The sequence below is a fragment of the Monodon monoceros genome, unplaced genomic scaffold (assembly GCF_005190385.1).
Source record: "Monodon monoceros isolate NGI ecotype Baffin Bay Population unplaced genomic scaffold, NGI_Narwhal_1 Super_Scaffold_16, whole genome shotgun sequence".
Lineage (NCBI taxonomy): Eukaryota > Metazoa > Chordata > Mammalia > Artiodactyla > Monodontidae > Monodon > Monodon monoceros.
In genome coordinates, this window is record NW_021703772.1 from 8,895,861 (window position 1) to 9,040,039 (window position 144,179).

At 42.5% G+C, this 144,179-nt stretch overlaps 1 protein-coding gene across 3 annotated transcripts; it reads right to left on the reverse strand.

The window, feature by feature from the left end:
• Positions 1-22,668: 22,668 nt before the first annotated feature.
• Positions 22,669-107,992, reverse strand: CAB39 (calcium binding protein 39). 3 transcript variants are annotated; one of them, XM_029224911.1, is made up of 9 exons: positions 107,656-107,992; positions 72,179-72,334; positions 45,661-45,825; positions 43,209-43,327; positions 37,909-38,077; positions 30,805-30,864; positions 27,137-27,202; positions 24,427-24,570; positions 22,669-23,798 (listed from the first exon to the last, which is right to left on the reverse strand). In XM_029224911.1, the coding sequence occupies exons 2-9, from the start codon at positions 72,290-72,292 to the stop codon at positions 23,610-23,612; spliced, it is 1,026 nt and encodes a 341-aa protein (XP_029080744.1). In that variant the 5' UTR covers positions 72,293-72,334; positions 107,656-107,992; the 3' UTR covers positions 22,669-23,609. The 3 variants fall into 3 exon arrangements, with proteins under 3 accessions (XP_029080744.1, XP_029080746.1, XP_029080745.1); XM_029224913.1 differs by lacking the exon at positions 107,656-107,992 and adding an exon at positions 106,774-107,163; XM_029224912.1 differs by lacking the exon at positions 107,656-107,992 and adding an exon at positions 96,805-97,268.
• Between the last annotated feature and the right edge of the window lie 36,187 nt (positions 107,993-144,179).

Below are 144,179 nucleotides of genomic sequence, written 5' to 3' on the forward strand. Positions count from 1 at the left end.
ACCCCACCAGCTCTGCCACTACTGCTGCTTCCTCTCTGTAGCCTCCCCAGTTGGTGCGGGGTGGGTGGGAGGTAGGTTCCATTTAAATCATTTGAAAAAGAGTAGTACTACTTTATCGGAATATTTCAGAACACTGCTCATAAAAAATAAAAATATCATCAACAGGTACATGAATTTGAAATATATTTTGAATCGTTTTTTTTTACCCCATCACGTTATATGAGACTTAATTTCTAGTAAAGTTTTTTAAAGTTTAAATGGAAATACTTTGTTTTTCTGAGGATGCAGTAAATGTTTGCATATTGGAGAAATTTCAGACAATATAGGAAGCCAGCTGTATTAGTTAGCGAGGGCAGCCATAGCAAAGTATCACAAATTGAGTGGCTCAAACAATGGAAATTTTTTGTTTCATAGTTCATAGTCTCCTAGTGCCGTGGTTGGTTTCTTCTGAGGTCTGGAAGGAGAATCTTCTCCACGCCTCTCCCCAGGTTCTGCTGATTAACTGGCAATCTTTGGCGTTCCTTGGTGGGTAAAAGCATCACCCAGTCTCTTCCTTCATCTTCACATGGAGTTTTCCATATGTATGTCCGTGTCCAAATTTCCCCTTTAATAAGGGCACCAATCATATTGGATTAAGGCCCATCTTCATCAGCTCATCTTAACTAATTACATCTGCAACAACTCTATTTCCAAATAAGGTCATATTCTGAGGTACTGAGGGTTAAGGACTTCAACATATGAATTTGGGGGGCACAATTCAACCCATAGCAGCAGCCTTGTCCAAAATTATGCTTTGCTAGGATAACTTCTGTTATCAGTATCGATACACAATTGGTGTATATTCTTCTAGGTCTTCTCTACATGCATATATATACTCACAAAGTTTATCCTGTAAAAAATGGAATTATGCAGTTCTCTAATCGGCTTTTTTCAGTTAACAAAATGTTCTGAACAGCTTTCCATGTCATCAAATACAGATTGTAGTTTAATGAGTGTATAGAATTGTATCCTTTGATGTGCCATATGTTATTGATTGAAGAATATTCCAAAATTTTGCTCTTCCAAGCAAAGCAGCCATGAAGATACTTGTATGCTGTGTGCTTCCTTGCTTCCTAGCTTGCTATTTTCCGAAGATACATTGCTACAAGTGGGTCTGCTGGTTTAAATGGCCTACCTCTTGCGAAATATTTTGATACATATTGACAACCTGCCCTTTAGAAAAGCTGTGACTGTTTATACTCCCTTCATCAAAGCACTTCCTCTTTCATACCTGCTCCTCCCCAGTCTTCCACACTTGAGCGAGGACGACTCTGTTCTAGCAGCTAACGCCAGATCTTGATCATCCTGGTGCCTTTTATTTGTCTCCCACCCCGCACTGAATCTACCAGCAACTTCCCTGGTCCAAAGTCTATCCATATCCGACCGCTTCTCCCACCTTGGCCCACGCCATCACCTCACCTGGTCTTTCTCCTGACCCTTTGCAGGGTCCTCCCCACCTTTCCCGGCTCCCGCAAAAATCTGTTCTCGCTTCAGCCGCCAGAGGGCGCACTTTTAAAAGCAAATCAACCAAGCCCTGCTTCTCCCCAAGCCTGCCTCTGACTTCTCAGTTCATTCAGGATAAACCCCACAACCCTGGCCAGGCGGCTCCTGACCCTACTCTTTAGGGTTCTGCCTGTGTCCTTTCCCAGTTTTTCTACTCGTGTGTTTCTCTTCATAAAAAACAGAGATCTCTTTGTATATTAGGAATATTAGCTCTGTCCATCAGAAATCACTGGTGTTTTTCCACTTCGACACCTGCCTTTTGATTGCATTCATGGACTATTTTGATATAGAAATTCCTCAGATTTTCCATTACGATTTCTTCCTTGCCTGCGCACTTAGAAAGACTCTCTTGACGATTGTAACGTATTGGCTTTTCAAGACACATTTTAGAATGAATTTTCGACTTGTCTGCAAAAACCTATTGGGATTTTTATTGGATTTGCTTTAATTTGGGGGAGAGTCTACATTCCTATCCAGGAATATGGTTTGTCTCGCCATTTAAGCTTTATGGTCCCCAGGAAAGTTTTGTGCTTTTTTACACAGTTCATAAAGCTGATTCCTAGGAATTCTGTTTTGTAGTTGCTTTTGTGGGGGAAATATATTTGCAGCCAGCCTTCTTCCTGGGAACCCCATCGCAAGCCGGGCCCCTCTTCCTTCCGTCGGGGTACCTGGAGGGAAGGAGGGGCACGTTTGGGAACGAAGAACTTGGAAGTGGCGGTGGCCACGCCCAGGGTCCGCCGGCCCGGGCTGAGGTTGGCACCTCCCCAGCCTGCTCAGGGCGATTAGGTGGCGCCTCCTGGTGGCCACCTCCAGGGCGGCGCTTCTGCTAATTTTCAATTTCACCTTCGCATCACCCCCCTCGATTTTACTTCCCTGCTAGAATTTCGAGACACCTCTCATCGAAGAAGGCAAACATTTTCAACGTTTTTGATTCAGAGAAGTACAATTTGGTAGATGAACTTGTAAAAGTCACTCTAAAGCCAAATCGACTCATAAATGTAGCAGCTATTTTTTCATGCACTCAACACCCGCTGATGGAGGGTGTCTTACGGGCCGGGCTGTAAGGATTTAGGAGTGAATCAAGACAGGCAAGGACCCTACCTTTCCCTTGCATCTTCTATTCTAATGAAAAGAGACCAGAAATAATCAAGTAAATAAATGTGATTATTCCCGAGTGTTACATGCTTTGAAGAAAATAAAACAGTGATGTTTAAGAATGGATAAGGGGTCAGGGTGGGCTTCCAGGAGGAGGTGTCACTGAAGTGGAGAGCTGGATGGTGACGAGTCATTGCGGGAGGACAGCTGGACTAGAGATTAACCCTTTTATCAAATACGGAGCCTGTATTTTTTTCAGAAGTGGAAATTCAATCAGGAGACAGTGGAATTATATGAGTCTTCGTTGCCTTGTCCATTCTTTCATATTCATATTTTACGATGCAGCTATGTTTCACCCACAAGGTAAGAGTGAAGTTCCTGTTTGTCTGCAGACCCCGCCATTTGTACTTGTTCAGGGAATGTGGATGTTGTCAGCTTTGACCTGGGTGTGGGACGCATCTTGCTTTAGACCTTGAGCTGTCTTTCAGGCTGTGCTTAAGGATTTCCTTTTTTTCTGTAATTATTGCTGTCAGTACTAAAAAGAAAGTCTAGGAATTAACGACTCATGGTGTTATGAGCTAAATTGTCACCTCCCCAATTCCTATGCTGATGTTCTAACCCCCAGTTCCTCAGAATATGACTGTAGGTGGAGAGAGGGCCTTTAAAGTGGTGATTAAGTTAAAATGAGGCCATTAGGGTGGGCCCTAATCCCATATAACTGATATCTTTAAAAAAGAGGCGATTAGGACACAGACATGTACAGAAGGAAGACCACGTGAAGACACAGGGAGAAGACGGCCATCTACAAGCCAAGGAGGGAGGCCTCAGAAGAAACCAGCCCTCCTGACTTGAGCTTGGACTTCTACCTCCAGGATTATGAGAAAATAAATTTAGGTGGTTTAGGCCAGCCGGTCTCTGTTACTTGTTATGACAGCCTTAGCAAGCTCATACACTTAGATGAATGTTATCTTTAGAATGAAATTTAAAAGAATCAAAGTATAATGGTTGAAATAAGTGACTGACTTACTGTAAGAAATACTTGTAAATTTGGGCTTCGAAGGTTGAGCAGCATCCTACTAGGGTTGGGCCATGAGATTATAATGTGTTGAAACCCAAGAAAGCTGAGAGTTAACTAACCATGCTGCACCCGGGCGGGGTGAGGAAAGACTATTAACAGGAAAGAGGCAGAACACGGAGCTCAACGGGCAGGGACCAGATGGCTTTCAGAAACTCATCCATTCAGCCAACTCAAGTAAGTGTCACCTACTTGCTAGAGGATGGAAGTGAATCAAGTTCAAGGGAGGGATGCATGAAGTCAGGAGCAAACTAGACAACAGGGTGAAGCCGTCAGGTTTTCCCACACTCTGCTGTAAAAGACCATCAAACCATCCTCAGCAAACTTCTGGTTTCTAATTTAGCTTTCCAAGTCCCCTGACCTGGGAAAGAGGGGTTCATCCTCCACCCCAAGTTTTGTTTATTGAATATCTACTTTGTCCCAGGCCCTGAGACATACAGTGAGGGATATGGAGAGAAGTGGGTAGATTCCAGATCTGTTCGGAGGTAGAATAAGAAGAACTTGGAGAGAGATAAAAGTGTGGGGAGGTGGGAAGGAGAGAGATGACTCGTAGGTTTGGGGCCAAGGGACCGGATGGATGGTGGTAAAATGAGAAGCTGTAGGGAGGACAATTAAGAGCTCTCCTAGCCATATTGGGTTTGAGATGCCCTTCAAGCATCTAGGAGACATCAAATAATTTGATATGTGAGTTCTGGGCGGAGGCTGGGCTGGAGATATAAATTTGGGATTCAGCAGCTTAGATATGGAATTTAAAGTCGTGGGACTGGATGAGGTCCCAATCACATCATCAATCATAGATGGAGAAGCCAAAGGCCAGGATAAATTTTGTTGTGTTAGGTTTTAATTTCCACTTATATCAAAATATTTTCTTATTTTCCTTGTGATTTCTTCTTTGACACATGGAATACTGTGAAGATTGCTCTTTAATTTCTAAATATTTGGAGATTTGAGAGAGATCTTATGTAATTGACTGCTAATTTCTTTCTACTGTGTTCAAAGAACATCCTCTAACATACGCTATATAATTTCAATCCTTTTCCTTTCAAGTTTGTTGAGAATCACTTTATGGTCCAGTGTATAGTAGACATTGACAAACATTCCATGTGCACTTGAAAAAAATGTGTATTTTGCAGTTTGGGGTTTAAAGTTCTATTAATGTCCATTACGACAGGTTGTTTGATAATATTGTTCAAATCTCCTGTATTCTCACAGACTTTTTAAAAAATTAGCTTTTTTTAGAACAGTTTTAGGTTTACAGAAAAATTGTAAATATAGTATGGAGAGTTCCCATATGCCTCACACCCCATTTCCCCTCTGTATGGAACTTTTACATTTGTATGGTACTTTTATTACAATTAATGACTCAATATTGATACATTATTATTAACTAAAGGTCATATTTTATTCAAATTTCCTTAGTTTTTACTTAATGTGCTTTTTCTCTTCCAGGATCTCACTCAGGATCCAACAGGACATTTAGTTATCACATGTCCTTAGGCTCCTCTTGGCTGTGACAGTTTCTCAGATTTTCCTTGTTTTTCATGACTGTTGGACAGTTCTGAGGTATTTTGTAGAACGTCCCTCTAAGAGGGGATTTGTCTGATGGTTTTCACATGATTAGATAGGGGTTTATGGGTTTGGGGGAGGAAGATCACAGAGGTAAAGTGCCATTTTCATCACATCCCATCGAAGATAATATGTTACAGCATCATTTATGGCCGGCGATATTGACCTGGCTGGGGTAATATTTGTCAGTTTAACCAGGCGTCCTGTACTTCACCTGGTACCCCCCTCTAGTGGTCCTCTGGGACTCTGCCGTATGTCCATTTGGAACATCAGGGACATAAGGTGGTCTTCAAAAGATTAAAGTTCTTCCTCAGTATTTTTTGTCTGATGTATGAAATGCTTTTCTTACATTATCAAGGTTTCTTTCAGCCAACAGAGCGCTTAGCCACATTATCATGAGCTTTTTCTCTCATGGGAAATAAGCTGGCTTCAGTAATAGCCCATGAGTCTCTTGAATTCTTCTTCTGATGGAATTTTGGCTTGTACGCTGTAGGTATCCAGCCCAGCTGACCTTGCCATCTGCTTTGGAAAGATTCTCCTATAACGTTAAACAGCAAATTCTCTCTAGATTGGATTACTTGGCGAACATTCGTTTATTTTTCTTGCTGTAATTCAGGAAGGACTTGAAATTTCTGCTGGTATTATTGCCTCTCCCTTTTTGTGTTTTTCTAACTTCAGTGAAGCTTTCTTAGTTTGAAGACTTTAAATATGAGGGCACTGGCTATTTCATCTTCTTCGACGAATTTAGTGTACATTCTATTTCTTTTAAAGTGTTTTAAAATAACCCTTTCGTTGAGTGGCATCAATCAGTTTCTTCAAAAGTCCTTTTGATTCATCTTCTAAGAAGTCTCCTGTTTTCTGGTGCATTCGTTATAGCTGACTCCAAGCTGCCACCATCCACCTTGTCTTCTAAGAACGCCAGCCAATTGCTTCTCTGTAGCAAGTGGCCACTTGAGGCTTGATCAGATTTTCTTCAGAATTCGCTAACATTTCATTGTGTTTAATATGTTCACTCACTCTCCCTTTTCCTTCTTTGGCTTCTTGTGAAAGCAGCTTCATGCATCCCTACAGATCATCATTTTCATCCAAAGCACCTTTTAGCATTGTCTAAAGCTCTTCTTTTTTTCTTCTGATGCATTTTGAAGCCTGTTGCAGTTGCAGGTACTTGATATTGGATGTGTTTTGATGAATCTTCTAAAGACTGAAGGTTTCGTGTAATGCCAGCCATCACCTCAACTTGTTCTGTATGTTTAGATTGCTCTTTGATACATCCTTTTCTAAAAGCCCCTATTTTAAGCCCAAGTAAAGAGTTGTCAGTTTCCAGCTCTTCATTAATGTCCTCCAGTTTCTTTTTTTAAGAATTAATTTTCTAGAGGAGACTAGATTCAAGGCAAAATTGAATGAAAGGTATCCAGATTTCCAATATGACCCCCTGACCCCACATATGCATAGCCTTTTCCCTTATCAACATGCCCCCCCCATCAGATGGTACATTTGTTACAGTTGATAAACCTACATTGACACATTGTTATCACCCAAATTCCATAGTTTACATTAGGGTTCACTCTTGGTATTGTACATTCTGTGGGTCTGGACAAATGTATAATAATCTGTATCCATCATTATAGTATCATATAAAGTATTTTCACTGCCCTAAAAATCCTGACCGTTCTAATAGGTGTGTAGTGGTATCACGTTGTTTTAATTTGCATTTCTCTGATGACATATGATGTGGAGCATCTTTTCATGTTTATTTTGCATTTGACTATTTTCTTTGATGAAGTGTCTGTTAAGGTCTTTGACCCATTTTTTTAATCATGGTGTTTGCTTTCTTATTGTTGAGTTTTAAGACTTCTTTGTATATTTTAGATAATAGTACTTTGTCAGATATATCGTTTGCAATTATTTTCTCCCAGTCTGTGGCTTATCTTTTTGTTCTCTCTGTTTTTATTTTATTTATTTATTTTTGGCTGCGTTGGGTCTTTGTAGCAGCACGCGGGATCTTTCATTGTGGTGCAAGTGCTTCTCTCCATGTGGCGTGGGGGCTCCAGAGTGCGTGGGCTCTGTAGTTTGAGGCACACGGGCTTTCTAGTTGAGGTGCGCGGGCTCAGTAGTTGCGACGGGCGGGCTTAGTTGCCCCGCAGCGTGTGGGATCGTAGTTCCCCGACCAGGGATCGAACCTGCATTCCCTGCATTGGAAGGTGGATTCTTAACCACTGGACCACCAGGGAAGTCCCTCTCTCATTCTCTTGATACTGTCTTTTACAGAGCAGAAGTTTTTCATTTTAATAAAGTCTAGCTTATCAATAATTTCTTTCATGGGTTTTGCTTTTGATGTTGGATCTAAAAGGTCATCACTATACCCAAAGTCATCTAGGTTTTCCTCTATATTATCTTGTAGGAGCTTTATAATTTTACATTTCACATTTAAGTCTATGATCCACTTGGAGTTAATTTTTTTTTTTAACATCTTTATTGGGGTATAATTGTGGAGTTAATTTCTGTGAAGGGTGAAAGGTCTGTGCTTAGATCTTTCTTTCTTTCCCTCTCAGTCCCTCGCTCCGTCTCTCCAACCCTCCCTCCCTCCCTCCCTTCCTTTCGCATGTAACTGTCTAGCTGTTTCAGCGCCATTTGTTGAAAGCACGTCTCTGCCCCAGGGCCCTGCCGGGGGCGCCCAGGCCTGTCCAGCTTGATGTTGATAATGAATCTGCAGGCTGGCCGGGATTGGCTAACTTGGGCTGAACTTGGCTGACAGTTCTGCTGACCTCAGTTGGGCTCACTCCTGCATGTCGGGGTCAGCTGGAGGTTGGCTGCTCTCTGCAGGCCTCAGCCTGGTTCTCTCATGAATCTCAGGGTCAGCGGGAGGTTGACGGATGCTGAGATGGGCTGGCTGGCCCTGCTGATCTTGGCTGGGTCTGCTCGTGTGTCTCAGGGTTGCCTGGGTGTCTGCTGAGGTGGGCAGGGCTTAGCTGGGTGCTCGGCTATTCAAGGCTGCCATGGCCCAGGGACCCGCCTCCAATTGCTGAAGGGAGCTCAGGTGGCCCAGAGCTCCTGCCACCGAGCTCTACCCAGCACCTGGTAATAGCCCCTCAGGGCTTCTTCCTCATCAAACATCTCACTCCTGCAGGGAAAGCTAAAAATCAGGCTTTCCTTGCTCAGGTTGGCCCGTATGTTCCTGAAGAGCCATGTGTCTCTCATCCGCCTCCGAGATGTCAACTACTCTTTTTTTTTTTTTGGTAGTTAACAACTCCCTAATTTTAGCCTTGAGTTTCTTCTTTTTTAATTAATTAATTAATTTATGGCTGCGTTGGGTCTTCGTTTCTGTGTGAGGGCTTTCTCTAGTTGTGGCAAGTGGGGGCCGCTCTTCATCGCGGTGCGTGGGCCTCTCACTATCGCGGCCTCTCTTGTTGTGGAGCACAGGCTCTAGAGTGCAGGCTCAGTAGTTGTGGCTCACAGGCCCAGTTGCTCTGCGGCATGTGGGATCCTCCCAGACCAGGGCTCGAACCCGTGTCCCCTGCATTGGCAGGCAGATTCTCAACCACTGTGACACCAGAGAAGCCCTCAACTACTCTTTTAACGGCCTTTTCTTTTCTCTTCCTGAAGTCATCATCCCCAGGAAGATGGTAGATTTCCGAAACCAGGATACAGAGTAGGAGCAGAGCAGATGTAGTCACCCATTTCTTCTTCTCCTTTTATTTCTCCTCCTCCTCTTCCTCCTTCACAGCTTTATTGAAGTATATTTGCTATACAACAAGCTATAGATATTTAATGTATACAATATGATGAGTTTGGACCCATTTCTTCTTTTGTTTCTGTGGCTCGCATCACCTCACCACCCACTAAACAATAGAAAACACATGAAAAAAATCCCTAGCCTAGCGGGGCTCCAGCGAGTGTGGACACTTCCTCCTTGGCAGGATTGGGACTATTTTTTTCTGATAGAGCTGGTTTTGACCATCATAGAGTTTTCACGAAGGAGTAAGTCAGCATCCGCGTCAAAGCTGCGTCTGCTGCTGTGCCATCATCCCCCCTACACCTTGTCCAAATGTTACACGCCTTTCATTGTTGCCCTGGAAGAACAGTTGCAGTAAGAGCTCCAGAATCTCAGCCAACTGGACATCTCGCTCCTCACCTTCTCTTGTTTCCACCTCTCAGAGTCACTGGCCCTCCTTGGGGACTTCCCACGACCCCTCCTTTGGGCTGGGCAGCTGCAGCAAAGTGTGTGGGTGGGGGTGTGGGCATACAGAGGATGCCGTCCCCATGCGGTAAAGCTGCTGTCTTCACTGGCTTTTGTCTGCTGGTTCCACCGACTACTATGAAAGGCGTGTTTCAATGATGGATTGCTGCATGACAAACCACCCCACAACTTCATGGCTTAAAACAACTCATCGTTCCCCATGATTCTGTGGGTCCACTGGGCATTTCTTCTTGTTGAAGTGTTAGCTGGTGTCACCTGTACAGTTGCAACCATCTGGAAGACTCACTCACACGTCTGAGGCCTTGGTACTTGTTGTTGCCTAGGTCGCAACAGCTGTCCTCCAAGGGGCTTCCCTGTCTTTCATATTCAATAGTCTAGTCCAAGAGAGTGAAAGAGAATCTTCCATGCCTCTTAAGGACTTGGGCTGGAATTGATATAGTGTCACTTCTGCTAAATTCAGTTGGTCAAAGCAAGTCACAAGGACAGTCTGGGTTGAAGGAGCAGGAAAACAGCTCCATCTCATGTTGGAAGGCATGGCACATGGTTGGAGGCTGGAGGAATTGGTATTGGCTGTCTTTGGAGGCAATCTTACCACAAGGGAGTTGCCTACCCAACGATGATTGTGAATTTAACTATTTCCCACTTAGTTCTGTCAGTTTTCATTTCACGTATTTTGAAACTCTGTTAATAGGCACAGACATATTTAGGATTGTTACGTCATCTTGATGAATGGACCTATTAATTATTAAGAAATATCCCTCTTTATCTCTGGTAACACTTCTTGCCTCAAAGTCTACTTTATTGATATTAATACGGTTACATCAGCTTTCTTGTAATTAGTGTTTGCATTGTAATTTTTTCATCCTTTTACTTACCTGTATCTTTATATTTATAGTGCACCTATTATAAACAGCACGCAGTTAGGTCTTGCTTTTCTATGCAGTCCGACAATTAATTTTTAATTTTATGCAGTCGGACTATTAATACATTTAATGTTAAGTATTTATGTGGTTGAGTTTCAGCCCATTATCTTGCTGTTTGTTTTCTATTTATCCTGATCTTTGTTCCTGGTTTCTCTTTTTCCGTCTTCTTTTGAATGAATCAGGTATGTTGTAGTATTCTATTATTGATTTTGCAGCTGTACTTTCTTAATTTTCATTTATTTGAATTTTTTTAGTGGTTGCTTCAGAGATTAAATAAAGCATGTATTCTTACAGTGTATGTTTAATTAGTATTAAGGAACTTCTGCATAACACAAGAAACTTGCAACGATATAATTACTCCTCTCTTGTCTTTCCCCTGGGTTATACCGTGCTTCTATATATGTTATAAACTCCACAATATGGCATTATTTTTGCTTTAAAAAGTCAACTGCCTTTTAAAGAAATTAGGAAAGAGAGAAAATAGTCTTCTATGTTTACCCGTGTATTTGCATTTCTGGCACTCTTTATTCCTTTCTATTAGATCTGCATTTCCATCTGGTATCATTTCTCTTCAGCCTAATGAGCTCCCTTTAGCGTCTCTGGTACAGCGAGTCTGCAGGCTATGAATTCTCTCAGCTGTAATATTTCTGGAAATGTCTTTATTTCACCTTCATTAAAATTTTTTTTGGTAAAATAGAAATTATTCTTCTTTATGTCCATATTACAATGATATTTAACCATGACTTTGTACTAGAAAAAGTGCATTATCAATTACTACTTTATTTCCCAATGGATTATATTTAGGCAATAGAAAGAAATATAATTTTTTTTTTTTTTTTGCGGTACGCGGGCCTCTCACTGCTGTGGCCTCTCCCGTTGCGGAGCACAGGCTCCGGACGCGCAGGCTCAGCGGCCGTGGCTCACGGGCCCAGCCGCTCCGCGGCATGTGGGATCTTCCCGGACCGGGGCACGAACCCGTGTCCCCTGCATCGGCAGGCGGACTCTCAACCACTGTGCCACCGGGGAAGCCCTACAAACAATTTTTATTTGTATTTTAAAGTGTTTCCAAACATTAAGGCAGATGGACAGAAGCAAAATATTCTGTCATATATCTTTTTTTTTTTTGGTTGTTAAATGTATACTTTTTTCAATTCAATAATTTTTAGTAAATCTGTACCTGAGCAACCATCTTCACAATCCAGTGTTAGAACATTTCAACCACCTTAAAATGTTCCTTCATGCCCATTTGCAATTCATCCTTTCTCCCATCCTCACCCCTAAACAACTGCTGATCTGCTTTCTCTCTCTCATAAATTTGGGACATTTCATATAAATGAAATCAGATAATATGTAATCTTTTGTCTGGATTCTTTCCATTCGCATAATTTTTTTCAGGTTCATCCATGTTGTAGCTTATGTCTGTACTTCTTAACTGCCGAATAGTATTTCATTGTATGAGTCCATCACGTTTTGTTTATACGTTCGTCTTTGGACATTTGGATTGTTTCAAGATTTTCATTATTATGAATAAGGTCGTCTGTGAACATTCAGGTCCATGGTTTCGTGTGGACATATGCTTTCACTGTTCTTGGGAAGATTCTTTGGAGTGGAATTGCTGGGTGACACGGTAAGTTTATGTTAACTGCATGGTTTCTCTTTCTCCATCCTTTTACTTCCAACCTATTCGTGTGTTTGAATCTAAGGTGTGTCTTCTGTAGGTAGACTCTAGCTGGATATTGCTTTTTCACCCAGTCAGACAACATCTGCCTTTTGATTGGGATGTTCAGACCATTCACATTTAATGTAATTATTAATATGTTTGGATTTATATTTGCCATTTGGCTATTTGTTTTCTGTATGCCTTTTCCCCCTCTGTTCCTCATTACTGCCTTCTCTTGTGTTAAATACATATTTTTAGTATACCCTTTTAATTCTTTTGTTGATTTTTAAATGACATTTTAAGTTTCTTCCCCCCACAGTGATTGCTTTAGGCATTACAATATGCATTTAACCACAGATTGACACTAACTCAATTCTGGTAAAACACAGAACATTTGCTCCAGTCTAGTTCAATTCCATCCCCCTCTCCTCTGTGCTATTATTGTCATAGACAACAAATCATTCTATCTATTTACCTATCTATCTATCCATATGTATATATGTTATAAACACAACACTGCAGTGTCATACTTATTGCTTTATGCAAACATGTCTTTTGGAAGTTAAGGGAAGAAATAAGAGAAAAACATGTTTATCTGGTACATAAACCTACATATTTACCATTTCTATTTCTCTTTACTTCTTCCCATGGATTTAAGTTAAGATCTGGATTCATTTCCTTTCCCCCAGAGGACTTTATATTTCTTGTAAGGCAGGTCTGCTAGCAATAAAGTCTCTCAGTCTTCATTTATCTAAAAATGTCTCTATTTTACTTCATTTTTGAGGAATCGTTTCACTTGATACACAATTCCTGATTGACAGTTTTTTCTTTGGCATTCTAAATGTGTCATTCCACTGCCCCAGGATTCCATCCTTTTAGACGAGAGAAATCAGCTATTATTGTATTGTTGTTTGCCTTTACCGACGAGTTGTTTTTCTCTTGCTGTTATTAAGATTTTCTCTTTGTGGTTTCAACATAATTGAGGTCCTACTATATGGATCTCTTTGAATTTATCTTACTTGGTATTCATTGAGTTTCTTGAATGTGTAGAATAATGTTATTGTATACACACTCATGTTGACTATAAGCACTTTCTTCCATCTGGTGCAGGGGTGATCCTTCAGATTCCTCCTAGAACAGGATGAGATTTGCCTCTCACTGTCATGGCCTCTCCCATTGCGGAGCACAGGCTCTGGACACGCAGGCTCAGCGGCCATGACCCACGGGCCCAGCCGCTCCGCGGCATGTGGGATCCTCCCGGACCAGGGCATGAACCCGTGTCCCCTGCATCGGCAGGCGGACTCCCAACCACTGCGCCATCAGGGAAGCCCTGGGCTGCAGTTTTAATTCAACCATGTTCTCTGTGGTTAGCCCAGTCCCCAGTCTCCTGGGCCACTGACTTTTTTATTTTATCATTTGAACTGGTAGGCATTTGGCTTCAATTTCAGATATTTTTGGTGCATCTTTGGATTCAGCTCTGGCAGAGCCCCAGAATCCAATCACCATAAGAATGTTTGGGATTATGCTGTTTCCTTCTACTTACCATCCTCTACCCTATTTCTGTTTTCTTGGCAAAACTCAGAGGAGGAAATTTCTGGGCCAAGTGTCCTTGTGTTTGGTGCTCTTCCAGACTCCAATCTGTACCACAAACCCACTCTGTTTTCCAAGATCTGGCTGATTTCCCCTTATCTTTGCGAAGTCTCTCCATCTATGGCAGCATTGCTCTTACCCAGACCAGGTTATGGAAGCTGCTTCAGTTTCCTGTTCACCTGTGAAAGTCTCAGTCCTCTTGGGAATTTAGTTCATCAAGGCTTCCTTGTGTTCACTTTTTGCTAGCTTCATAGAAACATATAATTTCAATTTTGTTTGTTTGTTTTCCTTCTTCTTATCACAGGAATAAAGTCTTTTGAGACCTCTAAACCTTGGCTGGAAGCAGAGGTCAAATCTGGAGTTTCTACTGGGTGTACTGAACTGTAGAATGAATGCTCTCAACCGCTCTGTTTTACTGTTATTTGAGTCCTGCCCTCATAAGGCTCTGGTGAGGATTAAATGAGCTGATGCACGTACACCCTCAGCCCCATGACTGGCAGGCAGGCAGCGCTCAACAACCAACAGCTATAGTGATGATTACTAAGCACGGTGGCCTTGGGCAGGGCAGATGCTGGGATGTTCCTGAGACTTGCTTTTAACCATCAGCCAGTGTGATGAATCAGGGTAAGGCAGTATTATTCTGAAGGACACTGCTAAAAATGTGACACCTGATGGTTTTTCCAAGCAAGTACTTATTGAGGGCCTACTATGTGCTGGGCACGCTCCCAAGTCCTCATAAACACGGGCTTGTTTCATCCTCACAGAAAGTCTAAGAGGAGGGTTTTACTCTCCCCACTACACAGAGATGAGGAGACAAAGGAGAGAGGAAATGCATATATGGAAATTTTACTTAAAGTCCTGTATGAACTTGACTTTTTGTCTTATACATTTTCAAAATACAGTAATATTTAAACTGACACATTCTTTCACTGAGACAGTTATTAAACCTCTGACCTTCACAAGTGCAGGTCTGGTGTTATGGATTGTATGCTTGTGTCCCCCAAAATTCATATGTCAAAGTCTAACCCCCAATGTGATGGTATTAGAAGGTGTGTGTGTGGGTCTTTGGGAGGTGATTAGGTCACGAGGGTGGAGTGTTCACCAATGGGATTAATGCCCTTATACAAGAGGCCCCAGAGAGCTCCCTCACCCTCTTTCTGCCATGTGAGGACACAGGGAGAGGGTGGCCATCTGTAACCCGTAAGAGGGCCCTCACCAGAACTGACCATGCTGGCACCCTGATCTCGGCTTCCAGCCTCCAGAACTGTGAGAAATAAATGTCTGTTGTTTGTAAGCCACCCAGTCTACAGCATTTTGTCACAGCAGACTGAAAGGATTAAGACATCTGGGTCAAAGTCCAACATCCTGCAAGAGGAATAAAGGATTTCCCGTCACACTGGCCTCTGTGACATTCCCTCGATGTCAGGGAGCAGCCACTTGGTGGGTGTCCCTGGGAACAGCTATCCATCCCTCCCACTGCCCACACCTGCAGTGGAGTGTTGAACCCCTCCTACAGGGGCCTCGGGGACCCTTTCCTTAGGGTGGTGTTTGGATGGATGTGACAGGAAGCCCACAGCGGCGTGGCTGGACCAAACAAGGGTGTGTTCTTGTCACTTACACACAGTCGGAGTGGGATGTCCAGGCCCGGCCGAGTCAGAAAGGCACCACGGCTCCAAGACATTTACCTCCTGCTCACTATCCTTAGCCGGTTGATGCGGTCCTGGGCGGAGGGGGTTACATGCGTGGGGTGGATGCAACAGGGCGAGCCTCACCGAAGGAAACCCCGCCCCCGCAAGCTGCTTCCAGCTGAGTCGCTGCGAGCTGCACACTGAGCTGGGGAGAAACAGCTGGAGCTGCCAGAGGTCCCAGCCCTCCCGGGACACCCTCCCTCCGGGGAAGAGAGCGCCTCCCGTGCTTCCCTGGGCACAGCCCTGGGCGTCCGCTCTGCGCTGCACCCACACCAGCTGGTGCGGAATGAGGAAGGACCGCCGAGCCCGGAGGAACCTTGCTCCCTCTCAAGCCTCGTCTTCCTGCACCTTGAGCAGGACAGAGATTTGCTGCCCCAGTGTCAGCCGGTGAAGCTGCTACCAGCCAGACTCAAAACCCCGGCCAGTGGCAGCTCGGGAATGTCCTCCACGTGCCGGAGGCACGTGGCCCTCCCGGAAGGCCTGATGGCAGGGTGGACGCCCACCTGTCCCCACCGCCAGAGGCTGGACCGTCCTGGGGCCGTAGCACCCTGGGAGCTTGTTAGAAAAGCAGGATCTCATCCCAGACAGACTGGATGCGAATCAGCTTTTAATCAAGGCCACAACCCCTCCCCCCCCCACCCCCCCCCCCCCCCCGCCAGTGGCATGTTCATATCAGGTTGAGAAGCTGCTCTTAGCCTTGCCTCATGGTTCCAGGAACCTGTGAGGAGGGTGCCAGACAAACGGCCTCTCCTCCTGGGCGTTTAATATAAACAGTTGGTCAGAGTGGGTGAGATTCTGAGACCCACTTTGCCACTGCTCACTGGGCCTCCATTATCTGCTCTTGCTGACTTCGGAGGAAGGCAGGCACTTGGAAGAGGACGCGGAGTGTAAGACCGAGAAAGAAGAAGAGGTGCTGCCTGCTGAGTCCGCTTCTGGCTCTGCCACCTACTGCTGTGTGGCCTTAGCTGAGTAGCTTAACCTCTCTGTCCCTCTGTTTCCTCTTCTGTAAAATCAGGATAATAGAGGGCCTAACCATCTGAGTGTTATGAGGATTAAGTGAGTTAGCCCTTGTAAAATGCTTGGTAATCACTCAGTCAGTATTAATGAGGATTGTTGGCAGTTAATGAAGAACCTTGAAAGAATGTTGACATGGGTGCTTTAGGAAGATTTAGATGGAGATGGTTAGCAAATATTGGGCCGCCAAAATGTTCGTTTGGGTTTTCCGTAACATCTTACTTTTTGGCCAGCCCAATATTTACCTACTAGTTACCACAAAAATAAAGTTGATACTTATTCTGTATTGCATCATCATACAATTAAATTTCTAAGTCTTTTTCCTAAGAAGGGAAAAGAGCTTTCTTATAATTTTAGAAGGTCTTGTTATAATTGTTGCAAGGACATCTGACTCGAAACCTTGAGACCAAAGCATTTGGAGGCAGAACCAACAGGATTTGCTGTTGACTGGATGGGAGGAGATGGTGGGAGACAAGGCAAGGAATCAAGGATGACTGTTGATTTAAGCAACCAGAGCCCTGAGCCTGGAGGGTGGGAGGCCTGCAGGAGTTCTGGTTTGGACCTGGTACATCTGTTGGACACACACGTGCAGTGGTGAAGATGCTACATGTGCTGCTCTGTCCCCTCACATCCTGAACACCGGAGTGGCCTTTCACCTTGCATTCAGCCACACATGCTGGGTGAATACCACACCCCACCCTCAGCCATTTTTTGGATCAGTGATTTTGTTTCATTTTATTATGAAACGTTTCAAGCACAAAACGTTTCAGGCAGAACACTGAAAGGATTTTACAGGGGAAAACGATATAATGGGGGAGGAGAGTCAAAGCTCCCATGCAAAAAAATTCCAAGAAATATATGTAGATACTTGCTTCTAAGGAGATGGAGCCTAACCCCCACCCCTTGAGTGTGGGCTGCTTATATCGACTGCTTCCTAAGAGGACAGAATTGAAAGAGGGAAGATGAAAGAGCAGCTTTGCATTGGAGAAACCTGACAACACTAGCTCAGCCAGGAGATCAAGGTCAGCATCGACAGGAACAGGTCCTGGTGACACTGTGCATCCCTGATATGCTGTGATGAGGATGTCTTCCTCCCCTAAACCCATAATCTCATTCGAATCATGAGGAAAACATCAGACAAATCCCACCTACGGGAGATTCTACAAAATGCCTGACCAGTGCTCCTCAAAACTGTCATCAAAAGCAGGGAAAGTCTGAGACTGCACAGCCAAGAGGAGCCTCCGGGGACATGATGACTAAATGGCATGTGCGATCCTGGATGGGGTCCTGGCAGAGAAAAAAAGACATTAGGGGAAAACGAAGGATACCTGCATAAAGTATGGACTTTAGTTGATAATAACACGTAAGTATTCGTTCATGAATTGTGACAAATGTCCAATACTAATTTAAGATGTTAATAATAATAGAGAAACCAGGTGCGGGGTATAAGGGAACTCTCTATACTATCTTTGCAATTTTTTTCTGTAAAACTAAAACGCTTCTAAAAAGTAACGTTTCTTAAAAAACACAACAACCATATACCCATCATGTAAATCCTACCCTTCACACTTTACTATCCTTATCACACTTCACATCTTTATCACACATCTGCCCTATCCTTTTTTTTTTTTTTTTTTTAAAACAGCCTCGCTTGACTACCTCTTCCTTTTTGCTCAAAACGGCACTCAGGAAGCCCGGGACCGCCCGGCACCCAACTGCCACAGGATCTCTGGGTCCCTTCACATTTGTTAGGCTGGATTTGCTTTCTGGATGCCCCATGCCCCAGGCTTGGCAGCTGCTGAAAACAAAGAGCTCTACTGTCACCTAGTGGATCTTTAAAGGTAAAGCGTTGAGTGCAGGAAAACGGGAAGGAGGCCCAGAGTTGATTCCACCCTAGTCCCTTCCACACTGATCCCCATCTCAATTCTAATTTACACCCGGACATTTCCTAACTCTGGCCCCGATTCCCAACTATGCAATCATTTTGTAGGGTTATACTATACTTTTCTAAAAAAAGAAAAAAACTCTTTTGGAAGCAGGCAGAGAGCATGAGGGGATTGGGAATTTCCGTTTTGCTAGCAGTTTTGACGACCGTGGAGAACAATTTTCGGGCCGTGGGTGTACCCTGTCCAGCCGCCCCCTCCGGCAGCAGCAGCGATGGTCCTGAGCGGCCTCGCTGTGCCGGCCACGGTCTCTCCCGAATACCGAGGCGAGCGGGCCCGGAAGGGAGTTTCCCGAGGGCGGGCGGCACTGCTCCGCCGTCCCAGGCCTCCTTTTTTGAGGGAGGCCCCTCACCTGGCCGCCCGCAGGCGTGGCAGTTCATGCCCCGGGGTTAGAAGGAACACAGCAAGCACGTCTTAGTGGGGTGTCCCTGTAAGCAGAGCCTGGGACCAGGGCTCAAATGCTAGTCATTTCCTTGGGTCTCAACCCCAGGAAACCCCGTACCGAGCGGGACGTGAGCCAGGGGAGGGAAAGCATCTAATAAAAGGTGTGTCAGCAAACCATGGACGCGGCGGCTTCGAGCCGAGTGCTGCTGGGGAGCACCCACCCCGGCTGAGGGGCCGGGCGCTGGGTGAGGGCAGCTTCTGGGGACAGTAACTGCTGTACTTCTGGTGCCCGGGGCCACAGCAAGCAGCTTCCGGAGAGCAGGAGGGGGTGCAAAGAGACTGGGGTGAGGCCCCGCCAGGTCCTCTTGGTGTGTCCGTGTGACGGGGGTCGCCACCGGCCCCCACCTACTCAGCCCCAGGGAGTTGGTCCCCGGGCGGCCTCAGCCCAGCAGGACCGGGCGCTGTCGGGTTAGGAGCGGCGCCTCTGGGACCCTGGCCGCCTTCTGCACACGGGGGAGACTGTAAGGTGGGGAGCTGCAAGGAGGGGCGTGTGTGGGGGGGTTGCAGGGAGGCCCACCAGGGAGGAAGCAGAGGGAGCCGGCTGCCCGCCGCGTCTTAGGAAGCTTCCCTGGGCCCTGCCCGCCGCTTCCGCACGCGCTTGAATTGAATCTCCAACGAATAGAGGACCCAGATACTGAAAAGCGGAGCAGAACCGTGCTGCTCACACGGAACAGCGAGTGTGCAGGTGATACAAGAAACAGGAATGCTCACGGGCTGCAGCTCATCTTGCGGAGGATGGTGAAAAACAGAAACCTTCCCCCAAATCTGGGGCCTGTCTTCCTGAAGGGCTACCTAGAAACGTGTTTCATAATCTCAGAGCACACGACCTCCTGCGCAGACACCGCTGCTTGCCACTCTTGGGGACCGAGGGAGGGTCCCCGGGCAGCGCGCGGACACCGGCCTTCCGTGCACGCGCTGCACCCTACCGCCGCAGCGGGGACCGGAGCCGAGGTCAGGTGTGCGGCCCCCGCCCCACGGCCACGCGGGGACCCGGGCTGCGCCATCCCCCGAGGGTCACTGTGGGGCCTCGTGCAAGCGCGGGGCCGCGCGGCCCGCGAAGCAACAGCCGGCGCCCCGGAAGGCGTGAACTCCGGGAGGCGGCAGTGCCCGCGAGAAGGTGTAACTCTCCGGTCGCGTTAACCGTCTGGGGCTAAGTGCCCGGCGGCTGCGAGGGACCGGAAGTGCGCGCTGGCGCCGGAAGCGGGGTCGCCGCTCGGCGGGAGGGAGCACCTTGAGACTGTGGTGGGGGAGTCTCACCTCGTCCTTCGTGCCTTCACCTCTCTGGCGGGAGGGTCGTGAGGTGTGGGGAGGACATAGGAGTGGCCGGTGCCCCGCCTCGGGGCCTCTGCGGGGCGCGCTGGGCGCGGGGACTCACGGCCTCCGGCGGCTCCCGCTTCCAGAACAAGCGCGTGAGCGCGGCCGCCCTCCTCGGGCCTTCGCCACCACGGTCTGTTTGACCGTCACAGATGAAGGGAGATGCCGGGTAACTTCAGCTGCGGGCGTGGGGACGGGGGGCGGGGCGGGGGGGCTGAAGGAGGAAGCGGAACTCGCGTGAGAGCCCGAATCCAGGCCTCGGTGTGGACTCTCCTTCCGCGTGACGCGCGGCTCCCCCGCTCACCCTCAGGAGGGGCAGCGTCGCCTGGTCCCGCCGTCGTCTTTGGAGAAGCGCGACAGACACGTGGGTTGCACTACCTATAAGAGATTATAACAGCAAAACGCTGTTATTCCGATTTCAGATGAGTGCTTTTGGCAGGAACACGTCGGGGAGGATGAAGACCCCATCCGCTGACAAGGGTTACAATAAACCTCGAGGGCAGGGTTGTGTGCCACGTCTTAGCAGGTGGCCTGGAGGACGGACCTCCTTGCAGGTGCCATTTAACACTGTGCTTCCTTCCATAGTTCTTTCAACCTTCATTATAGTTTCACTCAAGGGACTTCGCCCGTGGTCCCAGGGTAGAGAATCCACCTTCCAATGCAGGGGACTCGGGTTCAATCCCTGGTGGGGGAACTAAGGTCCCACGTGCTGCTAGGCAGCTAAGCCCACGCAGGGCCACTACTGAGCTCCCGCACCTCAAGGCAGCAACTAAGATCCAACACAGCACCCCCCCCCCCCCGCGCCAAAAAAAGAAGAAAATATAATTTCACTCAAGTAATTTATAAATAGTCCTGCCAAGCACTCACTTTTATCTTAGCGTATTAATAATCACAGAACCAGCGACAGGATCTACTCCCCAAATGCTACGGTCTAAGAAGCAACGCTTGTATAAGGCTTAATAATACTTAACTGTGAAAGGCAAGGCAAGGGAGCTATGACCTAAATGAAAACCACATTTCTGACAACAAAAATAAAACCTCGAAGGGGAAAAAAAAGACTTAGAGGCTTGTGTATTAACTGTTCCTGGGTACAGTTTGTGACAAAGTTTGTGCTACTGTGTCTCCTGATGGTGTTGTTCACAGTGACACAAATGAATTTATCTATGACATAATAAAACCAAAAAACCGACAATGCTGTTTCTCCAAAATTTTATTTTAATTTAAATTACAGGGCCAGCCAGATAATCTGATAAGAAATTTACTTTTCCTCAAGAGAAAGGAAATGCTTCCATGGCATTGTTAACAATTGTATACATCTCCACCTTTTTTAAGGGTTAAAAAATCACACATTGAGTAACTGACTTATGTAAAATGAAACCTTTATAACACAAAAAGAAACCACTTCCAGTATAGTAGTTTTGGTAATATGAATATATTAAATGATAACTTCAAATGCAACTTTTCAACTTTGAATGTTTTCACATTTTAACAACAAAAACCCCAAAGTCTTAACTATCCCCAGATTCCAATGCAATAGTAATACATCAGTGTTTTCTTTGACACACTGCACCCGTCTTCCACACAAAGGCTCTAGTGCTATGACAGCATTGCCAAAGTGGAAGCTGTTGTTTCAAGTTCTAAGAACCAGCTTGGCAAGGAAACCTTTCTTCCACTTGGTGTAATTAATGTTTGCACACGGAATCCAGATACCCAGCACTGGACCACAAGAACCAGAATGATGCATCGCAGCCAAGTCTGCCTTCCTAAACATCTTGGATATTTTCATTTCAAGGAGCTTGGATTGCTTTCTCTAGTTCCAATAGAAAAACATGAATTATTTTACACAGATTTTGGTAAAGACAGCCTCAGGAAAACCAATTATAAGTGTAGACTGCCATTTCAATTAAACAGAATAAAATATATCTATGTTTTCTGGAGCTGTTTTCCTAACTGGTGCTCCTAGAAGGAGATCTTAAAGCCGCTGAAACATCAATTGGGAGTCTCACTTTACTGGCTGATAATTCAATTAGTAAGAGAGGCTAGCAAAGAATAATTATATAAATTTCTTAATCAGCTACAGCCATGCTGAATTCGAACTGACAAACTCTGATTTGTAAGTTGTTAGTTGTGATCTTCATATCACTAAGATGAACAGATACCATTCTAATAACTTTACATAGATATATTCTAGGAGATGTTGTTCTGCCGTGGTCACAGTAACAAAAAAGTGGTGCAAAATCAGTTACTTTATAAATACTGATAATTTGCAGCATTAAGGAACAGGACATTAAAAAAAATAAATTTCCCCATAGGACACCTATGACTAGGAACTCTTCTTTTCCTAAGAGAAGCCAAAGTTTTAATTATTCAGTTTCACAACTATTGTACTGGATTACTTTAAGAAAGAAAAGGTGCTCTACAGAGGTCTCCCCCACACACAAAGAATCGGTGTTAATTTAGCATAATCGGTATCATTCATAGATGTGGAGAACTCATGACTCATTTTAAATGAGTGAGGCCAATATTAATGCAGGAAAGTGTAGCTGACTGAGTTCCAGATCTGTATTGTAGCCTACTGATGGCACCCCATTGGATAACTGAATACAAAGGACTGGTTTACTTTTTCTTTTAATGCTGTGATACTTAAATCAGCATTTTCAGGTGATCTGAAGTATTTCAATTACATATTATGAGCATTCATTTTTTGCAAAAACTCAATATTAGGTAATAGTTACATACTAATACAATAACATTCCTCTGCTGTACAAATTAAATCATTTAAAAGAAATGAGCATTCTAAGAATTATATACAAAAGGAAACTGTAAGCATTGTTGAAATGAAATGCGAGGTGTCGTTGCTAGCTCTACTGTTTTAAAATACCTTCAAAAAGTAAAATTAACAAATACCCTTCAACATATCCAGGTTTACAAGTCTCAAGAAAATCAAATGTCAAAAAATTCTAAAAAGCTGTGAAAAGCATATATACATTTTCCTTATGACCTTACGAAGCTTCACAATTTTGAGAAGCTGCTAAGTTTCAGTATCAATTTATTCGTGTGTCAACTTTATCCACCCAAGAAGCTCACATCTTGGATATAGTTCCCCTATGATTTCAAATAAAGCTCTGCACAGTCTTCCATTAGTGAAGGCATATAATCTTACCAAGAATCCACACCCAGATCTTTAACAAAGATAAAGGCAAACAAGCAGGTCTGCTCTGATAGTATCAGTGCCCTCTTCCCCTAACACACACTATCATCTACGCATTTGCCTTCATGAACCTAGCCATGTTCACAACTTCTACAGCAAACGGAGTCTTTGAATTCTGAAATGACACAAAGATCAAGAAAAAGTCCACGTGTGCTCTAGTGCGCAAGAAAGCAGCAGCTACGTTCTCCAACTTGGACTAAAAAAAACAAACAAGGTAAAATGAAAACCGTTCACTTAACAGCAGATTAGCAGTAATGTTCCTCATGAATTGATAACAGTGCCTGATGCTGAACAGCTAACAGCAAATGCTGAATTTGGATTTAATATTTTAGATGTTTACAGGAAATTAGGCTTCTTGCTGAGCTGGTCTCTTCAAATCCCTGATCTGTTTAACTAAATAGGTCTTCTCATCGTTAAACTGTTCATCCTCGGTCCTGTCATTCTGGAACTTGCTGAGGAACTCTATAAGTTTGGTCTGGTTCTTGAGGAGGATGTCTAGGATGGGCTGCGTCTTGTTAGGATTGGCTACAAACACCTGCACAGAGAAAAATCAACATCAGCCAAAGGGAAAGAACAAGACACGGGGACATGTATGCCGCAGTTAGCAGAGCACATGCTATACACATCCAATGCTTCCCTGGGGCCTGTGGTGAAGCCAGGATTATTAATTCAGAGGTGTTCGCTTTGGAAGACCTTATTTTACAATTTAAAAAAGGGGGAGAATTACATGTTTTAGCACAAAAAGGACTGACATATTCACTCATGCTCTGAAACTCAGCAGTTGGTATTAAAATATAGACTTTGATTGTAGAATAAAACGAGCAGGAGTTATTTCTGGGCAGAGGAGGTCAGAATGGATTTTAAGAACAAAAAGCTCCGTGGAAAGCATTAAGAAATGGATTACCCTTTACTTGATGATTAATAATCTTCTATGCCAAAGATAAACGACACCCCTCTACAAATAAACTTTTCTTGTTCCCAAATGCGAATGGTATATACCCTGTTTCTGGGTCTATTTTTGTTTAAATGTTGTACCACACAACTATGAAAATTGACTGAACTGAGCTGTGTCACTGAGATTACCAAAATGAACCTAATAAAACTTCAGTAATTTGTAAATGAAATGGGATGAACAACTAGTGTTTATGCTTTTAGTACTCTACCTTAAAAACGTGGAAGGCCTCAAACTGGATGTTACGGCTTTTGTCTCGTAGAAGGTTCATCATTAACTTGAGGTTCTCAGGTTTACTGATGTATTTTGTCATAATTGTGAAGTTGTGTCTGTCTAATAGTAGCTCACCGAGAAGCTGAGAAGACAAACAATTACTCTTCCATTATCATTTAAGATTTGAAGTAAAACCAAAGTTTTAAAAACAATTCATTAAATTATCATCATTATTAAGCACAGAATATTAGTAGGCACTCAAAAGACTGATGAACGGAACTGAATTATGACCTAAAAGCTAACGAGTGCCTCCTATTTGTTACTTGAAGACCTACCTTTTCTTCTGGGGTTTAAACCTATGGTGAGTCTGACACTGCTCTCTGAAGAGGACATTCCAGTCACATTTGGCCCAGAATCTGAGACTGTCAGAACCTATTCTTTAAATATGCATTTGTGTTATCTCAGTAAAAAGAAACTGGTCAGACGATAAGTTACTGAATAACTATATACCTTAGCTTAATTTAAAAATAATTTTACTATTTCTTATTTTATTTATCTGAACTTTACAGGACAAAGGGTTTCATGTACAAAGTTTTCCACATACTTACCTCTAAACACACCGAACTTATCATTTTATCTTATCTGATTCAGAAAGGTTTATAAAAACAAATACTTTTCTGTTCCTTCTTAAGCAAGGTATCCTGAAGATACTCTAAGCTTTTCTTAGTGACTCCTCAACATTACTAAAAATGACATTAATTAAGCTAAAAAAAAAAGTTCATGCCTTCAGCTAAGTCTGTGCTTCCTGAGTTCTATGGAGTTGACTATACCGTATCAGCCCTTAATTTTAAAATTGTCCCTGCTTGTTCTAGATTTCTCTTTTTCTGAAGCCAGCAGTCACCTCTTCATGCTGTCAGTGTGCCAACTTCTAGTCAAGGACTAGTGTGCAGGTGGTATAACCTGCCTGGGGACAGGGACCAAGCTGTGGTCCTTGTGGACACAGGCAGAAGCAGAGCAGTGGAGAGCCTGGCCCCTGGCACCAGCCTTCCTGGGTTCCAGTCCTGACTCCCTGCTCCCTGTGAGTTCTCTAACCTTGAGAATGTTATTTAACTTCTCTGTGCCTCAGTTTTATCATCTGTACAGTGGGAGTGGTTAATGGACCTATATCTTATGAGAGTATAGTGAGAAGTAAAAGCATGAATACACGAAAAGCACGCTGGACCCGAGTCTAATAAGAGACACGGAGTGACGTCTAAGGGAAGGAAAATGCATGGATAGAGCTACTTTGCCATGGTTTACTTGCTGTTATTAATTCCTTTCTGGGTTCCTAGCTATGTTCTAGATACCTGAAGTTCCCAGATAACTGATCTCTAGATAAATAACATGTCATCATAGTAAATCAAAAATAACCTGATGTGCAGGAAAACAAATCTATTCTACTTAGGATTTATAAAGAATTTAGAGGAAGAATTCAAAAGCTCACATAGGTTTCACATCAAATCTGAATCAGAAAATATACAACTTTCAAAGTAAGAAGCCCAGTATTTACTCTTACGGAGGCTCAAAAGGTAGTATTAAGTATGCATAGACTTATTGGGTGTTAATTTTCTGTCACAGAAACCAAAGAAATACTGAAAATGACTCATTTCAATGTGATTATCTAGAGAAGGATGACCAGTAATTTAAAGAATTTCTTTGGACATAAAAATAAAAAATTGGGGGAATTCCCTGGCGGTCCAGTGGTTAGGACTCCACGCTCTCACTGCCGAGGGCCAGGGTTCATTCCCTGGTCTTAGAACTAAGATCCCATAAGCCATGCAGCGGGGCCAAAAATAAACAAAAACAAACAAACAAATAAATAAATTGAAGCTTGGTACAGGGAATACAAATTTGCTGGTAAAATAAACATAGGGATAAATAAATGCCAATGTGGCAGCAAAAAAGAGAGTACAAATTAAAATACATTTTTAGAGTACCACTGGTCCTCAGAATTTCTCCATGTGTTCATGAGAAACTGTAGGAATGAAAGACTTGCTTCATATCCATTCCTTCGCTAGCCATACAGTGTCTCTGGGGCAACGATTCAAATCTGCTGTTGTAGCCGAAACAGCCACAGACAATATATAAATAAAAGAATGCATCTGTGTTCCAATAAAACTTTATTTACAAAAATACACAGTGGGCTGGATTTGGTAGTTTGCCAAACCCTGTTCTAGAGTTTTAAATATTTAAGTTTCAAATGGAATTGTCCACATCCTATTTTGATACAAAGCAGCCAAACTCGTCTACGGTTCACAGTGTCACTGCTCACGGCCACCCCTCTCCCCTCACACAGCAAGCTTGTGCCATCTGGGCAGCATTCTGGGGAACAAAACACCTGCAGCGCCTTCAATTTGGTGATACGATTCTAAGTTTTAACAATAGGCTCCCAAATCTAAAATACCTCATTACTAAATGATTAAATCCTCTTCAAAATTCTGTATGTTCCATTTTGGTATCTCTAACACATGAGGAGGTGAGCAGGGGCAGCTGCCCCGCATGAACCACTGCTGAACCCCGCCTGTTCCTTTCCACAAAAATCTTGACCATGGGCAAGTGTATTTTCCTTGCAAAGGTCTAGAACCCATAGCACCATATTTCCCTTTCCCCAAACACACATTTCAAATAAGGGGTGGAGAGAAATGAATTACTTCAATAATTTGTCATACCTTGAGTGACTGTCTTTTTGTCACATAATTTTCTGAATGAAGTAACTTCTCATATTCACTGAAGAACTAAAAGACAAGAAAACACGTATCAGAGTTATTTTTTTAAAGACCAGTAATAACATTAAAAAGCTTGAGTACAAACTTCTAACAGCACGAAGGCCAATCGCTGCCCAAGCTCAGCCCCTCCTGTCTGCTTCACACCCATCCTCAAGGTGATACCCACTGGTTACCTCCACGAAGAAGGCTCCTGGCCCCCTCCCAGCTCTAGCCAGGTGCGCATATAGCTTAAATCTGGTCCTCTTCTGTCCAAACTCCATATGCACGCAACATAACTCCCTTTCCCCCACTGTTTTCTCACTGTTGAGTCAGCTCTCATTTCCTGGTGTTAGATTAGAAAATTCCTGTTTTTTTTCAACTCAACTAGTCCAAAGCACAAGCACAAATAGAAAAGTTGCCTGTTCTTTCAAAGCAAGAAGAGAAAATAATTAAAAATAGAAAAGAGAAGAAATTCAGCACTTTTAAATAGGCAGGTGTCCCACAGAAGGTAGGACTTGAGCTCAAACTTGACTAATGGGAGAGATTTCGTTCGGAAATGGGGAGGAGAAGAGATACTCTTGGGGAATAGAAAGGGAAGAACACAGCATGAGCGAAGACCTGGAAAATGCAAAATGATACAGATATAAGAGCTGATGAATGTCCACTAGATTTACAAAATGGTGCTCCCTAACAAGAACAGTGTCCCTGGAATGGTAAGGAGCAGGAGCAGAAGCAGAGGAAAGCAGGGAGGTGGGAAATAGAAGTGAAGGGCACACAAGGGCTAGGGCCACACTTCCCAAAAGTTAGAAGAGAAGGCCACTTAGCTGTTTGTTTTAACTACAGACAGGTTTTAAAAGTTCCAAAGTTTTGCAGTACTAGTATGACTCTGCTGGGTATCAGTGCTTTACTGAGACCTTTCCTTGGTTGTGGTGGGTGGTAGAGGATGCCTGCTTTGTAATTTGTCCATGCTAAAACCGTTTCTACCTTTGCTTTATGATGGGTTCTCATCAGCCATTCGTCTGTGGTTTAGAGCAGGGGTTGGCAAACTATAGCTCATGGGCCAAATCCAACCCACCGTCTGTTTTTATACAAGTTTTATTGGAACGCAGCCATGCTCATTTGTGTATGGTAAACAAATTCAGTTTATGAACTCTTTATGGCTGCTTTTGCAGTAGAACAGACAGGAGAGCTGACAGAGACTGCATGGCTATGAAGCCTCAAATATTTACTATCTGGGTGGCCCTTTAGAGAAAACGTTTTCCAGCCCTTGGTTTAAAGCTAACCAGAACTGCCTATGCATTCATTCTGTTGCTTATCTCTAGGAAGAGGTGGGATGGCCATCTATTTAGTATGCAAGCAACTAAAACTTTTCTCTTCAGAGATGGCTGTTAACCCTACCTTCTCTCAAATGATCGTCAAGCCAATGATCAAACAATTGGGTCTGCCTTTAATCAATAATGCAGAAACAGGAACACCTCAAGTTCTCGACAGAAAATGCAAGTTAAGATTTTCTGCTGCATAATTTTTAGGGTAAGCTTGGTTGCAAGAAATTATTCTCAAGGAGAACTGCCTGGTTAGATTTTATCCCTGGGCCAGCAATAAAGGACTAGGAGAGACAGAGGTCAGGCACTGTTTGGGCCCCTCAAAGATTTGCTCTCCGTGAGCGCCATTCTATTTACTGCAGAGGCATGCTCGGTGACTGCGTCCACTACATGACACTGTAATTCAATTCCCGTCTAAGAATGTCGATGGGAGAAATTTGTTCCAGGTCCCAGTGCTAGAAAAGGCTGTTTCTTTTGAACAAGCTTTACAGATACTGTGAGCTTTTCCTTGGTTTTGTTTCCCTCTATGCTTTAATTATTAGAAAGCTCAGAGTCAAGTGTACAGATTCTAGAGCATGTGTTTTTGCCCAGTAACTCCACCTCGGCTTAATTTAAATTGCCTGCACCTCCCCACTTTCCTTCTCCTCCTTGGATCTGACTGCACTGCATGCACATTTCTGTCAGCTGCTGCACATAAATTTGCTAAAATCCTGTTAACCAATGTCACCCATTAATAACATATAGGAAAATATTTTATCGCAAAATTAAAGCGACATCATTGCCGGTAGCAAATTTCTAGGAAATTAGTTTTTATCTTTGGTAGGTTTTAAATTAAGATACTCATATGTTTAATTAAAAAAAAAAAACCCTTGAGACCATGTGGTAATAGAAATAATAATGCTAATGTTTATTAAATGCTTACTGTGTTCCAGGCACTGTGTCTTGCATTTGACACACACATTCTTATCTAATCCTCACAGCAACCCAGTAGTAAGAAGGTGCTATTATGAGCCTTCTTTTAGAACTGAAGATCCTAAAGGCACAGAGGGTGAATGAAGGCTGCTGCCCAAGAGCTAGAAGCACACGGTGGAGCTGGGACTTGAAGCCAAACTCCACGCAGTCTGGTGCCAAAGCCCACGCTTCTAACTACTGTAAAAGGCACCAACAAAACGACTGTGCTTCCGATTTAAACCAACAAATGCACAGGAAAAAAAAACACACCCACATCCCAATGTACACGGGCAGAAAAAAAAAAAAAAAAGACCAGCTATGTTTAAGCCATTGATGAGGCTATTTATGAGGGAATTAATATGTACTCAGCACTGTGTTAGGATGTTACTGGGAGTGGGAGGGAAAGACGGGAAAAGGAACACAAGAGAATTAGAAAGCATAGGTTTTGCCTCCAAGAATCTTCTACTTTAGTTCAATGGCACAGTGAACAGTGAAGTATTAACAATACCTAGGATTTTAAAAATTCAAACAACTAGTGGAAGAATGAAAACCTAAGCCAAATCTTGGGGGAGAGATAGAAATTTTAAGTGGATTGTTACTATCATAACTTCTCCAGGAGCACCTATGAGATCTTGGACAATGCCTACATTAAACTAGTACGGCATAAGGAAGTGCTCATGGGAATTGTGGAGAGCAGAGCTGACACATGGTGGGAGAGAACACATGACGCTACTGCTGTGATGATCAAGGGCAACCAGGTTATCAGAGCACCCAGCACTATTCACAAACCTCTGGGGGTTCTACTACTAGCTCAATCTGGAGGGGGCCTTAAGGCTGGGCTAATCCAATGTCTTCATTTTACAAATAAGGACAGACTTCTGAGTCCCCCAGCGGGCCTTGGTCTTGGTCACAAGGAGTCAGCAGCAGAGCAAGGGCAGAACTGGCTGCTGCGTCCTCTAGGCTAGAGTTCTGCCCATCTACCTGCTGCTGTGCCCCTTTCTCTCTATTTGTAAGCAGCAGGAATGTGAGCAACTAACGGAAAGTAAGGGGAAGATAAGAAGTCAGACGGTAATTTTCTTTTTATCTTAACTGTATATTATCATTCAGCAGCAAAGTGCTTTATTTTCCTCTTCTAAAGCGAGAAAAGATGCAAAGTGCAGTGTGTCATCAAAAAGATAAAATTCTGTTCTGACCACGTAACGCTCTATACCTTGTTTTAGTAGAGAAATGATTACAGCACCAATTAAAAACATTGTATTTCCAAAATAAATACTCTGGTACAAAATCTAATTAAAATCTTTCATTTCTGGTAACAAAACTTACAATGTGCTATTTTAAAATAGTGTTTCATGTACTTACTCTATCATAATGTTGTTCCAAAAATTCTGCGCTGAGCAATTTATGTCTTGTAAGTAAATCCTAGGAAAAGAAAATACACTTTTTACAGTTGTTTGGCATTCAAGTTCTTTTAGAAAAGAGAATCCTAAACATTCCACGCCATTTTACCTGATAAAAACTGTTGTTAAAAATTACTATACTTAAAAACATTTGAGCATGAATTGTACTGAAAATGTTGATTCTATGTAAGAGCAAATGAAATCATTAATAATCAAATTGTGATTGTAATGATTGAGTGTCACAGGTCTACAGCTCTTAGAAGGAAAAATTTTTTAAAAATTTATAAGGCAATGGAGATAAAAACTCAAAGAAAGGGAATCAAGAATTGAAATGAAATAAAAGTAAACGGTTGTGATAAAATGTCAAATAGTATACTGCTCCTGGTGGCGAAAGAGGACATTTCTTTTATTAGAAAAAGTACTGGAGGTTCCATCTTCTTCCTCCTAAATTCAGTTACATTCAGTTTCATACTGAATGCAATCTTTTTTCAGAGGTAGAATGTTTTTTAAAAGCCCCATCATATTATAAACATTAGCTCCTAAGTAAGCAGACTAATGCTGCAAACATGTAGCACCAGAAGTTAGTATGACCTAGAGTCCAATTGTGCACCCCTATGAAATCGAGCTTATGCCTCACCCCATGAATTTCCCTGGAAACAACTCAAGGATCATTCATTCAGAAAACACCTACTATGTGCCAGATAAAGTTCTAGGTGCTGGGGCTACAAAGACAAAAAGATATGGTCCTTGCCTTCAAGGACATAGAAGTCAGCAATCAACTAGGCTTGGTCTCACCAGGTGGGTGGGAACAAGAATGGAAACACGTGACAGCAGGAACAGCCAATTCATCTTTGGTGAATTAATGAATTAAATTCCTTTACAGCTGCCCATTGGAGAGGTCACTGCCAATAATCCCCTTTCTGCAAACCAACTTTCCTTTAACTTGTTTTCTTTGCTGTGTATGTTCGACTTACCCAGGTTACAATGAACTAGTGTTTCCTGAAGTATGTCCTGAGAAGTACTCTAAGGAATGCTCCATGGTCAACGAATGAGGAAACAGCTACAGCTCTGGTACCCTCGTGGGGATCCATCAGGTTTCAAGAGATTTTGCAGGGAGCTCTTTTGCTGCCGGCTTGTTAGCACCCTTCCCTGAAAGGCCTCCTTTGCAGAGGCTTTCCCCTGGCCTAGTTACTTCCAACCTTTGGACCTCGACTCAAACATCGCCTCCATGGGGGACCCTTCCTGACTGGTCACTGGCACCAAAGCATGGTCACAGTTATGACTTGACATCTGTGGGATTATTTTATTAATGTCTCTCTCATGATAGGCTGTAAAGTCTATAAATACAAGGGTCATGTCTATTTTTACTAATCTCTGAATCCCCAGCACCTATGCAGTATCCAGCACATAGTAAGAGCTTAATATTTAATAAATAAGTGAATGAACCAACAGAATCAGGGAACATGTTTGGGAAAACAGCACATTAAGCAATCTTCAAAGTATGCTTTTAAGAAGGCTTCTAACTCTACCCCAAAGACTTACAGGTGTTCAAACTGCTGGATGGGGTATGTGTCCTATGCCCATGGAAGGTCTACCCAATTTTTCCTAAATCCCCCTTGGAGATTAAACAGGCAAAATTAGAAAACCTGGAGTTTGAGTACCTTCAAGCATCTGGAAAGAAATGCTATGAGGCTTCCCCACATGGAAAGGAGGAGATGGCAGGGCTAGAAGAATTTATATTATCTATTGGTCCATGGGGTCAGATGTGAGGGAGACAGGAACATGAGAACCTTATGGGAATGTATCAAGCATGCTTGTTAAAGAGTGTGTCCCGCCTCTAACACGCTACTGTGTGGTCTATGACGGTCTCCCCTGAGTTAGGAGCCTCAAGGGCAGGCGTTTGTCTGGACAGATCACTGCTGAACCGGGAATTCCCTGGCAGTCCAGTGGTTAGGGCTCTGCACTTCCACTGCAGGGGGCCCTGGTCAGGGAACTAAGATCCCACAAGCCGTGCAGTGTGGCCAAAAAAAAAAAAAAAAAAAAAAAAAAAAAAGAGATCACTGCTGAACCTCAGGACCTAAAGACACGAGCAGGCACTCAGAGACTTGTGGAATGAACTGAATGAACAATGAAAAAGTTAATTTAAGGACTGCTGTGGCTAGATCCATGCAAGACTGAGTGTCACGTCTACTTTTTGTGGCTGGGTCTTTCTGAAGGCCACTGTGAGGAAGTACAGAGCCGGGAGCCAGGTGCTCACCGCTCTGTCATGATATGACGGAAGAGAATGCCAAAGGAGGGGGTCTCAGAGACAACGGCTCTCCACTGGGGTTGGTTTCTTAGGAACAGGTAGGTAGAAAGTATTACCCTGAAAAGCAAAGATCCTAAATATGCTGCACCAGAGTTTTTTTCTTTAGGTCTGAGTAAGGTGACTATTTACCTTGAAAGCTGTATCTCCAGCAGCAGCAAGAGGCTCACAGTTGGGCCACACATGACAAGGGGGAACCTCAAACATCTCCCCATCAGAGATTCTACTTGTTATCATCTGGTTTAAAGAAAGAGACCAGGAAGCTCAGGAAACCACTGCCAATCTAGGAATCACTTCTCCATGGTCTTGGGGGTAGGAGAGACTGGAAAGGGGTGCTGAGGCTGCTAAAGCAGCCCTTCTTTAAGGAGAGGAAAACATTAGCAGGGAAGGAACAATTGCTGGGAGCCGGCACAGAGTAAAAAGGCTGATACTAAGCTGGGAAAAGAGGAAGTGGGGACTTGCACAGAGCCTCTGTCTCCTGAGAGGTGGGAAAAGACCTTACCCTTGGAACTAGAGCCGAGAGCTCTGGAGAGCTCAAACCAGGCTGGGGTGGGAGTTGGGGGGGGGGGCAGAAACCGACAGATCAGAAAACGAAGGCAAGTGGTCATGCAGCCAGCATCTGGTAAGCGACCTGCAGAGTGGACAGGGTGCACGCGGTCCCAGATCAGCAGAGCTGCTGGGCCAGACAGCAGGGGGACAGAAAGAACCTGTTAAATTCCAGTACAGCCGAGACCCTGGTATTACCTGGAGAAAGGTCAGGGGTCATCTCCCAAGTCCAGCAGGTTGAGCAGCCGACTTTTAGGGTGGGCTGAATTAAAAAGATTCCTAAAAGTTATGTGAGTTTGGGTCCCGAACATCATGTCACAAAGACAGCCCTGGAATCCCTAAAGAAATGCTGCTCACCCGGGGGCTATTTTCACAGAGGCTTGGCAAGTCATGTGGCCCAATTTCGTACTTGATGACTGTCTATGTCCAAGGACAAGAGACTCAGTTCTTCCAACTGTGTGGTTCACCTTTGGAGCTCTGAAAGTCAGAAAGTTCCTCCTGTGCTAGAGAGTCAAAACCTATCCCCAGGTTATTTCCAGAAAACTGTCAGACTCAACAGAACTAGGTTTAGTACATTTTCTCTAGGACCCACTTTAAATACAAGTGGTGCTCTCACGCAAGTCCCTACCGAGTCTCCTCTTCTTCAGGCTAAATACGTCCAGTTCCTTTAACCACTCCTCGAATGACAGGTTCTCAGTCCCCCTCACCATCTACTGTCTTCTGAAAGTCATCTATTTGTCTATGTGCCTCTTAAAGTGTAGCGCCTGGAATGGAACACATTTATGTGTTGTTACCTTATAAGCTTATAGTGGGGTTGAGACCATCGACAGCTCCTTAGGTCACATGTTATGTGGTCACAGGTAGCTTAGGGGCAGGGCAACAGCATCATACTGTTTAATTTTACTGGACATACTCAGAATTTTGTTTACTCAGGGTGGGCTCTCTAGTCAGACTGCCTGGGTTCAAATTCTGGCTTCCCCATTTATGGTCTGACTTCCCCCAACATTTCTAGGCTTCAGTTTCCTTATCTGTAAAGGAGATAATAACAGTATCTCCTTCATAGGGTTGAGTATGATATGACGTTACCTGCCTTTTAGTCATTATTACACTCTGTAACAATTACACCTAGCATTACCTATTATTATTATGCCTTACTCCCACATCTCATATTGACAGAGCTGAGTCCTCCGGAGGACGACCTCAGTTCATCCGTATTTAATTTCAACCTGTTATCTTCTGGCCTCTCTGGATCTTTATGAGGCCTTATTTCAGGATCTCTGTTATCTACCTTCTATCCCCTCATGGTATACATTTGTTATCACCCTTTATCTAAGTCTTTAATAAAAATGTTCAGCTGTGCTGAGTAAAGACAAATCCACTAAAAATTCTGCTCCAGGAGGGTGGCAATCCATTTTCTGGCTCCTTATGGATATGGCGTTCAATTAATTATGAATTGCTACCCTGAAACTCCATCTAGCTCCTATCTTTTCATTGTTTCCATGAAAACAGACCTGTACAATTATTCAACATCTAATATATCCACATTGTCATAAAGGAATAATTCTAATAGCTACTGTTCACTGCACCCATACTATGTGAAGACACAATAACCCTGACATACTAGTATTACCTACATTTTGACAGATGAAAAGACTGAGGTTAAATCAGCAGCAGAGCTGGGAACTGAATCCAGGCAGCCACACCCTTAGCCCCCTGATCTACTGGCGTCTATGAGATTAGTATGACTGAACTTACTCTTAGTGAATCCATGCTGGCTGTGGGTACACGGTTTCCTTTCCAAAATGCTCAGAAATCATCTCTTTAGCAATACTTTCTAGTACCTTACACAGGTATAATATCGAGCTCCACCAGCCTCTCTGGGGAATCTACCTTCTTTTACTCTGGAAAATTGGAAATATATTTGTGGGCCTTCTGATGTCCCTCCCCATCTCCTTAATTCCTCAAAAAAAAAAAAAAAATCACGAACAAATATTTGGCCACTGATTTACTATCTCAGAACCCCATTCGTTCAAGCTATGAATCTTAGACATATTTCACGCAGGTAGTTTTAATTTCCTTTTAAGACTCAGCACCTGTTCCTTGGACTTTAAATCCAGGGTTATGGATAAGCTGCATTTGTTTCAAAGTTTTTGTGTGTAGAGTGCACTTTCTGGGAAGGTAGCTCTGGTCATATTCTCGAAGGAGAGCACGAACCATCTACTCTTTTCTGATATAAAAATGTTCTTTGCAAAGAAGACATTAGCAAACCAGAAGAGGAGCGGTCCTCCCTCCCTGCTTGTCAGCACCTCTGGTGTGAAAGTGAGACCAGAGCCGACCAGACATTTTAAGGAGGGGTGGGTGGTACCTTCGGCGTGTTTGGTAGGTCTGTGCCTCTCTTATATTGTCTTAGTTTTGGGCTCTACTTAACTTTGCTTCTTGGACAGCTCTCCATTCAGGAGGCTCTTTAATTAGCTCTGCCCCTTCTGAGTCATCGGGAGCAGCTGAGATACAGAAGCCAAGCTCGCTCCTCACTGCTCTCTCTTCTAGAGCTCATCCTTAGAATCCTACATGGTTTTAAAGTTTTTCTTCAGGTAGGGAATACCTGCCTGACTCTGCCCAATCCTTCCCTCTCTGGCTACCACGACCTGACAGGGCTGCTTTACCCACAGTGATTCCATCACCACCGTTTTCTTCTTGGTGAGAATTTCATTCAAAACAGCAATCCTATCTGAGATGGAATTATCAGCAAGGCCAATCAGGGACTCACATCTGTGGCACAGAGTTAGCACATCTCTCTCACCTCTGAGCCAACTGCGCCAGGAGCGTGTGACCTGTGCTCTTCTTGGTCAGGCGGTCTGGCTGCATTCTCCGACCCCACTGCTGCTCCTCTCCTCTGCCCTCACCCTCCTCCTCCCAGAGTGTCCCACGCTCAGGCTTCTGGCTTTCTTCCCACCCAGGAGTATCCCTTCTTGACACATGGTGCTGCTACATCTCCCTTCATTACAGGTCTGCTTCTTTTGAATGGGGCGTCCCCTTCCATCAGTATATCCCAGGTCATGAGTCCCATCCCACCAAGTGCAGTGATACCTAAGATGTCATATTTTCCACTCTATGTTATAATCTCATATTCATTTCATTTTGCTTTGTACATTAACATATAAATATCTGAGGTCTTCTGACATCCTCTCTAATAATCCCTAGGCGGCCAAGTTCCCAGGCTTTCATCCCATTTTGAGGGTGTTCATTCGCTCTGAGGGACAAATTTTATTCAGAGACCAAGACGTGCTCATTATCTCAGCGGCTCTTTATACATAAAAGTGAACCTTCACAAAAACAGTGGCCACTTCTCACTGTGACAGTGTTCATGGTTTCTGAGCACAGTGGTCTGCAGGTCAGTATATTAAATTCTGATTATATTAAAATTACAGTTCTAAATATTCACTTATGAGGTCAGACATTTTACATAAGGGGATATAACGTATAAAGGCTTGCTCTCATTGTGAAAAACACTAAAAAACATTACTGCTTTATCTACATACCTTAAACAGCACAGAACTTTGCATTTCAAAACAAAAATGTGCATGTTGTACAGTGGTATCGTATCATCTGTGTATTTAATTTACACAAACACACAACAGGGAGACAAGGTAGGCAGGGGAGGGGGGAGTAGTAGTGCTGGTGCTTCTGCACCCCCACCCCTTGTGTTTAATACACAAGCTCTGGCCTGAGCAGGAGATGGGAGAGAGAAGTCCACTGTGCCCTTGGGCCTGTCCACAATAGGGAAATCTCTGTCCTGAGTGTGGTTCTAGTATACTGCGAATTAACAATGGCCCTGAACAGAAGCCAACTACTTTGTCTGATGCTTAATCAAAGAAACTGCTGCAGTATGTTCCAACACAGGAGAAAAATCTGATTTTCACATGTACTGCATATCTATATACTGTACTTGATGGGTAATTTAACAGAAAAGTGTACTTTTGACCGTACAGGACTTTTGCCTTTTAGACAGACTTTAGAATCTAACTTTTCTACCCTTTTTAAGCTGTGACTCTACTGCGTATACCTGAGTCACAATACATATTTAAATATATCTTCTCTCTTCCCGCTAGAGGGCAGCCACGTATAGACTTGGAGGGTAGAGAAGGTTTAGGAAAAACAGCACACCTGTTAATCTCACTTGTATGTATATTTAGAATTCTACAGTTTTTATGTTACCTTGAATGTGGCAAATGCATCTGAAGCTATATCAAATGTTGACATTTCGACATATCTGAAGAAATCATAAAACTGTTCTGACCACAAAATGATTTTTGCAAGTGGCTCATGTCTGATGCATTCTCTCAACATTATTCCACAATTCAGAGCTATTTCTGGAGACTCATATCTGCAGAAAGAAAAGACAAAGATGACTGCTTTTTTTCCCCATCACTGTTCTTTTAAAAACTCTAACAGTTCCAATTTTTAGAACAGGAAGTTTCAGACATGTCCTAATTAAGTGACAGAGCAGGTTACGAAATGCATCTCTCTCAGAGTAGAATATGTGCTCAGAGGGATTTAGTCTAGAGGGCACACACACATTAGTTGGTGGTGACTGCTTCAACCCGAAGAAAAATAACAGCCGTGAGAGCGATCATGAAAATAAAAGCTTATTACTTAAGCTAAAAGATCTGAAGAGACGTCTACAGGGTCCAAATACGGTTTAGTTTTACATGTGGTGCTCTCACCACTTCAGAAAAACCAAAAGCTGAATCAAAAAACAATATGAAATAAGCAAAATAGTTTCCTAAAATTCATAGTATCTAAACGGGTCTATCAAATATACAGCATTTATACTTGTTTCAATTCAGTACTCAAAATAGTACTTTCAAGACCGTTGGCAGCAACACATAAATGCTACAAAGGATGTCACCAAGTGCCTAGTCAGGGATGGCCCGAGGGCTCTCGCAGTGGACACAGGGGACTCCACTGCATCCCTCATCAGCTTTCCGCACAGCCTTCCTCTACACCCACCTCAATGTCTCTTGCCTCTTCCTTCCCCGTGATCAGAAAGAGAACCTTGTTTTCCTCTCAGCCCAGCAGACTCTTCCATTCTGATGTACATCAAACCCCTTGGACTGGACTCTGCCATTCTGCTCAAACACATCACTCTGTTCCTCCACCTCCTTCCAAGCTGCACACACAGGCTTAATCTCCTTCCCCACTCAGTGTCCTCTACTTTCCTGCCATCGAATCCATTTCCTAACGTTTTACGAGTAAATGCCTCCGCTTCGCTAAAACAAATGGTCTTTTCTCATAAATTCTGCTATTTAATTTCCTAACAATGCAGATCGTTGCATCTCTCTCTTTAAAAAAAGAAAAGTTCTCCCAGCTCTCCTTTCTACCTCCTCTGTTTCTATTTCTTGCCTGGCTGAGGTCCTTCCTCTGTTGCCTCTGGCCTGCTAGTGAATGCTCCTACGACCTCATGGTTCCCTCCATGGCTCCTAAATTGCCCCAGCTCAGATCTACCCTGGGCTGTAGTGAGGCATTTTCTGTTGCTTCCGGACAACTTCAGTTAAAGGCCTACCATAAGCTCTACAAGTCTAATATGGCATCACTATTTTGCTTCAGATACCTGGGTCTAAAACAGGTTTAACAGAACTTTCTTTGATAATGGAAATGTTCTATAACTATGCGGTCTACTGAGCACTTGAAATCTGGCTAGTATGACTGAGGGACTGAATTTTAAATGTCATTTAATTTAAATTAATTTAAAATTAAATAATTACATGTTGTTAGTAGGTACAGTATTGAGCAGCACAGTTCTAAACCTTCCCCTCTTTACCTACTCCCAACCTTCCCATCCTCAATGTCACCACTCCTTTTAAATGCTTCTTTGCAATATCTGTTTCATTTTCTTTTATCCATTCCCAGTGCTGCATGAAGTCACACCTAGTCACTCAAGTGACCCCTAACCAGCACCTTTGTTCAAGCTCTGTCTTAACAAATCTATCCGACGACTAGTGTTATCAATAGCCTTTCCAGCTTAGGAGCTTATAATGATTTCTTCTTGCTAATCAAATAGACAAACTTTGATGCCCAGGCTTCCCCACATCATAGCTACTCTTCCGGTACAACTCCTCTCCCACTATGCCATAAAACACTCTATCTCCTTCCTGTTGTCAATCACTGTGTTCATTCCTGCCCCTGTACTCACTCTTTTTTCTGCCTATGCAAATTTGAAACTATCTGGAACCTCAATCCTAAGTCCATCTTCTGTTACCAACTCTTGCCTTATTGACTAAACCCACATTTTATCCCCTGAAATCCACTAGTAGTGTTATCTAGTAAAATTATCCTTCTGTTGTACATATGTTCATCATAGATCCTCAACAAGATCAAAACCACGTTCCTTTGTATCACTTGTGGCATGGCAGATAGAATGCTTACTGGCTCTTAGGTGTTATTAAAATGTCTGCTCACAACATGGCTGATCACACAATTCATCTCTGCTGATCTGTAACAGGCAGGAGACTAGAAAGACAAGGGTAAGACACTTTGGTACAACAAGTTGGGCAGGTTTTGATGGCAGTTTGTCAAGCTTGTCTTAAACGATTAAATGTAAACCCGTGAGTACAAGGTAAACAGTTACGCTGTACAACCTGTTAGCACAGTAACATTTAAATCGCCAGTAGAAAAATGATTGCTCCAGATTTAGACTAACACTAGCAACAGGATTATTTTCAAATGCACACTAATATTGTTAGCATAACTCCCCCAAATGTCTAACATCAAAGTGTCAATACTTATAGCCCGAGTGGATAATCACATTGCGTTAAAGTAGTCCAAACTAATTAATCAACAAAAGCAGAAAAATCTTTTTATTTATTTTTTTGGCCACGCTGCATGGCTTGCAGTATCTTAGTTCCCCAACCAGGGATTGAACCTGGGCCCTCAGCAGTGAAAGCGCCGAGTCCTAACTACTGGATTGTCAGGGAATTCCCAAAAATGCAGAAACATCTTAAACAGGTAGTTTCAACAGGGCCCCTGGAAGAAATGGCTGTTTCCGGGTCTGAGGCAGGATCTGTACAAAATGAGCAAGGGACATCTTGTGCCAGACAGCAAGGAAGCCATCAAAGACAAATGGGATCTTGCCAAAAGGACATAGGAGCCAATTTGAAGGAGCTCCCAATAGCCCAAGACGGGGCAATTTGGACATAAAAATTTGGTCATAATGACTGCAACGGACTGAGACACATCAAATATATTTTAAAAACCCCTAAAACTTGAGGTCATAATGGTGCTTAAGACAATAACATACTCATTGCTCATCTAAGGAAGTGGCTAGGGCACCAATCGATTATACTAAAAAATGATACAGTGGAAAAAATCAAGCATCTATTCTGTCTTTCCTATAGAAGTCACTGCTGAGGAACAAAACACATTTAATATACAGAGAAGGAATAACAGAATTAGGAAATCACCATTTTGAACCTAGACAATGATCCTCAGTGGATACTAGAACCATTAGGTGAAGGGTTGATGGAGAACTTTATAATGGACAGACAACACCTACATCCACTGATCAATCTAAATATCACCAGAAGTAGGACAACCTGCGTTGCCCAACAGGAAGCAATCCCATCACAATCCCATTCATGAAGAATTCCTGCCCCCGCAAACTGAAGCTGAATCTAATCAAACTAACTTGAAAGAATAGAGGATAGAGGAACATGGTTACAGGTGAAACCACAGGATGCAAATCCCAAATATGTGGTTTCCCTGCAAAACAAATGACCCAGTTGCTTCAACAAATAAATGGTGTTAAAAGAAGGGGGCAGGAACTATTATAGATTAACAGAGTTAAGAGTCATATCAACCAAATTCAGTTTGTGGACCTTGCTTGAAAACTGATTTAAACAAAATGAAAAATGACATTTTTGGTGAAAATCAAGGAAATCTGAACAGTGACTGGGCATGAGATAATATTAGGTTTTTAAATGATATTATGGTTATGTTAAAGAATCTTTTATTATGTACTAGGGATGCATACTGAAGTGATGTTATGTTTGAGGAGGAAAAACAAGAGGCAAGGAATACATGAAACAAGAATGTTAATAAATGTTAGTAATTGTTGAAGCCTGGTGACAGGTAGGAAAGGGGTTGTAAGGGGTGGGGGGACGGCTTCTGTGGGATCCCAACACCAATGGCTTCTCCTCGCCTCCCTAAACTGAGGTTTCTGCTCTGGTCAGCTCAGTTGAGAGCTTGAAACCTTTCTTTAAATATTACCTCCAAAGTCTTACTTTACATGACATTAAACAATGTTCATATCATACCCCTGGCCACTCTAAAGTGAAAACACAGGCAGAGTTAACTAATTCATAGATTTTAACAACCGCTGCTTTCTACGGAAAAAGGAAGACTGGCTTTAAAAATACACAAAGGCATCTGGCAGCTGCTCTAAGAACACTAAAATTTCAGACTACTCACTACATGTTCATACACGCGGCTCTGGACTGATACAACAAAAAACCAGATGCCCAAAATTCCGTATGGCAACATCTGAAGAAGCAACATAGATAGTTAGAACTAGAAAGAAGGAAACAGAATGCTGGCATCCAACACATGCACTGACTCATGCTTTGTCTAAACGAGTTTGAACTTGGGGCAAGTGTTAAACCACAGAGATATGAATCAGAGTGAGGCAAGCTATAAAGCTGGGGTAGGAGAGCAAGCTGATTCACGCCACCAGTCATGCCAATAAAACAGCTGCCCGCCAATTTAACAGAACACCACCAGTGCACACGTACCCAGAGCTGGCAAACAACTCTGGTGTGAAACAACAGGAGGTTACCTTGCCAATCAGTGATGAGAGAGAAGAGGACTTTTTTTTTAACTTTTAGTTTTAAGGCTTTTTTGGTTTTTTTTTTTTTTTTTTTGAAACTGACAGGCTACCCAAAGATAAACGCCTGCTCAGCCCAACAGTAGCTCCAGGAAGATGCACTGTGAGTTACCGGATTAAGCGGGTGAGTGGACACACACAGGTGGAAAGCAAAGGGAAGTACGTCATAAACATGCACTTTGTTGACTGTTGACTGAACAAGGTTAAGCTATATAGCATCCAAGCTGCATTTACTGGGAAGCCTTTACTGCAGTACCGTGTGCATGTACGTCCAAAGAAGATGTCTTTAAATACATGATTTAGCTGATATTTCAACAATTAAGGTTTTTACATCTTAGAGAACAGAAACAAGAACACAGAGGACTTATTTTTTTCTTCAGTCATGTATGGTTTGAGAATTTAAAGGCTCACAATTCACCTAACTTTAAAATCCCATGGGCATTTTCAAATTCAGTTTAGCTCACAGGTTAAAGTTTAAGGAGGGAAATGTGTTCCAGAACTACGGGAAAATGAGCTGATGAAACTACAGAGGAAATGCTTTCTGACATTCACCATCTTGTTTTTGCCCAAGACCATCTTTCCTTTTTATTTTTCAAGTCAAAAATATAAATCTTATTACATTATACTTTATACATACCCCTTCAATAACATGAACAAAATATTCTGTTGGGTGCAGATGTATTCAACAGTAGGAGTTCTTGTACCAATTTGTCTTCTGAGAATATTGTTGAAAATCTGAGCCACGTCTTTCTTGCCCTATTAAGGAAGACAAAAATATCAAAATGCCTGACTAAATGCCAAAATGCCCTAAATAAACTCAAATCTAGGTACTGTGTATTTATAATTATGACTGAATATCTGACTTTAAAATGTTCATAGACATTAAATTTTATTTTATTTCTTCCTTCGTAATTTCAAATTCTAAGTTTTAATAGTGAATTTTTTTTTAAAGATTTTTTTGATGTGGACCATTTTTTAAAAGTCTTTATTGAATGTCACAATATTGCTTCTGTTTTATGTTTTGTTTCTTTGGCCTCGAGGCATGTGGGATCTTAGCTCCCCGACCAGGGATCGAACCCACACCCCCTGCACTAGAAGGTGAAGTCATAACCACTGGACCACCAGGGAAGTCCCTAAGTTTTAACAGTAAAGTATTTTTGACATGAATAATGTGTTGACAAAGTGAAATCTTACTATATATAATTTCAATGATTTCTAACTCTCAGAATCATGCTGACTCAGATATGAAAAACAAAACCTTGCTATATGCTTACATTGTTCAGGGATCTGATTCCCACCCAAGCAGCTTCAAACAGGATGCTTGTATTGTAAACAATACATATAGCTTCCTTTTATAGTGGTGGAAGGAGGAGAAACTGTATTGTTAGTGTAATAAAAATGAAAGAATTCTGTAAGAAGTTGAGCTTTAGTGGCAAGTAGACATATCCTCCTACTAAACTAGGTGTAATTGGAAAAACTTTATATATAGATAATTAAGGTACTAAGTATCACATGATGCAATAGTTCAGAGATCAGAGTTACACCGCTGTACTTCACTCAACAAAACAGGTAGATGTTAACACAGTACAGTGAAACTTATAATCAGAAAGTTGCACAAGAAAGTAACAAATGCAGAAGTAGACCCCAAGAGATGTTTCAGAACTGCCACTTTATAAGGCTGACAAGTCTGCAGGAGAGTGAGTGAAACGCTAGCCTTCCAGCACTAGAGATGACCCTGGGGCCTGTGCTAGGTCAGGAGTAGTAATGGCAATCTCGAAGAACCAGTCTCAAGGGCACACATTTCTTTTAAATTAAATTTATGTCTCTAAAGTCCCAAATGAATATTAAGTTCAAGGTCCAGGTTGGGGAGTGGGGTGGGAAGACGAAGGAGAAGGAACTGGATGGTCCAGTGCACTCCCACTTTTGTAGTGGAGATAAAAATCCTTGCTGTTGGAATTTGACACTCTATTAAAGATATATGAAACCAGCTATATAAATGGAAATATCATAGTTCTGTCTGTTCTAAAAGACAGAAGTAAATTTTTATTCTCTTTTATTATCTATTGATAATACATTCAAGTAACCTATGAACCACATCTTCCCCACCCTTCTCTAAAACTGAATCTAGCTACAGGTGTCTGTCATTTTCTCCCCTGGTTTTCCAAGTACCTGAATAGACATACAATCCCTCAGGACGATAAACACTGGGGCTTAAACAAAGCACAGCCATAACGAAGAGTCAAAGAGGAGACTGCTCACAACCATGCCAGAGCCCTTCATTACACACTTCTCAGACTAGTATCAAGGACCATTCTTCTCACTAATAAATGCAGTAAATATCCAACATGGGATGATCTGGCTGTATAAGCCTGGGCACCAATCTCAAACGCCTACCAGGGACGAGCAGGAAATGCAAATGAGTGCAGCAGGCCGAGGTAGAAAAAGCAAGCTGTGCCGTCTGTGGCACACCCAAGTGTGGATGCCAACGTCATGGGCTGAGAGGCCACACAAGACTACGAGGCCCAATGTTGCCAGATTTTCCAAGGGAAGCCAGAAATTCAAAATTGTGTATAAAATCTCCTGCTGTTTTAATGTTATCCTCATTTAAATGTTTAAAAGCAGTGCCGAGCAAACAAAACACATATAATCTCGACTGTAGTGAGTTCTCAGCAGGTTAAAAACAAACAAACCAAAAAACCCTAGATGTTCTCTAAGATCTCATCTACCTCAAAAATTCTAACACTCTATGGTCTTCTTTAGATTTTTTCCTTGAGAGCCAAGAACCAGTGAATTATGTAAACCAGCAGCTGTTTATTAAATACAGCCTAAATGAAAGGGCATAACAAATACCTAAAAAACTTCATATACGATGTAGTGAAAGAGGGGGAAAAAACCTGGCCTAAGTCCGAGATACCCTTGAGTTCCTGAGTTGGCCCCGCTAATTAGACAGGCAGCCCGGGTATGCTTACAGGTCAGTACCCCTGAGCCAAGAGCCCAACAGGAACCTTAAAATGTTTCAGAGGAGAGAACATACGGAACATGACTACGAATAGTTAGTGTTTTTGAAAAATAAAAAACTGATTTCTTACCTCAAAGTCAATGAGCTGTAAATCAGCTACTAGGGTGCTAAGGAGCCCACTATTATACAGTTCTTGAGCGAGCTGTGCCACCGCTTCTGTCTGTGGCTCTTTTTCATTTGTGCCATACAGAATTTCTTTCATGGCAACCAGATTTTTGGAAACTTCTTCTGTAGCCTGATTTTGGGGGAGAGGAGAAAATTCATTTTCACAAACATATATAACATACCTACACTTGCTAAATACCTTCTCTATATATTACATACCCCCAGACCCCTGTACAAGACACAAAGGTGGGCAAGGCCCATCCTGGCCCTCAGGAGTCAAAAACTGCATGTGTGTGCACAGGTGGGGACTGACATATGTGCTCGACAGGGAAGGCCAGCAGATTCACAACCTGTATACTTGAACGCTGAAAACAATGTTGTTGTAGTAGAAACAGAACAGGGAGAAAAAGTTCAGTTCTGCTCAAATGGGAGGGAAACAACATGGAAGAGGCACCTGAGCTGACCATGAGAATGGAGAGACACTGACAAGCAAGAACTGGCTGGGGAGAAGGAGACTGAGGGGAACGAATGGCATGAACTGGGGATGAGGGAGAGGAAGCAGCACAGGGCCTGTCAGAGAAAAGGTGTGGAGGGAATAAGGGAGTGACAAGAAATGAAGCTGAAAGAGGCTTTGAATGCAAAGCTAAAATACTGGCAATAAATAAAAAGTCACTAAAAACTTCCACTTCTGGCAGGATGAAAAACAAGCGTCAGATTTACCTTCCCCCATGAAAAAGACCAAAAACTGGAGGGAAATATTTGAAACAATGAATTTTAAACACTGAACTTCAGGCAGCACTGGAGAGTGATTCCTGAGAGAAGGGAAACAGACGAAACGAACTTCACAATTGCCCCAGCTTGCTGCCTGCCCCGAGAAAATTTCCAGGCCGCGTCACAGGGAGAGGGAAGCCAGGCAGAACAGGCAAACTCCACGTGAGGAGACAGAGCTGGTAATCTATGGAGGCCAAGGAGACTTGGAACTTCTGCAGGGCCAAGTACCAGAGAGGAGACAGCTACGCTGAAGAGACTGTTAGAGACCTGCAAAGACTCACTTGCTACTCTATCTGAGTACTGGTAAGCACATGCATGCGAGTAAGTACCCAAGGCCAGGGAACAGAGCCATGGAGCTCACGCAAGGCTCCCATCAACCTGATGGAAAACCTCATATTCACAGGCATAAAGCAGAGCTCTCAAAGGGTTTTGTCTCTGCTGTTATAAAAAATTAGCCCTGGACTAAACTCTGCTCTCCAAAAAGCTTAAAAGCAAGCCTGGAAAGAATCAAAACTGGAAAACACAACCAATAATGAGGAGGAAAAACAGTCAACAGTAACAGCCCTGCAAAGTGACACAGATGGTAGAAATCAAACAAGGACATTAAAAGTTACTATAACTATATTCAGGGAAAAAACGAGCATGTTAAGTAAAGGTATGGAAGACGTAAAAAAAAAACCCACCAAAATCAAACACTTAAAAATAAAAACTAAAATTTCTGAAATAAAAATTACACTGGATGGGATCAATAGCAGAGCAGACAGTGCAGAAGAAATGGTTAGTAAATATGATGACAGAGCAATGAAAGCTATTCAAAATGAAACACAAAGAAAGGGAGAAAAAAGACAGCACAGCAGTGAGCTACAGGATGACTGTAAGCAGTCTGATACATGTGTAACTGCAGTCCCCAAAGGAGGGGGAAGGACAGACAAAATATGTGAAGACATAATAGCTGAAAATTTTCCAAATTTGATGAAAACTGTAATCCCATGGAGCCAAGAAGTTCAAAAAAAATCCCAAGCACAAGAAACAGGAAGAAAACTACGCCAAGCCATAGAATAATCAAATTGCTTAAATTCAGTGAAGAGAAAATCTTAAAAGCAACCAGAGGGGGGAAAAACATTACAGACAAAGAATCAATAACAGACTTCTTGACAGAAATGATGCAAGTCAAAAGATAGTGGAGGAACATCATTAAAATTCTGGGGGAAAAACAAAACTAAACTGCCATTGTAGAATTCTATACCTAGTAAAAATATTATACAAAAATGAAGGTGAAATAAGAATTTTTAAGACACAGAAAAGCTGGAAGATTTTGTCACCAGCAGACAGACCTGCACTATAGGAAACGTTTAAGGAAGTCCTACAGGAGGAGATTCAAGATGAAAATCTGTGTATACAGAAAAGAATGAAGAGCACCGGAGACAGAGAAATGTGGATAAATGGAAACGATTTTTCCATTATTAAAAAAAAGTCTCTAAAAGACAACTGGCTGTTTAGAGCATAAATAACTGTATTTTGGGGTTATGCCATATGTAGAACAAGAATATGTGGCAACAATAGCTCCAAGGGGGGGCAGTGTTAAGGTTTTTATACATGAAGCAGTATAATATTTCTTGAAGACAAACCACAAGTTAAAAGGCATACACTGTAAGTCCTAAAAGAACCACTAAAAAAACCAAAAGAGTTATAGCTAATAAGCCAACAAAGTAGAATACTAAAGATATGTGAAAAACATAAAGGCTGTAAAAAGCTAAATAAACGGAAATATTTATGACCAGAAATTACTTCAGGGAGATTACTTAGCACAGATTCAGGGGACATCAGCCTTTAATGGTACCTAAAGAATCATCTAGGTCCACGGTATTCCCTTCTACAACCTTCTAAATCTTCTTACCAAATGACCACATTGCTTCACCTTAAATATTTCCAGTGTCCAGTAACGCAGGATTAGCAGACTTCAGAATCAGACAGCTGTTAGAAAATTTCATAGTGAAACGAACATTGCCTCACTATAGTGTCGGCTGGTCCTGGGTCTGCACTGCAGATAAGGTAGTATCTTAACTTCTCTTCCACATAAAGGCTCCTCATTGAAAACAGCTTGCCTGTCTTCCCTAGTCTTCTCCAGAAAAACCTCCTCTCAGCTACTTTAACTATACTCCTAAGAAAGACAGGATTAATGTTTCAACTCTATCCAGATGGAATGATGCACAAGACACCGGACCACCATTTCCCTGCAAATGTTGCAAATTTAATGTAGCTCAGGGCTACCTTTAAGAATTTTTGCAATTATATCATATAATTCATTCAAAGCCAGATCTTCGGAATAAACACTGCAATGATGGCTTTAACTCTTCTCACTATTTAATTTAATCTCATTAATAGCCCATCATTCAACACTGTGGAGGTATTTCTGAATTCTGAAGGACATCCAAAATGCCAGCTATGGTACCCATATTTGTATCATCTGAAATCTGATAGGTAGGTATGCCTCGCATGGCCTCAATCATTAACCAAAATGCCGAAAAGGAAGTAACTGAATGGAGCCTAACATTATGCCTTTGAATCATCATGCTCTTTTCAGTAATGATCTATAAATAATCTTTGGGCATGGCTGCTCAGCCACTTACATATACACTTATTTCCAAATGATATTTGAAAGGCTTTTTGTTAAATACTCTGATAAAATAAGAATATACTATTTCCTCCACATTTCCTGAATATAAGGAAATGAAATAAAGTTAATTTGGTACGACCGTTTTACTTAAGTCTATGCTGATTTCTACTGACTACTGCTTTCCTTTCTAAATGCTTACAAAGTATCTTCCTAATAATCCCATTATGAAACCTTATTCATCAGTGTCAATGTAAGCAGACCCTTTACCTCTCTGAGTCTGCTGTCACTACCCTATTCTGTTAATGTCTTAGATTTCTGACAGCAGTTTGTTGTCATCCCATATATAAATTGTAAGTACCCCAGAAGGTACTTTTTCTGGACCAGGAGATAAAAACCATTTATCAACAGTAAATGTTCTCTTATAATCTAATTACATGTGTTGCCTTTACAATTTCATTTTATTAATCTCTATTCTTAAGATGATTCTCTTTGACAGGGAAGTATCTGACATTTAGTAGGTTTTCTGAGTATATTATCTGCTGAATTTACTCAGTGACCCTACTACGTCATAGACCTTAGCCCCGTCTGCTTCTCTGACTAGATTAAAGTTTTGAGGTTCTTAATAACCCTTCATGTGTCTCAGTTTATACTCTGCTTTGAAAATCTGAGATCAGACCATACTCTATGCTTTCTGATAGTAAAGGATGAAGAAGTGCTCACTATGAACAAAAGATGAAGATCAAAATGCTCACTATGTTGGGGGGAAGGGGAGTGATAGCTAAAGTATGGGGTTTCTTTTTGAGGAGATGGAATTTTAAAAATTGATTGTGTTGTTTGTGGTTGCACATTATCGGTGAATAAACTACGAACTACTGAATTGTACACTTTAGATGGGTGAACTATATGATATGCAAGCTGTATCTCAAAAAAGCTGTTTTTAAAAAATGGAGGAGAGAAGCAAGGAAATAGAAAGCTACTTATGGTGCTTCTAAGATGAAAGGCACCCTGGATTCAAACATAAAGCCCTCTTCTTCCCTTTCAGCAGATGACACTGTCACCTACATTATGAGCGGGGAGGAAAACACCATCGAATTCTCTCCTCTGCTAACCATTATATTCACCTACCTATATTAACCCTCCTTGCTTCTAACCATTATACTCACCTACCTATATTAACCCTCCTTGCTTCTAACCATTATACTCACCTACCTATATTAACCCTCCTTGCTTCTGGATTCCACTCATCTCCTGCCTTCTCAGGATCTCATCCTGTCTGTTACCTTATCTCCTCATATAGTCGACTCCCCTCTTACCTGATTCCTCCAAACTCAATTTTAAATATGATCTATTAGATTCCCACTAACAAAACTAAACAAGCTCTCCTTTGACTCCATAACCCCCTCCCAGCTACCGCCCGCCATAATTAAGCCTCTCAGAACACCTCCCTGTGTCTGTTACTACCCACATCTCTTTCCTATTCACTCTTCAGCCCAATCCCGTGAGGCTTCTACAGCCAGTACTTTATAGCTTTCAGACAGCCACCAACGACCTGCCTGCCATTAAAGACAATTTCTAGCCTTCATCACGCGTGAGCTCTCGGGAGCATTTGAAGTTGGCTACATTCTGCTTTTAAAACCGCTCCTCCCTGTCCTCTGTGACTTACCAACACCCTACTTTTTTTCTTCCTGTCTCCCTGGTTGCTCCTCTGTCTCCTTTTTGGCTCATCCTCCTGGAGTGGGCCATTTAAATATTGGGAATTCCTCCAGGCAGAGTACAGGGCCCTCTTCTTCTCATTCTATCATCTCTCCCTAGGTGACCTCATCCACACACACAACTTTAATGAACACCTAAATGCAGATGCCTCACAGATTCCTATCTCTAATCCAGTTCTCTTACTAGTATATTAAGCAAGCTGCTAGAAGTGTCTCTACTTGGATGTCTCAAGGTACCTCAAACCTAATGCATGTAGAACAGAACTCATGCTCTTGCCCCAAAGCCTATGTTCTTCCCTTGTTCCCTATTTCTGGGAATGAGATGCCACTACTGATGCTCTTAACGTGTCAGAAACTTAGGATTCATCCTCGACTCTTCCCTCTTCCTCACCCTGCCCCGATATCTAATCCAAGTCTCCAAAATCCATCCATTTATATTCCACCATCACCACCCAAGTCCCCATAACTCTTGTCTGGACGACTAAGGAGCCTACTGACTGGTTTCCTTGAATTCCCTACAGTCCATTTTCCACATCACAATTAGAATGATCTTTTCATAACACAAATATGATTAAGATTTGTGCTTAAATCCTTTGTCTTAAAATGCTTAAATCTTTGTGTTTAAAATGCTTCAATTACCTATTGCTCTTAGGATGGAGAAAATTCCCTCTTAACATGGCCCATAAAACCCTGCATGGTCTGACCCTACCTCTCTGACCTCACCCTGCACTGCAATTCCTCCCCCACTATCTATACACCAATGCTCTGGTCACACTGGGCTCCTTTCGGGCCCCTGCACATGTGGGTGCCTATGCCCACAATGCTCTTCGTGCTCATATTCCGCCCCACCTCCCGGCCAACTCCCGCTCTTCCTTCACTGCTCAGCTCAACGATCACCTCCTCAGAGAAGTCTTTCCAAGTCAATTCTATCATACATTCTCCTACTACCTGGTACTGCTTCACAGTGTTTCTCACAGCTGTATATAACTCTGCTTTTCCTTGTATTTCTAATGAATGTCTGTTTCCTTCTGCTCCATTAGTAGCCCAGTGCGTGCAGGTGCTCCATTCATGCTCGATGTGGTCCCAGTGGCTGAACATGAGTATACGTGATCACTGGGATACAAAATCCAGGTGAACACTGGATGTAGGGAAATGTGATGTTCTCACACCATAAAGTCAAGGAATTCCTCTAAAAAAGTAGTGCAGATCCAGGGACCTGAAGGAAGGACACTCTACAACACCTCACCAAGAAAAGTTGAGGGAATCTACCTGACAGTTTCAGTGGTGAGCAATGAACCTAACTCCCTGTTTCCTCAGAGAAAACAGTCTGGAAGGATACACACAAAACTGAGTACAATATGCCTATGGGGAGGGGCAAGAAGAATACTTTCACTCTGCACTTTCTGTATTTCAGATTTGTTTGAATGTTTTACAGTTCATATTTTAATTTTTTAAGAGCAAAAGGACAAAGGGAATGAGAGAAATAGATCAAAGTGTTTACTAAGTTGGTAGCAATTGGCTTATCTAATTTCTGCTTCTGTTTCCCTCCTTTCACTCCTCCCCACACATCACCCCTAAATTTTTAAGATTTCTAACAAATAACTAAGTATTGTGTATAGGTCTACACACGTAAATAGGCCGACCAACCACGCCTTGAAAACCAGTGCCACAAACACTGCCAGATAGAAAGCTAAAGGCTAGAATTGGGCTTAACAGGTAAAAGGCTACTCAAACTACTGAGAAGTAGAGAGTGGCACTGGGGACAAGTGACTTCCAAACCTGGGTATTTCCATGGTTAGTTACCATCGACACAGGATAATCAGCAGCATGATATAAAAGAAAAACTAAAATTAATCAACTTTATTGTTTACTAACAGTCCTGATACATGAGAGCAATCAAGTTCGTATTCCAATTGACAACTTCTAATTTTATGTATATTTCAACTATTTGTGTGAGTTCTGTTCCCCATTACAAGTTGAACACAATTACAAGTTGATTTTAAAAAAGCTTGAAAAAGAAATAAACATGACCAAATATTACTAAAAGATGATCAGAAATGCTTATGAAATTAAGTGATTCACCAGAAAAGGTGATGCAGCAAGAATTTACTGAATGAAGACACCACATACAGAGTAAATAAACTTGGCTGTTCTTGTTTAGATTTCACTTGGTTCCCTTCATCAGCATTCACATTAGTGACCCTGCCCAGTCCCCTCTCTCTGGCCAGCCTGCATTATGTCAGCACGTTCTCTGCCTCTCTGACCACATCCTCCTTATCTGCCACCCCCCTGCTTGTCTCCTCACACCTACTAAGTAAGCTGTTCACACAGCTCCTCACACACTGTACCATGGTCAAGCTGCTGAGATCATCATGACACCTAATCCACCGGGCTCTCTAATGACCGTGTGACCTGTCCTGTTAAGACAAAGTTTCAGGGCTGCCCGTGCTCACAGCTCCAGGTCTCCTGCTCCCCTAAACAATGTGGGGTGTCCTTTACTGAAGACTTTCTCTACCTCAGCCCCCAGGGTAGAGAAGGTGATGGAACCTGTGCACACCTGGTTCCCTAAAATTCATGCTGTTCAACTGCTTTCACTCCAGCCAGAAACATTCCTTCAAACTGGATTGATTTTTCAACCAGTTACTCCCAGCAGCAAATACTTCAAAACTGCTTCACTTTCCACAACAGAACTTAGTTCTCTTTCTCTGTTCCGTATCTGAACATCTAGCTTCACCTCCCCCATTTGGAAATAAGACTTTCTAGTGAAAACATCTTCGACTTCTTTGATCCATCTTGATGTATTTCTGCCATCCTCTGTCTCGACCCTGGAGATACACCAGAATCACCTGGGGAAATTTTAAACAAAGATGCTCACTCCCCTAAGAGACTTACTAAATGACAAAGGAAAAATAGTACTTTTACACAGAGACGCCACTTAACCATGTGATCATCATGAATGGTACTGAGACTACTGGCCTCGTGTGCCTCCTGAAAGGACCCGCTGCAAAGGGCATGGCATCACTTCTGTGGTCTTTCTTGCCAAAAAGGCATCACCTGCATTGAATCATGAGGAAACATCAGCCAAACCCAAATTAAGGAGCATTCTACAAAGTAAGTGGCCAGTATTTTTCCAAAGTGTCAAGGTCGTGATGTCAAAGACAAAGAAACTGTTCCTGATTAAAGGAGAGTAAGTAGATGTTACAGCTAAAAGCAATGTGTGATCCTGAACTGCATCTTGGTCCAGAAAAAGGACATTAGCAGACACTGTGGAAATTTGAAAAAGGTCTGTGGATTAGTCAACAGTATTGTATCAATGTTAGCTTCCCGATTTGATCATTGCACCGTGGCTACATAAAATGTTAACATCTGGGGAAGCAGGGTGAAGGGTAGTCTTTTGCAATCATTTTATCAGTCTTAAAAGCTAATCAATCCTCTTATTTTGCTTCTACTTCACAGGTAAGAGGCAGCCCTCCGTAATCCCCAGGCTGATGGCTCTATATATGTGTGCTGGGGAAAGGGCCCCTACATGAAAAGGAGGCTGGCCTTGCCTCAAGTCCCCCCTTGCAATTTTACCAGTTGTGTGGCCTCATGCAAGGTTGCTGGGCCCGACGCCTGGTGGGATCTATTCCATTTCTTAAGATCTCAAATTCCAAATAAAGGTTCTCCCAATTCTCCTCTGCCCCGTCATCTACTCTCACTCTCTCGCCCTGGAGGCTTTGTCTCTTCTCAAGTGACCCCAAATGCTCACACTACTCCTCTCCCCTCTCACAGCCCATTCCCCCCTCCTGCCATTCTCCTCCTGATGCCACAGCAGCTGCACCTTGTCTCAGCCCCGGGCCTTGCGGTGCTCTATCTCCTCATCTGCACCTCTCATTTCCCTAGCACACATTCAAGGGCTTCAGAAAGGGCTTGCTTAAGCTTCTTTACACCCTCCTCCCTCCAATGTGACTGAGACAGTGATTTACACACGGTCTGACATCATGATTTTGTTAAATAACTGAATTGTCTAGGACATTTTGTCAGTAGAACATGGTGTTCTGAGACACAGATGCTACACTTATGTGGCCAGTAAGCCTTATATTATGTTTCATGGGTACAGTCTACTAACAGTAGCCAACTGTTTTAATAAATACATGGTGATGAAGAGAAACATGTGAGAGAAGCACCCCCCTCATGATAAGCCCATTCACTTGACTGGAAAATGATGTGAACTGTGCCTCACTAACTCACACACTGCTGACTCGTCTAGATGAGAGACACAGAATTTTAAGTTCCTGATTGTTTTCTTGCGGCTTCTGAGAAGTGGTTTACCCTGTATGATTCTACAAAGCAGCCACATATATAGTGGGAGTCTGGGGACACCCAGTTGAGCAGAGTCATGGAGGAAAGAGTCTGAGGCTTGGCAGAGCTTCTCAGAGTCAAGGCCGGGGTAGGGCGTGGGGCAGGCATACTAATCCTGTACCATGAAGCCTCACTGACTTCCACAACCAGTTGATAACGACTTTATTTCTACTTAGTATCTTTTAAAAATACTTAAAAATTAAACAATTTAAGGTACAGGATCTACTTAAGCAGTAACCAATATTCCAAAGTTCACACCTACTACTCTAACCTCACTAGTAACAATATCAGAACTATACTTCTTCCCCTCCCAGGGTGAGGAGACAAGTAACTACTTCAAAATTTTAAGCGTCATGCCCATAATGATATCCCCAATTAGAAGTAAGGCTGTGAGACTTCCCACTGCCTGTTTTCTCTTTAAAAAAATACGAGGTGGAAAAAAAGCAACTAGCAAGCCAAACATTTGTACAAGTGGCCTATTTCAAGACTTCCAAGAATTCAGATTTCATACTAAATCTCTTGCCTTAAACCCAATGTTTCCACAGTACCCATCCCTGTACCATTTTACCGTCATCAGTGGCAACCACTCAGATACCAAGTAGTGATACAAAAACACATTTTTAGAAGACCAGAGGAGTTACTCACTCACCTGCTAATGCTTCCAGACCACATCCCTGAAGTGCTCGTGGCCCTTATCACCCACACCTCTTCTGGACCCAACAAGGCCCAACTACTCAGTAGATCCCAAACTGGCCTTACGGTGGGAGGTGTCTAATCACACATGGAGGTACAGGGTTTATCTGCTGGAGTACAACACTGGGTCTGCCCTCCCCTTGGCTCCCAATTTTTAATAGATAAAGTTACTTGTTAAGCCCAACTTACCAATATATAAAGCACACTTAAACACAGCAAGAGTAAAACGCTTAAAGTATAGATATGGCTAATTGAGAAATTAAAAGGCTAATAACCTTAAAAGAAAATATTCTACTTTATCGTAATATTAACTTAAAATGATGAAACATTTTTCCCCTCCTATTAGAGGCAAAGACTTCTAGAAGATATACTGGTAGTGGAAAAATATATTGGTACAACTTTATTGGAGGGCAATTTAGCAAAATGTATCAAAAAGCCTTAAAAGGTGCAATCCCTCTGAATCACCCATTATACATCTAGGGAATTTACCCTGGGGAAACATAATTACACAAAGATGTTAAGTACAAGCAGTGTCATTTACAATAGCAAAGGATCAGAACTAAAAGTTATCTCACTGAACTGGTTAAATCATGGTGTACCCATAAAATGGAAGATTATGGCAAGCTTTAAAAACAATTAAGTAGATCTATACTGACATGCAAAGATGTTAACATTAAAATTAAAAAACAGGGACTTTGCTGGTGGCACAGTGGTTAGGAATCCGCCTGCCAATGTAGGGGACACGGGTGCGATCCCTGGTCCAGGAAGGTCCCACATGCTGCAGAGCAACTAAGCCTGTGCACCACAACTACTGAGCCCGCGTGCCTAGAGCCAGTGCTCTGCAATAAGAGAAGCCACCGCAATGAGAAGCCCGCACACCGCAACGAAGAGTAGCCCCCGCTAGCCACAACTAGAGAAAGCCACACACAGCAACGAAGACACAACGCAGCCAAATATAAATAAATAAATAAATAAATAAAATAAATTTTTTTTAAAAAATTAAAAAACAAACCAGGACCTAGAATAGCATGACCTCGTGTTTAGTAACTTACCGGCCCCAGAAAGAGAGGGAGAGAGCTAGAATATGCATGAGAATCTGCGAGGATATCCCACTATCTTAACAGTAGTCATTTCATGTGGGAGTGGAATTAGGATGAGCTTTATTTTGCCTTTTATACTCTGTTGAATTTTCTGAAGTTTTGGAAGGAACATATTACTAAAACATAACACTTCATATAGATAGAAATATAGAAATCAATTAAAACTATCAGGCTTAATGAAGGAAGCATAGATCTCTTGCACACACATATGCACCCACACACCCACGTTCCCACATTACCTACAGAGTGCTTACAAAAAGGGAAAGAGGGAGAAGCTGCAAATTTCGGCCTCCTCTCCCCTCACGTAATGGTTTCAAACGAACAGGGCTTCGTCAAAAAGATACTTAAGTAAAGAGAAAGAATCCGATGACTCTAAGGTTTTGAGCCAGAAAGGCAATATTTCTTAAACCAGTCAGTCAGGAAGAGAGAGACCATTTTCTCTGGGGCAGAGAAAATGAATTTTTGAGTTGAATATGTTAAGTCTGAAGGGATGCCTCAGTATGGAATCACAATATCTTAAGTGTTGAAGAGATGTCAGAGGTCATCGAAATCAGTGGTTTTTAAGTGCTTTTGGGGGCCACTGATAGTCACACTTCCTAATCCTGCTGCCATCATTTTTCAAAGTAAAGATCTTGTGTAGAACCCTAATATACAAATAAGGATAAGGTAAAATTGAAAAAGTGGATAAAGGGAGAAAGAACACCTGAAACCGTGGCCTGCCTGCTTCTCCAGAGCACCCTTTGCACGTTTGTGGAACATTAAGTTTAAAAGCAAAACAAGAATATTACTCAGCCATAAAAAAGAATGAAATAATGCCATTTGCAGCAACATGGATGGACCTAGAGATTATCATACTAAGTGAAGTAAGACAGAGAAAGACAAATATCATATGATGTCACTTCTATGTGGAATCTAAAAAAATGATATAAATGAACTTATTTACAAAACAGAAACAGACTCACGGACACAGAAAACAAATTTAATGGTCACCAAAGGGGACAGTGTGGGGAAGGGAAGAGCAATAAGTTGGGAGTTTGGGATTAACACATACACACTACTACATATAAAACAGATAAATAACAAGGATCTACTGTACACTACAGGGAACTATGTTCAATACCTTGTAATAACCTATAATGGAAAAGAATCTGAAAAAGAATATACACACACATATATATTTCTGAATCACTTTGTTGTACACCTGAAACTAACACAACATTGTAAATTAACTATACTTCAATTTTTTAAAATGGGTTAAAAAAAAAAAAAACCCTTAAAAAACAAGGCAAAACAAACACAGAACAACACTTGCCTTGCACACCACACCCCCGATTTCTAACGAAATAAGAATCCTGTTATAATCTATCTCATCAAGAGTATCTTATCAGGACTTCTCTGGTGGTGCAGTGGTTAAGAATCCACTTGCCAGTGCATGGGATATGGGTTCGAGCCCTGGTCCGGGAAGATCCCACATGCCGCAGAGCAACTAAGCCCGTGCACCACAACTACTGAGCCTGCGCTCTAGAGCCCACATGCCACATCTACTGAAGCCCGTGAGCCTAGAGCCTGTGCTCCCCAACAAGAGAAGCCACTGCAATGAGAAGCCCGCACGCTGCAACCAAGACGCAACGCAGTCAAAAATAAATAAATAAAAATTTAAAAGAAGTATCTTATCAAGTTTCTTTAGATATGTAGGTAGCTCTCTTTTTGTGGGTCATATGGTTTTTGTCACAACTACTCAACTCTGCCACTGCAGCAGGAAAACAGCCACAGACCATGTGTCAATGAATGGGTATGGCTGTGTTCCAATAGAACTTTATTTACAAAATCAAGTAATGGGCTGACCTGGGCCACAGTTTATTCACTCATGCTCTGAAAAATATCTGGTGGGTAGAAGGAAAGGCCAAAGGATATGTGAACCTGAAGTTAAATGTGGACACCCATCAAATCCTTTCAATCCTCCCTCAGAAATCTAGTCTCACATCTTGCTTCTCCTCCTTACCCTTAAGCTTTCCTTGTCATCAGAGTCCTCTTATCAAGTTAATCTTTTGCCATTATGTCTATCTTTACAACACTTCCAATCTCACCCCATCTCTGACTTTGAAACATTACTAGTGGGAATGTAATGGGAAAGAGGTTGGTGGGTTTCTTATAAAACTAAACATGGGGTTTCCCTGGTGGTGCAGTGAGAGTCCGCCTGCCGATGCAGGGGACACAGGTTCATGCCCCGGTCCGGGAGGATGGGCCCGTGAGCCATGGCCGCTGAGCCTGTGTGTCCAGAGCCTGTGCTCCGCAGCGGGAGAGGCCACAGCAGTGAGAGGCCCGCGTACCGCAAAAAAAAAAAAAAACTAAACATGATCTTACCCAAGAATTGTACTCTTGGGCATTTATCCTACAGAAAGGAAAACTTACGCTCACACAAAACCTGTATGAAAATGTTCATAGTAGCTTTATTTGTAAAACAAACTGGAAACACTCTAGATGTCCTTCAAAGGGTGAATGGTTAAACATTTACCCTATGTACACACTATGGTACATTCATGGAATGGAATACTACTCAGCAATCAAAAGTAATTATTGATATTCACAACTACTTGCACAGATATATGGGGAATTAAGGTGAATGGGCAAAAAAGCCAATCTCAAAATGTTACATACTATAGGATTCTATTTACAAAACATTCTTGAAATAACAAAATTATAGGTTGGGAGAACAGATTAGTGGTTGCCAGCAAGGGTTAGAGATGGGGGAGAGGAGATGGGTGTGGCTATAATGGGATAGCAGGAGGGGGCCTTGCGGTTATAGAAGAGCTCTGCATCTTGACTGTAGTAGTGGTTACACTTGTGATTAAACTGCACAGAGCCACACACATACACTCACAAAACTGTAAAGCTGGTGAAATGTGAATAAGGCCTGTGGACTACACCAACGTCAACTTCCTGGTCTTGATACTGTATATAGTTATGTAAGATGTTAACATTGCGGGAAACTGGGTGTAAGGTACATGGGATCGCCCTGTATATTTTTTTGCACCTTCCTGTGAATTAAAAATTATCTAACGATAAAGATTTAAAACAAAGCAGGACAACAACAACAACCGCAGATTTCTTCAGCTCCCTCAGTCTATCTTTAGGTGGTAAATAAGGCACTTTTCAATCTACCACAATCTACATCTCTAGCTTCACTTCCTACCATTCTCCTCTAGTAACTCCTATAGTCACCCTAAACTTGTCACTGTTTTCTGGATATGCCATGCTTTAGTCTGTTTCACATTCTGTTCCCTCTCACTCTCTGCCTGCCAAACACCTTTAAACCACTTCAAATGTCACCTAATGCTATCTAATGTACCCGTCTCTGACAGAGGTAGTAACTGCTTTATCCTCTTGGTTCCCATAGAATTTCACTCATACCTCCAAGTATCTCTACACTATATTGTTTTACATACCTATTTCCTCTACTAGCTTATAAACTCCTTAAGAACAGGGACAAAACTTGATCCACGTGTCCATCTATCTGCCCATATATATATAAGGGCACTAAAATGTCTATGGATTCAAGCAAGTTGGGAATCTTCTGCAAAAGATGACAATGGAAGTGATGACAGTAATTACTCTTATTGTTATCTTTTGCAAAAAAAACTGTCCTGCTAACTACTGTAAGGATGGAGCTCAGCATAAGGAAACATAATTCAAATGCAAATCATTCTTTATAGTCATCTTTTTTAGAAACAATTTTGAAATGATTAAGCAGAATTTTCCTTGCTTCTGTTCCCTATTAGTTTACACAATCAAGTGTATAATTTACACGTAACTTATAATTTACATGTATAATTTACACGTAACTAGTTATTATTATTGAGAAATGCCTCAAAGAACCCAGATTTTTTGAGGAGGAGGGGGCTTAAATCATTTATTATTTTGTCTTATATTCTTCTCTTTTTTTGAGTTTCTTTATACCCACTTTTTTTTTTACATCTTTATTGGAGTATAATTGCTTTACAATGGTGTGTTAATTTCTGCTTTATAACAAAGTGAATCAGTTATACATATACATATGTTCCCATATCTCTCCCCTCTTTCATCTCCCTCCTCCCACCCTCCCTATCCCACTATACCCACTCTTTAGCAAAAGAGTCATTTTAAACAAAGTCCTCTAAATATATATCAATCTATTTTACTGCCTTAAATATTAATTCATTCTCAAAAAGGGATTAGATGATCTCATTAAAAAAAGGAAGTTCTTAAAGTAAATTAAGATAAAGGATGTGAGATGGAATCTAAAAGTAAACTGAGAAATATTGCTGGTGCCAAATACTTAATAATGAGACCAATTCTATTATCATATTAATTTCTAAATTAAAAAAAAATCCTACACACATATGTGTCTCTCCACTGAAGAAAATGTCTGAGTATACTAAGCTGAAAGATCATGGACTAAAAAAAAACCTATTAATAACCTTCTGGTGTCAAAGATTACTCTAAACAAGTTTAGTAACCATGAGTCACTGTTAAATGGCTATGCTATGAAAAGGCTATTCCCTTCCCCCCTCTTAAATATGCCAGCAAACTTACTCCTCTCATGAAATGAGTGAATATAGCTATTCAACACTGTGAACACATGCATTCACAGTGATGAAGGGAACCAAGGATAAGCTGAGCAAGGCAGCTATACCTTCTTTACATAGCATGCAGTGGGCAGTGTGTAACCAGTCATTATGTATGCAGATCTATGGGGCTGTCAGCAATGAAAGAACAAATTCCACTCCACCCCACGCCCATGCCCCAATTACCTAAAAATAGGGATGGTAAGATAAACCGTGTTTTCTAAAAGTATAAGGAAAGTAGTTTTCAAATTCTCTTTAAAAGGTATGGCACAGTTCCTAAGGGAGTAATCTATTTGTATTATAGACAAGTCTTAATATGGCAACTGTGTACCTACCATACAGAACAAGTAAAAACATCAACACACTACAAAGAAAGAAACACTCAAACGTTATATTTATCATTTTGTCTACAAGATCACAAGAAATGAGTGAGAAAATGCCCATGGATATAATGAATAAAGCAAAAACAGACAAAATTTTACCATGGGTTTGGCAGAGCTAGGAGTGAATACCACCTCTGATTCTAATATAACAGGTGCTCTAGGAAACAAGAGCTTTCTTCATGTGGATCGTGAGAATAATAACACCAAATAATTCTACCTCAAAATAAGACGGAGGCCTATTCTCTACAAAGGCACCTTGCAAAATATGGCGTTGGATATAACAATGTGTCAATCGTACAAAGCTTGAATTCCTTCTAAAAGACCTAAGTGACCACCTAGCCCACACCAATACACATCCAGAAACAGGAACCTTGCGATCTCCCATGGAAGCCAACTTCTACTTATTATTTTCCCTAATATCAGGATGAAATTGGACTCCCTGCTTTTCCTCCACTCACGGGGCCTTAATTCTATCTCCTGTCACTGTCTGGAAGCTTCCCTTATCTGATATTAGATGATCCCCTAAAAACATTTTACTAAGAGCTCTAGGGCTCAAATTTTATTCTTTCTCTACATCACACCTCCAGTTCATTCAACTGTTTCTCATGGCAGAACTCTGAATTTCTGTACTAACCTGGTCACTCCCCTCTCAATACACTCTGGTTTCTCTACATCCTCAAATATGGACTTATTATCTACACAGAGCAGAAGATGATCATTTTGAATTTAGTGTTTTTCTATTATTGCAACCTAGGTTTTCAATAGTCTTTTTTAGGTGCTTTATTACATGATCTATTTATTCTCAGGGCAAACATCTGTGGTTTCTAAGCCACCTATATCTCAGTTGGTACACGGATAGTCTTTTACTCTCTTCATTGAGTTATAATTAACATACAACAAAGCACACATATTTAAAAGAGTACAATTTGATAACTTTGGTCTTTTGTACACACCTCTGAAGCCCTCGAGACAGTGAACATGCCCATCACCACCATGATTCCACTGTAATCCCCTCATACCACCAACCCCACTCTAACCCTCCACATACATCCCTGCCAACCCCAAAGCAATCACTGATCTGTTTTCTGTCATTATGGCTATTCATAGAGTTTTGTATAAACAGAATCATACATTATGTACTCTTCATAGTCTGGCTTCTTTCACTCAACACAATTATTTTGAGATTCATTCATATTGTTGGGTACAGCAATAGTTCATTCCTTTTTATTGCTGAGTAGTATTCTATTCTATGGATGTGCCACAACAGGTTTATTCACAGACCTGGGCAATTTCCTGTTTTGGATATTCCAAATAAAGTTGCTATGAACATTAATGTAGAAGTCTTTGTATGGACATATATTTCTTGTTCTCTTGGGTAAATACCTAGGAGTGAAATGGCTAGATGTAAGTTTAGCTTTTCAAGAAACGGCCAAACTTTGTTCCAAAGTGGTTGTATTATCTTACATTCCCACCAGCAGTTCCAGTTGCTCTGCGTAACCACCAGCATTTGATGTAGCCAGTATTTTCAATTTTAGCCATTCTGATAGGTGTGAAGTGGTATCTCATCATAGCTTTATTTTGCAATTTCCTAAGATTAATATCTTTTCAAGTGCTTATCTGAAATCTGTGTATCAGCTTTGGTGAACTGTATACTTAATCCATTTTTTTTTTTTTTTTTTACTGGATTGTTTGTTTTCTTTTTGAGATTTCTTCACATATTCTCGATGTAACCTTTTATCAAATATATGCTTTGCAAAAATTTTCCTCAGTCTGTGACTTGTCTTTTCATGCTTTCAACAGTGTCTTCTGAAGAGTTGAAGGTTTTAGTGTTGGTGAATTCCAACTTATTATTTTTTTCTTTTATTGAGTATGCTTTTGGTGTCATATCTAAGAATTCTTTGCCTATCCCAAGGTCATGAAGATTTTTCTCCTGTTCTCTATAAGCTTTATAATTTTAGGTTTTACATTTAGTTGTGTGATCCATTTTGAATCAATTTTTGTATATGGTATGAGGCATGGGTCCAACATTTTTTGCACGTGGCTATCAAATTGTTTCAGCACCAATTGTTGAAACTACTGTCCTTTCTCCACTGAATTGCATTCTCACCTTTGTCAAAAATTGTCCATACATGTGTAGGTTTCTTTCTGGATTCTCTATTCTGTTCTACTGATCTATTTGTCTATCTAATATGTCTTTATGTTGATATCACACTGCTTTGATTACTCCAGCTTTATAATTCTTGAAATCAGATGGTGTGAACCCTCCAACTTTTTGTTCCAAGCTGTTTTATTCTAGGTCTTTTGCATTTCCATATATATTTTAGAACCAACTTGTCAATTTCTATTAAAAAGTCCACTGGGATTACAATGAAGTTATAAATCATTTGGGAGGGAACTGACATTTTAACAATATTGAGTCTTCCAACCCATAAATAAGGTGTATCTCTCGCTTACTAAGGTCTTTCATTCTCTTAGCAATATTTTGTAGTTTTTAGTGTGCAGGTCTTTCATTTCTTTTGTCAGAGTATCTCTAAGTGTTTCATACTTTTTGATGCTATTCCAAATGATACTCTTAAATTTCAACTTTGGTTCTGTCATTTCTACTATAGAGAAATACAATTGCTCTTTGTATATCAATATTATAACCTGTAACCTTGCTAAACTCATACAGTAACTCAACTACGGTTTTTGTAGATTCCTTCATTTCTGAGTAGGTGATCATGTCATCAATACAGGTTTTTACTTCTTTCTTTCCATGCCTTTTATTTCTTTTTCTTGCCTGACTGCATAGTCTGCAATCTACAAGTACAAAGTTGAATAGAAGAGGTGAAAGTGGGCATCCGTGTCTTATTAGCGATCTTAGAGATAAATGAGCCTTTCACCATTACGTATAATGCTACCCGTAGGATTTTTTTTTAACATCTTTATTGGAGTATAATTGCTTTACAATGGTGTGTTAGTTTCTGCTTTATAACAAGTGAATTAGCTATACATATACATATATCCCCATATCACCTCCATCTTGCGCCTCCCTCCCACCCTCCCTATCCCATCCCTCTAGGTGGTCACAAAGCCCAGAGCTGAACTCCCTGTGCTATGCACCTACTTCCCACTAGCTATTTTACATTTGGTAGTGTATGTATGTCCATGCCACTCTCTCACTTCATCCCAGCTTACCCTTCCCACTCCCGCTGTCCTCAAGTCCATTCTCTACCCATAGGGTTTTTATAGATGCCCTTTACTAGGTCAAGGAAGTTCTCTTCTATCCTAGTTTGCAGAGTTTTTATCAGGAATGCTAAAATTTGGTTTAGAATTTTTGTGTCTGTGTTCATGAGGGATATTAGTCTGTCGTTTTCTTGTAACGTCTTTGATTTGGGTATCAGGATAATCGTGGACTCATAGAATGAGTTAAGAACTATTCCTCATAAATTTTCTGGAAAAGTTTGTGTAGAAATTGTGTTATATTTCCCTTAAATGTTTGGTAGAAATCTCTAGTGAAGCCATCTGTGCCTAGATTTTTCTTTATGGGAAGATTATTAACTAAATTTTGAATTTTTAATAGATACAGGGCTATTAAGGTTATCTACTTTTTTCTTGAGTGAACTTGAGCCATTTGTGTCTTTCAAGGAATTTGCCTATTTCATCTAAGTTGTTAAATTTATTGGCAAATACTTGTTCATAATATTTCCTTATTACCCTTTTAATACCTGTAGAATCTGTAGTGATGTCAGCTCTCTTATTCCAGATATTGGTAATTGTTTTTATCTCCTGATGAGTCTTAGCTAGATTTTATCAATTTTATTCAACTTCTGATAGAACCAGTTTTGGTTTTATTTTTTGCTCTGGCTTTTATTTAACTAATTTCTGCTTTGATCTTTATTTATATCCTTTCTCCTTACTTTATAATTTGCTCTCCTTTTTCTACTTCCTTAAGGTAGAAGCTGAGACCTTTCTTCTTTTCTATCATATGCATTTAGTGCTATAAAATTTCTGAGTAATGCTTTAGCAACATCTCACTAGCTCTGCTATGTTTTTATTCCACTCAAATAACTTTGATCCATGAATTATTTGTAAGTATGATATTTAGTTTCCAAATATTTTGGAATATTTCCAAGGCTCTTTCTGTTATTGATGTCTAATTTAATTCCATTGTGATCACAGGTATATGTCACATACATTTAGCCTTTTACTAGCTGACTTTCTGCCTACTTCTTCTATCAGTCATTGAGATCGGGGTACTGAAATCTCCAATTATAATTGTGGATTTGATGGTTTCATCTTCTCATTTTATGAGTTTTTGCTTTGTTTTATTTTGCTTTATTTTAAAGCTGTTATTAGGTGCATAAACATTTAAGACTGTTATGTCCCTTGGATTAACTGACCCCTATTTTATCATGAAATAACTATCCTGGATAATATTCTTTGCTCTGAAATCTATTTTTGTCTGATATTAATAGAGCCCCTCCAGTTTTCTTTTGACAAGTGTTAACATGGTATATCTTTCTCCATCCTTTTACTTGTAACCTAATTGTGTCATTGTCACTTTAAGTGCATTTCTTGTAGGCACATATAGTTAGGATTTTTTCTTTTTTTTTTAACCATTTTTTAAAATCAAAATATAGTTCATTTACAAAGTTGTGTTAGTTTCAGGTGTAGAGCAAAGTGATTCAGTTATACATATATATAATATTCTTTTTCAGATTCTTTTCCATTATAGGTTATTATAAGATGTTGAATACAGTTCCCTGTGCTATACAGTAGGTTCCTGTTATCTGTTTTATATATAGTGATGTGTGTATGTTAATCCCAAACTCCTAATTTATCCCCGCTATACCCCCCCTTTGGTAACCATAAATTTTTTTTCTATGTTTGTGAGTCTATTTCTGGTTCGTAAATAAATTCATTTATATCATTTTTTTTTTAGATTCCACGTAAGTGATCTCATATGATATCTGTCTTTCTCTGTCTGACTAACTTCACTTAATACGATAATCTCTAGGTCCATCCAGACAGGAATTTTTTGTCCAACCTGACAATCTCTGCCTTTTAATTGGGGTGTTCAGACCATCTATACTTAATGTGATTATTGATATGGTACATTTGAGTTTATCATCTTGCTATTTGTTTTCCATTTGTTCCATCTGTTCCTTAAAGCCATTTTTCCCTCTTTTTCTGCCTTCTTTTGGTTTAATCAAATATTTTTAGTAATTATGTTGTATTTTCTCCTTTGGTATCTCATCTGTTTAGACCCTAGTACAGAGCTATACTTTTATCTGTACTGCATTTTATCAGTTACAATCATGTCCTTCCTCCAACTCCTGCCCCACTACCCCCAGCTAATTGACCCTTCTTTGGTGCCTGATTTAGTCACCTATAGAGTTTCCTATCCTTCTCCAATTTTTATCATTCACAAGCTCTGCTAATTAAACCTTTTAATTCTCCTCAGATAAATCAGTGACAATAAATGTTATTAAAAGTTTAAAGTTGGGGACAGTATCCTGCAACAGATCACCAAAACCCTGCCTAGGTGCTCAGAGTTATCCACTAATCAGATCCACTGGGTATAATTATTCATCCAATCAGGAAAAGTGTCCACTAAGCATCCTGAATTACAGGGGAAGATAATTAATAAACACAAAACTATATGGAAGATACTAGGACCAACAGGGTAGATCTCTTGAGAAGGGTCATTTATCTCACTATTTCTGTGGGTGGTAGCACTACAAGGGAATGTGATACTTGGTCACCATCATAAAGTTCAGAAGATATCTGGCTGGGATACCCTCTTATTGGTCATAAACTCAACATACAAATTATTACAACATTCTCAGTAATACATGTTTTATCCTATTCAGTAGAAATTAAGAGTTTAGAAGAGTTACCTTGACAGAACTATGTTAACTCTGTATTCCATTTTCAATAAATAAAAAATAATTATTGAGCTGTCTTTGGAAGGCTTATGTTCTAACAGAGGGAAGAACTAGTAAAAACAAACAAAAAAAAATCATTAAGTATATTAAAGGTGTTAAGTGATACACAGAAAACCAGAGCAAGACCGGGGGAACAGGAATGCCGGGGACTAGGCTGCATTTTAAATAGAGGGTTGGGTGAAAAGTGACATTTAAGCAAAGACTTGAAGGCAATAAGGGAGTTAGCCAAGCAGAGAGTTGGAGAAAGAGCATTCTAGGTAAAGGGGACAGCCCAATGCAAAAGCCATAAGGCAGGAGTGTGACTGAAGTACACAAGGAAAAGCAAGCCAATGTGGGGGGAATACTAGGAGAAGGGACCATTGAGGTCACAGGCCTGACTGACCAGGGCAAGGGTGGGCATTTATCTTTTGGTAAAAGCACCAGACAGGAAATATTTTAAGCTTTATAGGCCACATAAAGTCTCTGCTGCATAATCTTCTTTGCTTTTTAAACCAACCCTTTAGAAATGTAAAAACCATTCTTAGCTCATGAGCCTTACAAAAACAGGCCTAGGCAGGATTTGACCTGTAGAACTTAGTTCAGCCCTTGTAAGGATTCTGACTTTTACTCTAAGGGAAATATTATTTGACTCATGTTTTGAAAGAATCACTATGGTTGTGGAAAGGCAAGGGAGACCAGTTAGAAGAATACTACAGTAATCCGGAGCAAAGATAATGGTAGCTCAGACCCAGGTGGTGACTAAGAAAACGGGGTGAAGCGGTCATTAGAGTCTGGCTTTTTAACACCCCCCTTCCCCCCCGCAATAAAGTGGATGTATTTGCTCATGAATTGGATCTGGGAAGTGTGAAAGGAGTCATGGGTGACTCAAGACTTTTGGCCTGAACAACTAGAAGGATGGCGTATCATTAACCATGATTGGAAAGACTGTGAGTGGATGTGTGAAATGTGTGTTTTGCTTCAAAACAAAGTGGAATTCATATTCCTTAAATTCCAGCACAACTTTGTAGCTACTTTATTAACTCTTCCACAACTTCAGAATCATTTTTTGTCAAGGTACAAAAAGATCCTGCTGTGATTTGAATGGAAATGCTTTAAGCTTAAAAATTAATTTGATAAGAAATGGCATCTTAACTATATTCCATCCAATAACATGGACCAAGTATTCTTTTGTACCTCTGAATAAGGTTTTATAGTTCTCTTCATATAGGTTCTGCATACTTCTTGATGAAAGTATTCCCAGACACCTTATTTTTTTGTTGTTGCTACTGTAAATAAAATACTTTTTAAAAAAAATTACAATTTCTAGATCATTTTGATGGTATTTAGGGAAGCTATGCATTTTGTATTTAGCTGCCCTAGTGAACTCTCAGTTTCACACTGATTCTCTTGTGTTTTGTAAAGATATATGAATATCTCAACATTGTAATTTCCCCTCTTTATTTTAAATAGCTGTGTTTTTTATTTCTAAACTGTTTCTTTATGCGTTGCCTAGAATTTCCAGAACAGCTCTAGATAAAAAGTCATAGCAAGCACCCTGGTTTTAATGGGACTACATTCGAGTTTTCAGTCTTAAGTATGATGTCGAAGTTGCTTTTCGTGGTTTTTAATTTAGAGGTTATATTTTCATCTCTCCATTGTTTTCAGGTCTCATTCCCTCTTCACCATTTGCATTAGTGCTATTTCCTTCTGAATCTTGATAAGACAGTGAAATCAGAAAGCTCAGGGTTTTCCTCCCTATTTCTAATCTATTTCAGGATAAGTAATTTGCATTGATTGCTCCTCAATCTTCAGAGTTGTCCCCTTCCTTTGAAATAAAATTTATTTTTCATAAATTTAACTAATTTTCTTTGCTTTATTTAGCAGGAGGTCTATTCTTGCTTAGGTTTAGAGCAAGAATTCTCAACCTCTGTGTTACCCAAAAAGGTTCCCTGAGACCCTTTCAAGGGGTCCATGAGGTCAAAACTGCTTTCATATCAATGTAAACACATAATTTGCCTTTTTCCACCGTTGCCATTTGCACTGATGGTGTTGACCTCTAGCCTGAGTCAAGGCAGTGACAACAAACTGTAGTAGTTATCGTTGTAGTTTTCATCATCACGCACTCAGCTTCAAAAAACTGTTTCACTTAAGAGTGTCATGAGAAAGCAGGAAAAAAATTCATTTTATTAAATTTTGACCTGAGTATACATACAACTTTTTAACATTGGTGTGATAAATAGGAAGTACACATAAAGCACCTTCTGCCCCTTACTGAAGACTGCTTGTCTTGAAGAAAAGTACTTGTATGATAATGTTTGAGCTATGAGCTGAACAAACTATTTTCTTTATGGAACATCACTTTTCCTTGAAAGAAAAACTAACAAATTATTCCGGCTTGTATACTTGGCAGACATTTTCTCAAAAATAAACAAAGTGAACCTGTCTCCTTAAGGAAAACAACCAACGAACAGTATTTGTTGCCAGATTTGAATTTTGAAATTTGAATACAACATAAGTAAGTTTGACCACTTTCCAAAATTTATACTTTTCTGATGAGATCACAGCGGTGATATTTTAAAATGTGAATTTTTGATATTGAATAATGTGTCAACGTTTGGAAGATGTATGTAACTCAGTGATCCAATATTTTCTAAATGACCAGTGCATGTTACAAAGTCATGCATGGATAAAGGACCTTTTCAAAGTACTGAGTATGAAAAGTTCATTTATACAGTTTGAGTCTATTACAACCAAGAAACTATCAACTGTTGAATTTTGCTGTGGTATCAAAAAATATTCAAAATTATCTGAAAGGCTATTAAAATACTCCTCTCTTTTCCAATTATGCATCTGTATGAGGCCAGATTTTCTTCATATACTTCAACCAAAATAACATAACAGCCATCTTTAAAAGAAGTTAGTTTCATCATATTATTAACATTTATCTTCATCTCTTACTAAGGTACACAAGAAACTGTCTAGAATTTCCATGGAAGATCTAAAGTAAAATTGAATTATAGAAAATTTCACTAATTGTAGATTGCTTCCAATGACAGAAAGATACAACTAAATAGCCTATAATTACAAATCTTAATCCCACGAGTGCGAAATTCCTTTCTTTATAAGAATACAGGTAAACCACAGTCTTAGACTTAAAAAGATGGTAGAAATTAAGCAGTTTAAGTGTCAACTCAAAACAAAAAACAACCTGCTAAAATAAAAGATAGGATGGAAAATCCTGTTCCAATCAAAACACTCATCCAGTGAATCATCAGGCATCCAGCCCATGGGAGACAGGTACTGTGGAGGGCACAGGTGGGCCAGAAATGACACATGGGTCAAAGAGCTCAAGGTCTAGTAAGGAAGAAAAAATATGACACAAATAAATTCATGTTGAAGATGGCAGCACTCCTGCCATTTCCAAAGGAGGTGGCCAAATGGTAGATTCATTTTAGAGTGTAAGGGTAAGGCAGGGAGACGGAATATTCTGGGAAGCCATACAGGAAAAAGAAATGAATTGGGTGGTTCTGAAAAATGAATGGGGGCTGAGGGGAAAATGGTGCAGGGGTGAAAACAAGACAAAGACAGTATGGCTAATTGTTTGCTATTAATTGCTTTCAATGAACAGAGACAAGCTGAGATTGTTAGAGCATACAGAAAAAGGGAGAAAGGGGTTGAAATTCACCTAGAGAAGCACAGGCCAGGTCACAAAGGGTCTCGTGTGCTATGTGAGAAGGCTGAACTGAAGGTTTAAAGCAGGGGAGATATTTCAGAAAGAGCCCTTAAGAGGCTACTGCTAAGGTCCATAAAAAAGGTCATGAGGATTTTCGTGAAGTAGGAATGGAAGTCGGGATCAATTCATAAACCCCTTAGGAAGTAGGGGTTCATACTATTTATTGAAAGGTGATTTTTTTGGGGGGGGACAGATTGGTATGAAAGTCAGGTTTTGGACTGTGGTGACTGGGTAGAAGAAGATACTTGTCATGGATACAGAGAACACAAAAAGAAAATCAGGAGAGGTTATCTCCCTAAGAGGACTACCAGTGGAAACACTGATTTCAGAAATGAGATAAACTACATCAACAATGAAAAAAAAAAACCCGAAATTTAAATAGAATTGAAAACCTCAAATGAAAAACTGAGAAAAAAGTCAAAAATGTGTTTGTTAGATGGCAGTACAGGAGAAAACACGTGGTGTTTAAGCACCAGCAAATGCCACTTTAGGACTAAATTTTAAAAACCCCAAATAAACCCAAATTGGGATTTACTGATTTTTAGAAATCACCTCATAACTTGTCTTACATTTGCTCCTAATCAAAAGATTAAAAATATAAAATAAAGCCAAATACACACCTTTTCCGCTTTTTTGTCAGAGATGTCTTGCTTTTCCAGCACGGCCATGCTCTCCTTCAGGTTCTTCACGATGTCTGCAGGAGATTTGTGAGATTTTCCAAATGGGAACGGCATGGCAGCAGCGACCGGCGCCTCACTGCGCTCTGCCTGCTTCACCTGGGGACACAGCACATGGTACAAGTGAGAAAAAGTGAGGTGGATAGAAGACATACTTTCTAAACCCTAATCTGAGAAGAAAAACAGTGTTTGAGAAAGTTACTTTATATCGCTTTCAAAATCAGTACTAGGAAACCCACAAATATATAAGAAATGATAATAAAATTACAGAATACTTCATACTTTTCAAAATACCTTTTTAATCCCCTGCTCTCCTAGCCACCCATTTGAGGAGGAACATGATGGTGCTGACGATGGAGGGTAACTAGCACTGCCAGGCCCCCTATTAAGCAATTGAATCCATCATCTATGGGATCTTTTCAAACAATTCCCCGAGGACATTAATTCTACTCCCATTTACAGGTAACGTTGAATGTGTTGAATGACGTTAAGAAACTGCCTCAAGGTACTAAGGGGTAAAACCAGCTCAGGTCTGTCTTGATCCAAAGCGTCCTTAATCACCACACTATACCTCCAATTAATAGATATCTCTATTTCACAGTTGAGGAAACTGAGGTAAAAAGTTAGGCAAGCAGCTTAGCCAAAAAGCACTAGCAACAGACCCACTCTCTAGGTCTCTCCAGATGCGCCTTTTCCAGTGTTCATGCTGATGCTGCTTCCTCAGCATCCTGTGGGTACACCCTTCCTCCTCTTCAGTCAATCCTATGGTCTCAGGGCTGGAGAGAACCTTGGACAGAGCCTTGGACAAATCTCCCATCAGATCCTCAAATTCTTTAAGTGACGGTTTCAACGTGTACTTTTTCTGCCTGGATATGACTATATCCCATGAAGGAACTCACTGCACAAATTCTGGGGACAATGAACTTCTGGAAGTTCTTAAAATTTTGCAGGTAGCAGAAAACAACATTTCAACCACATAAACCACAATATTACATCATGCAAAAGGAGGACATCAACTATTCCAAAAAGTCACCATGAAAAAACAAAGTTAACAAGATAAGCAATGAAAGTAACTTGGGAACATGTCAGAAGTTACAATTTCTTTCATTAAATAAACTAAAATAATTTACACTCACAGGCATTAAACAATCTCATATAAGATACCAAAAGACAACACTTTTCCGAAGAACCTTATAGATCACTTAGATGAGTGATTTTCAAACTGTGAGTTCCAAACTCCTATATTTAACCATCCCTGGCACCCACTGCCCACCTCTGCCAAAGTGGGGAGAGGTGGGTCTCAGGTACCTCAATCCTACTTTGGTTTTTTTCCCCCATCAACATAAAATATCTCTGTTGAACAGCATCATAACACTTCCTTTGACCTATGCCTAAGGCTTCACTGGAAGAAAGTATTAGAATGCTTTTTCTCTAAAGTATGAGATACAGTGAACTGCATATCTGTTTACAAATAAACATTTAGGGGAAAAGAACGTGCAAATGAATGCTAACAAGAAGCTTACAACTAAATCATGAACAAGTATGTTATTTCTTGACATGCTTTGATATGATCTGTTTTGACCAATCTCTATACCCAAATATCACCTATATAGTTCACCTTCTGTCAGCTTATAAATCCTCTTTTGATCACATTAAAACCACATCTTCATTAACCAAAGGGAAATGTCCTCAAACACAGGTTCTAAATTTACTTCTAAATATTTTTTCTACGACAAGAAGTTTGGATCAACTACAGGTGGCTGTTATATTTTTCTCTCTGATTACCTGGCAAGATGGGACCCAAATTCTGGATCATTCTTTTCCATTACTTTTTTCTTTTTATTTATTTATTTAAAAATTTTTTTTTTTTTTTGAAGAAGGGTAGGGGGCAATGCAGCCTGCTTCTCTATAAACAGAGTAGATTCACACTCACGATACGTCCTATGAAAACATAATCTTCCCTGTTTGTACTCCACAAATAATAGCAGTGATCTACAAGTCAATGCTGGGTAAAAGGTGGGAATGTTTAACGGAATTTTGCAGGAAATGTTAGGGTGCCATGCAACAGAGATATTTTCAGCTCTGACTCAACGGTGGAAGAAGTGACTTTCCAGGGCAAAGGGGGTTTTAAAAAGTCCTACCAAAGAAAAAAAAAAAAAAGTCCTACCACACACCAAATATTGGTCATAGCAAAAAGAGTACAGCTGCAGAAGAGAATACATATATAAAATGCTTTTGTTGGGGGAAAGGGGAAGCATGACACAATCATTCCTCTTAATTACACTGGGCAGTCAAGATTCTGCAGAACATATAAACTAATAAAACTATACTTTGGGCTTCCCTGGTGGCGCAGTGGTTGAGAGTCCGCCTGCCGATGCAGGGGACACGGGTTCGTGCCCCGGTCCGGGAGGATCCCACATGCCGCGAAGCGGCTGGGCCCGTGAGCCATGGCCACTGAGCTTGTGCGTCCGGAGCCTGTGCTCCGCAACGGGAGAGGCCACAACAGTGAGAGGCCCGCGTACCGCAAAAAAAAAAAAAAAAAAAGTATAAATAAAAACTATATCATATAGTTCTTACTTTAAAGCCTGAGTGCAATAATTAAACAAATCCTTTTATTTCTTTCATTTACGTCCTCAAATCCACCAATTCTTGATCAACACAACTAAGACAGATTTGGGGGGTCAAAAACAAGGAAATAATACCCCTTAAAACTTCTGCATTAGAATTTGTTTCTTATGTCTAAGTTTGCTTTGCATTAAGCTTATGCTAATGTATGCCACTCAGCGTTCCAACTTTTTAAATAATTAACTGAAAACATAGAAAAGTTTAAAATTCATGAATGGCTGCTAAGTGATGACCAAGTAGGTAGCCAATACATGTGCCTAGAACATTGCTAAAAGGCTGAGAAATGCTTTAAGAAATAAAAGTTTTAGTAAACATGTTAGATTCATATGCACAGAGCTACTAAGCATTTATCGTGTTCCTGACTTTAATAAAGAAAACAAAAGCAGCTATTGAGGCAAATGTTATAATATGGTGAAATCATGGATGTGTCATATAAGCATGTTCATTACAGATGGGGAGAAAGATCCCAAAACAATTGATCAAAAGAGGGCGTACCTCTGGGGAGCAGGAAGAGTGGGGGACTGGTATTTTTTCTTACAAGCTCTTTTTGTAACTATCTGTGTCCTTCAATTTCACATGTATAATTTGATAAACATAAAACTAAGTGTAAAGAAATCAATGAATAATATAGAACAATCTATCCTTAATACATAAAAAGTACTATTCATAAAACATTTCCATGGAAGGCTGAATGACACAGAAAAGTACGGCTGCCAGTTTATTAATCTTACTCATCTCCAAAGTCAGAGCCAATAAAACCAGCAAACTTTGATCATGATCTATAAGTAAGAAAGCTATTTAATGTTACACACATGTGCATGTGCACACACACACACACACACACACACAGAGCTAAAAAAAAATATGGATGACTAACCTAGATTTCAAGAATCACTAACTAAGTTTAGAGACAATAAAGAACAACCTGAAATCCACACGAAGATTTGGAACCACATACAAACTTAGTTTAAGGGTTGAACATGAAGCTTCAGTCTCCTTACTTCAGTCCTTACAAGCAATAGAAGTGAATCCCTTCACAGAACAACTCATGACCTTCCAACAGTGCTCAAATGATAGCAAAGGCACCACTGAGAGTGAACTCTCCAGCCCACACTGCTTTCTCCCAGGAGTGGAGACGGTGCCTTGAAAGGGGCCTGGTCCACCATCAAGCAGAACTATTCACAGGGTTCTGTCTCATTGAAGGATGTGAAACACCCAGGTACATGTCTGAGTTTTGGAACTGACAATCCCAAGAGTATGAAGATGCCAAAGCTGGAAGCAGCAATGGTTAAACAAAGGATAAGATGGTTACAAGGCACCTTTCACCTGCCTGACTCTCATTTCCCACTTTCTTCCTTTGTCATACGTGTTTGAGAGAATTCTAGGGAACAATAACAGCAAGAGTTTACTGAGTAAGGCCCTTCAATAACTTTTCATTGCCCTTATGGTAAAATCCAAATTCCCTACCATAGCTTTACCCATCTCCAACTCGCACAGCCCACAGAGGCTCGCACAGAGGTCCAGCCACGCTGAGGTCCTTTCTGTTCCCTAAATATGCCAACTACCTCTAAGCCAGAGTACCACAAACTTGCAAGTATGGTAAAAATCTTAATTTTTAAATCTAAATGGATATATGGGTTTTCACTGCCACTCAACTATTCTGTACATTCAAATTTCTTCTTAAACTATGTTTTGCCTAAACTATGTTTCAGACATAACTAGAGTTCATGAAGGAAATGGACAAAAAAAGGTACTATAATTGAAAAAATTCATTTAGTTTTCAAATACTCATTTCCCCATTCCTTCAAAAAAAAAATTGGTTCATAATAAACCTCAGTAGGATTCCTTGGGCTGGGTCAAAACTACCAATGCCACTGGCAGAACGCCAGCCACTGTCCGCATTTAGACGGCTGTGGAAACCCGTGCCTACCAACTCGCACACTGGCGGTAAGCGTGCTCCTGATGGTTTATTAGTGGTGTATACCTGAATCCCAAAGGTAAAGAAGAGTTAGAGGGGAAATATAACTTGAAAATTGGGAGGAGGGAGGCCAGGGGTGGGGAATAATTTAGCATGCTTTTAAACTAAAATTAATATTTATGAAATAACATGCTAAATCTGCATGAAAGGAATTTGCAGGAACATTTAGCACTGTTACACCCCTTAGGTTTCACGCATTTGTTTTTCTGTCTTTCCAAATGCTCTTTCTTTCTGCCTTTAACTCAATGACTCATCTTTTTTCCAATGGTGATGTCCTTTAAGGTTCTATCTTGGCTGTCTTCTTACCCTATATTCTCTGAGTGATCTCATCTACCCACGTTTTCAACAACCTGAAATCTACCTCCAGCCCCGACCAATCAGCCTACATTTCTAACTACTGCTCCCGAAAGATGTCCTCAAGGCAACTCAAACCTCATCCCCAAGTCCTGCTTATTTTTCTAAATTCCCCTTCACAGTGAATGGATCCATTGTGCACCCAATCACAAAACCTGGTCACCATAGCAGACTCTTTCCACTCATTAACTCTTCCATATAAGCAGTTCACAATTTCAGTAAATTCTGTTTTCTAAATCTCTCTGTCCCTACAGACATCAAGTGTAGACCCTCGCTATTCTCCACAAAGGGCAGTGGTTGTCAATGGGGCCAATATCACCCCTAGGAGATGTTCTTGAAAATTTGGTCGCCACGATGACTGGGACATTTACTGACCCACTGAAATCACTTTTAAAAGGTGGGTGGGGTTGCTTTTTGTGCCACTGTCCACATAAGCACAGTCCTTAGCTAGCTTCTATATCCTTGGGGTAGGGAGGAGAGGGCTAGGCTGGGAGTCAGAATAAATGAAGTTTTTCTATCTACTCCTGCATCTATGTCCATCACTGAGTGTTAAACTTCTAGCTTTTAAAAAATGGTTATACTATTCATCATGCAAAATTCAAACATTAAAGGACTACTCAAGGTAGAAAGTGAAAATCACCTGCAAAGCCTATAGGGACAGCTAGTATTAACAGTTTGATATATATTTTTCTTTTTATTACTTGCTCTGTATTTGTGGTCTTTCACATGGGGACTCTTCTCTAAAACAGATGGAGACCAGATGATAGCAGAAATGGGCACCTCCATCTTACAAAGCACAAAAACTTCAAGTCACTGGTCTGTTAGGTTAATACTCCTCAGAGTACAAAGCTCCATACCAAGAAACCGCTGGAGAACATACAGAACACCCACTGGGAAACTAGAAGGGTAACACCATTAGTTAGGACTGTTAGGCACTGACCTTCTTAGGCAATCTGACTGCTTTGGGCTCGTGCAACATACCCCTAACCCCTAAATGCAGCTAACTCTAGTCACCTATGTACTGATAAATATTGAAAAGTAGTCAAATGGTCCATAAGCCACTAATTAGGACATTCATTCATTCAAGTACCAACCGTGCACTCACTATGTACCATACAAACTTAAGGCACCAAGAGTGGCTGCTCTCAAGAAGACAACATTCTGGCATATATGGATGTGGGTGTATATGTTTTAAGACAATACAGAAAAGCTCCTGAATGACAACACATTCCTAAACAGTTGAGTTCACAGGACTCTGTGTTAACATATATGTTAGATCTGACTCATAAACTTGGTGGTCAAATGCAAAAACTGCAAACAAAAAACCCCACATACAATAATAAGACTGTTGCAGAGGACTATCAAGGTACTTAATTAAGCAGTCATGGAAAGTGTGAAATGTAGTAAACATCTGAATCCATTTTTTAGATAGCTGGCTCTGAGACCTAAATCCCCTGCTTCTAGGGTTAATGTTACTTGATTCAGATAAATATTAAATATCTACAACATGCTAGATCTTGTGTTAGGTGCTAGACTACCCATATAGTAAGGTAGGGCAATTATATAAGGCACAGTAGTTAATTACATGGGCTTTAAAGATAACCCGGGTTCAAATCCTGGCTTCACCATGCCTTAGCTGACTTAGACTTTTCTAAGCCCCCTTTCCTCATCTCTAAAATGGGAGAAACAATAGCAACCTAACAACTTGGTATAAGAATTGCATGTGTTTCAAGTGTTTAGAACAGCATCTGCATATGGTAAAATCTGAATAAACAGCAGTTAAGCATAATTACATGTTTTTTTTTTTCCTTCTAAAATCTGATTCATGACTACTGTTTCCAAAGCCAAAATGGGTTTTAAAAAAGGTATCCAGGGCTTCCCTGGTGGTGCAGTGGTTGAGAGTCCGCCTGCCGATGCAGGGGACACGGGTTCGTGCCCCGGTCCGGGAGGATCCCACATGCCGTGAAGTGGCTGAGCCTGTGAGCCATGGCCGCTGAGCCTGCGCGTCGGCAGCCTGTGCTCCGCAACGGGAGAGGCCACAACAGTGAGAGGCCCGCGTACCGCAAAAAAAAAAAAAAAAAAGTATCCACACAGACTGTATAGCAATGTAAGATGAGTGATCTTATCCTTTTAAAACCTGCATCTAAAAGTTTTGATTCAGTTTTTGGAAGGATAGGCTACATGCCCTTCTAAACTGCAAATAAGATGCAATGACTCAGCTCCATTAAAATAAACCATGGATAGCTTTAAGAAGCAACTGGACCTCTGGTTAATTACCAAAGCTACCATATACAAAGCTCATCATCAACTATGTCAAAACCAAAATTAAGTGTTCAAGAGCATACAAGACGACCTGTAAAGTGTGCTTTGCAATTAATGTATCTTGATCAGACTTTCAGGGGCCAATGATGTGCAACACTGGATACTACGCAGGAGTTAGACTGACATTTTTTTTTATAGCCTAGATGGTAAATCAGATGGTTACCATGGTGGTAATAGTAGCAATATTTTAAATAATGTAAGATCTCTCCTACAGTACTACACTTCACAGTTTACAAAGCCCCGTCACTTCTCTTGTTTAATCCCTCTCCCAATGACCTCTCACTTCATTCAGAATAAAATCCACACTCCTGACCAAGGCCTGCAAGGCTCCTTGTGATCTACTGCTCTCTGTCCTCATCTCTTACAGTCGCGGCTTTAGCCACACTGTCTGGCTTGACATTCCTGGGCCCGGCCTAAGTACATTCCCCATACTGTTCATGGAGAGTTCTTCGCTCAGATCACTATGGCTCTCTCCCTCATTTTACTCACAGGGCCTTCCCTGACCAGTGTTTCCAGAAGAGCACCTTTCCCCTAATCTCATCTCCTTATCCTGCTTCATCGCTCTTCCAGTACTTGTCACCATTACCTGACATATATGTCCCAGGAAAAGGACTCTGTTTGTTTCACTCATTCATTGTTGTATACCCAGACCCTGGAACAGTGTCTAGAACATACTTGTAGAATATCTGTAGAATGAGCAAACTATCTTTTGATTCTCAAGGAAAGAGTAGAACTCTTTTGATTCATTACTAAGTTTTATTTTTTTTTCTATTCTATAGATGAGTAAACTAAGGCACAAAAATATTGAATAATTTATTCAAACACCATGAAGCTAGTTAGTAAAGTGGAAGAGAAAGGACTTCCAAGGTTTTGACTCCAACTCTTAATGCACCATCTATCAGGTTAACCAGTGTCTTTCATATGACAATGAGTATGTTCACTATGTATCAGGAGACTTAAAAATGCTTCTCTCTTAAACCTGCTTCTCTTAGATTTATGTACCAAGATGGCAGCTGAATCATTACTTAAGACAGTTGAAAAAAAGGGAAAAAGCCCCAGGAAATATAATGGAACATTGTGAACTCATTTAAAAATCTATTCTTCTGAAGATTTCTACTGACGTGAAAAAATGCCCACAATTCCTTTTAACTGAAAACACTTTAGATACAAAGGTGCATATATATATATTTATATGCACCACATATACATATGGGTGTATATATGTATATAAAATAGTCATGTGTTCTATATATGCAAACACATATGTTGACTAAGAAAAAAAATCAGAGGTTAATAATGGGTAGTGAGAATGTGTGTTCCATATTAAATTTTTCTTAATGTTAAATATTTACAATGTACATGTACAGTTTTTTCCTGAGTATAAAAGTGCTATTAAAAAAAATTAGTACAAGATCATTCCCAATAAGAGGAACCAGGGCTCCATGAAGGAGCAGGAAAATATATAAGATGAGCTGAGCCTAGGGCATGTTACCTCAGAAAGCAAAGATGGATGAGGTCCTGCCAAAACAGACACAGGAGCCAACCTGAAAGGCTCCCACAGGCCTAAGATGGTACAATTTTGGCATAAAAAAGAAAAATTATTGCAATGAATTGACATGCAAATTAAAATTTGCATATATAATATGTTATTATGTATTTAATAGTAGTACAAGTAACAATACAGTTAATATAAAACATTAAAACCCATGAAAATTATAATACTAAAAAAGAAAATTCATTGGTCACCTTAGAGTTTGTGAGAACTCAATACCCCCCAAACTGGTAAATAAAAGAAAGGGAATGGCACATTTATTCTGTCTTTACTGCGTAGCCTGTATTTGAGGGTAGCCAAATAGTTGAAAGGGAAAGTTTTTTTATAGAAGATTCATATAGCTAATAAATGTAGAAAGAAAAGTAGAAAATTATCATTTTGTAATCCTTGATGAAATAAGGGATCTAGGCAACAATTATCAACAGCCATTAAAATCATAGGTGAAAGGTTGATGGAGAACTTCATAGTAGATAACTGGAGCTGATAACTTGGAACACTGATCTATCATTAAAAATAGGAAAATCAGACATCAATGTGTCTCATGATAGGATGCAATAGGAAGTACAAAGGTCCATCTATAAAAATATTTGATCTCCTTTCCTCCACTTAAAAAAAAACTGAAGCTAATCAAGTTCCTAAACCTATCAGTCTATAGGAAACACAGGAGATGAAGGAACAAGTTAAACATCACATGGAATCACCAAGTCAAACCCAGAACAAGGGCCCCTCGACAAGACGAATATTGGGTTTCTGCAGCAAATCAAATAGCGTTAGCAGAGCGGGGGCAGGAAAGGCAGTGGAGAATGTTAAGTAATAAAAGAAACTCACTAGACATAGTCAAATATATGGCTCTTCTCTGGAGCCTGATTCAAATAAACAAACTATACAAAAGATACATGGGCAAGTCAGGAAAATTATACTGGGTAGGATAATTAAGAAATTACTGTTAATTTTGTTAGGTATTATAATATAGTAGATATGTAAAAAATATCCTTATCAATTAGACATACATACTGAAATACAGGTGATTTGGGACTTGCTTCAAAATACTACAGTACCACCCCTCCCTAACAGTAAGGTGGGGGGGATAGATGAAACAAGGTGAGCAAAATATTAGTAACTGTTGGAGCTAGAACTTCATTATACTAGAGTATTTGAATATACTTGAACATTTTCATAATTTTTAAAAATCAGTAATAGAGAACATTTTTTACTCTAAAGAATTGTTATGTTTCTTGTAATTGGTATGTCCATTGTGCTTTGCTTTTGCTTTTTTCCCCTTTATTTGCCTAAACGGTCAAAGTTAAATTTATGTATAACTGCAAAGTGATCACCTTAAACCATGTTTCTGACATAAAAACAACCCTTTCTCCTCTATAGTCTCACAGCTCTTACTTAACTGTTCCAATGTATATGTGTTGTCATTCTGTCCACTGTAATTCAATAAACTAACTTATCTGCTGATGGCACAGGAAAAGAATATCTACAGAGGAAATAGGTACACACAGGCAATGCCTTCAACAGCTGACTTACAGTGCCCCTCCCTGAAATTCTTGGAAAACTACAGCAATGCCAGCATGAGTATCCCCGCCTTGGGAATGCCCCCCTTTTCTCTTCTTGTCCAAAATCCTGCCCATGTCTAATTCCACTTTTAAATAACAGCTCCTCCATGAAGACCCCCACAGTAATCTTCCTCCTCACTCCTGAGCTTTCAAAACCTTGATTATAGTGTGCTTTTATTATTTACATATGTATCACCCTCAATGAGTCAGGAAGCCCCAACTGAATGTGGCAAAACTGAATACCAGCCAACATGTTACATTCTCGTAACATTTGGCATATTGTTTTGCATAAGACTCCAGACACATGTATTGACTGGAACTGAAAAACAGTTCTCAAAACAAAAAAGGCCACAGAAACTATTGATACATAAACAACCAGGAGTTAACCAGAAAGTTTTAATCTGAAACCCAGCCAGAACAGGGTTAGGGGCCACCACCTAGATGGTCTTGGAGGATAAGTGAGCAGGAAATCTAGGTAAGCACCTATAATCTAGCTATTGCTATGTACAAAGTTGGACCCACACCTGCTCACTTAACTGTTCCAATCTGTAAGTTGCCACCTGTATGTTGTTTGTGCCATGAATATAAACATGGCAAAATTCTGACTAAAGTGTAATAGATTCATGTAATTAACCAAGATGAAATACTGAAAGGGTGGATCTGGGTTCCCAAGATTGTGGCACAATTTGTAGAACCATCCTGTTTTGGGTCTTCACAACTTTTTTGCATTGACTTTTTATTAATGTTAAATTAGAATGAACTTAATTGACTGATCACTTGGGCATTATACTGTGATGTGTATTCTCTAAATCCAACACTTTCTATCCATGAAACTACCCCTTCCCACTTTCCCCAATTTCTATGGTAAATACTTGCTGTACGTCTTTAGATTCACATAAAAGGTCAGCCCTGAGATCCCATGTTGAACGTCTGCATCAGAATTCAAGGCAAGTCTTTTGACTTCAAATTCTCTTTGTATTTATTTGTCCTATCATCTTACAAACAGATCAAGTATCACAAAATGTACAACATGGAAGTATGACTTAATTATCAAAAAGTAATCAGAAATAAATGTTCACTAAGTGTCTTTTTAAAAATATTGATCTTTAAATTCTGATCAAATAGACAAAAGGCAATTTCTAAGATTATTATGAGTTAAATAAATATGAAAAGGATAACTTTGACTGTCCCCTCCCCCCCCACGAAAAAACCCCCCACAATATCAAAAAACAAAAATTGGCCCACATCTCTGTTCCATATGCTTTGGAGAGGATTTTTATTGCTCATCGTTGACAACCCACGTTCCTTTTTTCTATTAAATAACAAGTGCATTGCATAGAGAGCTAGGAACTACCTTCCAGTTCCAACTAAAATTTCCCAAACACATGTATAGGTCTGAGTGACCACGAACTTCTCCAGCCACTCATCTTTTGGGAAAATGTCATATTAACTAAAACAAATCTCCTTTAGGCATATGCCTAATATTTTTTCCAGATCACTTTTTAAAAAGAGAGATTGTTGGAGACCTCAAATCTCTAACATTTTCAGAATTTAGAAGTGTAGGTTAGGGTAGACTATTCTTGGTGGAACTTTCTCCATGACCCTAAAGCTAAATGTACCAATTACGTACATCATAAGGACCATTAATTCTGTTTTTTGTTGTTGTTGTTATTGTTTTTGGTAATCAAAAGTAGTAAATAATCACTAGGTGAATCAATCTTTAATAGTATTCCCATAAATTTAAATTTCTAGAAAAAATTCCTGTTTTAAATTAATAGCTTTTGTTATGTATGAATTACAGATCGAGAACTTAATGAAATGGGCTTGGTAAATACAATGTTTAGAAATCATTTCACTTTTGTGTTCTTCTAATAGGCTTTCTATTAACCCTTGAAAGTTTCTTTTACTCACACTAAACATGCGAATGTCAAATTATGAATGTTTATGAAATATGCTCTAATGATAAAGTTCATTCTTTATTTGAACAACAAAGCAAGAGACACCTGTTTATAGGAGAGAGCTTTGCTTCAGACAAAGTAATTTTTAGACAAAAATAGTTTTACAAGGATTTTTTAAAGCACCAGCTCTTGTTAAAAAAAAAATCTGTGTATTAATTTTACAAACAGGAATCTCATGTTAAGCCTCAAACACTTTTTAAGAGAACCATACTACTAGTGTCAAGTTTTACTGTGGTAATTTCAGTGTATCATGCAGTCATTAAGGATTTCTAAGACTAAAATTATGATAATTAAGTAAAACAGAATACTTCAAGCTACTTTAAATCCTTTCTGGAACAGGGCAGGGCACATATAAACAATCACTTAAACAGTTCTAGAATTCACTTAGAGATATGGTTGGAAGTATTTTAACCAAACTGGAATTAGCTAAGTAATTCTTAGGAGTTAAGACTGTATCATGTTTCAGAGCTCTCTGACTTCTTTCTTGTAAGTTTAAATTTTAACCTTAAAAATACACACACACACACACACACACACACACACACACACTAACTTGAACCTGGCTTCTGCAGAAAAGTTTGCTCTTATACATCTGCTTTTTGCTCCATCTGAGTATTGGCCCCATAATAGTTTTCAAATATCTTTTGTTGTTTAAAAGAAAGGTAGTTTGCTCAGGACTAAAATAAGTGCCATGAATGGGACTACTCTTCTAAATGTTTTTTAACTTGCACCAAAAGCTTATGCCAATTTACACTGTCATCAACAGCGGATGACGGCAGCTATTTCCTCACCAGCCAACCAACACCAGCCCTACTAACCCTTTTGATTTTTGCCAATCTGTCAGATTAAAAATGCTATTCTCTTGACCTTCTCTTCCCCATACATCAACTTGATTCTTTGAATTGCTGATCACTGCTGACAGTGAACACGTTTTCATGCCTATTATCCATTTGTATTTCCTTAGCAAAATTGTTTGTACATCTCTAATGCCCATTATTCTACTGGGTCTGGAGTCTTTTTCTCATTGATTGATAGGATACTTATAATTATGAACATTAATCCCTTTGTCTTTTTTTTGCAAATGTTAGTTTTTCCATTTGCATTCCAACTTTTTGTCAATGTACAAAGTTCTCATTTTCTTATAGCTTTATCTATAATCTTTTTCTTTATGAATTCTGGGTTTCCTATCAAGCTTGTAACTGCATACTGACTATGATGCAAGATTTCATATTATAGATATCAGACATTACTTACAGTTAAACAATGGTATCCTTTTCTGAAATTAGTTCTAGTAGAATCTAATTTAACAAACCTCACTATGATATCCAGTTTGACAGTGAGGCAACTTTCACACTAGCACTGCTTAGTTGTGGGAAAAATCAATCAAGAAATCCACTATAGTAACATGAATTAGTGACCTTTCTCCAATAGCCACCTAATTAAGTTATTGGGGGGTGGGGTGGTACAGAATGTATTCTTTATAAATGGTGACTATACTAAAATACATGTTAAATAAGGATGATGCCAAATAAACATTTAAATGATATATTTTTCAAAAACACAAATCTGTGATTTGAGAATATTTTTAGATGTCATGTAGAAAGAAGAACTCAAAGCACTTTGAACAGCCTAATCAGACATATTAATATATAAATTACCATCACCATGCTAGCCTGTGAGCTGTCTGGGAACAAGAGCCATAATATTCCCATTCAGTCTGCGTTACATTTAGCACTGTTGGCAGCCAAATTCCTATAAGATGTATCCAGTTGTGCTTTTGTTACAGATAAAGAAGATAAAACTTGAAGGAGTTGACTCAATCAGAGGACTCCCCTCAGTTATTCTCCAGGATTCCAGCTTGTCACCACCCCTCTTAAAAGTGTGGTGCTCCAAACCAGACCCTGTACTCCACATATGATCCAAGACTACCTATCCACAGATTTCATAAATGTAGTCTTAAACTCCATTAATAGTTTTGATACATTACATGGCAGCTCTCTATTGAGCAACATAATTGACCTGTATGTTCTGTAGTGAACCACATCCGCACCCATTGTTTACTACTGCCTTTTGCGACATAACCTGCTGGACTGAACAATTATTCCTATTAAATTGCTTCTGATTTAGATTCAATATACATTTGACATTTAAAAATTTTTCTTGGATCTCTAGTTTGTTAAACAGAGTATTATTAGCTTTCCTTACCAGATTCCTGTCAAATACAAATCTGTTCAGCAAGTCACACAGGTCTTCCTTTATTCCCTGTTAAAAGCACAGTACAAATACTGGAACCTTCCAATTAAAGCCGGCCATCAGTTTGTATTGTGTGTACAGTCGTTGATTTTTTAATTTTTCTGACATCAGTCTTAGCGGTTTTATTTTTTTTAACATCTTTAATGGATTATAATTTCTTTACAATGGTGTGTTAGTTTCTGCTTTATAACAAAGTGAATCAGCTATACATATACATATGTCCCCATATCTCTTCCCTCTTGCATCTCCCTCCCACCCTCCCTATCCCACCCCTCTAGGTGGTCACAAAGCACCAAGCTGATCTCCCTGTGCTATGCAGCTGCTTCCCACTAACTATCTATTTTGTGTGCACAGTCATTTAAACAACCACAAGGCCACCAGGTCACCTAACTCATTACCACTAGCAGTGATAGCTTACAGATTTCTCTGATTTCAAGACACATATATTCATACATAAAAAAAATGTATCACATACACACAGACACACACAAAGTACCACCAAACAGCACTTATCCTCACTATGCAAAATTACACTGACATTCTCCATTCTATTTTATTCTATCCTAGTCCCCTGCTCCCTTCCCTCCCTTTTAAAATGCTAGTCATAGCCCACTAAATTGATTTCATAACCAACTGATAGGATGGGACGGCAGTTTGTAAAATAGATTTATAATCAACCTGAGTAGTTCATTTACTAACGATAGCTATCTTGTTCACAATGCTTAATTTCTTAAATTATCACAAGGCAAAAAGATTTCATCACTTGGTTTAAGACTTGAAATCATAGTTACATATTACAAAGCATTATTTAGAAATACTTGTAATACATGACTAATTAACTGATTTCCATGAATATGTTAAAAGCCTTTTATCAGTATGGATCTGCCATCTTTAATTTTATCTACACTGATTCATTCACAGATATTCTAAGGAATTAAGTTACATTATCATAGCTGTAGAATTAGTTTCAGAAACATGAACTTCAACTATTCCTTGACAAATTAGCACTGAATTTAATAATATGAAAGGTTAATCAGTGTCCACATTTTAAAATGTGAAACCATTAATCTTCAAGGAAAAAATTATAAATCCATTTTTCTTCTGGTTCAATTTACTACTCACTTTGCCACAAGGTTGTGGAAGCACAGACCATATGACCATGAGTAAACATCACAGCCTCACCCATGTTTGGTAAAGAAGAAAAAGCAAATAGCCAATCCTGCTCTTTTAAAAAGATGGTAATTCCTTAAAAAAATTGTGTAATTCAAAACTTGAACAGTAAACAAGTGAGAAAATTTGAAACAAAGTTCAAACAAGAAAAATAAAAGCCTTTCCGAAAATTTTTTTTTTGTCAAAGAATTAAGATAGATTGAAAAAGTAAGAAAATACTGTGGTTCTAAAAAGTTACACCTGAGAGTGTTGAAATGATTTTTATTTTTTTCCTTTCAGTCATTCCAATTAAGAACTGTATTTTGAAAAAAAAATTCCTTTTTAAAATTTATAACCGTAAAACTTATTTCTAGAGGATCAGATGTAAACCTGAAAAATCACTCTCCTTCAAGGTTCAGCATTGCTATTTCTGTTCTGGCTAAATGCCCACAAAAGCATAAACATGCCACAAAACCAGCCTGAGCTGAAGCACCATAGTTGGAGATTTGAAGGTTTGTTTTCTTTTAAAACTGCTCAAAGGCCACCGTATGGTGGTATTCAGTGTAAACAGACTTTTTCCAGCAGAAATATTTGGAGTCACAGAATACACAGTTGCATGGCCCTTTAGAGGATCATGTAGAACATTTTACCCAAAGATGATTTCTCTGAGAATTCTTCTAACCAGTCAACATTCCTTTCCACCCCTCCAAATCAACACACTAACTGGCATATGGAGGCTTGATCCTGAGTTGAGAGAAAAACTCTAGATGAAATAATGAGGCTAAAAACATTTTATATCAGAGGAAGTAACTGAATTCATTTGTCACCTGATTGGCATGATCGTATATAAAAACTCTTGCTTGTGTTTTTGGAGGGTAAAAGTTCTCAATCCTACAGCCAAAACTCAGCTCGTGGACCAAAAGATGTGGTCATGCCTCATGTGGTACACACAGGAATTCTTCCAGGACTCAGAATACAGCTAGGGAGACAAGGCACACACAGGAAGAGTGAAATCTATGGAAGACTAATACATGCCACCAGACCCTGCATGACAAAACCCAAATAAGAGAGCCAAGTTGCAAGCTCAGAGGACAGACAGGGCACTGTGTGTTGAAGGTCTCACACTTCATTCAACAAGGGAGATGATTCTTGAGCTGCATTTTGTAGACAGAATAAATTTGGATGAAAGTCAGAAAATGTATTACAATTGATTAGAGAGCTTTATGCAACAATATGAACTCTGATAAGGAAACAAAAATTATTTTGTAATTTCATCAAGCTCTGGTGGGTAATAAAGTGTTGAATGAAAAGGAAGGCAGAAGGCAGTGAGTTTACAGAACTCACTGTAAACTTAAGTGCTGTTTACAGAATAAACACATGGCTTCTTTTATTGCTCAAAGAACATTCCCCACTTTATGGAGTGGTGCTTTTTAGGTGAGTGTTGACATCACAATATAGTCACAATGGAAAACTTGCTTTTTATCTGAAAGCTGTATTGAAAATGCACAACAGAGACATCTTATATCCAAGGGAGTATAGACAGTTAAGTTTTAGGTAGAGGCCGCAAAACATTCAGGAAAAGCTACAAAGGATACATTTTCTTCCATTAAAAACTTATTTCCTTCTACAAAAATTCTGAACATGGGATTCTGTTTTTCCTTTACTGTTTCAGCAGAAGAATGCTACCAACTCAAGTGAATATGATTACTAGGCCTCAAAAATCCACCTTCTTTAGTTTTTAACTTGATCTACCAAATATTTGGGTTATTGCTAACCATGTCACCAACCTATCAGAATCACAGTGGTTTAAACAGGAAGTTAATGAGTTAAATGTTAAAATTAGGCTTTCTACAGGTATTCTGTGGGTAGGGGGCACACAGGGTGAGCTTGTTCCATAAAAGTGGGAGTCTGGTGATCCAGGCTTTCTTGAAGTTTTTCCAAACTAAAATGGTGTTAGCCTTGAATCTCACAGTGGCTTTTAAACCTTGCCCTAAGGTCTGGAGCAGGTGAGGGTCCACCTCGTCTCTAGCCCAAACACCTCACTTCTATCAGTTTTTTATGTTGGGCTTCTGTGTCAGAAATTTAACAAATTAAAAAAAAATCACTACCTTGTGACGTAAAACACTATCCATTAAACATGTTTGGGGGACTTCCCTGGCGGTCCACTCGTTAAGACTCCATGCTCCCAATGCAGGGGACACATGGGCTCGATCCCCAGTCAAGGAGCTAAGATCTTGCATACCGCACGGTACAGCCAAATAAAATAAAATTTAAAAAACAGAAAACAAAACCAAAAAGCATGTCTGCATGTTGGACACAGAACTGTTTTCTGAGGAATTCAATGACCTGGCCTCCAAGTCAATTTCTACAACTAGATGTGAAACCCAGTCCTGGTTAAACTCTTCAGTTTTTCAAAGGCAGATGATTGGTGCTGCTGGCCCCCTCAGTTAACTGTTAAAGCAGAGCAGTCACTAGAAAACTATAACCTTGGACCTCTTTGGTACTCAATTTTCATAAAAAGTTCAACGGCATGAACGATTATAGGGGGCCATTTCCATAGCTACAGAGCATCAGAAAAGTAGTGATTTAATTAAACTGTGCTCCAGTCTAACATTATTCCTATGTCTTGTACTAAGATGCCTTATACTTGAACTGGGTACTTTTACAGACACTTCAGAGAACAGAGAGAAGTGTACCAAGGACCCAGAGCCTTCATTAATAAAGGATCCACAGGGTCTCAATTCCTGGAAAAATTATGCTTCTCCTAAGTGGCTGGTTTACTTTTTATCTCATGAACACAGCCTTGCAATTGATCGATTTCTTCTTTGTTTTGGCTTCTAAAACTCAAAGCCAAATGGGTGGTCCCCAACTAGCTAGTGTAAAAGACATGCATTTATTTGTGTACTAACCCTGCCCCAGGAATCATTTTGTCTTTCCTTATTTTTCCTTTGTTCCTTATCTAATTCTTTGGGGTGAGGGAGAGGATGAGACAGAAAGGGGAAAAAAGAAGGAAACATACCCCTATTTTTTTGCATTTCCCTAAAATGGAAGGCAAGAAACATGAAAAAAAAAATAACTAGCTAATCTTAACATAAGGGTGTGGTTTTAACCTTACCACCATGATAAACTTGTTAAATACTGCAAGATCTAGTGCGTCAATTTTCTCGCTCAGGTGGAAATAGGTAACACTGCTAAGGGGACATCCCGTCTGGGAAGAGATTACGAAATTAAGTCAAACACGGAAAGTGTATTGAGGCAATCAACGTGTATGGTGTGCAGCAAAATAAAGTACTTCCATCACTGTTCTTCAGAGTCAAATAATTTCTGTGAATAACAATGGCCCCGGCCTCTTTTCTAACATAGAGAGATGGCTGTCACAGCTCCTCCATCACTCAAAGAGCTCTGACTCCAGCATGCAACTCCTATTCAGTCCGTCATTTGGTAAGTAAGGATAAATAAAAAATACTTCCAAGTTTATTCAACATATTTTTCAAGCCCCTATTACCTATGAGGCTTTACAGATACAAGGTCTGAATGGCTGTGTTTACAAAAAATATTTTTAGCCAGTTATACAAAATGTATTCTATTCATAGTGTAAAAAATACCATTCATAAATTAAAATAATGGCTGAATTATACTTCCAAACCTCTATTCTATTCCAATGTCTTCTAGGAAATTAGGAAAAACAACAAGAATACAACTAGGGGTCAGGGCATTTGGGGCCGCGGGGGGGGGGGGGCGGTGCAGAGGCAAAGGGCACTTCACTGTAGCTGAAACAAAGTGAGAATGATGCGATAAATCAAAATGCTACTCAATCAACAAACACTGCTGGTTTAGACTAAAAGCAGAACACCCAGCCCCTCCTTCTGTATTTCCAGGATTGTTGATACAAATGCAGTAGCTTTTTAGTCAGAGGTGGATTTCCTTTAGGATACTATGGTCCAATTCTTTACAGACTCCTCTGGGCCTTGAGGATATCTATGGCCAGAGGAGCTAAGATGGAGCCTGTTTTTAAGGCTAAAAAGAAAGATAAAGGACAAAAGAATAGCAAGAAATATGTGGCCTCAGGGCAGACAAATAACCAAGAAGTCCTTTAGAACTCGCATCTTGGACACCTAAACAAATCAGATAGGAGGCTAAGAATGCCAACAATCCTCACAGCTGGGAACATCATAGGGTCACTCTATAGGGTCATAAGGTCCCCAGCACCATCTCCTTCTGGCAACTGCCCCTCCCACCCCACACCATTAACACAGCTCCAATAGGAGGTGCTATAGTCCTATAAGAACCATACCCCTGCTGTCCCCAGCAAAGTAACCTAGAGAGGAAGGTAGACCCCGGGCTAAAGTGTCTATTGAGGGGCTGAAGCTCCATGAAAGAAATGTAGGTGACCAGGCTTTCTATCAGGTGGAGAAAGCTGGTCTGCAGAGAGAGGATGCTGGGGGGAGGGGGGCCACGACAGTGAGTAAACAGAGAAACGCAGTGGCAGATGGACACTCACAACAGGGTTTGTGTCCCTGGTGAGAACTCTTGGTGAGACCCCAGTGCATTTCTGCCTTGAGTGTTTGACTCCTCCCTGAGATAAACTTTCACTAAACCTCTGCCTTGTTGGAAGAAAGGGAGTTCCAAGTAACATAGGGGCTACTTCCTAGGCATCACTGCTCCAGCCCTGTGCCTCAGAAAGGCAACTCTAATAAGGGTAGGGCTTAGACATTGCTCTCTCAACCTTTTAGAGGCCAAAGCTGGAGTAGTGAAGACTGAGAGTGGCGCCATCTTTTACTCTACCGTGTACTCCACATGCCTACTTTTGGGGCTGGAGATCTGAAATGTGTCATTAAATGACACAGGAAGTAACATAAAAAAATGAAAATGGGTAAATAGATATGTCCATTTATTGTCACAAACTGAGAATAAAGCTCAATATTATATAAGCAAATGCAAATTAAATGCAATTTTTTCCCATGGACATCCTAAAGTGAACTCTCAAGATGATTTTGTGAAACCCTTTATCTTCCCCTTGAAAACAGTTGCTCTGAAATGTGGAAGAAATATGGAAAAGTTTAAGAATTAAAGATTACATAAATATATAAGTGTAGTGAATACAGGTATATCATCTCTTTAAACAGTCCTTTTAAGAAACCATAAACAAAACGAAAAGACAACCTACAGACTGGGAGAAAATATTTGCTAACGATGCAACCGACAAGGGCTTAATTTTCAAAATACACAAACAGCTCATACAACTCAGTAACAACAAAAAAAAACCCAATTAAAAAATGGGGGCTTCCCTGGTGGCACAGTGGTTGAGAGTCCGCCTGCTGATGCAGGGGATACGTGTTCGTGCCCCGGTCTGGGAAGATCCCACATGCCGCGGAGCGGCTAGGCCCGTAAGCCATGGATGCTGAGCCTGTGCATCCAGAGCCTGTTGCTCTGCAACAGGAGAGGCCACAACAGTGAGACGCCCACGTACCACAAAAAAAAAAAAGGCAGAAGATCTAGATAGACATTTCTCCAAAGAAGACATACAGATAGCCAATAGGCACATGAAAAGATGCTCAAAATCACTAAGTATTAGAGAAATGCAAATTAAAATTAAAATGAGGTACCACCTTACACCGGTCAGAATGGCCATCATCAAAAAAGTCTACAAATAACAAATGCTGGAAAGGGTGCAGAGAAAAGGGAACCCTCCTACACTGTCGGTGGGAATGTAAATTGGCTCAGCCATTATGGAAAACAGTATGGAGGTTCCTTAAAAAAACTAAAAATAGAGTTGCCATATGATCCAGCAATCCCACTCCTTGGCATATATCCGGAGAAAACGCTAATTTGAAAAGATACATGCACGCAAATGTTCACAGCAGCACTATTTACAATAGCCAAGACATGGAAGCAACCTAAATGTCCACTGACAGATGAATGGATAAAGATGATGTGGTATATACACACAATGGAATACTACTCAGCCATAAAAAAGAATGAAATAATGCCATTTGCAGCAACTTGGGTGGACCCAGAGATTCTAAGTGAAGTAAGTCAGAAAGAGAAAGACAAATACCATGAGATCACTTACATGTGGAATCTAAAATATGACACAAATTAACTTATTTACAAAACAGAAACAGACTCACAGACATAGAAAACAAACTTACGGTTACCAAAGGGGAAAGGTGTGGGGGGGGTACATTAGGAGTTTGGGATTAACAGACACACACTACTACATATAAAACAGATAATCAACAAGGACCTGCTGTATAGCACAGGGAACTCTACTCAACATTCTGTAATAACCTACATGGGAAAAGAACCTGAAAAAAGATGGATATATGTATATGTATAACTGAATCACTTTGCTGTACACCAGAAACTAACACAACATTGTAAATCAACTATACCTCAAAAACAAATTTTTTCTAAAAAAAGTCTTTTTCAGAGTTATATGGCATCCAACAACAACCACTGAAAAACTAGAACTCCACAACTTCTCTTTCTTCAGTAGTTCCTGAGAAGCTACACATATGAGTGGAGGAAGAGTGAAAGAGGGAATTGGGGCAAAAACAAGGTGTTTACACTTAGAATCTCTCCATTCAAATGTCTGACTTGAGGTAAAGCAGAACATTTTAGAGTTAGAACATCGGAGTTCTCATTCAGAGAGAAAAGTCTTTTGGTTCAAAAGAAGAATCAGATAGCTGCCATGGCTCCAGAATAAATGTCTCAAAAATCAAGCTACTTTAGGAGGAGACACCTGAGGATCTGAGAGACAACCCTGCTCCTTAAGCATCAAAAATAATAAATAAGTAAATAAGGCAGGGAAGGGGTCCAAGAACAGCTAGTTTTGCAATTGCTAAATGTTAGATGACATAATTTATCATCCAAACCAGGACAATTCAGGGAATAAAGGGTGACACAATGAATAATTATGTGAGGACAACAGGCATAAACCTGGACTTTTCCTGGCAAGCCAAGACATTTGGTTACCCCTACTAAACTATGGCCATCTTGCCTCCCCTATGACCAGACAACTTTTCTATTTCATTTACTCTGATTTAGCAAAGGCAAAGCACCCTCCACCTACAGCAAGGCCTAGCAGGGTCACCTGCATATCAATATTTGTCAGTGATGATGAAAATAAGTCTTTCTTAGCAATATCTGGTATTTCAAATCAGCAAACATCTACAATTCACCAGGAAGAATATGCCCATGTCATGGAATAACTTAACTCTTGAATCTCCCACCAACTACTATGCTCCAGGCCAGGTAGTCAACAATTTGCCAGTTCCCCTATGTCTTAAATATTATCCTGACTCATCCTATCCTGCTCTCATTGCTGAAGGGATCAGAACAAGCTGATCCAATTGATCTAATTTGCCCCAAAGGTTAATTGTACTCTGTATTTACAACATTTACATAGCATTTACATTGTATTAGGTATTATAAGTAATCTAGAGATGATTTAAAATATACTGGCGGATGTACAAAGGTTATAGACAAATGCTATGCCATTTTATACATAAGGGCATATTCTGGTATCCATGGGGGTCCTTGGAACCAACTCCGCTCAACCCCTGCCTGTGGATACAGAGGGCCAGGCTGTACATAAAATTGCCTCATCTCACGTCTCAACCCACCCCTAGTAGCATAAACATTATCAGTTTTTAAAATCTCTATTTAATAGCCTCTGCCCCATTGTTTATTTGAATTTCTTTTATTTAGCCACTATCTGAATTGACTACTCATTTATCCAGTGCTTTTAGTCTTACAACCTGTTTGAAAAAGAACATCTTTTAAGAGCTGAGAACATAAGATCTTATCACACCCAAGTTGGAATCCAAGACCCGCCATTTAGTACAAGTGTGCACAAAAGCTCTTGGGCAAAACATTTACTTTCTGAGTCTCGATTATTTACATAATGATAGGATGACTATTAAATTTTTAACATGAATAAAATGCCCAGGGTAGTACTGAAAACACAGGGAGAGCTTACTAATAAATGGCAGTTATCAGTCTGTATGAGCTTTTACTATTACTGAAGTAAATATTAACCTTTTGTCTATCATTATGCAAAGTTTTTTCACATATTTACCTTAGTGTCTTTTCCCTTTCAATCACTTGACAGCAATGGAAATAAGCCTGCTTCTCATCCAAAGGTCTGATAAATATTCAGATAAATGTTCTCTCTAATTTATGTTTTTATTTGTTTTCTCATTCTCCCAACAGATTTATTTTCATAAAGGGGCAGCTTAATTATCAAACTCGATTTTCCCAAAGAACAAATAACCAATTATCTAAAAATCTTTTGCTAAACACTCCTTCCTCCTTCCCCACTGATGTATGATTTCACTTATGTATTAGGTGCATATATACCTCTCAATGAACTCCCTAAGTTGACTTTTTAAAAATCTGACTGTATTCTCTGGCCAAGAATACACTAATTTAACTTGGGAAATTTTCTTGCTTCATAACATTCAGTACTCAAATTCAAGAACATGGTAACTCTCCATTCTTAAGTCGTTTTTTCCCTCAGTTAAGTTTATACTAGTTTTCTTCAGAGATCCTAAACATTTCATATCAATCCCCCCAACTTAGGAATTTTATTTTTTGTTGCTATGATGAGATTTTTCTCCCAGTATTTTTATAACTGGGTATTGCTAGCAAGAAAAATGCTACCAACATTTAAATATCTTTTTGTGGTATACACCTATCTTATTGAACTCTCACTTTTAGTTTTTCAGTTGATTCTGTTGGTTTTCCTAGGTTTAAGATTGCAACATCTGCAAATATTGCTATTTTCCACCATTTTTTTCAAGCAGTTATACCTTTTATTTGATGCATTCTTGCATTGGCCAGGATAATATCAAACATCAAAGGTGTATGGCACGCTTGTTTCATTTTCTGATTTCAAGGGGAATTCCACCAATGTTTTCCGTTTAGTAGGTTGTTTGCTGTGGGTTTAAAACAGATATTCTTTTAAAGAGTTCATAATCAGGAAGAACTGTTGAATTAGCATTGTTATCTTGGCACATACTGGTATGATACCGCATGTTCAATGTATGCTGATACCAGACCTCAAGGGTTCAAAAACTAGGCTCTGTGACTTACTGGCAATTTATCCTTGGACATATAATTTAACTTCTTGGCCTAAATTTCTTCATGCATAAAATGAGGGTAATAATAACAACCTCTTTCTTAGGGCTGTTTTGAGGACTGTTAACTGAGATAATATATTAGAGCAATGCCTGGCACACAGTAAATACCAAGCGTTATTTGTCTTCTTTAATTAAGAGAATTTCCTATTTAATTAAATTTGCTGGTGTTTTACTGAGAATTTTCATGGCTATTTCCACAAGTGAAATCGAAACATAGTTTTCTTCTTTTGTAATGTCTCAGCAGGTTGTCTCTCTTATATTTTATTGTGTTTTTAAGAGTTCATGCTGGTTTTTAAACATGAATTTTATACCTCCTGGTATTTTTGTAGAATCTAGAATAGATGAGATAGTTTATTGATAAGTTTTTCAAGATTTTTAAAAGAACTTATCCTGTCTATATTATAGAGGTCTGAAGATTCCCTCCTTTTTTTGGTTGGGAGGCCACGGCCTTTAATATACATGTAATATATTCCATGATTAACAATCTATTGAAGTGCAGCAGCTCTTAAGACAATTCCTAAAAGCAACCAGTTCCACCTTTATCGTTAGCTCTTTCAAAGTTGCACATGACATACAAATTTAGAGCCACTGTCTTTCTCTCTGGTCACTTCCTTCCGGATGCACTGCTATGCCTTGTTCCTCTTCCCTATTCCTTCCTCTTCTTAACAACAACAAAAGCATCTGCAAAAGATAGCTGTGCCCTTTCCAAACACCTGTGATAGCCTAGGCTAAGGACACTCATGCCTCACTACATTTAATTTTAAAAGTGGAGGAGCTTTCATAAGATAAAAGAGAAAAAAGCTAACCCCCCCCCCAAAAGGTTTTAGCTTTTGTGAGGATGGAGTGCACTCCCCTACTGTCCAGTCCTCCTCCATCAACTTACTTCCAGTCACTCGCTAGGTAGTCTTCAGGAACAAGAGCAAGACTAGCTCTTGGGTAAACAAATGGGTTATGACCAATCTTAAAGAACAGGGGTGAATGATTCTAACAATATAAAACTAGGAAGTATTTACTTTGCTGTGTGCACATACAGGAAGATGGTACCAGTTCTAGTTCCTCCTTGCCTACTTGAGAAGGCAAGGCACAGGGATGCGGGCCACTGTATCTGCAACTGATTTGCCAGATGCAGCCTAGGAAAAGCGTATTATTATAAAGCTATATTCTAATACAATAAACATAAGTAAAGTGATCTTGTAAAGACATCAAAATGACTTCTAAGTCCTAAAAAATATTCCAACTTAAATTATACGATTTAACATTTTTCAGACAATCTCAAATATGAATGAAACTATGAATCCTTACAGATCCATATCTTGGCTACATCCTAATCCAACACACTTAATAGAATCCTATTAGGAAAAGAAATAGTTAATAAATGGACAGTAGCTTCTAGAAGTCAACACTCTGCTAAGGACTCACCCCTTTCTGGAATCTGTCCAGCAATCATCAAGTTCACTGTCTATGATTTGTGGATTCCACCTTTTCCTCTTTTGGAAGAACAGTACATTAGCTTCTCTCCTCTGCCTGCACAGCTCTCTCTCTTCACAGCTCCTCAAAGACCCCTGACAGCTACTCAGTAATGTGCAAGTTGTCTCAGTGTCCTAGGATATCACACATCCTGACCAAAAAAACTTGATCTCATCTGTTTCTGTAACAGAAATTTCCTATGTTCCAGGATGATTCTACATTTCAATACCTTGTGGTGAAGGCAACAGAGGTATGGTGGGATACAAGTGCACCCTCCGGGACCAGGGTTTCAAATTTAGGGCCCCCTTCTAGGTGTATGATTTCAGACCAATTACTTAGTTTCTTTTTCTCTGTTTACTCAACTGAAAATATGGTAATGAAAATAGGATTATTAAAGGAGTAAATGAGGTAAATATATATAGCGGTCTTAAACTTTATACCAGCAGGTAACATATATATGCCATGTTAGTAATTATTTATTCTTTTTACCTCATTCCTCTTACTTACACAAGTACAGAATCTTTATGCTTCTTTAATACTGACTTGGTCTGCCTCAGTGATGCTGATTAGAACCTCTCATTTCAGAAACTTCAGGTCATACTGAGGACAAATGGGCAATAAAAGAAACAACAGGAGAAAATTTAATTAGGGATGGACAATGTAAATGCCTCAACAGGTGACAAAAATGACTGAAGCAGCCAGCTAAGTTCAGGACAATGGAGAACAGTCTACAAACTGGATTTGGCCCCCACCATTGTTAATATCCTCTAAATGTTCCTTTTCTTAGGTCAGGACACAAAAATGAAACCCTCAATAGCATTATAAAATACTGAGGATAGGGGAATTTAAAAAATGCAGAAATGGAGATAAAACAGGAAAGAACAACTTTTACCTTGTTCTTCTTTTAGTGAACTACAACTATAAGAATACTAAATTAACCACTGATATAGGTATGTACTTATTTGTATTTAATTACATGCTATAAAGATTATTCTAAATTAAGATACTGTTAAAAATAGTTTAAAAAATACAATAATATGGCATGAAGCAACTATGAGTCCATTCACAATTAGGAGGCAAATCAACTTTAAGTGGGTCCTTACGGCTATTTTAAAGCTTACTATTCCAAAGGGCTGATATCAGAGCAAATGATATATCCAGCTACAGATCAAAAAGAGTTCAGGTTCACCTGAAGGCCACTTTAACACTTTCAACGTCCTAAAATATTTTTGAAAGTGTGTACAGTGCAGAAGGAGTTTTATAACTTCAGTTATCATAAAAGCTAAAAGGTATTGGGCACTTAAAGCATATCAGACACATTATGCAAAGCACTTCTTACTGAATCCTCCAATCCTCAAGACTACTTCATCCGTAGGTTCTACTCTTGCTATTTTACAGATGAGAAAGCTGAGGCACAATGGACACAGAACACCCCCCCCCAAGAAAACACAACCAGAATCTAAATCCAGGAATTCTAAAGCGAGAGCCCTTCCTCTTCTAGGCTGAGCTTTAGTTTTCTCACTCACAAAACAGTCTTGACAGTATCTTCTCACTCTAAATCTTAAGAGTTTATAAATTCATGTAACCTCACAGTGTTTCTCGAATTGAATGGTGAATTATTTCAGTAACTAATAACATACATTTAAAAATAGAACAAAATAAAAAGTATCAGAACACATGCACTGTACATAGGCAGGCCTAAGTATTGTTTCATGAAACTTCTTTTTCAGTTTTGACAGTGTGTTTATATGTGTGCTGGGTCACTGATTAAAAATGGAATTTCTCACTGTGGGCTGAAGTTTAAAAAAAGGCGGGGGGCGGAGCTTGAAAAGCCACTCACCTAAAGCGTTCATTCTTTTACTTAACAAAACAAAATATTCCAACCTTAATTGAATTCCAACTTGCTGTAAGTAATCATTCCAATTAAAAAGTAAATGCTTTGAATTCCATACTAATAAGTATGGAAATAAGAGGTTCTCCCAAATTATGTTCCAACAGAACCCTCCTTCAAGGTGTTTGTGGGTACTTCCTGGGGAAAGGAGGTGTTCTTGTTACCAAATAAACTCTAAAATTGGGAAATACTGTACATTACATTTCCCTCCTGGACAGTCAAAATCCACATCATTAAAAACTCTGAAAAGCTCTGCAGAAAAACAATAACACGACCATCATCAAAAAATAAAAACTGATTAACTGTTTTTAATCCAATGCTTTCTAAACTTAAAATTTCTCTGGAACCTCTCCTACCAACTACTAATCTCTCATAAAACCATATTGTAAACAGACAGCCAAAAGATCTGCAAGGATCATTTTAATGACCTGAGTTTCTGTCTCCCTGCTGGAGAATCCAGAAAAAGTAAACTGGCTGATAACATGCCATCAAAGAGGGGAAGAGTTGTTTACCTGGACTAGGAAACCTCTGAGACTGACATACAGAACAGGACGCAGCATAATGGGCAATAAAGACTGCCTGTGGAACAAATTAATTCAGAATAGATGTTTGAGGAGTCATAAATGCTCAGGGGAGGTGAATATCACTCTCATCTCTTATCAGTTACAGAACCCTGGGCTAGAAACCATCCTATGATCTAAGCCAGCCTACCACCCTTTCACAGGTAGAGGATTAGTACCAACTATAACCAAAGAATACTATCTTGAGCATGTTCTTCACATCTTCAAATCTGTTTCTACATTTTTTGGTCTTTTCTTTTCCATTCACATTGCCTTTAGTTAATATTTTTCCTTTCTGCAAAACAAACAGCTCATAACACTTCACAACATATAGTATTGATACTTAAAAGTTGACAGTGAAATTAGATGTGAGGCTTGAGGATTTGTTAATCATTAACTTACTAAGCTTGTACTTCACAACCACATAACACTAGTTCGTAACCATTTATTCATAAGTACAAAAGAAGAAAATTTGAAAAATAAATACATTTTGATGTAACATTACCTGAAGCAGAAAACTACTGCACTGTGAAATAACACGAGGCACCTGACCAACCAGAAGAAAAAATGTAAAAGCATGGTTACGTGCCACAGAGCTCACGTAAAGAAACTGACTTCAAGACCACAGGCAAAAGGAGAGGTGTCCAGTAGAGGGGGGAAAAGCCTACAGAAAGCTTACACACAGGATCACTGAAAATAAGAGCAAAAGAGACTGAAAGGGCTTTTCGGTCTGGTCCCCTTAGTATAATAATGGGACGACTGAAGCCTAGAGAGGTGGAAAGACTTGCCCAGAGTGACATGATTAGTGAACGAGTCAGGACCCAGCCCAGATCTTCCAATTCCCAGGCTTCTGCATTGCCCACTATAACACAAAGCCTCCCATCTTCTCTACAAGACCAACATGAAAAATAAACACTACTTACTGGCCTAATAATCACTAATCATATTATGACTCTATACAACTAGAGCATTTAGAAGAAAACATCTCATTTTGTGTTATAACATGTGGTTGCTGCCTAGAAACCTATTAATACCCTCTTAGGTATACTTACAAACCTTCATTCTAAAGTACTAAATCAAAAGAAGTCAGCAAGAAACCAAAACCCTATGGACTGAGATAAAACTATGTCATATGAGAGAGTCATACTGTTTCCGGGAGCACACATTTTGAAGTGAGGCAGATCTGGGTTCAAATCCTAGCTCAACTGTTCAATGTCTGTGTGACCTTGGACATGCCCTCACCTTGGCTTCCATCTGTAATGATGCTGGGGGATAATACCACTTGATTCTTCACCTATTACAACTTTATATTCATACAACTACCCCCCTTCCAAAAAAAACTTTTCAGCTACATCATGATTATAAACATTAGTGTATTAAACACCTTTAAAAAAAGGATTAAGTGCCATAAAACATTTAACATATGAATACAATCTTTGTAAATTTTTTGTGAAAAAATTCAAAGAAGACATTACTGCATAAAGTATAAAATTAACTTTCTTTCAAGCAAACTGGATAAAGAACAAAGAACCAGACTCTACATCAGTCCTACAACTAATAAGCAGCACAACCCTAAGCAAGTGACTCCACCTCGCAGAAAACTCCACCAGTTACAGCTCAAAGTGCAGGAAGAACCATTCGGACTACAGGGCTCCTAAAGCTCTCTTCTGCTTGAAACAGTGTAGCATCAGCACCATCACAAAACTCAGTATGAATCGGCCCTGTTCTAAGCACTCTAGACATAGTAACTCGTTTAATCCCCCTACAATCTTCTCAGATGGTCTGTATCATTCCTATCCAAGGAATCTAAGCTAGAGAGAAGTGAAGGAATTGCCTGAAGTTACAGAGCCCATAGGAGGGCTGAGGGGTTCAACAATCCAGGAGTCTGGTTGCATCTGTGCTTTTAACCACAGGTAATACTGGCTCTCAGAATCCTATAAATCCCAGAGTGGGCCTTAAACTATAGACATGTAAACAGAAAACTGTTAATGCTATTTCTTCCTTGTGTCCAAATACAGCTGATACATAATCTACTGTGGAGGGAGAGAACAGTGACTAACATGTTAAGGGTACCCTGTAAAAGAAAAAACTACAGTTCATTTCACAAAGTTATAAAGTAGCAACTTAAGATCAAGCTACAAAATGTGTATTTGGTTTCTCAAACATGTTATTAAAATAATCAAAGTGTTGTGATATTTTAACATTATCATACTTCCTTGGTTATAAAAATTTATCTGCTGGATAATGCTCCTAAGGAATAATTATCATATAAAACCAGAATGCCACTAAATATTGGTTAACTAGATTTTCTGCCTCTGTAACCATGCACAGGAAAATATATATATATACATATCAAGAAGCACATACAAACCTACAACTTAAACACTGTATTCTGAATATGGAAATCTCAAATTAGACACAATGTACTAAAGGTTATGCAAATAGGTATGTGCCAGACACTGCCAACATAAACGGCCAGGGCAGGCTTGACCTCCCTCCTTTGGAGCTACTTCACACCTGACTGATTTCTTGCAATTCTCTGCATGCCACTCTTCCTTCCTCTGCCAACTTAACATCACAGTTGCTAAAACCCCACAATTCTGCCATCCCCTCACCCCTTCTATCTCAAGAGAAAAGTTAAAAGCACAGTGGCGCCAGGGAAGCTCAGTGGGGTAGAAAACAAATCACATTGGAGGACAACATACACATGCACACACATGCGTGCGCACACACCCCCGCAAAATGCTGACTGCAATAAGCTGTTAACCTTAACTTCATCACCACAGTCTATCATCTGCCACCTAGTCTTGCAATAACTCTTTTCAGAATCCTTGGAAGGCCTAAGAAACAGAAGCAGAACAAACATTTAGCGTTTACTCCCAGACAAGTCTACTCTATAAATGCTGGTGGTACAAATATTTGCCTCACTGTGCTCTGCCCTCATACTCTGGACTGACAGGGTAGTGATTAGGGTCCAGTTGGATAGTCATTTGAGTGGTGAGACACATAAGTAAGAAGTCCCATAGATCAATACCTTCTTTAATTAAGGATGGCTCCAAACTAGCCTTCTCTCCAATAGAAAACAGATTACAGACCGATGACCAAACTGTTACGCAATGTTTAGGCTACTTGGCTTGATCTGCATTCACACAAACACAAGATCTTTATATCTCAATAATTAAATAAAAAACAAGTCATAAGCAACCTAACACAGAGGTTCTAAGATTTGATCTTCTTTTCCACAATTTCATCACACAACAAAGTTTTACCAACATTTTGCCATTATATACACTAATCCACCTATCAGACTCCTGCTTCTGTTAACACCAGACAACACCCATAAAATCAAATTTCTAAATAAAAGAAGCCATGGAAGACGGAAATTGATGTTTAAAATGGAGACACCACCAGAAGGGTAACCAGAAGACACTACCTGAAATGATGAAATCCTGCTGTATATATTGGATTTTGTATTTGCCTGCTAAGGTGAGGTGGGTGGAGGTAGGGGGGTGGGATTTGGGTTTGTGTCTGTATTTTATGACAGGTGGCACGACTGTGAATGATCAATGAACAACTCCTCTTGGAAAAGAGACGCTTGGTAAAATATGGCAGTAATTACAGAAATCTATAACCTACAAAAGTTGATCAAAAGAAAAATACATTAGTAAATATTCAAAAGTAATAAAGGATGCCTTGTGGTATACACATTTGCAATATACAAATAAAGATTCAAATTAAACCATACTAGGACTTCCCTGGCGGTCCAGTGGTTAAGACTCTGCGCTTCCACTGTAGGGGGCATGGGTTCGTTCGATCCCTGGTCGGGGAACTGAGATCCTGCATTCTCGGGGCGCAGCCAAAAAGATTAAAATAAATAAATAAAAATAAGACCAGATTATAAAACCAAGCCCCATACTTAAACTGGGCTTTCTCAGCTCTTCTTTTACAGTAACTTTATGAAAATTTATAGTCTAACTCAGCATCACTCTTTAAATGCCATTAGAAAGAGAAACAGAGACCTCATTAATGCAGTTTAGATTGTAAAGCAGAGGGAAAAAACTGGTTTAAACAAGAACCTGCTAATGAACTAAAGTGATCTGCCTTGAAAAAAATAAAAGTCCCTTTTGTTACAGCAGCAAATTATTTCACAACAAATTCTATATTTTACTAAAGAAATACCGACAGAAAAATGAAATACACCTAGCCTGAATCTTTGTGATGTTATGATCAAAAAGTAGTTAACCTATATGGATGGCCTTAGTATAAAGACTATTTTTTAGGGGCGGGGGGAGATGGGGTGGAGTGGGAAGGGGAGGTGCATCACAGTGTATGGGAGATATTATACCAGCTATGAAAGTAACCTTTTTATAGTGCCTTTTAAAAAAAAGTACATCCACTCATATAGCAGAAATGTGTGATCTCTTCCATACCTGATGACAACACACATCCCAAGTAATAAAACCTTTCTTCATTCAACAAGCAATAGGATCCAAATCTTACAGAGAAGTTAAAAAATAGTCTTCAAACAAGAAGCCCTTAGAAAAATTTCCGTCCACAGCAACAGTTATTAAGCATGACTACTGCATTTTATCTGAGGTAAATAAGGCTATCTTGTCAGAAAAAATAATACACTTAAGAAGAAAGACTTCCCTTACACTTCAGTAAAACTATTTTTATATGAAGATATTCAATGACAAAAATGAAAAGCCTAAGAAAAGCTATATATACATAGCTTATTTCATTATGTAAAGAACAAAATAAACATAAAAAGACTGAAAAGGACATATGCAAAAATGTTAATAGTAACATAAGTGGTAAGATTACATAAGATAATTTTTAAAAATTTTACAGTACTTCCTGCATTTTACAAGTCTTTTTTTTTAACTGAAAAAAGTTGGCATTCACTTGTCATATAAACAAACAACAGATATGTCCTTACAAAACCAACACAGGTTCTAAGCTGCTTCCATAGACCATACTTCTAGACTTCGAATAAAGGTGTTAATTATTTGCTAGTAATCTGGAAAAAAGGAACAAAATAAAGCCAAAGACTTTCATTTCTGGCTCTCCTATAAATATTTTCATAACTAAAAACTAATAAAGAAATTTTTACCTTTCTAAGAAAAGGTTCTATGTCCAACTTTCTATTAGTGACAATCTGATTTTTTAAAGCATCAGTTTAGACTGCCTTACACAAAAACCATCTCAAAGAACTAAGTTATGTTCAGTTCAGTAGTTCCAAAATGTAGACACCTAATACACAGTGCGAGAAGTTTTGATGCATTTTAGTGAACTGCACCAACAGAAACACCTCATTTTACACACACCTTTCCATTACTTCTTAAGAGCCTTATATCTAAAGAAGTTTTTTGCAAAAGGTCCTTTGCTTAGCCTGGACGTGGATTTATTTGAATATCCGGGAAGCTGTCAAAATCGATCTCAAACTGCATTATATTCAAGGCACAGAATGTCACCTCTTTACTGGGCCTCCTTCTCTCCTTTCTTTCACAAGAGCGCCCTTAATATCCCCTAGCTTACATTTCCGGGCCCATGAGTCACTGAGAAATCAGCTCTAAGTTTCCTTAAAATGCCACTCAAACGGCTCCTCTACAGCATTCAACGATCTGTCCCCCCAGCAACTCTTTGGCCTACCCCCAGTCCCCACTGTGGCCCTACGCAATAAACTGCACTATCTACTATTTCTAGACTATACCTTTTTACCTTTGTCCTCTAGCTTTGCGGCTCCTCCACATACCGTTCTCTTCTGCAACCCTCCTCTCTCCCAAATCCCGTCGGGCCTTCAAGACCCGCTTTGTGCCGCCTCGCCCAAGAAGCCTTCCAGATTTCTGCTAGGCGGAAGTGATCGATCAGTCCGGTCTTCCCTGGGTACCTTTCTAGCATTCTGTAGTTCTTTCACAGGACTTATCATCTCCTTCCCGGTATCGTGGTTATTTGTGTACTCGCCTTATCTCCTGCACCAGAGCGTAAGCTCCTCGGGGGAGGGGACCGCGGGCCCGGGTTCCCCTTTGAATCCCTCTGGCGCGGACCGACCAGGGCGCCTGCACGCACTCAGCGCGCAGGCTGGTTCAACCGAACTCGGGAACGCTCTGACCGCACAATTCCTAACCAGAAATCGGTTAGGCATTTTCCCGAACTGAAGAACGCAGAGATGCTATCCGCCTCCTGATAACAGGAAGTTTACCAGGGACCAGAAGCGAGGTGGCCGGAGCCCTTGTGCAGTGGGAGTGACAGTTACCCGGGCCCGCACTCCCCTGTCCTCCCGGCTCCGGCCGCAGACGCCCCCACGCCGCCAGCCCCGCCACAGAACCGCGGAAAGCTGGCAGGAGAGCACGGGGCCTCCGGAGACCCGGCCGCAGGCCCGTGGGCGCCACGCCGGCGAGGACGAGGGAGTAAGGCTCCGCGAGGAGCCCGGGCCGGGCGGAGAGGGCAGGCCGGGCCGCTCCCGCCGACTCCCGGGCTGGGGCCGCCGCCGCCACCCGAGAAAATGGAGGCAGCCCCGGGGCCGGTGACGGGCCGGGGCAGGGAGGCGGAAGCCGGGCTGGCGTCCGCGCCTCGAAAAGGGTCGGGCCGGGGGTCACTCACGGGGCTGGGCCGGGCGGCTCCCTCTCCGCCTCCGCGTCGTCGCCGTCTCCGTCCTCGGCCGCCGCCGCCTCGGGCTGCTCGCTCGGTCCCCGCGGCGCGGCTTGGGCGCTCGGCCCCTCCGTTGTCTTCCGCCCGCTCCTGCTCCCGGTGACAGGATCCCGCGGCAGCAGCGGCGGCTGCGCGAGCGGACGGCGGCCCAGGGGCTCCCGCGGCGGCCGCCGCACTGCTGCTCTCGCTCGCTTGCTCCGGCTGCGGCTCTGCTGCGGGGCCCCGCACAGCCTTCGCCCGGCTCCCGGAGTCTCAGTCTCTCCCAGGCCGCGCCGCTCCCCGCTCCCGGCCCGAGCCCGGCTTTGACGTGCGTCTGCGCAGCCGCCGAGGGCGCGACGTCGGGCGGTGCCGCAACGCCCCCTTCGGCCGCGGGCGCCCCCGGGCGGCCGGGCGGACTCGGGGCGTAGGAGTCCGCGCCGAGCCGCAGCGGGAGGGGGAGCAGAGAAAAGCGGAAGCAGAGAACGGGAGTTCCTCTCCTTTCCCCTGCGGCTTAGATGTTGGTGCTCAGCCCGGTCTCGTCAGTCTAAGAACTCTAACCGAAGGAATCCTACGTCCACTGTCTGCGACCACTTCCTGAACTCTTAACAAAGCTCTATTTCTGCTAAAGGCCGGGGGCTGACTTGTGCAGACTCATTCCTTCCTACTTTCGAGGGACAGGTAACTCTCATTTTAGCATCCTCTGAGAGAGAGTGTAGAAAGTGATCGAATGACCCATATTAATAGGATTCAACAGCCTGGATTTAAATCTCAACTCCACCATTTAGTCTCTATGGGCTATTTCCTGTCCCTATTCCTACGTTCCTTCACATACACTCACACAGAAGTATAATAGCATAGTACCATAGGCTTATGAGGTTGAACGAGATCATGCATCGCAAAGCTCTGACAACAGACTCTGGTACATAAAAATGCCATACATGTATATTTTCATTTCTTTCTGTTGCTTTGCTTTTAATTTGTAACTGAACAGCTATTTTTGAGTATCTGTTGTGTGCCAAGCACTGTTCTAGGTGGTGGAGCACTGAACGAAACATTACCTGCTCCTGAGACAAACAACAAACAAATAAACCAACATATATATGATATCAGATGGTTTTTAGTACTATGGAGAAAAAGCACACAGGCTAAGGAGGCGAGGGAGTGCAGGGTATTGTTATTTCTAGCGCTCCCGCAGGGGGCAAGCTACTTGAAGAAAGAGCCTGCTGTGAGCTATGAGTATGGAAAAGGAGAAGGAACAGCAAGGACCAAGGCCCTGAGGTGGGGATGCCTTGGAGCCCAGCAAGGCAAGAGCCCTGAGGTGAGAGAGGAGAGATAAGAAGAGAGGGAGGCCATATAGACCAAAGTGAGGACTTCGGTTTTTACTCTGAATGAGAGCGGGAGATATTTGGAGGGTTTTGAGCAGAGAAAGGATGTGGTCTGACATTTCAAAAGAATTACTCTGGTTGTGGTGTGAAGCCCAGCCTGAAGGGCCTGGAGAGTTTCATCCAGACCAGTTGGAAGGCTTTGGAAATAGTCCAGTGACAAGAAGACAGACTCATCCCAGTGGAAGACTAAAGAAGTAGTCGTGTTCTAGACACATTTAAAAGGGAGAGCTGACATGACTTTGCTGAATTCTTTTTTTTTTTTAAGATAGATTTTATTCATTTAAAAATTTTTTTTGTTTATTTATTTTTGGCTGCATTGGGTCTCCATTGCTGCGCACGGGCTTTCTCTAGTTGCGGCGAGCAGGGGCTACTCTTTGTTGTGGTGCGCGGGCTTCTTATTGTGGTGGCTTTTGCTGCAGAGCACAGGCTCTAGGCACGTGGGCTTCAGTAGGCACTACTACTTCAGTGGGCTCAGTAGTAGCGGCACACGGGCTTAGTTGCTCCACAGCATGTGGGATCTTCCCAGACCAGGGTTTGAACCCGTGTCCCCTGCATTGGCAGGCAGATTCCTAACCACTGCGCCACCAGGGAAGCCTGATTTTGCTGATTTCTAAGTTTTTGTGTGTGTGTTTTTTTGTCTTTTGTTTTCTCAAGCAACTGGAAGATACAATTTGGGGAAATGGGGAAGACTTAAACAGAAACAGATATGAAGGGAGGAACTTGGAAATACATTTGGGGGCATATTAAGTTGAGCTGCCTGTGAGACACCCAAGGAGGGAGCTTGATGTAGAAGTCTGGGGTTTGGGGGAGAGGTCTGCGCTGGAGATAGAATTGGGGGAGTCCTCAGAGTAAGTAAAATCTCAATACAGTACTCAGGGAGATCCTTTAGGGAGAGAGGGTTAATAAAAGACAAGGTCAAGGGTGAGCCTGGGCCCCAACATTGAGAGGTCAGGGAGATGACAAGGAACCAGCAAAGGATGCTGAGAGGAGCCAGCATGGCAGGAGGAGACCCAGGAGAGGTTCACATGCTGGAAGATCAGGGATGGAGGATGGATCCATGGCTCTGAATGTGGCTAATAGTTCAAGTAAGATTAGTAGTGGTGATTGGTCACTGGTGTCAGTGCCACAGAGGTAACTAGTGGCCTTGGGAAGAGCTGTTTCAGCAGAAGTGGGTGGGAAAGCCTGACAGGAGTGGTCTCTAGAAAGAATAAGACCTAGAAAGACCTCTGTAGAGAGAATTGGGCTCTAGAATGAGAGACCATGGGTGCAGACAATTTTTTCATGAAGCTTTGTTCTAAAGGAGAGCAGAAAAATGGGGCAGCAGCCAGAAGGGAGAGTGAAGTCAAAACAGATTTTTTGTTTTATTTCATTTTGTTTTGTTTTGAGGATGGGAGCTGTTAGAGCCAGCTTCCGTGTTGACAGGAATGATTCAGTAGTGAGGGAAAATTTGATGATGACTGGGGTGGGGCAGCATTTTCTGGAGAGTTATCCTTGAGTGAGCAAGTAGAGAAGGTTGCAGTGCACAGTGGCGAGTCTGGCCTTGGAGACCAGCAAGGCAAGCGTTCCCTCACAGTAACGGAGGACAGGCAGCCCTGGGGATGAGGTGGCAGAACGTGTGGACGTTTCCTTTGAGGACTTCTCTTTTCTCAGGGAACTAGGAAGCAAGCAAGGTCATCAGCTTAGAGCGTGGACAAGGTGGAGGTGTTGGAAGCTGGAGGGGAGAGGGGAGGGTGTACAGAAGGGCCAGTCAGCGGGATTAGTCTGTTTTTCAGAGGCCACAATTTGCTGGGATGGTGCCAGCACAGGATGGTGGAGACTTGGATTCAGCCGGGGTTATTTTTGTTAGATAATTCCATGGAGAGAAAAAGGGGAAAGGAAGGGGAGAGTATATACAAGGAAGTAATAATAATAATTGCTGACTGTTGCCTCCGAGCTGGATAGGAAGGAATGAGGAAATGGGGGAGGAGGTGGGAGCCAGGGGAGGGCAGAGACTCTGTGGAAGTGGCAGCAGGATCTAAGGAACGATGGGTGAAAGGATGGTGTAATGAGCACCGTAGGCCAAGTGAGCTGGAAAGGAGGAGGTGTGGAAAGGAGGAGGTGCTGGAAAGGAGGAGAGCCAGGTCGCTTACCGTGAGACTATGGAAGAAGCAGTTTCTGGTAAATGCCAAGGCCTGGGACAGCTTCTCAAACTAATGTCCACGTGCATTACCAGGGGATCTTGATGAAATGCAGGTATTGATTCCCTTGGTCGAGGGTGGGGCCTGTGATTCGCCATTTCTAACAAGTTGGCGGTGGGATGGGGCAGGATTATTCTTATTCTGGTTATAGCCTTGATACCAAAACCTCAATAAATGCAACACACACACAGAGAAAACCAGTGACTCTTGCCAGTGAATATATATAATCTTGCCAGTGAATATATATATGAAAAACCTAAATAAAAAGTATGAAATATAAGTAAAATAATAACACATTACAAGTAAAGTTCATTCCAACCAAGGACAATTGATCTCAAACATATTAGAAGCTATTAGAAAAACTATAGCTGTCTAGGCTCAGAGAGAAATCAACTGATGGCAAGCCCTGAGCAAGCTGGTTCCTGAGGCTGTCTCTGCTTCTCTCTAGTTACCAGGGAAGGGAGGCGCCTCGCCCTCTTCAGTGAGCAGACTGCAAGTTTTATCTAATTTTGAAACTTTGTTCAATGAGGAGTTTACTCCCACCGCATTTTTTTTTTTAAGAGGAGTTTTCTTTTTAACCGCAGTCCCCCAAAAGGTGGCCTTTATTGTGCTGACATTCCACAAAAACAAGTAGGGACCCAATTTCCCACAGAATAAAAGAATGCACGGGGGTGGATAATCCCACACGCAAGGTTTGGATTCCTTTGATTTAAGGGTCAGAGCAGGATTCCAGATTAATCTTTTAACTGGGATAAGTCCACTGCAGCTGAGAATTATAGCAGCAAGATGGCAGAAGTTTCTGGAAAAAGGAGTTTGTAACAAATTCTGAAGCCAAAGTGAAAGAAGCAGCATCATCTGAGCACTTGACCATCTGAGCATTTGAATTTGCCCTTGGGGAGATACCTTTTCAGTCCTTCTACTGGACTCCAAGCCCTTTCTATTAATATAATATATATGTATTATATAATATACTCTATACTTTATAGTATATGAGGCATGACCCCTTTCTTGGAAATTCCTTGACCTCTTCACCTTGGAGCCCTCTCTACAGGGGCCCCTCAGTCTCCCATGCTATGTCCACAGACCTCAGAGTCACACAGGAGGGTCATCATTCTCCTGGAGTCCATATAGGTCCTGTGTTAATTCTTCCATCACGTTCATTTCCCTTCCTGTCTTCTGCTGAAGCTGGGCCATCGAAAAAGGCACCTCCCTGCCTTAATCACACCACTCGTGAAAGGACTTTGAAGCCTGACTCACAGCTTCCCTCCCCACCCCACCCTGTGCCTGACTTCTCCAGGGCAACATAAGTGCCACTCATCTGATATATTAGGTCATGGTTCCCTCATACTCTCTGCCCCAGTGACCTTCACTTCCACTCTACTCACCAACCACCTGGTTAGCGCCATCCTGGTCTCTGCAGTCACCAAGATTCTACCTTTGAAGCCTGAACTCTGTAACTCTCCTGTTTAACTGCTCTTTCCACCCATTCACCCTTCCCACACCCTCATACCCACATAACCTGCTCTGAATCTCATTGAAACTTTGTTTATTCAACAAATACATATTGAGAGCACATAATTACTGGGCACAAGCCGTGGGAATGAGACACTGGGCCAATACATGGCCCCTGCATTCAGTGATCCTGTGGTCCAGGAAAGGCACACAAAAAAACAGCAATTACAGAAGAGTGAGACTTGAAGTATAAATAAGATTTAGCCAGTTGAAAATGGGGGTAAATGCTCAAAGAAAATCATGTGAATAGCACCCAATGCAGGAAAGCACAGTGAACATACAGTATATACAGCTTAGAGCTTGTGGAGGCGAATTTTATTTTTTTAATTTGTTATTTCTTTTTTTTCCCCGACTTCTGAAGTATTATTGACATACAACATATGTAAGTTTAAGGTGTACAATATGGTGATTAGAATCATGTATGTATTGCAAAAGGACTACCATAATAAGGTTAGTTCAGATCTTCACCCCCTCACATAATTATGATTTTGTGTGTATGTGTGTGGTGATAACATTTAAGATCTACTCTCTGCTAATTATAGTCACCACGCTGTACATTAGATATGTACATCTCTATGAGCATTACATATGTGATATATGTACATTATACATATTATATTTACATTAGATATAGTATGAACATCTCTCCATTTCCCCCACCTGCAGCCCCTGGCAGCCATCATTCTACTCTCTATTTCTGTGAGTTCATCTTTTTTAGATTCTGCATATATAAATGAGAACATGCAGTATTTGTCTTTCTCCGTCTGACTTATTTCACTTAGTAGAATACCTGAATACCCTCAAGGTCCATCCATGTTGTCGCAAATGGCAGGAACACGGAGGGAAATTGGCACTAGATAAGGTTGAAGGATAAACAAAGTTCTAATATTTGAAGATCCATATCATCCATGTTAAGGAGACTGGATTTCAACATGAAGGCAATGGGGATAGGTTGGGTGGAATGAACATTGAAACTTTAAGCCATGGAGTGACAAGCTCAGATCTGTACTTTAGATTTATAAACATCACTCTGATCCTGCACACACTGTGGGTGGGAAGAAGGCCAGATTAGAGGTAGTGAGGCCAGTGGGAGGCTATTTTCATTCTGGCAAGAGAAATGGAGCCTGAACTAGGGGGCATGGAAAAAAAGTGAAACAGTTAGGAAAAAAAAAATATCTAGAAGGCAGTAATTGGTGATTTGAAGGCTATAGGTGGTAGGGGAGAATATAGAATATAGGATGAAAACCTGGCTTTTGACATAGGCAACTGGTTGGTTAATAGGGCTAATTCATTAGATGGATGCCATCTAGGAGAAGTCAAAAGATAGGAGGAAAACCAGGAGAGCATAATGTCCCACAGACACATTTCCAGAGAAAGAATAGTCAGCAGTCTAGTGCTACAGTAGGATCAAGTGATACAAAGTTGGAAGTTATCGGCTGGATGTGGCAACAGGAGGATTTTGGTGACCTTGGAGAGAGCCGTACCAGTGGAGTGATGGGTGAAGAGGCACTCGTATGGCAGTGGGTTTAAGGTGTGAACAGGAGCTATGGAGAGGGAAAATATGAGTAGAGGTTGCACTTTCAAGACAGGGAAGTGGAGAGGAAGGCCTGGTCAAGAGAGGGTCTGGGAGACAGCGGAGACTTGAGCACGTTTAAGTGCTTGTGGGAAGGAACAGTTAAAGAAGTTGAAGATACAAGAAAGAGAAGGGAATCACAGATGCCTGGAGGTCCCTAAGGAGGGAGGAGATTTCATGGGAGCATAGGAGAAGGACGAGGGCTCCCACTTTGTAATAGCAAAGACAGAAGAGGGTGGAGGTCCGGGAAGATGGTGGCTCAGTAAAATCAGGGGAATGTTTCCGGGAGTTGAGGTATGCAGGATGTGTTTTGTTAAGAAAAAAAAAAGAGTAATTTTGTCCTAAAGTAAACGGACTGGTTGTTCCATAATGAGAAAGAGGAACGTGTAGGTTACAACCTGAATGGATATAGAAAGGTATAGAAGGTTTAGAAAAGGGGATTTTATTTGTCAAAGCTGGCTAAGTTTTGGTGGATTTTTTTTTTATGGATTTATTTATAAGATTTTTTAAAAAGAGTTTTAGTATCAAATATACGGACACAAAACTAGAATTTGTTTTTCTCTTTGTTAAAATGAGAAAATTATTGGTCTGCCCTTCGTGAGAGGTTTGGTAGATTGACTAATGGCCCCCTAAAGATGGCTATGGCCCAATCTCTGGAACCTGTGAATATGTCACCTTACATGGTGAAAGGAACTTTGCAGAGGTGATTAAGTTAAGGACCTTGAGATGGGGAGATTATTCTGGACATCTGGTGGGCCCAGTGTAATCACAAGGGTCCTTATAGGAGGGAGGCAGGAGGGTCAGAATAAGAAAAAGGTGATATGACAACAGACACTGAAAGAGATTGAAAGCTAGTTCACTGCTGGCTTTGAAGATTGGGGAAGGGGCCATGAGCCAGGAATGAAAAGGGCCTGTAGATGCTGGACAAAGCAGGGAAATGGATGCTCTCCTGAAGCTTCCAGAAGGAACCAGCTTTGCTGACATCTTAACTTTAACGCGGTGAGACTGACTTTGGACTTCCGATCTCTAGAACTATAAGATAATAAATCTGTGTTGTTTCAAGCTCCCAAATTTGTTAGAGCAGCAATCAGAAATGAATATGAAGCTGTAAAAGGTTATTCTGTACCTTCTGTGTGGTTTGCCAAGGTAACAAAGGTTCTGTGTTTTGCCAGAATAACTTTTTATGGTTTATGCTGACTTTATTATGTCCCTGATTCTTTAAGAGAACGAAGTTTTCTTACTTAGGAAAGAGCTAAGATTCTTTACAATCACGTTACCTCCTATGCTTATTTTTAAAATCCTTTCTTGTCACTTTAAGTAAGTACCAAGTATTATTTCTCAGGAACTCATGATCCTACCTTATTCAGGTGTTCAAATATCCTGACAACTTTTGATATTTTGTCTTACCCCAAATTGATCCTAAATAATACCTTTTGCACCCAAGACTGTCTTTAAGATTTCCCAAAGGAAAAAGCACAAAGGATTTGTTCTCTCATTGTAAAAAGAGAAAAGGCAGGAAATAATTGGGTTTATTTGATGGTTACTACTGATGAGTTGCATAGGAAGAGTTGTTAAATCAGAAGAGATGCTGCGTAGCATGTCCCAGGGTAATAAATCAGTTTGGTAAATTGTAATTAAATTCGGATTTCAGGAACTATATGCTCTGGGGAAAATTCCTAGAGCGTTGTCAATGCTCTCATTGGCCCTGTTGTTTCTTGGTGCTGCTGTACCTGATCGTACAGTCATCCCTCAGTATCCACAAGGATTTGGTTCTAGGATCTCCCACAGATACCAAAATCTGTGGATACTCAAGTCTTATAGAAAATTGCGAAGTATTTGCATATAACCTACTCACATCCTCCTGTATTCCTTAGATTACTTATAATACCTAACACAATGTAAATGTTATGCAAATACAATGTAAATGCTATTTAAATAGTTGCCCGTGTGCTGCAAGTTCAAGGTTTGCTTTTTTGGAACTTTCTGGAATTTTTTTTTTCCAGAATATTTTCTGTTCTCGGTTGCTGGAATCCACAGATGTAGAACCCATGGACACAGGACCAACTGTAGACAACCACAGGAGGTGTTGTCAGTCATAATTTAGCTATTTCTTAAAAAGGTAACTCAGCCATAGCTTCTTTAATTTGAATTTAACTACTACAGTGGCAGTTTTCAACTGGAAACTAATATCCTTTACTATGGACTTATATTAATATGCAGAGGTTTAGGACCAATTCCAGATTTACAGAGTCTCTTTACTTGGTATTCTTTATATATTCTTAGTGTATATTATGTCAGGATTACTATATGTTATATCTGAAGATATTTTTCCTCTGAAGATTATGTTCCTCCATTTTTATAAATTGGATATAATATCTACTCTTCTTTGAAAATAGAGTTACTCGTTATGTTAACAGATATTTTGCCTAAAACATTTTCTGGATTGACTTTTTTATTTTGGTTTCTATGCTGTAGAAACAACCAAATTTCCTTGTCAGTTGTATTATTCTTGTTATGAACTCCCAGCCGATCTTTCACTTTTGAAAATGTCAGTAACAGGTTAACCACAGCCATCTTATTTTGTCATCTAAAGATAGTTTTTTGGGTTTCTCTGATGCTTCCCTGAAAGCACTTACAATCAGCTATAGACTAGAGTGCTTGTCTTTGACAAAGAAGGGCTGTCTCAGAGTCCTGTGGAAAAGGACTGTGGTAGGCACTTTGGGGTACAGGCTTCTGATGGTCTTTTTTAGACAACTGTGAGACCATACCAGTGGGCTGAGTCAGGATTTCTAGAATTCTAGCTGAGACACAGATGAATTCATGAGAATACAAAACCAAAATCCAGGGGAACAAGAATTCGTTACCTAGGACTGAATGAATGAATGAGGGGTGATGGTGGGTTTTGTTTGGAATATTGTTGATGTTGTTTTAATGTTCTGTTTTCTAGGTATATAAGGAACTCCATTCTCTTTTCTCTAAAGCTATCTATAACTCATAATAATTCTATGCTTTGCTAACCAGAAACAAACCATGTGTAAATATCTTATGCTCCCTCCTTGATGGTTCCAAAATTCAGAAAGTCTTGTGAGTATTCTTAATTTCATGGCAATATAATTATTTGCACAGGTTCAATAAGAATCTGTCTTCCTTGTTAACAGGACAAAATTGGAAGCACTGGTTATGAACCCAAGGCTTTGCCTGGAATATCATATTTGAGAATGATGTTCATTTGATCAGAAATGACCTGACACTTTTAAAGAACTAAGGTTGACTTTATGGAGCCAATGGTTACAAAGCCTTCTTGAGAAAACTGACCTGGTACTTGTTCACCGAGTTCCCAGCCTTACAGGTGAGTAAGGAAGGTCACTTCCTGGCAGGCCCATGAGCCTTAGGATAATTGGGCAACCTTGAGAAGAGAGGAATTTGCTCAAATTTATGAGTACTGCAGGTGAATTTGATGGCAAATCCTTGGCTTGGCTTCCTAGCCTGAAGAGGCTTTCAACAGTCCAATCTGAGGTACCTTATTAGAACTTCCAGCAAACGAACTTAAGCAGGCCTATGTGGAAGATCGCCATTCTGGAGGTACCTATGTAAATAGGCCAAATCTACTGAAACCAGCCTTATTTTGTGATCAAGAAAAATCTTTCTTTGAGGTTATCTTTGTCAAAAGAGGGGTATCAAAAAAGGGAAAATTTGTGTTTCAATTATAGCACACCCTTCCAGGTTATCAGACTCTCACCCTGTTCGTTGCCTTTGAGGTTTTTTTTCTTTTTAGCGATTCTTTGTACATTGTAGGTAGCTGATGGCTGTGCAAACTCTGTCTTGTCTGATGAGATTTCACTGACCTCCTTCCCCCACCCCTCATGGAAAAACCAGTTTTGGTACCTTCCTTTAAGTTGGACTGGATCTGTTGCCTTGTCGAAATTGTCGATCCTTACCACATTTTCAATTCTTTTAGTTTTCTTCAATATCTGACTACAATCTTCCAAACTAACTTTTCAAATTTTTCTCCCTCCTGCCTGACTCAGCATTACCAAGAACTAAAACTTGGCTACCTGGATCCCTATCAGCACTTCAGGTTGCCTTGCAGCTGGCCTTTCCCCCCAAAATCTGAAGAAGCTCTGCAAGCTGTAGCCTAGTGACTTGGCAGCAACCTTTAAGGACCCAGCTCCACAGCAGACCATGCACAGGCTGGAATTCTCCCTGGAAAAACTGCTGCTGGACCACTAAGGAAGTCCAACAAAATACTTGGATCACACGTGCCCGTGAATGAAAGGTAGCCAAGACTATGCACAACATCACCAAGAGTATGGCCATCTTAGCTTTGAGAAACTCAAGGAGTGGTGCTGCAAGATTTTCTTCCTCTAGAATCCCCTGGACTGGTGAATTCTCAAGGTTCAACTCCTGGCTCTTTACCTTAATACAATTCTTATACTATTATGTCTCTATTTTAGGCATCCCTCTTTTAAGATATCTGATCTCCAGGACCATAAAACAACTGACCTCTGCCCCACCTCTCAACAGATGCGCCACCAGTTTTAGAAGAACAACACCAGCAAGAATGCTGGAGAGACTGTTTCTTAGGCCCTGCTTCATGCCACTCGGGAGATTTATGCTTGCCTCTGAGTTGTTCAGTGACAAAAGATAGTCATCTGGAACGGGGAGGCGGGACTGACATTACTGAGCATTATCTGAGCTCTGTGCAACTTCAGCAGTGATGGTTAAGAAATCCCCCCTACCCCTTTGTGCCTTGGAAATGACAAACCAGCTAACCACAAAGGACCACACTGCCCTCAGAGTTTCCAAGGGAAGTCTCAACTCCATCCTTTCTCATGACTCCTGTAAGATTCCAAGATGACTCCCTTGTTTACCTGCCTCTATAAAACCCCTGGTCCCCTTCCTTTTCTTTGAGATGTTCCTCATCAGTGGATGTTCTCCTTATTGCAATCACCTGAATAAATCATCTTCTTAATTATCAGGTGAGTTTTTTCTGTCACAGCTCCAGTGAGGACCTCCCTTTGATGGCAGCCGGCACGTTGCCCCCGACTGCCCGGCTGGAATAACAACCAACTGTGCCCTGATACTCTGTTCAGCCCTCCTGAGGACAACCACCCTTTCGACAGCTCAGGACATGAGTAAACAGAGAAGGACAGCATGGCCCTAGTTGCCTCAGGTAGTGTTGGAGTTACGGAAGGAAGCTCTCACATCCTATGTTGAATGGGACAGCAAGGAATCAGTCTGAGATACTTCTGAGATGAGCTGGGGGTAAACACACCCAGGGATGTCTTTAACATCAGCTGGACAGGTGCCGGGCAGGGCGCAGGCTGAGGCAGAGCTGGACCGCAGCAGGTACTGCTCACGGGGCAGCTGTCGGACTGACCATTATGAAGCGAAGGGTGAATCTGAAAGTCAGAAATGCCAGAGGCAGCCCTAAAAGCTGGGAGGAGGGGAGATCCCAAAGAGGGAAAGTCCAGGGGAAAGACTGGCCAGGAAGTAAATGGTGTACAGGCCTTTAGCCAACCCTGACCCCGTCTGATTCCTCTTCCTGGAGGGGAGCGAGGGCAGGCAGGGAAGGCTCCACTGGGCAGAATATGTACCCTCAGGGGTCTCTGATGGCAGCATGTGACAGGATTCACCACCTCTGCAACTTCACAGGAAGTTGAATCAGAAAGAGGCCTTCCAGATTTCAGCAAGGGCATGATGCTGAGAAGGGCGAGGAGACCAGATGATGTCTCCATTCTGGAATTGTCTCTCTTGTAACCTGAGAGATCTAGACATCCGTGGTGGGGTTTTTTTGTTGTTTTTTTTTTAATGTATCAGATATGATTCCCCTTGGTGAAGCAAGCATGTCTGGGGCGAGGTCCTAGGGGACAATGATAGCCAGGAAGCTCGTGAGAATCCTCAGGGCCCTTGGGTATTCTCTGTGCTGTCCCCAGGCCTAGCACAGTGCCTGGGACTGAGGAGCCATTTTAAGACGCTTAAGAATCTGTACTTACTGTACAAAATTGTGTCCTGGGTCATAAAAAATTGACAAAGTTAGAAAGCTCATTAGAGGCAGGATGAGGGAATGGGTCATGCTGACTATATGACACGCAGCCAGGAGTCATATTAAATATGTTTATTCACCAGAACTACACTATTTCTACAAGTATATACTAAGCAGAATGGATTCTGGCTAAAAATCATCTCTGTGTATAGCAATGGTAGGACCTCTCTGGGCTCTGGCTCACTTATTATTTGAATAAAACGAGGGGACAGAGAGGTGGATTGACACTCATTGGGCTTTGAACTGTGCTTCCAGAACTGGGGTGCAAACTCAGGCCACTAGGTAGTCAGTGGATTAGAATCTAACCTTGACCAATAGGGCTGTGATGGCTGGAAATGGGCTCTGGTCCAGGAGATCATGTGCATTGTCTTGGTGACATCATCCATAACACCAGCAATTCGAGAGGCCACAACCATTACAGAGTCCAGTTTTTCAGGGGCCTCTGGCATCCAAGGTGAATAGGGAGCCTTTAGAGTCTTCTTGGCCCTTGCCTGGACCTGAGTATATTCTGCCAGAAACCTCACATCTGGATGTGTCTGGGTTTCTGTCCTGGCAGAAGTACAGGCCTGTGTGCTGGCCCTTCCCCAGGGAACATGCTGAAGGGGTCATAATGGCAGAGCAAGCCTCCCCCGTCCTCTGTCCTCCGGAAGTCCCTACCCAATGGTACAGGACCTTGTCCAGGGGCTACTGAATGCAACACTGGCCTGTTGCTGGCATCTGGTCATGCTGGAGGTTCTAGGAGTACTAAGCTATAATTTATTTAGAATGGAGGACCTTCCTTGAGTTAGGCTGGCCTCTGCCAGCTCCTGTTATCTGGGCTCATATGATAAAGGTTTAGCTGAGAGGTTGCCTAGGCTAGCTGTTTGAAAACCCCATCTTTGAAAGCTAAGTGCCCACTCTAAGTGGCCAGGGCTGAGTTTTCCTGTCTCTGAGAGCTGTTTCCAGACGCTGTCGTTAGCCTTTGAGGCCCAGTATGTCAGATTCTGTTAAGTTCATCTCTCCAAGCCTTAAAACCTCTTTTAATGTTATCTGTGTCCTGGGAGTTGGTTTCTCACAGAACTAGGTTCTTTGAAAAATTGGCAACAGAGCAAAAGTTTTCTAGCAACATGGTGGCCCCATATATATGTTTGGGAGGCTTCCAAGCCAGGCGGACATGGGTGGGCTGAGTTAGAATAGGCTTGGATGAGGGCAGATAAGATCGTGATTTGGGGAGGAGTTTTTGCTAATTTGGGGGTCCAAAGAATATTCCTTTTATTCTGAGGAAGTCTGTTGACAGGATGGTAATGAAAAAGTGAGTTTTTTTGTTTTTTCTTTTTGTGGTACGCAGGCCTTTCACTGTTGTGGCCTCTCCTGTTGCGGAGCACAGGCTCCAGACGCGCAGGCTCAGCGGCCATAGCTCACAGGCCCAGCCACTCCACGGCATGTGGGATCTTCCCGGACCGGGGCACGAACCCGTGTCCCCTGCATCAGCAGGTGGACTCTCAACCACTGCGCCACCAGGGAAGCCCAAAAGTGAGTTTTTGAATACCTATGGCAACCAGAGAATTATTATTCCTGATGTATAAGAGTTTTGCCCCTTGAGTGCAGAAACCCGGTCAAGTCAACCTTAAGTATTTTGCATATACATTTTGGGGGAGGGGACACTGGCCCACACGTAGTGTAAAGACAGGGTCCAGGAAATAACTGTGGGTCAGAACATCAGTCAAGTAGGGCTTTGCCCCTGACCAGGAGGCCTTGGAGGACTACACCTGTGAGTCCTCAGAACCCACCTGGTGTGGTTCAGGCCTCAGAGTATCACCGAAGACCTGGACTGATCCCCGCACGTCCAGAAGGCCTTCTCTGCTGGCCCACAGGCCCACATCTGAACTGTTTGTCCTCAGAATGTCCAGCTTAATGGATGGACTGGTTCCTCCAAATTGACTTCATGAATTGAAAATGATTGGAAGTGAGTCTCTTACTGTGACCACCTTGATAGGGCCACCATACAGGGTCTGGGCCTGGTGAGAAAAAATAGAGGCAGGGGTTTGAGGGCTAAAAGTACTTACATGGGATTTGTATGAATATGCAACCTAGTTATATCCTAGTTTCCCTTCCAGACTGATGTCTCCTGTCTTGGTGGACGCAGCCCCATTCAGGGCTGTCCTGTTTTAGCTGGAGCTCCCAGTTTTTCTTCTTTACAATGACATCAGTCCTTGCTGGGTGTGGTCAAGGATTTGCTAACTCCCCATTGTAAGTTTCCTCTAGGTTGTCCTGGATGGAAGACCTGAGCTTCAAAAGATGAATATACTCTTCAAACTCTGCGTCTTGTATAATCTGGTTGAAGGACACCTACCTAGGAGAGTGCTGGTTGCAGGAACTGGACGAGGCTCTATGTTCAAGTATCCAAGTGAGACTGAGACCAATGGTTTCCAGTTGGGTGGCACCAGGAGCAGTGGGGCGTCCAATACGGGTTACAGACAGCATCTGAGGAGCTTGTAGGTGTGCTCTCGGTGGCAGAGGGGAAGCCCAGTACAGGGACTCATCTGTGCTATCTGTCTATAGTGGTGTGAACCAGAGTTTAGAAGGCTCTTTGACACCCTGTAATTTGTCATGAAAAAGATCATAGTTACCTATGAAAGGTAGCCAGATCCTTCCTGTCCTTGATTTTAGGGTGAAGAGTTGGATCTTGATTTCTGTAAATGACATCTTTCTTGGGGGCTGGGAGGGGATAGTTGGGAAAGAGCATCTATTAAGTTGAGGAAAGTGCATGATTCCCTTGGGTGGTTTGTCCATTTGGCTGGTGGGAGTGTGTGTGTGTGTGTGTGTGTGTGTGTGTGTGTGTGTGTGTGTGTGGTGCATACAGGTGAGTGAGTGTATGTGAGAGTGAACATGAATGTGTATAAATGTGAGGGAGGTATAGCAGGAGGTGGCCTGTAACACTTACACAGGAAGCTGACTGACCCACCCCAGGTAGTGCATGCTGGGCTGATCAGAAAGGCAAGAAAATGTTCAGTTCTATTAACCTGTTGTCTTTTACCCATTTCTTTCCCTACCTCTCCAAAATGGGTTGAGTTTGGCAGGTAGGACAAGCCTCAATACAGACATACCCGACCTCATACTGAAGGGTGACCAATGACCTCTGCCAGAAGAAGGATCCAGGGGTCAAAGCCTTCCAGGGACTAGAATGGAGGCACCAAGCCCTCACTCAAGCATCAGCCTGGGCTGGAATCTGGCCTTCCCAAGATTCTGTGATGGTGGAAGAGAGCTCAGGGAAGTTGCTGGCTACTGTGGTTTAGTCCCACTGATTCCAGAAAGGATTGTTCAGACCTAGAATGAAGAAGATTCTCTCCAGTCCAGGCATGGGCTGAGTGACAACGCGCCATGGCACATGCCCAGATTGGTGCAGCTAGATGCAGCTGATGGACTTGGCACCCGGCCTCCACTTGCCATCAGGGCCTCCAAGAAGGAACTGCAATATCTCCAGCTATTTTAGGATCGATACAGAAGATGTTATTTGCATTGCCACAGCGTCTGAGGAACGGTACATAAGGTACGTAAAGTGTCCTGGAGATGGCCCAGAGCAAATTCATCAAACTGAAACTTGATTTCTTCCAGGCTGAGGATCTGTGTGTATAGTCTCGGTGTGGCTTCTGCAAACCCCAGTGCATCCAACCATACCAATTCCATATTCACAGCACACTCTACTAGCCACTCCCAGGATCATGCAAATAAATTTCCAGTAATTTGTGGAACCAGCCCAGGGATAGGGACAGACTATGCCGTAGACAAGTTTCATATGAAAAGAGATAAAAATTATTTTCAAAAAAAATAAAGTATCAACACTGTAACATCTTCATTAAAAGTGCTTGTAGGGCTTCCCTGGTGGTGCAGTGGTTGGGAGTCCGCCTGCCGGTGCAGGGGACGCGGGTTTGTTCCCCGGTCCGGGGGGATCCCACGTGCTGCGGAGCGGCTGGACCCGTGGGCCATGGCCGCTGAGCCTGCGCATCCGGAGCCTGTGCTCTGCAAGGGGAGAGGCCACAGCAGTGAGAGGCCCGCGTACCGCAAAAAACAACAACAACAAAAAAAAGTGTTTGTAATCTCTTTGTAGATCTAAGTTGATCCAAGTGTTCAGTAGCCCAGGCCTCTTTTACAGTGATTACATCGCAAACCACGTCAGAGTACAGGCCAGATTATGGGTAGAGGAGGTACCGCTAAAAACATAAAATCCCATGAAGTTCAACAATAATCATTACATGCTCTCATTCAAATTACCAAGCAAATAAGCTCTAACACTATGGAATGTTTTAAATTAAAATTACATTAAAACAGCCCAATTTCTATCTCACTGTTTCAAATTTAAGTTCCATCACTGACTGTTTTAACAAAAATGATCTCTAAAGAAAAGTCATCTTGATTAAATTAAAGGACAACTTGCATCATAGAAAGTATTTCTAAGCATGTTGCTATTTGCCAAGCTATCTTATGATAAAAAACTCAGTTCTGCATTTTTGTATAATCTATATTTTCTAAATATAAACCGGTTATACAACTTTATACTTTCCTTGAGTAGAATTGGGCACACTTACACAATTGTATGCTGAATTATAAACAAAACTGAGCATTTTCACATTTGCTCTATTCAGCCATAAAGGTAACATAACAGTTGGCAATTCTACCATTAAAGTAATTCATTAATAATTCCCTTCTCCTAAGATAATGAATGTCCTGAGTCACTACTTACACAAGTTTCTCTGTAAGCTTATTTATCTTGATTTTTTTTTTTTTTCTTTCTTTTGCGGTACACGGGCCTCTCACTGTTGTGGCCTCTCCCGTTGCGGAGCACAGGCTCCGGATGCACAGGCTCAGCGGCCATGGCTCACGGGCCCAGCTGCTCCGCGGCACGTGGGATCTTCCCGGACCGGGGCACGAACCCGTGTCCCCTGCGTCGGTAGGCAGACTCCCAACCACTGCGCCACTAGGGAGGCCCCTATCTTGATGTTTTAATGTCTTTCCCTGATTCTTATAATTGGGACCTGTAAAACCATAAACATTTGACATCCTGCAGAACTTTTCCAGATCAGTGCAGATCAAACCCTGATTTTACTTTAAATATTACCCTGCTCCATTAAGCAATGAAATCCTTTCCTAAAAGGCATTTCGAAAAGCACACTAAACATTCAAATCTTAAAGTCAAATACAAATACCCAGATACTCACACACTAACAAAATTTTAACAAAACTGATACAATTCATATTGAACCAATCATCTGGGGGTGGGGTGAATGAGGGCAGAGGGAGCTGGGTTCTACCGGGGGTAAATGCAGGCGTTCCTTCCAGATCTACTGCCGTGTACCTAACAGTGTTCCTTCATTTCTTTAAAGATTGATAGGGAGCTTTGCACCAAACAACGGTCTCTCTCTTCCGGTTAAAAAGAAGAAAGGAAAGAAAAAGTCTTAGATTTTCAACTTCCAACTTTACAGTAATCAAAGCTTATGGCTTCTCAACTCTTCCAGGTCTGGCAGAGCTTAGCCTCTGGTTCTCTAAGGCTCAGGAAGATTTGTTCTGCATGTTCTTCTTTGCTCCTTGCTGAGTCATTCGTGAGGCTCGATCACTTCATTTGAGCTCATTTGCCTTTCCCAGGCTTGGAACTGGCATCACTCACATTTCAGTTGCCATTGTAAAGTTCCAAGGAGACGATCGATTATTACTTCACTTTTAATTTCTCCTCCTGTTAATCCCTCTCTGTTTTCTACCCCTGCCCGCCACACAGCCCCGCACCCGTCTTCTAGTCTGTATTCCAGTCCTGCCTACACATCAGAGCACTTCCCCCAACAAGCCTTGCAAGGGCACCTCCTAAGGCCCGTAATGACAGTTGTGCAGAGTCTGAGGGTAGGAATCAAACAATTCACAAAGACTTTAAGACTATTTTTTAAAATCTTGAAGGGATAGTATTAAAATCGCAAATTTTTTGAAAACTACTCTGCACAGGCCCTGTGCCAGAGGCTTTACCTATGTGATTGCTGATCCTAAAGCAAAAGGGAAGTGCTGCACTTCATCAAATCAAATGCTACTCTGTGTAACATTAAGGACAAAAAAACCCCAACAACACCTTGTCAACTGTGTTGTAACCTGACACTGATTGCAAATTGCGTCCTAATTCAGAGATGTTAAAATGTGAAGGAAAAAATAGTGCATCTTAGACTTGATGGTGAGGAGTTGTACAGAGAAAACTGAAGCTCAGAGAGGCTGGGTAATGTGGCCAGAGCCACAGAGCTAATCAGAGGCAGAGCTGGCTTTAGATTGTGCCAGAGTCCATTGCCTCTCCAGACGTTTGAAGGCTTTTTCTCCTGACTGGTTTCCTTTTCCTTGCCTGCCTGTGTCTCAGGAACCAGTCCCTAAGCCATCTGTCCTGGAAAAAAGAGCCTCTGCTTTCAGACAACTGACAGAGCTAAAGCAAGTGTCCTTTTGAGACTGCGTCCCCTCCTCACGGTGCCTAATTTTAGAGACTGCCCATTCTGCTGTCGTTAGGTTATTTTTGGCAGGGGGAGGGTGGGAGGGGAAGGAGTGATGGCCATGCAGGCTTCCCCTTCTCCCCCAGCTACTGGCTTCTTTATCTCTTACCCTGAGGCAGCAGCGGAGGGGCCATAGCCCTTGCCAAGTGGATTAATAAAAGCTGATTTAGGGGGCTAGAAGCTGCTGGGGAAATCTACCCACCCCTCTCCTTATCAGGTCTTCTCGCCCTACTCCATCAAAATGTGCTGCCCCTCTGATCCCAAACTCAACATCACCTCTTAGACTTCAAAGTTTTGATTCCCTCTGAATTGATGTCCTGTGTTTCCCGAGATGAACTCCCACCTGCTGAGGCCACTTCCCATTTACTTGTTTATTCATTGGATGATTTAATAAATATTTGGTGAGCACCCACTACATAGTACTCTGAAAATGAGTGATAAGCCAGCATACACACAGTTCCTGCCCTCTTGGGGTTCACAGCCTAATGCGGGAGACGGTTGTCATCAAAGAAGCTTGTAAATTACTGTAGAATGACAAGTGTGATAAAAGTTTCTCAGGAAGAGCTGCAGCTGAGCTAGTACTTCCCCAGTATCCTGTGTGCTCCCCTGCATTTCCCAACACCCCCGCTCTTGCAGTTTCAGTTGGGGCCAAGTGGTTAATTCTGGCTAAGGACCATGAGTGGACATGATGTGTATCACCTCCAGGGAAAGACTTTAAGAGCTGGGGTGCATCTCTTTCAACTCTCTTTGTTCTGTTTTGATGACCGTGGGCACCATGTAGATGGTGGAGCTACAGGATTAAGGGGTCTACCCGACCCACATTGAACATTACATTTAGGGGAAATAAGCCTCTATTGTGCTTGTCCACTGAGACCTTGGTTTGACCCTGTAGCTAGTGGTGATTGCCTTCACAGAATCACATGTTCCTATGAGGGAAAACAGGGAGACAACTGACCAAGCAAAGGGCCAGGAAAGGCATCCTTAGGAAAGTGACATTTAGGTCAGGGTCCAAAGGAAGAGTGGGAATTAACTTGGAGAACAGTATGTGTGTGTTGGGGGGAGCATTCCAGACAAACTCACAGCCTGTGCAAAGGCCCTGTATACATTTCAGTCCTTATCTTCCTGGGTCACTTTGTTGATGTGACATGGTGACCACACTCATTTTTCAGACTTCTCACTTCCTTGGCTTCCAAGACAGCCTCTCGCCTGGCGTTCCTCCTAGTCAATCAACCAATTCTTCCAAGACTCTTTTTTTTTTTTTTTTTTTGCGGTACACGGGCCTCTCACTGCTGTGGCCTCTTCCGTTGTGGAGCACAGGCTCCAGACGCACAGGCTCAGTGGCCACGGCTCACGGGCCCAGCCGCTCCTCGGCACATGGGATCTTCCCAGACCGGGGCACGAACCCGCGTCCCCTGCATCGGCAGGCGGACTGTCAACCACGGCGCCACCAGGGAAGCCCTCTTCCAAGACTCTTTGATGGAGGCTCTGGATCTTAAGACCCGAGTCTTGCTCCTTGGAGTTCTATGCTCGGCGTGGTGCTCTTTTCCCTCCTCTTCTGTGTCATTTCTCATCCATCTAAGAATTTCTTTCACTTCTATGTTACCAATGCTCTGATAGATATTGATATCTTTAGCCCTGATACTGCCTGTAAGGGTTAAAAAAAGGTATTCTATCACATATGGATTGCATTTCTTGCTCCTCCATGAACATGGCTGACCACCACGTCCAAGTTCCTCGGGGTATGTACCCGCAGGTCTCAGCTCCTGCTCTTTCTTCAGTCTCACTCACTGTCTAGTCATTGCAGACTCCAGTACACGCCATGTTGCCTCAGGTGTCTCTTCTCACTCTTACTCATCCTCAGTGCTCACCTTAGGCATCACCTCTCTGCCAGGAACCTTTGCCCGTCTGGCATCCTCAGGCAGAGCCATGTGCTGCCCTTCTGGGCATGCCTCCACCGCTGCATGTAACACAGCACATCAGACCCAGCCGCTCTCTCTCCCTCTCTCTGTCTCTCTGTCTCTCTCCACCTCTCCATCTCTCTGTCTCCGTCTCTGTCTCTCTCACAGCCCCCACCCCTCTGCACACTTGTTACACTCTCCCCAAGACAGCTGGGAAGCTTTGCCTTTGCATGTGGCACTGACCCCAGCCTATGTCACCTCCCAGCTGCAGGGTCCACGAGCCAGCTTCTAAGCAGCAGCACCTCTGGGACTCGGGACTCACTTCTGCAGTCCCAGGAGAAAGTGATTGGGCCACTTTGGGTAAGGGATGATCCATGGGCAAATTAGAGTTGGGGGTAGGAAAGGGATCTCTTGGAACACAGAGGTGCCTATCTGAGCTGTGGCCAGCAAGGAAATGATACCCATCTCTGGTAGAACTGATTTAAAAAATAAACCATGAAAGGAAACTTCTAGAAAGAAGCACTAAAGCTGGGCCCTCTTCCCCATGTCCTGAGCTAGTCTCTTTGAGTAGACTGCGGCTCCTGTGAAGCTCCCTGGGCAGGGCCTTCTTCTGATGCATGAGTGTTAATGCTACATTGTGATTCACATGTTTGTTGAAAATCAGAATTTTGTGTCCATTGATTCTTTGCCTGAAGTCCTCTTCCATAAGGGTTCACAGAAATGATATTGGCTGGATCCCCAGAACTGGCTTCAAGAAAGCCTGAGCTAATGTTCCTTGGGTGGTCCCAGGATCATGTGGAGGCTGTGTCTTGACCTTCCCCGGGCCCTCACGCCTTGGAGACTGGCTGGTGATCATGGATTCAGATACTCAGGGGATCTGGGTGCTCTCAAGGGGCAAGTGGCCATGCCTGTGACAGCACTGGGGAAAAGGACCAGTCAACAGGATGTCCGGCTAGGCCTGGAGCCCCAAGGAGAAACCCAACCAAATGCCCATCCCACAGGAGCACGTAGTGAGAGATACACATAAATGACCCCCTGATGCTTCATCCCTTTTGCTGCTTTGTGTATCTTCATAGAACTCTAAATCTGACATGCCATGTAGTTTACTTATTTATTTAATTTATTTTTGTCTCCCTCCCATACACTCTGAAATGCAGATTCCATAAGGGTGGGGATTTTTTGTTTGTTTGTTTCTTTTGTTCACTGCTACACCCATAGGGCTGAGGGCAGGTGCATAGTAGATACTTAAGTATTTGTTGAAGGAATGAAGTACTAGGAGTAAGGTCTGGGCCAGGTGCTGGAGAAGTTTAGTCCATACTAGGGATTCTGAGACGGCCTTCTGCAGCCAGTGTGCCTAAGCAGTGTCTCTCAGCACTAGCCAGGTGAATCCAGGTAGGAGGAGGAAGGAGGGTGTCACAGGCAAAGGCTCAGAAGGAGGGAATATCCTGACGTATGCTTGGACTGGCTGCCCTCAGTGAAGAAAGGCTTCTGGATGTGGGTGCAGCTGCAGGGGCTGAGCGTACAGGGACCCAGGCATACAAATACTGAGTGGGTGAAAGTAGAGCTTTGGGGTGGGTGAGGCTGGGTGACACACCGGCACTCACTCCTGTGTTGGAGCTCAGCATAGGCCCAGGAGGAGGGTGTGCCATGTGGAGGCCTCTCCCAGTAACTGGACAGCCAAGCCCCTCTTGCAGTCAATCCCACTAGACACAGAGCAGGAGCTCAGTCTGTAACAGGAGAGAGGCTTAGGATCTCGGTCAGCAGAGGGACAGAAGGGGCCAGGACCTGGCGACAAGCACCCAGGTTGGCACAGGATTCCAAATGTCAGGGAGAAAGTGAATGATGGCGACTTCAATCTATCCCTCGTTTTGACTGGGGTGGCTCGGCCCCTGCCACAGGGAGATGCTGCTGGGAAAGCGTTCCCTGCAGAAGAAGGCTTTGTTGTTCTTACTTGGGATGGTGCCCTTGCTCCGCTTTTAGCCCGATGGCAGAAGAGCCCCACCCTCAGCTACTGAGGTATGAATGTTCCGTTTACAGGCTCGCTCTCAGCCTCTGTCTCTGAACGCTACTCCCAGGAGAAGCCGGGTCAGTCCACAGGCTGAGCCCCGCAGGCTAAGCCTTCCCGTTGAACCCAGGTCCTGAATCACGTCACCACCTGTCCTCATAGTGAATTCCCCTCTCAGGCCTTTGCCGCCACTAGCTCTCATTTGGGACCGCCTCAGTTCATCAGAGATGCCCTTGAGATGCTGAAGGTCAACAGGCCCAGGGGGCCAGGGTCAGAGTTGCTTTTGTTCTGGGAGGCTTCTCGGCCCTATGCATGTGTGCCCACTGTCCCCAGGCCAACTCTGCAGAGCAAGGGCACAGGGCAGTGATGTAGAACACTGTGGCTGCATCCTTGGAGACCACTCTGTGGCCTGCAGTGCTCCCAGGCGTGTCACACCGCAGAGTGGCCCACCCAGCTCCTCTTGGGGCAGGAGGCCCCTCTGCGGTCAGCCTGGTGCTTGCACTTGGTTCTGAGTTGGCAGTTCGCTTACACCCTAACTCCTGTGCTATGACGGCCCCTCCAGGAAGCACCCTGTCTAGACCCGCAGCTCCTACAAAGTCTGGCCTGTGGCCCCAGGATCCAAGGGTGGATCTGGCAAAGCTCAAATGTGGAGTGGGCCTCAGCTAACCTAGATGCCCCCTCTGGTTGGCACGGATGCAGCTGCATCCCAGGCAGGTAGAGGCAGCCTCTCTGCAGAGGCCTGAATAAGGAGTAGGGGTGGGGAGGCCGGGGGGTGGAGCAGTAGCTTCCCTCTTCCTCCCACCTCGCTCTGTTTTATATCCTGTCTGCCTCCCCCAGACTGGGGCACACACTGGGTTGCTTTGCTCCCTCGCTCCCCTCTCTCTGCCCTCCGCTAAGCTACTCACTATTCCCTGGGCTGGCTCTTCCCTTGTCTCCACACGGGATGGGGAAAGCGCGTTCTGCTGAAAGCTAACTTAGGGGCATGGGGTGGTGGGCTGGATTAAGTAATTTAGAATTCTTTTTCAAGGTGATAGTCTGACTTTCAAGACTTTTTTTTTTTCCCTGTGGAAGTTGAATAGCACATAGATTTTTTTCTTAATTTAACTCTAGTAACAAATCCTAAATTTTCCCTAGGCAGAAACCACACAGACAAAGGTGGAAGTTCCAGGTCTCACTAATATTTTTCAAACCCATCGCATACTTTTCTACTCATGCATTCATCATGTACAAGGTTCTTGCTCCAAAAAAAAAAATAATAATAATAATTTAAAAGTTTTATTTGGCTGCTTGAGAAAAAGAACTGAAATCTCCTCTTTGTTTCCTGCTTCATATTTTCTGGATAATGAATGAGTCACACCATGAAGGAGTCTGTTGGGGGCAGCCCTTTATTCTCGTGTCTCAAGTCCCACCATCCCTGCTCCATTTCTGGCCTCCCTTGTAACCCCACAGCTGTCCTACATATTCCAGAAGAATGTGGGGTCTCTCCCTCTGGTTGTCTGCTGTGGAGAAACTGTTCCCCAGGAGACGATGGCAGGATGTCAGGACACAACTGGACCAGCGGAGAGGGGCGCCCTGCAGTTGTCAAGGGGACACAAATGGAGGACACATCTTTCCCTGCACTCTGCTGTCTGGACATTTGCTTGGGAAGCAGGGGGGTGATGAAGGAGAAATAAGTCACATTTCTTCATACCTGCCTGTGATCATTGAGTATTTATGGAACACCTGTTGTGTGACATCCAAGGGTTAGGCTGGAAGAGACAATTGTGTCTCCAGCTCCGTGGGCCTCCCTCTGTAGGAGGATGCAAACCTTGCACTGGGAACCGAATCCCTGCGGCGCTGGAACAGCAGCTCCGTGCGTGTAGCCTCAGTCGTCTCCTCCCTCACCCACTCGCATCCCAATCTGCAGGGGAACCGCCGCAGCACCCTTCGCCTTGCATCCCATCTCTGAGACCCAGTGGTTAAAAATCTGGGCCTTGGCTTCTGAGTGACCAGTTCAGATCCTGCGTCTGCTACTTAACTAGTTGTGTGACTTCTGTTAATCTCTCTGAGCCTCAATTTTCTCGTCTATAAATTGGGGATCACACTAGGTCTCCCGGGCTTCCCTGGTGGCACAGTGGTTGAGAGTCCGCCTGCCGATGCAGGGGACACGGGTTCGTGCCCCGGTCCAGGAGGATCCCACATGCCACGGAGTGGCTGGGCCCGTGAGCCATGGCCGCTGAGCCTGCGCGTCCGGAGCCTGTGCTCCGCAACGGGAGAGGCGACAATAGTGAGAGGCCTACGTACCGCAAAACAAAAAAAAACCAAAAAATCAAAAAAACTAGGTCTCCCGTCATAGGGTTTTGTGAAGATTAAATGAGATTGTGTTGGGAAGGGGTTTAGCTAGGGACCTGGCTTGTCAGGAGCCAAGGATTCTGTGACCCATCACCTGCCTGGAGTCTGTAGCCAACTCTGGCTGGGAGCTCTGAGCTGCGGCAGAAAGAGGAGGGTCTGCAGCTCTGGTTGGGGAAATAAGACCAACCCACGGGGAGAAAATAGAGGACAAATTAGGAGCTAAATTGTGATATGGGCCACAAACAAATTAGGATTTATATAAGATAAGGGAGGACCTGGGTGCCTAAGGAGGTCTCAGAGCGTGTAGAGCTGGTGGCTGATGGGACCAGAGGAATCTTTGGTTAAGTAAAGGCCATTCTTGTGAAGCTGAGTTAGGGCCGATTCAGGATGAGCCAGCCCTGTGCAGCCCACCTGGTGGGCTCCGAAGACCTTCTACTGCCCCAAGGCAGTTTGCACTTGAATTTATTAAGCACCTACTATGTGATAAGCATACATTTACAGAACATCTCTAGTTTCACAAAACATTACTTTGGGAAATATAAATATATGATTTGGAGACTTGCTGTTAAATATATACCTAGAGGCTTCCTGGGTAGATGTTTGGCAGAGCTGAAAAGCTCACTTGTTTTTCTGTGATGAGAGCCCAATTTAGAAGTTTTTCATTCTAGGCTTGGCTTGGTATGATTTTACTCTGTAATTCCCGGCCTTCCCTTATTTTTCTAGTCATGCAAAGCTTCCTTATTTAGAAAAAAATATTAGTTACAAGTTGTTACTTTTTTTAAAATTCAAATACCCATTACACTTGGTTTTGTGGTTATGTTGGAGAATGGACCATTCTTAGGAGATGCAGCTGAAGCATTTAGGGCTGATCATGTGTCACCATGACTAAATTCACTCCCAAATCCTGATAGATAGAAAATATGAGCAATTGTTGAATCTAGATGGAGTGTTCACGAGCGTTTCTTGTCCTATTCTTTCCATTTTTCTCTCTGTTTGGAAATTGGCAAATAAAAAGATAGAGAAAACCCATCGAACTATAGAGAAAAAATGGAGTAAGAGGAATCGCTGTCGTTTCTTGGCTGGTAGTTTTAGGATCTTCCAGCCTAGGGCACTTCCCTTTTCATGCCTGGAGCTGGAGGGTATTTCCCGTCATACTTCAGCGCTGTTTAAAATTTGGGCCGTCCCTACAGGCCTCCGATTTCTGCCCTCTGCCTTGAGGTCTCCTCTGTGTCTCGCACTGGCTTCATCCTGAGCCTGCTGGTCTTTCTGAGGATTTGCCAGACTGTACCCTGGCTGCCATGGCAACAGAGGAGCAGCCCCGGAAGAGGCTGAGAGGGGATGGAGAACCTCTTACTTCTGTGAATTCTAGATGTGGGTTCTTTTGGGGACATATTGTGTGAACCTCAAGAATCCCTGAGCAAGCCTCAAGTTTTGGGCAGAGGACTGGGGTTGGGGCTGGGGAGAGGACCAAGACCCTCCCCTTAGCTTTGGGGGCGGGGGTCTGAGGAGGGAGATCTTGCGGAGGAAGTATCATTGCTCTGGGCTTACTGAGAGATTTATGTCTTCCTGATGGAGTCTCAAGGGTGATTTAAACTCTGAGCTCTTTTGACCTTATTTGCTAACTTTAGACCTAACCTCCATGTCGCATGCGATGGCCCCGGGTAATAAAGTGCTCATTCATTCCTTCCACCCATACTGACTGAGTGCTTATTTTTGGCCCCATACTGTGCCAGCACTGGGGACACAGGGCTCCACTGTGCCTTCAGACTGCAGTTGCCCCAGGGGCTGGGAGAGGAGGTAGGGGTCAGTGCGGGTTTCCTCAGAGGGGTGGGACCCGGGGCAGGTGAAAGAGGGCTTGAAATTAGACAGAGGGAGGTGCTTTCTTAGCGGGTGGGGGTCACAGTGAGTGAAGGCGCCATCTGATCAATGCACATTCTCTGGGTGAATGGAGATTAGTGGGCCTTGGTCAAGCTGTGAAAAGCCTAAAATTAGCCTGACCAGCTGGGCCCAGACTGTGCGGGACACCCCCTTACCCCCCTGGCCTCCTCAAGTTTCAGAAAGCACGAGTGTGTGCAGGAACAGCATGCTTTGCCCAGGTCACAGCAGGCAGACAGGGCACCTGGGGCCAGGCTGGGCAGGGGTGCAGCTCCCAGCAGGGGTGCGGTCCCCACGGGGCCTCCTAGCCCTGCAGGGCCTGAAAAGAGGGAAGGGGGAGCCCCTGTCCTTCCCCTCTCCTTCTTGACACAGTTTCCTCTTTTGCTTCCCTGTTCTCCTTCCAGACCTGCAGGCCTGGCAGTGTGGCCAGCGACAGGTCAGAGCACTGCCTGGGCCAGCAAACCAGAGCCCGGGGCGGGGCGAGCCTAACGGGGTTCGGGGCAGGGCAGAGGCCTGGACGGGCAACTTCCTGGGGCGCTGGGGGAGGAGCAACCAGAATACCTCATCCTTCCCGCATACTCTGTGCCAGCCTCCTTTCTGACCTTGCCTGAAAGTCCCTCCGTTACTCACCATCGGGTGCTATCATCAAGCCTGAGAAGTGGTTTGAGAAGCTAATCTTGTCTTAGAAGGCTCTGGAGCTGGTCTGAGTGGTAGGGAGCAGTAAGTAGGGGGGTGGGGAGGCAGGAAGGAGATGGCTAAGCCTTGTGGTGGAGGCAGCAGAGTGGGGCTGGGTAGCTGGACAGCATCTTGGTGTCCTCCACCCGTTTCCCAGGCAGGGCCATCCCCGTACCGGACATCCGCAGTGTGATTGCTCTTAGGGGCTGTATTATGTCTCCAGCCCCACCCCCATTCATTTGTGGAAGCCCTCTTCCCTAGTACCTCGGAATGTAACTTTGAGAGGTACAGTCTTTAAAGAGGTAATTAAGTTAAAATGAGGGTGGGCCCTAATCCAATATGACCACTATCCTCATAAGAAGAGGTGATCAGGACACAGATACACGCAGAGGTATGACCTGGGAGGACACAGGGAGAAGACACTACCTGCTAGCCAAGGACAGAGGCCTCAGAAGGAACCAGCCCTCCAAACTCAGTCTTGGACTTCTGCCTCCAGGACCGTAAGAAAATAAATTTCGGTCGTGGAAGTACCCTCCCCCGCCCCCAGTCTGTGGTGGTGCTTGTCATGGCGGCCCTGGCAGTCTAACAGACCCTCAGTCCCTCTCCCCAGAATGCCCTGCCTGATGCCCTCTGTCTATTCATCTTCTTCCCATCTTTTCTCCTGGGTCACCAACCCCAGCTTTCACATGGCTCTAATTTGCAAATGCCACCTCTGGTCCCGTGGTCTTCTTATCTGCAGCTGTGCTGGAAGATTGTGGAGAGTTAAACAGCACTGAGAACAGGCAGGAGGGCCCAGAAAGGCGTCCGCAGAAGGTGTGATGATCGCAAGCCCCCTCGTAAGTCGCTCAGCCTAAGCTGATGGCAACGAGAGCCCGTCAGTACGGAGCTGTCGGAGCCCTACCATGTCCCCTGCGCCTGCTAAGCATCCCACGTGCCTGGCAGCATAATTCACTGAAGTATTGACTTGGGGCTCCTCCTTCCACCTGCCTGCACCCGCTTTCCAACACAGCACCATGCTTGTATGCCCTAGCCTTGGACGTTAATGGAGCCTAGACTTTAGCAGGTGGCAAATGGGCTGTGATTCCCTAGGAATAATATTAAAACTGGTACACAATCTCCACACCCCAGCTTCACATCCCTTCTTTGGCAGAGTGGAGGGGGAAACCTCCAAGAAGCTGTGATGAGGGGCAGTGGTCAACCCCTCCTCCCCCAGGCCCCCTCCCCCAGCTGCCATGGGCACCAGGCTCACAGTGTCCGGGAGACCCCAGGGCAAGCGGTAAAAGTGGAGGCTGCAGGATGCTGGTGCATAGGGGCCGCACGTATGTGAGTGAGACAGGAGGGTGCATGGTTAGAGAAGCAAAAAGTCTACCCACCACTGGCCAGCCCACACCACGCAGTCCCTCCAGATCCACAGCCCTAGGCCCTGCCCCTCTCAGTTCTGGACTCTCCTGCCAGTCTTGGGGCCATTGTTGCTGGTGGGAATGGTCTTGGCTACAGCACTGACCTTACCAGGGGTCTAATGCATCACTCACCCTCACCGTACTGAGCTCTGCTGAGAGCAGTGTGCCAGGCACCTACCCAATGTCTATTGTCCCCTTCTTTCTACTAGCAGGACCCTGAGTTGGGGAGAGGGGTAGCAATGTACCCAGCTAAAATACTTCCTAGGATCCTTCGTAGCTAGTGGTGGCCATATCGATCCAGTTCTGCCCAATGGAATGAGAGGAGAAGTCAGCTAGTAGATATTGAAAAAGGAACTGACTCAACAGACATGTTCGTCAGTTCTTTACCTCTGATTGCTGACCTCACCCTTTCTCCTTTCTACCTTCCTGGAAGACAGTTTGGAGGCCTGGAGGTGCAGCAGCCACCTTTCAACCATGAGGACAAAAGCCAGGTGCTGAGTGTGGTGGAGGAGAAATAAAGAAGGAATCTGGCTAACAGCCCTAAGTAGTAGCACCGGCCCTTGACTGCCAACTCTGAATTTATTTTTTGCAAGAGATTAAAAAAGATCTCTTCTTTGTTTAAGCCCCTGTTACTCTAGTTTTCAGGTACTTGCAGGTAAACATAGTCCTAACTGACACACAGCCCTTCCTACACAAAATCTGGTGGCTCCTTCTGAAATCTCAGCACCTGCCCCAGCCAACCCTAGAGCAGCCCCACCCCAGGATGGCCGTGCCTCTACTCTGACCCCACCACCCTGAGGTGGTGGCCCAGAGTAGTGCAGGGGTGTAGGGCCACAGGCTCAGAGAGGTTAAGTAACTTCTCCTGCATCACATGGCTAGTAAGAGAAGAGCCAGGATAAGATCTTCTATCTCAGAGACACTGTTTCTTCTCCGATACTAAGGTGGGTGAGGTTGGGCAGGGATGTGGGAGTTTGCAGACCAGCGAATCTGCTGTGATTTCCTGGGAATCATCATCGTCATAAATAGATCAAAGCCTCACTGAGGGCTTTGCAAATGTTGCCACAAGGAGACCTAACCTGACTACTCTATTTAAACTTTCAACCCCTATTTCCTGATTCCATTGCCCTGCTCTATTTTTTTTTTCAATAGAATAGCTCACCTTCTAGCACAGTATTTAACTTATTTTTATTATGTTGGCTGTACATGTCTGTCACCTCTCTCCCCACCCGAGGTTTAAGCCCCACACAAATAAGGGTCTTGGTTTGCTTTGTTTATGAATACATTCTAAGAGCCTAGGATAATGCTGGCCTAAAAAGGTACTTGTTGAACTGAATTAAATAGCAATGTTTCCCGAGCACCACCTATTAGGGGCTTGTGTCCTCCCCAGAATTCATATGCTGAAGTCCTAAGGCCCAGTACCTGAGAATGTGGTTATATGTGGAGACAGGCCTTTGAAGAGGTAATGAAGTTAAAATGAGGTCATTGGAGTGAGCCCTAATCCAACATGACTGCTATCCTTATAATAAGAGGAGATTAGGACACAGACACACAGAGAAGGAAGACCATGTGAAGACAACAGAGAGAAGAAGCCCACCTACAAACCACGCAGAGAGGCTTCAGAAGAAACCAATCCTGCTGACACCCTGACTGCGGATTTCTAGCTTCCAGAATCATGAGAAAATAAACTTCTGTAGTTTAAGCCACCCAGTCTGTGGTCCTTCGTTATGTAGCCCTAGTGAGCAAATATAGCACCCATGCTTAGCTCTGTGTGAACGGCTTTGTACACGTTGTCTCATTTGATCTTAACCACAATCCTAAGAGATAAGTACTTACTTCTCAGGTGCGGAAACTGAGGCCCAGGAAGTGATGATGGGGGCAGGCGCTAGGGAAAGGCTACATCTTGGTGTGTTAGGCCTCCTGGGGCTGGGGGGAGGGAGCCCCAGCTGCTGACTCACCAGGGCCCCCTCCTTATCCGGAGTTCTGTGGGAGGTCAGGCCGGTCCTCCATCTGCCCCGCTCCCATCCCCACCCCTAAATGGGTCTACGTTGGACCCCTCGCCCTCTCACCCGCTCTCTCAGCAGCTTTGTGCAAACCCGTGATCTGAGATGTTGCTGGTGCCACCCAAAGAAACAAGTCTCTACGGTACAACTTCAGACACTGAAGCCAGTCGAAGGAGGAGAAAGACAGCTTTGGGGGAAAGCATTTCCTCAGTGTCCCTGGAAGCAGTTGGTCCTGAGGCACTACCTGCAGGCCTGCCCAGTGGGGCAGACCCCCCAAGATTAGGGTGTAAGCAGCCCACTGGTTCTTCAGCTGCCACTTCTAGTCAGGACAACAGTCATGGTTGGGGTTTATTGAGGTCTAGCAGGTGCCAAGCTTTGTCCTCAGTGCATGATGTCGAGTTTCTCGTTTAATTCTCTAAGTAGCCCTGCGAGATGGTCACTGATACTATCACCATTTTACAGGTGGGGACACAGAAGCTTAGAGAGCTCAAGTGACTAATAATTGGTTGGGCTGGGACCCCGTCTGATTTCAGTGTTAGGTACCTTCACCGTCAACTGACACCGGCTGTGTACCTTGCCATGTGCTGCCTTAGGCTGCAGTTGGTCAAGCCTGTCCCCCAAGCTCCTTGCTCTAGAGAATTAGGAAAGAGGACAGAAACTCTGACGGCTAGCGGGACAAAGGTCTGAACTCCTGAACATGTGGTCGGTAACCTCTCCTGCCTCTGCCCACCCCCCCCCACCAGATCGCCTCTTCCTGGGAGCTGAGATTGTCTCCTCTTCCCCCTCCAAGACCACACCATGCCCATCTCAGCCAGGGTCACGGGGAGGTGGAAGTGTCCCTGCCACCAGCTCTCTGTCACCGGTAGCTGGTTGCAGAATGGCCTGGTTACTCCACAGCAGAGGATGGGGATCGTCCGAGGCATCCCGGAGGAACGATCACAGTCTGGGGACAGTGTGAAGCCAGGCCTGTGGGGCCTGGGTGGAGGCCCTGGGCTCTGCCCTCGGGAGCCCTCCCCTCTGGTCTCCAGAGCCCTTGCCCTTTCCTCGTGCGGGTGTTCCCTTCGCACCAAGGAGGGTCCTTCTGAGACTTTCTGACTACTGACTTTGTAAGCTTGGTTTCGGGAGTCTGGCTGGGAACCCCTGTCCTCCCCTGCTGGCCTCACAGCCCTGGACACTCTGCAGGTCAGCATCTGGATGAAGGTGAACCAGGGCAGGGCCTTCTCCACCCTGTCCCCAGAGCCAGAGGGCAGCTGCCTGTGACCCAGCCACCTCTCCCCGGTATGAGTGTGGCAGGCTGATGCGGGTGGCACACCCTCTGTGTCTGCTGGGCCCTCTGCATGTGCAGGGGGGCCTAGGGATGGAGCCCATACGCCCGGGAGCACGGCCCGTTCCTGTTGACAAGACTGCCTGGCACAGTCCGTGCCCCCAACAGGAAGGTGCCTGGCATAGGAAGAGGGCAGTGGCATCACGGGGCTGGATGCAGAGGCAGGTGGCCTGGATGGCCTTGGTGGGAAGCCAGAGGGCATGACGAGGCTGCCCCAGGCCACACCCTCCTGCCTGAGTCTGAGGAGGTGGCAGGGCCCCGGCTGCAGGTGCCCGCCAGCCACCCCGCTGGGCAGATGCCTTTGGCGAGGGCTGGACTTGGCGCGGACTGACGGAGGGTCACAACGAGGGCGTCCCCGTGCGTCCCGGTGGGGCTCTCCTACCCACGCTTACCCTACTGACGGGCTGACTCCTGGGCTCTTCTTTAGACAAAGTAGTGTAACTGCCTTTCCTTCGGAACCTGTCATCCGCTATACCCCTATCTTCACTTATCAGACACCCAACACCCTGTTTCTCATTTTCAGGGTGATTCTGCAGCTCTAGAAATTAAAACCTGCTGTGTTCTGAAAAGGTGCTTTATGTCTTCCCTGGGAAGCGGGCGACACATCCCTCAGGATTCCACGGGGCACCTCTGGCTACCTACAGCTAAAAGGGTAAAAAGAGATGATCCAGGGCTTGAGCTAGACTGGCTAGGCAGGTTGGGGTCACGGAGACAACTGGGGTTGCTTGGGGAAAGCTGGGCAGGCAGGCTGTGCAGGGGGGAGTGGGAGGGGTCTGGGAGTTTGGGGATGGCAGCAGAAGCCTGGCTAAAGGTGCTGAGGGCACACCAGGCCGGGCAGAGCCATTCTCAGTGGGAGCTGGAGTGTGGGGCAGGGACTGTCCCAGGGTTTGTGGTCACCAGGGCTGTGGCCAAGGGTCCCAAGGACATACCTGTGTGGCCTATGAAGGGCCTGCTCAGTGCTGGTGCTATTTGCTCCTTGTCTAGACGGTTGAGGGGTCACTGGAGGCCTGGGAGGAAGCAGGGAGCCTGAGCCTCTATCTGCCAGGCGGGGAACTTTCCTTTGGAAGAGCCTGAAGAAGGCATAGTGGCTGCAGGGGCCGTGAGTCTGTGATGCGGTGCTATCCCTAGAGCAGGGCTGGTGGCCGGGGGACGGATGCTCTGCACGTCCAGGAAAGGGTCTTTGCAGGGTATCTGCCATGTGGTCACCACCGGGCTGTGGCAGAAGCCTGTGGGTTGGACACAATGGTCAGCTGCCCCAGCCTGGGGTGCAGAGGTTACCACTCGCCCACTGCTACCTTTTGCGGGACACTTCCCTTCATGAAGTAGTTGCTTCCAGATGCCCATGAAGACCCTGATGTGTGCAGGACATCGTGGGAGAAGGTGAACACGGCAGAGCCCTGCTTTCAGCCCCAGCACGAGGCGGAAAGGCCTGTGCGCCCCAAGAAGCAGACTCGGAATTGCGGGCTCCAGAGTGGGGTCATCAGGTGGTCTGGGGCCGGGGAGCAAGTGGCCCTGAGCTAGGCCTTGAGGGCTGTGTGGGCCACGACTGGGAGACCAGGGGACAAGGATCACAGAGCGAGGGGTGGCGTGAGAATGGCCTGAGGGATCACAATTAAAATGACATCAGCTAAAGTAATGAGAGTTCATACTTGCACCTCAAGTGGATAAGGGTGTGGAAGAGGCTCTGCAGTGCTGGCTTCAGGCCCAGCACAGACTTGAGCAGCTGGTAAAGCCTGGCAAATGGCAGCTGTTATCTCTCTACCAGGAGGGGGTCCCCAGCAAATTGTGAAAGGCGGCCTGAGTTTTGAGTGTCAGTCAATTTTGGAGCCAACCTGGGTGCCCTTTGGCACATTTTCTGCCCTGCAACCCCTTCATTGCCCCCAGGGGCAGGGCTGGACCCTGGGTGGACCCAGCCCTCTATAGCGAGTCTCCTCCGAGCTGCGTTAGCCCCATTGCCCTGTGAGCCCTGGCCCCCATCCCAGACACCACCACGTTGAGCCCATTCCACAAAGTATTAAGATGTCTTTTCACCTCGCTTGGCCCTTTTCACCGGGGGTGATTCCAGGAGAGGGTCAGGGACCAGCTCCTGTGAAACTTGGGGCTTCTGCCTCTGGAGAGATGCCTTCACTGCCCAGAGTGAAGTTGGGGGAATACCGGGCATCCTTTCTGTTACTCCAAGGGCACCCAAGGCACTTTGGAGAGTGTTGCAGAACCCAGATGAGGAAACCCCACCCTGATCCCAACTCAGAGAAGCCAGGGAATCATTCAAATGACAGTCCCTGCCTCAAAATCTGCTCCTTAGCCAGAGATGTAGCCCTGTGGCCTACCCAGATGTTAATCTCCTCACCTGCGTTGGGACTCCCCTCCCACACATATTCGAGTGACCACGGTTCATCTGACCCTTCCAGACTCTCCCTCCCCTTCCTCCCCCCCTCCCCTCTCCCCCAGGCCCTCGTCTTCTCCCTCCTGTTGCCTGTTATTACATTAGCCTCTCAATGCCTGGCTATCCTCCAGGAGCTCTCCTTTGGGGCCAGTCTCCAAAGAGCTAAGGAACAATCTTTTAGAAACGCAGCCCCCACTGCCAGAGTTCCCCTTAGTCGTCTTCACTTACCTTCTAGCTAAAACCCCAATTCCTTAGCAAACGAGGCCTCCTTCCTGTGGTCGGCTTCTCCTTCCCCTTCTGACCCATCCACCTCTCAGACCTGGGGGCCCAGGCCCACTGAAGTCTCCCCCTGAAACCCCTGGACCTTGCTTTCTTGGAACCTGCACATATTTGTACCTGGCCCCTCTGCCTGGAACACCTACCCACCCCAGACCTTTTTTCTCCCCTAACTCCAAGTTACCTTGAATTTCATTTTCAATGTTTATGTTACTATCTTCCTTGTAGTTCTTTTTTTTTTTTTTAAGTGGAAATGTCTACAGTTTTTGCTGGCAAAACAAATAGACAATGTTTTGCATTGTCTATTTTGCATGGTCGTTCTGGTCAGGGTCCCTGCACTGGGATGCCTTCCTCTCTCCCCATCTGGGTGCTTTCCACCTGGGCTCCCTGGTGCCTCTGATGTGCACACAGGTAGTTACACCTGTACTTGTTCACGCCTGTTGGTTTCTCAGTGTTTTATTCTCTGCATCCTGCAATTCCTGAAGTATGTTGGGTGCTTAATAAAGATATTAATCAAAATATCTTTAATGCATCTTGTATTTCAAAGCTACAGATCCAAGTGTCTGGATTTTTTAAATTAAAATTTAGAAGAGTTTAATTATTCTGCAACTCAGTTGCTAGCTCGAGCCCTCTTTCTGCCTCATGGTGGATACTTTAGCCAATCCCAGGAAATCCACCATTTCTGTGACACCCCCTCTAGTCCAATTTATGCTTTTTATCCTATTTTCTCCTCCTCACTCCCGTAACAGGATCCAAGTTAGGGTGCCTCTCTGAAGTGTCTGGACACTGGTGGGAAGAGCTGGGTCCTTGGAGGCCATGCTGAAGCTTGGCTGGCATCTGTCTCGCAGTAGGCGTCTGTTCCCCAGCCTTTGCTGAGATACCTTCTCAGCATGTCGAGGATAGACGGGGGCAACCACTGAGTGTGGGCTGGTGGCTTCATTCCTATCAAAGAGCCCCTTCCCTTTACAAATCCCAAACCTCAAGATGCTACCTTGCGAGGGGCCTTAGAGTAGAAGGGGTGGATGTGAGTAAAGATCCACCCACCTCCCAGCTCCTTCCTCAAAAGTGGGGAGAGGCTGGAAGAGAGGCTGAGCCTTGGAGAAGGTGCCCCATTATCTGGAAAGGCACAGTAACGAGTCTCTGAAT

Coding starts and splice junctions, on each gene's coding strand:
- CAB39 (XM_029224911.1), bottom strand. CDS start 72,292: ATGCCGTTCCCATTTGGAAAATCTCACAAATCTCCTGCAGACATCGTG. Junction 30,865..37,908: donor ATGCATTTGCCACATTCAAG/GTAACATAAAAA, acceptor TTCTTTTCCTAG/GATTTACTTACAAGACATAA. Junction 27,203..30,804: donor TGGAACAACATTATGATAGA/GTAAGTACATGA, acceptor CTTGTCTTTTAG/TTCTTCAGTGAATATGAGAA.